Source organism: Excalfactoria chinensis, chromosome 2, assembly GCF_039878825.1.
Source record: "Excalfactoria chinensis isolate bCotChi1 chromosome 2, bCotChi1.hap2, whole genome shotgun sequence".
Lineage (NCBI taxonomy): Eukaryota > Metazoa > Chordata > Aves > Galliformes > Phasianidae > Excalfactoria > Excalfactoria chinensis.
In genome coordinates, this window is record NC_092826.1 from 26,829,239 (window position 1) to 26,957,511 (window position 128,273).

Genomic DNA, 128,273 nt, shown 5'->3' on the forward strand with positions numbered 1-128,273 from the left:
TTCATTTTTGCTGGCCTGTTTGAAGGACTCCATTGCTTCCTCTTGCCCGTGTGGGTCCTTTCCCTCCATTGCCTTTACACACGTGCAGACACGTGCATACTGCTGTGACTGATGGTCTTTCCCATCTGTCAAGAGACTGCTGGACCCCTCCACTCCTTCATTCTCTGCATCTCTCCCGTCCTTTTGCTGATGTGCTGAATAGGGCTGCAAATAATGGTTAGTTAATGAGCAAATCTCAATTTCCCTGATTTCTGTTTTAAAGAAAAACTTTGATTAACTCTTTTATCCCTAAATACAGGGAATGATGATAAATTTGAGGCTGGAGCATAAAGGGGACAGAGGAGGTGGGAGGGGAAAAAGGAAGACATTTGCCTTTGGGCATGATATTTTCAGGTCCCTTCAAACTGAACTATCCTATTGTATCTTATCGTATCATATCATATTGTATCATACCATATCCTACCTTATCCTATCCTAAACTCTTTAGCAGGGTCTGTTGTGATAGAATCACAGAATCACAAGGTTGGAAAGGACCTACAAGGTCATCTAGTCCAACCATCCTCCCTTTACCATACCTATAGAAAAACCACTAAACCATGTCTCCTAGCTCCCTATGCAAGGGGTTTCACAAAGAGTGCTTGTTGCAAGTAGATTGGATGGGAACTCAAGAATGGCAGGCAATGGAAATCAGACAACAAAACAACCATGAGGTCAGCTATAGTGCCTTCGGTACTATAGTGGTACACGAGGAACAGAGAAGATAAAATACCACCAGGGTGATAAAATGCTAATAAGCAGCCTGGTACTACAAGAGCCAACACATTACACACAGGATAACATGTATTTTGTGACTGGGGCCAAACTGAGGTAGGCTGGACTCTGCTAGACACAGACAGCATTGCTTTGTGTGGATGGGAGTTGTTGGGCAAAAAGCTTAAAGCAGGCTTGGGAAAAATAAGCAATCAAATCAGGAAGGGACCCACCAGCTGGTAACACTGGAACATGAAGAAAGGACGAGCCCTGAGGATGCATTGTATGGATGTACAGGGAGACAATACACTGAGACATAACCTTGCCAAAGGTGATGATGAAAATGCCGATGGTGCTGCGGTGTTGGTATTGCTTTAATTATCTTTAAAGAAAGCAAACCAAAAGCGACCAACCAGAAACCACCTTCCTGCGTAGGTAAGCATCAAATGCAGACTCAGGCTCAGACCTGGAGCAAGCCACAGACGTGACACACATACGTGTTCCTTCAAAATAGACTATGGGGTTTGAGCGTGTTCTTAGGAAGCAAGAACCTCACTGAGTGTCAGCCCAGTCCTCCCATGTGGGTGGAAACATACAGCAATTGTGCAACTTCCCTAAAAATTCTCCAGAGATCTAAATTAGGCATGTGCCTTTGAAGCCTTCCCTGCCTTTGCTGTTACTGTACCTTTCACTCAAAGTCCTCCGTGCTTCCCTGCGTGATGGAAAAGGTGGTTATCCCTTTCACCTAAAGACCTTGTTACATCAAAAAGCCACTCGTAACGATCTGGAAGTCCCTTTGATCATAATAACTGTCTTTATTCGTCATGATGGAAGAAAAAAAAAGCAGAAAAGGAAAGGAAGGACAGGCAGCCTGCAATCCTCCTCGCCCTCCTTTTCAAGGCCGTTCCCCAGAGCCCCCTCAGCCTCACCGCGGAGCAGCGCGGAGCCGCGGGGGCCCGTGGGCAGCTCTGACAGCCCGTGGTGCCGCACAGCCCGGTTCTGCCGTGCCCGCGCCCCCGGCCCCCAAGAAGGCCGTGCCCTGCGCAGCCTCCGCAGAGCAGCGCTGCGGAGCGCGGCGCGCAGGGGCCCGGGGACATGCGCACTCTCCGCGGACATCGCTTGCCGCTTCTCCGCCGCCTCCCCCGGGCGAAGGAGGAGGAGAGAAGGAGGAGGGAGCGGAGAGAAGGAGGAGGGAGGGTAGAGCCGCGCGCCGCAACTTGCTGCTGCTCCTCCCTCGCCGCTGCCCGGCCCCTGCGGGCTGCGCTCGGCGGGCAGCGCTCGGCGGGAGGCGACAGCCGGGGCGCGCCCCGCCGCGGGGCCGGCGCCTGCCGGTGAGTTGGGGGCGGTGCGCGAAGTTGCCGTGTCTGCGTATGTCTGTGTGTGACTGTGTGTGTGACTGTGTGTGCGCGGGGCGCTGCGCGGGGCTGCGCGGCCGCGGGGCTCGGCTGGTGGCCGCTGGGCTCTGTTGGTGGCTGCGGGGCTCGGAGCGCACCGCGGGCTGCCCCGGTCCGGCCGCGCTCCCCGGCCGGCCCTCAGCCGGCGGCCATTTGGTGCCGGGGTCGGTCCGGCGGCGGCCGCAGGTGCAGCGCGGCGCGGGTTGCGGGAGGAGCGCGGTGCGGGCTGCGCTGCGGCTCGGCGGGTTGGGGCTGCTGCCAGGCGGCCCCGAGCTGCGCTTCCATTCACATCCCGTTACGTGCAGTTTGTTGTGCGGCGGCATCTGCTCCTCGTCTTGGGAACTCTTGGAGAAGATGAGATCGGCAGGGGAGGGCAGGGGCTGCCGTTCAGAGCGCGGCAGAGTGCTGCGAGAGGCAGCGGGTCCGAGCGGATCGCCCTGGCTGCCGCTTGGAGCATCTCTTTCCCTCACTGCCTCTAATAGGGAAGAGCCCGGCGCGCGGTCGTGGCGGAAAGTTGTGCATCGTTCCACGCGCTGATGGACCCGATTATCTAAATAAACAAACCCGGTGATTTATAGGTGTCTGAGCTGTAACGCTCTGAACGGTAGAGCTCTTTAACCTTTCTTTCTAATCTGTCCCTCAGAGATTTGTTTTTAAGCAGAGTGATACATCATCTGCGGTGCCGAGTGCTTGAGTTGATTACATTTGTGAAAGGAACGGGCTTTGAAATAATACCGAGCCATTAGGCAACAAATGCAGAAAAAGAGTGTGTGAGAAAAAGAGCAGAGATAACATTCAGACAGCAAAGATTGTTTTTCTCCTTCCTAGCGGACAGGCTCGATTAACTTTTATCTGGAGTTCTTATTATATGAAGCTAAGAAGCAAAAAGAAAGGTGCTGTGTGAAACCAGCAGCAAGTCCTCTTGAAATCCGTCTCTGTTGTAGGTAAGTCGTGATTGGAGCTGCGTTTATTCAGAGGCTGTGCAGCACTGCCGAAGATACAGGGCATGTGTTTGGGAGTACTTTGTTGTTGTGTCTGTTTGCCATTGATGCTGCAGAAGCAGGAATATCAAATCGCTGGGTTTCTTATCCCGCATCTTTAAACATGGTATCCTGATGAGTGTCCCTGTATGTTAGATGTGCAGCTACGTTATAGCAAAAGTGCCTCCTTTCTCAGGGATTCATTCAGTTGTGAGCTTCTTTAACAAGGGCCACATTCCGCAGCCTGTAGAGCATCTTCTGTAAGGGGAGAGTCTTTTGCTCCTGTTGAAAAACAATAGCGAGCACAATGCGTGCAGCATTTTGCAGGCCAGAAATACAAGAGAGGCTTTATTTTTAACCACTATTTCAGCACAGCATTTTATTAACATAAAATCAATATTCAGGTCAGCAATGAGGATCTGCAACTTCTGAAAGAGAAACTGGTCTGAGGGCAGCGCAGTGAGTAAAGGTTGTGGGATGTGGCCCTCCACCAGCACACCTATCTCTTACTAAGTTCCTTTTGTGAAATGTCACTTAATGAGGAACACATTTGAAGGCAGTGCTCCTCAAAGCCCTCATTGCCGGACTCTTGAATGTGCCTTTAGATCGTGCATTGTATGTAAATGACTGCTACTTCAGAACTACGCTCTAAAACCATCCTACTATTAAAGTTATGTTGATCAGAAAGTGGCAACTGGATTTCAAGTCCGAAATAAGAAACGCTCAATAGTCTCAAGCTAATTTACATTTTGAGAAGCACTATGCCGAGGAATCCACGGGAAACGAATCGAGTTTTCTTTGCTGGCTGTGCAGTGGCATTTTGTTAATGAAGGCTCTTTCCTGAGGCTGACTTCATTGGCACACAGTGGAGTTAAATCTGTTTATCAGCTTGTTGGTGGTGCTGGTTAAGTGCTGGAGAGCTCAGTGGCTGGAACAGTACACAGTCTTCCTCCTTCCAGTAGGGAAGGGAATGGAAAATGGAAGGGCTTTTTCAAAGTAGTTCCAACACTATCATTTGTAACAGCAAAACGCAATGCAAGAATAAGATTAATAGACCAAGTAGGCTCAAAGACATTGTTTAACATTTAATTGAAACCATAAATCATTCAAACAGCATTATCCAGACTCCTGCAGTGACGCTTCTGCTTCCAGGTGTTAAGAACCCTACAGATTTCATTACTGGGATATGCAGTGCTGAGGGGCCAGCAGCTCATCCTCAATGCCCCTGAGCCTTACTGTGGTCAGGAGCCATTGCTGGTCTGTAGGTCACCAAGCTGAGGCTCCCCTCACAAGTGGGAATGTTTGTGGGATGAATGGCTGTGGCCCTGCTGAATGAGATTGCTCACAAGGCTGTGGCTGCTTGCTTCTCATCCTCATGTCCTGAGCACGCAGGGACTGTCTTAGTGCCTTCTGTTGCAGTCTTTATGTGTATGGCAGTGCCACAAACACCTGCTGTGGCCAGGGAGGAAGTTCAGGGCAGATTCTTCCTCAGGCAAGAGCCGAGGTTTCTAAATGTTTATATCACAGAGTTGTAGAGTATCTTGAGCTCGAGGGTCGCTGGGCCCAATTCCAAGCTCCACACAGCGCCACCCAAAAATCAAACCCCATGTCTGAGAGCAGTATGCAAACACTCCCCGAACTCCGGCATTCAGGGCCGTGCCCACAGCCCTGTGCAGCCCGTTCCATCCCACCGCCCTCTGGTACAGACCCTGTCCCTCACCCCCACCCACCCTCCCCTGCCGCAGCTCCATGCCGTTCCCTCGGGCCCTGTCGCTGTCACACAGAGCAGAGCTCAGCGCTGCCCCTCCGCTCCCTGTCAGGAGCTGCAGTCGCCATCAGGCCTCCCCTCAGCTCCTCTGCTCTGAGCTCAGCCAGGGACCTCAGCTGCTCCTCATACACTTTGCCCTCTTGACTCATCACCATCTTTGTAGCCCTCCTTTGGATGCTGTCTTAATTGTTTTATGTCTTATGTTGCCAAACCTGCACCCAGTGCTCAAGGTGAGGCTGTGAGGAGCTGAATGGTCCGGTACTTTCAATGAGCAGTACAGTCAGCTATTACTTACACTGGCTAACATGTGGAATGGGGAACACTGCATGCGCTTTTGTGTAATGTGGCCAGCAGTATGTTCTAGGCTTGGAAATCACTCTGTGGTCATGAGGCCTTGTGGAAGCCCTGTAGAAGTGCATGGGGACAGCAGCTGCAGCCTGAAGGCTCCAGTGCAAAGTTACTGCAGATATCCTCAGTTATGGTTGCCCATCTCCATCCTAGTAGTGTCTCTTACTGAGTGTCTGTGCCATGCCAGGGACTCCCTGCAGGTCTCCCATGAGCACACATGACACATCCCTGAGCCTTCCAGCTCCCAGAACCCTGTGTGCTGGGCAGGCAGCGCTGTGTTGTACAAGCTGCACATGGAGCCCGGTCAGCAGGAACTTCGAGGTGCCCGGTGCCATATTTGAGAGCATATGCTGCAAACCCCTACGCAGTTTGACTGTGCTTTTCTTTAGTGGGAAAGCATTTTTTTACAACACTGTCTCCACAGTTACTTGAGCAAACTGTGGTGCCTGAGCCAAGAGCATCAGTCACATTTGACAAGGAGCATACCCCAATTTGGGAAGGGACATAGATTCCTATGGCCCAATTCAGTGCCACAACTTAGGAGCAGCTGGGGACATGGGGTCAGGGAACAGTCCCCATAGCAGCTCCTGCAGCAGGACACCAGGTAGCCAGGTGAAAATGAGTGGCAGGAGGCGTTTCTTCACTTTGTGAGTGTGGTATAACCAAGGTTTAATTAAAACAGCGATGGTAGATTGTTAGGGCAGATAAATACTGCCTTGTTACAGCCCTCTTGGGTCGTATGTAAGCAGCGTTCAGTTTAGAAAGGATGAATGAACAGTCAGTGTGGAGGATAAAGATCAGCATTGTTAATTGCTATGGAAGTCTTCCGTGGGAAAGTATGAACTCGTGAGGAATGGTACTGTCCATAAATGTCATTTAAATATTTACATAACTCAGGGATAACACTTCTATATTAAAATACAGAGTCATGTTTAGGGTCCTGTTGGCAATAACTGGGACTTGGACAGCTGGGTTTGGTTGGTTGTTAGTACATTGATTTCTGCTGTGTTTCTGAATGCTTCGCTAACAGTAACCAAGAGCTCTTCAGTATGAAAAGCCCTTAGTTGTTCTTATACAAGAAAAAGGGTTTTTAATTTTGTTTTTAAATACTTGGGAAACTGTATGTGCATAAACTCTCGTGTTTCAAGTGTGATTAACTTTTACCTTTTGGTGTAAGAATGGAAGTCACCATTATCTAAGCATAGGTGCACAGTGGTTGACCATCCACTGAAGCTTCTGTCTGTTGGTAAGTCTGCAGAGTGAGGAGGAATTGCTCTACATGGGAAAGATTCTTCTCACCCACCATGAATAACTGGAAATGATAGGAACTGTTCCTACCCTGCTCGTTGATGTTACAGTTCTCACAAAAGTTTCTTTTGTCCTTTTCCAGTTCTCAGAATGTGATACAACCCTTGAAAAATTATGTCTACTTTCATGTAAACATGATGAAGATGAGCCTTTGAGAACATAGCGTATGTTGATAAATAAACTAGCTTGGACAGAGTAAATCTTTTCATCTAACTTCAAGAGCCACGCTGTATTGAAGTAAATATAGATGTGCTCCTTTCATCCAAGTACATAACAAACACAAGTACATAACAAAACACTCTTATCTACTGCAAACAAACCTAAAATGGATTTCTAAGTGGTTTTCTTCTTGGTACTGGACAAGTTTAGTCTAGCTAGGGTAGGACAAGAGTGGAGTTGTGGAAGTTCTGAGGTGAGTGCTGATCTAAACAGGAGAGGCAAAGAGCACACTGGAGACCTAGCTCTTCTTTAGTTCTTCTGTGAAAGAGGCAAAAAGTGCTTGCTCTGGAGCATGTTTTTGATGAGCTTGTTCCCACAGTCATCCCCTGGAATGCAGCTTGCAGATGACTATGGAGCTGAAGAACCTGAAGTGTTCCTGCATGCCTCCCACCTCAGCAGCCACACAGCTCAGAGCCTGAACCCACGTTGCACCACAAGAGCCCTGTCCCCACTTGGTGTGACGTGCATGAGCCCTCTCCACACAGTGTCTGTAGGGCAGCCCGTGAGGCAGCTGCATGTGGCATGTGGTGGCGTGATGCTGACATGCTGGGGAAGCTCGTTCTGCAGTACACATCTGGCTGTGCCTGAAGCCTTGTTTCATGAAGAACTTCAACTCTGTGCAAAAGGCGACCCTGAGGCCATCTTGGCATCTTCTGTATACACTGAAGGATGACTGTGGCATCCTTGGTGATGTTGTCAGTACTGTGTTGGTTGGATTGTCCATGAAGGAGGAGTTGAAAGAGCAGTTCTGCAAACCTGAAGGTGCGACAGCAGGTTTGTTTTTCATTTCTAGATTTCCAGGATGACCGTTTGCAATGACAGCATGTTTAAATAGATCAGCAACTCGCTGTGGAAAGCATTCTTAGTGCATGCAGTGATTTGGTTCCATAGTACTTGCTTCATAAGGAAGACCACCATGTATCATAGAACCACAGAATGGCTTGGGTTGGAAGGGTCGACAAGGATCGAGTTCCATAAGGAAGACCACTATGTATCATAGAACCACAGAATGGCTTGGGTTGGAAGGGACGACAAGGATCGAGTTCCAACCCTCCTACCACAGGGAGGGGGTGTTAAGTTTGTATTTCCTGTATCACAAAGAGTCTTTGGATCTTCTGTTTAAAATGGACAGTTGTCAAACAGATAAGTAAATTTTTTCTTTGCTGCAGTCTTGAGAAGTAAGAGATAATATAAAGAGTGATTTCTTTGAGATATCGTGAAATATCGTGGAATGTTGTGACAGATCATTACATCTGGCAGACTCCTGTACTTTAAGTACATAACAGTGCTATACTGATGCCCAGATTCTGCTCACCATTTGACACCACAAACAGTCAGACATCCAATTTAGCTCGTGTCTGATTGCATTGTGCCATGTGTACAGAAGGTGAAATGTATTAAAAACTGTTCATCTTTGGATGCGTTCATCTGGGAATTTACTCATAAATAATTGATAACTCCCTGAAACAAAATCTCTTAATTACTCCTTGCATTTCTCACCTCATCCTTCTCGTGCTCATTGTTCCTGTAGATGCAGGGGAAGACAGAGGCACGGCTTTAATGAAGGTGTGTGTCAGCCTCCAGTGCTCCTTTCAAAGGTCACCCACCTGAGCAGGGGAAATGAAATACATGACAACAGAGAAACGTTTTATTGTCCTATGCAGGAAGGTGGCATTTCAGTGTTTTAGAGGAACCGTTTAGCTGATACATTTAAGACTCGTTTTCATTCCGTTGTAGGAGCAGTGCTTATGATGAATCACTAAATCAACGAAGTGTTTGCATCCAGTGCCCTGCAGGATGTCAAATTAGGGGCTACTTGATGTGCAGGACCAATTACAACTGTTATATTTGGGCTTGATATGTCAAGATTTTAGTGTTTTTGAGTATCCTTGCACAGTTGACTGCAGTGGAACAAGTCTTTCTGAGTAGTGGTCTCTCAGTGGAGTAGGGGTTTACTTGATTGAGCTCTTGTTTACCAGGCATTGAAGCATAACAATGAGTTTACTTTCCTGTGATAAAAAGGAAAGCCTTTCTGCTACCCGTAGACTTGATAAAGTGCATTTGATTTTTATCTAATACAATATCATTTTAATGAAAAAAGTGTCCTGATGTAAAATAAGTTCATCTTTCTGATGACTTTATTGCTTTAGAGATACTAGCCAAGTCTTTGGAGGTGCTAATACTTGCTTGCCGTTTAATAGCCCTAAATATAGCTAATGTACAAGAAATGTTCAAATAACGTAATTAAGAGAACCCTAACGAATCTTACAGCTATTTTAATGTGAGCTTTCAGGTGTTACTTGTGTTTAATTGAAAGGTGAATGCTACAAAGGTGTCATGGGCTGCTTCATCAGCCTGCTGTTTCTGAATGAGAACACTTTTATGGACTAAACTAAAGATTAAATCGAAGAGAGCTGGGACTTAAACCAGCTTTTGACTTTGGAATTTGTAGCTCAGATTCTTCCATCTTCACCTGGCAGTAATGTGCATTTGTGGTGCTATCTGGACTTGCGTCTTCCAAGTAGTACTGGTTTTGATCAAATATAATGTGAAAAAAATTCTTCCTGATATTGGAGAAAAGGCGGCCTTCGCTCCTTCTATAAACCAAAAGATTAAGCTTGCTCATAAAGGATTAGCAGAGCTCTCTTCTGTTAATTCGTAGTGGTGTAGTCAAAGTGCTTGATTCTACATCAGTGGAAAATCCATTATCGATCAATGGGAATTTTACAGCTGAAGCCAAAGGGATTAGAGGCTCATCGTTTGGAAGTGACTGGAGGAGAGAAAGAGCTGGATATGCTTGCTGTCACATGGCTGTGAGCCACCTCTGCGGTGCGGCCACCAGAAGTGGCAAAGCAAAGTCCTAGGTTGTTTCAGGCAGGCTTCTTCAATAGATGCATGAAAGGACATGGGCCAGGGCTGTGGAGGAATCTTGTTTGGGGTACTGCTGACTGTCCTTCTTACTCTCCTTTAAAAAAATAATTTCAAAATGGAAGAGAAAGTGACCTGAAGTCCTGTAGATTGTGCCTTGGTGGGGGAGAATTAATATGAAATAAGGGCCATGGTTTGAGGAGATCTGATGTCCAGGATTTAGTTAAAGCAGCGGGGAGAAACACAGGTCTGGAATTGAGGGCTGTGTGGAAGCGCTGATGCCTGTGCCTTGCTGCCACCTGGGGACATTGGGTAGAGAGGCTGATGGTTTTGAAGGTGTTGTCCTAGCGAATTACACAGCCTGCAAAAGTTTCTTCCTTTAATAAACAATTGCTGTTTTTCCTTCTGGTGGACCAATGCTCCTACTATTAGAACTCTAAGAAAACACATCCTCCCACACTACTTTAATTGAGAATGTTCATGAAGCACATTCCTAAATGTAATTTTGCTTTCCTTTTGAATGCTGAGTGTAGTTAAAAAGTAGCTCTGATCCAGAGTCCAGTGTTGGATGAAAGCAAGGCCAGCCCTTATTTCTGCTGCAGCATTTGGCATGTATGTTCCCACGGATGGTACCTAATACATCACAGGATAATGTTCAGTGCAAAAATTGGATTTCTTATGATGATTTGGTAAATGTAAATGTATTGTTTTTATCTGTCATAATAGGCAAGATTGTGTCATTTAGCATGGCAATTACAGAGATTAAATTAATTTCATTTTCCTTTATTCTTATTAAATGCAAAATAATTGAGCTCACATCATAGGAGGTTGGGACTCTGCTGTTTGTAGCTTCATCATTTATTAATCTAACACATTAGATGAGAAGCTTTATAGATTTGCTTGCCTAAGGAGAAAGGAGAGGAAGACAGATAAAGGCCAGACTGGATCTGTGTATTCCGTCTTGCACTTTGAGATACTGTCAAACAGTTGCTTCATTTTTAGTATGGTTTTGTAAGAAAGAGCACTTCCCCCAGAATGGCTAATTGTGTCCTAGTGCTTAATCAGTCTGAGTACGCTGAGATTTGGACAGACAAAGTTGCTTGTGCAGTTCTTTCACCCCCTCAGCACGCTGCTGGTATAGAGATGTAGAGTTGTAAACGGGCAGGGAAAATAAAATACAGATGAGAATGCTGTAAAAAGGTATGTTTTGTACTATCTTGGCCATCTTAATTGGCTGTCCTAGTTATGGAGGGAAGCCAGAAGATAGTGTTGCAGTAATCAGCTCAGAAGTGACAGAAGCGCTCTTTCTTACCTTGATGTAGCCGGAGGGGGGCTGGAAATTAGACATTTGTCTCTGCAGCTCCATGTAGGCCCAGCTCTGCCAGGCACAGATTAGTAAAATAAATCCCTCATGTTCATATTTAAGTGGAAAGTATAAAGAACATTTTCTGCCTTTTTTTTTTTTCTTTTTTAATTTGTCGTTTGCTGGCTGGTACAGTGACCTCCATTTCATGACTCTTGTGATGTGACTTGTCACAGAGCTTTCCTGTGGTGATTAATTCATCGCACTGGGGAGTAGTGGCATGTGACATTATGCATGGGAGCTTAGGTAAACAGTTACCTATAGAACATCAGTGATGAACCTTTACTTAAACGTTATCTATTAATGCAGTTTATTGCTATTTTTTTACATGATTTTCATGCCTGTTTGTTTTCTCTCTCATTTGTGTCCATGGTATTCAAATGGCATGCATACCTATCAGCACCGTTTAGTGTTGCCAGTGTAGCTGGTTTGGAACAAGAGTACCTAGCAACTAAGGGCATGAAATTTACCATTATACTGGGAAAGGGCTTTGCACTAATTATGCGGAGGTATGGCACAGCAGTTTAGTCTTCCAGAGTATCTTAGTGGACGGTCTGTCCAATCTTTTAAATTGCCGTTCCAGTCAATTGTATTGACTGAAGTGAAAGCACGAATTAATTTTTCTCTCCATTCCCGACATTAAGATTTCATTTCATGCTCTTGATTTATATTTCAGTATTAGTTGTGTATTTTGATTTCTGTGAGTGAACTCTGAAGCCCTTCCTCTCATCAGAGCCCACCTTTAATTCATTTAACAAGTCTGTCTCATTTCTGAGCAGCCCCTACATGAGGAACTGTTTCATATTAACAGATAACTTGTATTGGAAAAAGTGATGTCTGTATCCGGTTATGAGTATTAGTGTGAACTCTAACCAGGTAGTATGAACTGATGGATGTTGGTTTCCAGGTGACTCTGTTAGCATCTTCCTCAACAAGTCTGGTGACACAGTCCTAGAGAAGTGCAGGAGAAAGCAAACTAGCCTACAAAAGCAGAGGATCGATTTCCCCAACAATGAGAAGTAGTTATTGTGAGGAAATTGTTTACTGCAGGCAGATAGCCGATAACTCAGTGTTTCGTCAGCATTCAGACATGGTACATGCACTGCGTGGTGCATTTCATTCCTGGACACACTAGCATCAGTAGATTCAGTTGGCAGCTTCCAGGAACAGCTGGGTTGGGCTGGCAGGAGAGATCCAACCTGTGGAACACATGATGGGCCTTCAAGCTCTTGTATGGACAACCAAGGGTAGCCTTACCAGAGCTGCCTGGCTTCTACCACCTCCAGAGATGTTGGCAAGGTCCAACTTGGTCCTCTCTGCTTTTATTTCTGGAGGGAGATGGGCTGGGGATTTCATTGTCAGCCATGGAGCACAGGGCCAGGAAGCACCAGAGCTGTCCATAGTGTGAGGAGCTGGGGGGAATCACCTGGGCTACTGAGCCTCGGAGTTACAGGCCTCATTTGTTGTCAGAGGAGCCTGGAAATGCTGGGTTGGTTTTTGTCAGCTCTTTGCTTCTCCCAGCTGTGGGTGTTACTGAAATTGGAAATTGAAAGTGGTAAAATTAGCAGCGGTTATCAGTTTTGATCAAGAATATTTTAGTCAGAGTAGACAGTTGCAAGCGTTTTCTGAAAACTTGTGTTCAGAACAGGACAGAAATGACATTTTGCAAGTGCTGTGATTCCATAGAGCAAGAACCTCCAAGGCTTTGCAGCTTCTGTGTTCCACACAGCAACAGGCATGCTCTTGTTTCATGGAGCAGTAGTATTTTCTGTATTGTCTATTAGCTTGTGTATTTAATTACGCTGATGCTTAAAAAAAAGTAGCAGGTAGTTTATATAGGGAGAGAGAAGCCTGGCTTCCAGTGACTCTATGGCTTGGCTCCAGCTGGTCATCGCTGCGTCCAGTGGACATCAACTTCAGCTGTGTTATTGAGAGTAGCCAGGTGTTGTCACACAACCAACATTTAAGCATGTGGGAATGACTTGGGAATGAGGGAAGGTGCAGAGTTATGCATCTGGTGAGAAACAGCCCCGGGCACCAGCTGGACAGCAGTTTTGCAGAAGAGGATGTGGAAGTTCTATTTGAACTAATATTGAACATGAGCCTGCAGTGTGCCCTTGAGACTAAGAATTGGTATCCTGTTTGTGTTCGGCCAAATGTTGTGAATGGGTCAAGGGAAGCGATCCTTCCCTTCTGCTCAGCACTGATGAGACCACACCTGGAGTGCTGCATCCAGTTCTGAGCTCCCCAGTACAAGGGATCTGGATGTGCTGGGAAGAAAGACTTAGTGAAGGACCACGAAGATGATTAAGGATCTGGGAAGCACCCATCCTGTGAGGGGAGGCTGAGAGAGCCAGACCTGTTCATCTTGGAGAAGAGGAGGCTCATCAGGGATCTCATCAGTGTCCTTAAGGGACCCTCCTGAAGGGAGGGTGCCAAGAGGATGGAGCCAGACTCTGTTCAGTAGTGCCCAGTTCCAGAGCAAGAGGCAGGGAGCATGAACTGGAACACAGAAGGCTTCCTCTGACCACCAGGAAGCACTTGTTTACTGTATGGGAGACTGGCACAGAGAGGCTGTGGATTCTCCTTGGACATCTTTATTAGCTGTGTGGACATGGCCCTCAGCCCCTGTGCTGGGTGTCCCTGCTGGAGCAGGGGTTGGGCCAGAAGGACCCAGAGGCCCCTGCCAACTTCATCCATCCTGTGGTTGTGTGACCAGACCAACTGCACTTGAAAGCAGCTGTGCTGGATGAGTGGCAGAAACACCTCTATGCCATCTTCCGTGCAGAGAGAATGTTTTTAAAGAGAGCCTGTTCTTAAATAACAGTTCCCTATTTTGTCCTTTAAAGAACTTGAAGATAGTTCTCCACTTGCCCAGAAAAGGTTATCAATACATTCTAGGTACCTCATGTCTGCTCCTCAGTTCAGTTCTGCTTTTTCAACCTCAGTTTATGAAACAGAAACTCTTGCATGTCAACACTGGTCTGTTCAGCAGGGAAGCTGCTTGTCGTTTTCTCCCGTTCCTGCAGGATGTAAACAAAAGAAATTTTTTCATCCCCGCTATGACCACATATGTGAAAAAATAAACAGAAATCTCATTCTTAGCAGTGACTCGAGTCTGTAAATGTTAGACAAATAATGTTTATTGTGCAAGTCACTTGCTTGGCTTTTTTTTAAAGCCCAGTTTGTAGTAGCTGTGTTTGTGCAGCCAGCATCGTGTCACATTTGTCTCCAAAGAATGATAAACTAGGTGGTGAGCTTGGCTGTCGTGCTGATAGCCCGTAAGCAGTATCATAGGCAAGATGCAAGGCAGGAGACTTGTATCAATACAGGCCTACAGAGAGTGTTTTTGTTGTAAAACACAAAGGTGTGCCACTGAGTTTGTTTCTTCGTTCTGACAGAGATAACAGCAGCCTGGAAACAAAGCATTCAAACTGTGCAGCTTTTTATGCAAGTGGAAGCCATGGAACCATTATTGGTGACCTTAGCTTTTTCATTTTGTTTTGCAAGCTAATTGTATATTAATTTCAGGCATAGCTTTAATCTTTGTCACTAGGGTAGCAGCAGTGGAGTTACCCTTTGACTATTGATTTCCCATTTGTTTTTATCCCCTGACTCTCCATTTGCAGAATAAAGACTGAAACATATTTATTTTTTCATATTCATTTATTTCCTACTTGGAATTGTTCAAGTTTGCAAACAGACCGATCTTGGATGTATCAATGCTGTCTTCTCAGTGCAAATAGGATTGTTCAAGTGTGATCCTTGGTGACTGTGGAAGGCTTTGCAGGTCAGGGGTGAAGTTGTTTGAGGCAGAAGAGGAGCGGTCTTAACATTACTAGGAGAGTGGTGAGGTCCTGGAACAGGCTGCCCAGGGACACTGTGGATGCCCCATCCTTGGAGGTGTTCAAGGCCAGGCTGGATGGGGCCCTGGGCAATCTGATCTAGTAAATGTGGAAGTTTAGTGGCCCTGCCAGGCAGGGGGGTTGGAGCTTCATGATCCTTGAGGTCCCTTCCAACCCAGGTCATTCTGTGATTCTGTAGACATGAGGTGTTTGATTTTCCTGAAGGAGAAGGAGAGTTGCCATTTTAGAAAAGGATGGAATTTAAGCCTTTACCGAGTTCTCCTCAGATTAAACAGACGCACCATGAACCATTTCAGTTCTGGTTGTACTTGCAATATCAGAGACTTCAAAAGAGAAGCAACTGCATATGTAATTTGCTAGCTAAGACCTCATGAGTGGCAAAATGGGTGACATTTCCTTCTTCATCAAGATCTAAACTGCAGAGTGGATGTGGACTTGAGTAGGAACCATTTTAACTAATGGAGGGACAGACTTTCCTTCCTATGGAAAATAGATATAGTTCTTTGGCTTTGGTACCTAGAGCCTGTGGTGCGGGAAGAAATAATGTTCAGCAGGATTAGAGCTTACATGGCATTTGAAGTCATTTTAACATGTTTAGAACAGTTAAGAAAGTAATCATGTCGGTGGTGGTTTGGTTTGGTTGTTTTTTTTAAGCTGCAAAGGTTGACAAGCCAAAGCATACATGAGCAATAGCTGTTGGGGAGATTTATTTCCATAATAACTAAAATGTGGATTTCTTAACACTTTGGGATTTGCATTTTGATACTCTGCTGTGGCTTCAAAGGGATTGTGCATACAAACTCGGTGTGCAGTGGTGGTTGCATGTGTGAAATGACATTTGGTGCAACGTTTGCTCTTTATTACATAAGAAGGCGGCTTGTTTCTGGTTTCATTGATGTAAAAAAAAAGGTGCACTCCTAAAGTTGAGAAGTTTAATGGTGTTTTCCCTCTCTTCATTGCTGTAAATTGATAAGTAATATCTGAAGATAATAAGAAAATAAACCAGTTTGTTTCTTTTTATGTTTTATTTGCCTCAGGGAGCTAGGAGATATGGTTTAGGGGTTTTCTGTAGGTATGGTGGAGGGAGGACGGTTGGACTAGATGATCTTATAGGTCCTTTCCAACCTTGTGATTCTGTGATTACTGCACATGTGATATGAACAGCAAATTCAAGAATTGCACTTGTGTTACCCTTACGAAAAATTGCTTTTTGTTATATGATGGAAATACACACCAACACTTCAAAGAATCTCAGAAAAGGTCTGAGATACAGTGCTTGCATGTCCATCTTTTAGCTTTTAGGGCTTTTTAGAAACTGAAATACCTTTCCATGCACAAACAAAAGGAAACTAGTTGAAAACAGGATAATGTCAGGAGAGGGAAAATTAATATCCTCAGGCTTGACATGGGAGGCTGCTTGGGCACATTGTATAAGTCATGTAAGGCATCTGCATCAGAATGTAAGCAGGCGGAAAGGGTGGTCTGCTGAAAGCACAGAAGTTAGGAGTTATTCAGACTACAAAGCATATGGATATCTGCCCCTAATGAATCCAACAGAAAACAACTGGACTGTGTTGGGTCACATACAAACTGAATACCAAGATCTTAAAAGGACTCTGAAGGGCAGAGAGTGCAGTGTAAAAGTAAATGATAAACTGCTCATGTATCAGAAAGTGGGTAGCACTGGTTGGCACGTAGGATGATTGGGCAGCTGAAAGCACATTTAGAAAAACTTAGTTACATTATGTATTATAGAGGGAATGGAATGGACAGATGCTTCACTGAGTGATGAAGATGAGAAGGTGTCATTTGCTGAGAGCAACAGGCAAACTGAGTACAGAAATGCCACTGCACGTCTCACAGAGTGTAGCTCGTGCTCAGAGGAGGTGGCATTGCTGGCAGAAAGCATGCTGCATGCCACAGTGCTGCCGCTGGGACTTGTGAATCTCCATGCTGCCTTTTGGGGATTTCACTTAAAAGAAGATGGAAACTGGCAGAAAGCAAGCAGTGATTTTGAATTGCAGTGATGGTCCTGAGAGGGTGAGAGCTCCCCAGGGAGCAGTTTCTCTCCTTAGCACACTCCAGGTCACTTCTTTTGCCTTCTCCTTTCCTCTTATGGGGTGAGCACAGCCATCCTGCAGTGATGTTCGCAAGCCTGTAACTAACTTTACTGTGCAAGTCCACCCTTCCCCAGAATTAGCGTTCTGTTGATAAATGCTCATCTTCAGCTTCTCCTGGATTTGTGAAAGTGGGGGAAAAAAAAATAATGGAAAAAAATCGTCAGTTAGCCTTTTGGATATTTCATGAGATAACTGTATTATTTATAAATAATGTATGACTTTGAAGCTACATTCTTTTTCTCTCCAGATGATATGTCTTGTATAACCGAATGGTATGATTTACCTTAAATTGCCCATCCGACATGCATCACAAATCTCTGCGCACCACTCTTTCTTTTCTCCTGTATGGCCTTCACTTGTGGATAGGAAATTTGCATAAGATGATTTCTTCATGTAAATGCGATCAGGCCGAGGCTCCAGCGTCTTGTTATAACATATGTACCAATTCCCTTGAATTGGGTTAGCATCTACCTCGGTAATTGAATCTATTTGTTAGTTGCTGTAGTTCTCAGAATTAGCGCCAAGCAGAATGCGTGCTCTTTGGTGTTTTTGCTGCAGCCTTCACATTCTTGTCTTATCCGAGGACTTTATTTAAATGAAACACAAGACAGAGCAGGAAGGGGTCCTTGCTGAAGCTGCCTCTGGCTCCTGCCCAAGTGGCTTCAGGGGTTGCCCCTCGCCTTATCTCCACTGGCCCTGACCAGGCAGCTGGCCCCAGAGCAATTAAAAAGGTGGGGAGATAAGGGTCCATATCATCTAAGCAGTGACACGGAGCCCTTCAGCAGAAGAAGAGCACTGGAAGCTGCATTTAATCTCTAGGAGATAAGGAAGCACTGAACAATATGTTGAATCTGATCAGAGTTGTGTGACAATATGTTTTGGGAGTAACTCTCTTTAAATGCAAAGCTGGTGGTAGAAGTCCTGAGCAGGTACAGTGATAAGAAAAGTCATGGTAAATGTATCCAGGATTGGCCAAATCTTGCTCTGGCAGCAGCCTTGGGAACTGCATTGAGTGACTACTCAGAAGTGCTCTTCAGTGGGGATTGATGCCATTTTCTTTTTCCTGGTTTGAGGTAAAAGCTTCTTCCTAACCTTGAGCACACCCTCACTGAATCCCCACTGTTGCAAACTGCACGATTTTGATTCTCTGCTGTTGATTTGGAAAGGAAGAGGTTGATCAGAAGGGAGCTGACGTTTGTCTGAGGAACTCGGAGCAACAAAATACTGGTAGTTTGGCACAGGGTCAGTTTGAGTTCAGCTTTGCCTGTTTTATCTGTCTGTGCAGGTGCACATGCAGCCTGCGTTCAGCAAGGGAACTGAGCTGAACCTGATGCTGAGGTGGTTGGATCTTGGTTCATGTGTCATTGCTCCCACAGTAACACAGGTGGCTCTTCCTGAAGCCTCCTCTGGTCTAGAGATGGTCTTGCAAGAGCAGGGCCTGTATTTGTGCCGAGGTGCCCTGTTGTAACCACCTTTGAGTCTGGGTAGTCCAGAAACTGAACAGCATTACACTGGTCCTGCTGGTTTTAGCCCTGCCTTTGTATAGCATGGAGCATTCTTGGTTTTTTGATTTCTGTTTTTATTGTTTGCTTGTTTGTTTTTACACCAGTCACTGGTTTTGGCAGAAGCTCTTAATCTATGGTCTCTCCTTCCATGTTCAGTTTGTTTTCTTTCTGTTCTTCTAGTTCCTTGTATAGCCGTCCCTCCCCAGCTTCTGTGATCTTGCTCTCACCTCCTTGTCTCTCCTTCACCTGAAGCATGAATAAATGAGATAATGAGACACAGGCCAGTCATCCCAATTACTCTGTGTATGAATGCATATGTATGTTCTTACATCTCTCTCATCTCTCATCTTTCTGTCTTTTTATAGAGCAGTCCCTGGAGGATGGGATTATCTTTTGGTCTGTATCTGGCATGTTGCAGTATGAATAGAATTGACTAATGGTCATATTTATAATATATATGTGTTATAATATAATACATACTTTGAAAAGCTGGAACTGCAGTGTTCATCTGGGCTAGTACTGCCCAGCGCATTACCATGAAACCTTAGCTAGTCATCACTGTCAAGTGTTTTCCTGCATCCAGAAAACACATCCTGCATCCACCCTTTACAGAAAGGGTGGTTAGGTACTGGAATGGGCTCCCCAGGGAGGTGGTTGAATCGCCATCCCTGGATGTGTTTAAGAGCCGTTTGGATGTGGTACTCAGGGATATGATTTAGCAGAGGTTGGTTTTTTGTTGTTGTTTTTTTTTTTTTTTTTTTTTTTTAGAGATGGGGTACTGGTTAGGCTGCGGTTGGACTTGATGATCTTCAAGGTCTTTTCCAACCTGGATAATTCTATGATTCTATGATTCTATCCAATTTGTGATTATAGAGTTCTAATTTTTGAAGTCAGCAGGGCAGATAAAATGGTGTCAATACAGCTTCTAATAATTACGTGGTGCATTTTATATTGATGCTAATTGTGTTCTGAGTAAAAGTACATGGGAAAGATGTGATAATGTAAGTAATGGTGATAACATTTTGGTCAGGTGTGTAGTAGATGCAGAAATTTGCAAGTAATTTTTTTTTTTTGAAGGGTTCTCTATCTTTCTGTAATGACCAGATAGATAATATGAACTTGACAGATCCAACATGCTAATGAATGCCTTCCAGCTTTTAAGAGGGACAGAAATTTCAGTTATACGCTGAACAAGATTCTGCTTTGATAGTGTGATAAAGCATGCAATACTTCGCTGTCTTGCACTTCCGTAAACATCCATGAATATATCCCTGGTCTGTCAATAAAGAAAATAATGTAGATGAATCTGAATCTACTTCAGGAGTACTCAAATGGCTATTGATGGCTTAGGAATGCTGGGTTATCAATAGTGGATGAACTGTTTTGCTGTTGTCTGACACTTTATAGGGGTGTCTCATGAATCGTTTTCAGATAAAAGGTAAATGTTCTTGCTGTCCAATTTTGCTCCTCTTAAATTGCTGCATTTTTCAGCTTTGTCTGCACATTTCCTGAAACGGTGCTCCCTTGGCAGAGGTGCAGGATATTTTCTTACTGAGATGCCTTTTTTTGAACTGGCTCTGAATTGTGTTGCTTGATTAAAGGCAAGTCTGCTGAGATCTGAGCACGCAATGATCATCTGCTGTGCTCTGTGCTCCACAGACAGCTCAGCTCTGGGCTGGGCTGTGCATTTAGGAGGAAGGTAAAGAGAAGGGTGTTTGGATAACATCCTTAAATGTACCACATACTCTTGATGTCTTGCAATTGGGTGTGGAATAATGGGCAGGAGGGCACGTTGAGTATGATGCCACTAGCCATTTCATTTGTTGTACCTCACTGTATCTCATTTATGGGGGAATAATTTGCAGCCCAAAAACTCCCCTGTGACGGAGGAAGTTCTTTCTAGTATACATTTTCTTTCAAAATGCAGTGGGAGATTTATGTAGAGGGCCACAGAGAGCTCTGGTCTCTTATCTTTATTGCTATCGCGTGGGGCCTGTGTAGGTAAAGGAGCAGCTGAGGGTGGCACCTCAGCTGTTAGATGAAGACGTGGGGAGAAATAACAACCAAAAAAATAGCAATAGAAGCTGCAGCAACAATTCCTGACTCTGAGCAAAGTAATCTAATCCACAGTTAATGTAAAACGCTCCTGAAATCACCACAGCCTTTGTTTATTTTCTCATGCCTTGTTGGAGAACACTCTGCAGGATGTGGGGGGAGTCGTAGGAGAATGAGCCCATTCTGTTGGATTTATTCTGAAAGCAGAAAAATGAGATGAAGCTCATGCATTCTCCTGTTCTTGTTTTGAGTTGTGCAGAGGAAACGCTTGCCAGGCCCTTTCTGGACCTTAAGTTTTGGTCTGCAGCTGAGGGGAGGGCTGAGGGATGGGGTGGTGCCTGGAGCTGTGAGGGCAGTTTAGGCCCAGAAGTTAATGGACAGTGAAGGAAGGAGGTGTAACACAAGGAAATCAACTCTTAATGTTTTTGACCAGTTGGAATACTGTTGCTTTTTCTCTTGCCTTTCCTGTCATTCCCCACATTCCCCCTACCCTTTAGGATCTCCTCTTGAATTGACTCTAGCCAATTATACAAAATTAGGCTTCATTACGTGAAATTAGACTTTACTGGAATGACTGCATCACAGAGTGGTGAGATCTCCCCCCTCATCATTTCTCCAGAAGCTGAAGAGGCTGCTGTTGACATCTAACTGTATTGCTGAGTTGCTTTAAAAACTGCTTCTGTGCTGGGTCATGGGAAAGGTTTCCAGTGCAGTATTTTTCCCCTGATGCATCTATAACTCTAGCAGCAGCCATCAGCAGCGCTGCTACCTTCACTTTTTCAATAAAGAAATAAATCTCAGTCATTTTTCCTGGGCTCTGTGTGCCAGTTCCATGAATTAAAATTCACAAAGAGAATACAGCACGAGGAGGGGTGGTTGTGTACTTACTTGGTTGCCATGGCAATAATTAAGGGCACACTTATACCAGTGGACCCAGGAGCACTCAGATCTGGGCATGCTGTATGCGTGACCCATCAGGATGAGACTGGGGTGGTGTTTCCCCCTTTCCTTCTGTCCTTCCCTTCAGTGTAGTGAGGTTTCTCCAGGGACAGCATGTAGAAACAGGGCCCGCCTGGTGTCTCCTGGGGAGCAAGGACTCAGGGGACCCTCGAGCCACCGGCATACCTAAATAAGAAAGTTTGAACAAGATCTGCAGCTAATATAAATTGGTATAGAATTGTTAACAGGAACAGTGCACAAGCATGTCATCGTTTGGAAGAACCATACTACAGCTCCATTAAATTATGCTATTACATTACGACAAGTCTATTATATTTTCTCATGTTTTGTGCTCTTGCTGCCAGCTATGCTGAGAAATGCGTTAAAGCAGAAAATATGTTCCAGACCAATTGTCTCTAGAACAGCTGTTTGTACTTCCCTCTGTAGCCACTGTTCCTCTTTTAGTCAGCTGTACATTTCCTCTTTTACCCCAGATGGACTTACATTGCCTCCCTGTCATTCACTTGACACTCTCTTCTTGCCAGTCCCTCATCCAGCCTCTCAGGTCTCACTTGCTGCCTTCTTTGCTCTGTCCTCCTGCATCCACGTGGTTCCCAGTCTTCTTTTTTACCCATTTTTTAATCCTTAGCTTTTGCCTCTATTAACTGACTCTTAACCCTCTTTCTTGCCTCCATCACCCTGCTTTTCTCCCTGTCTTGGCACCCAAATTTCCTTGCCATTCATCTGTCATCTTCCCCGCACATGTCTGGATGAGCTCTGAGGTATGGTTTAGTGGTTTGCTGTAGCTACGGTAATGGGAGGATGGTTGGACTAGATGATCTTGTAGGTCCTTTCCTACCTTGTGGTTCTATGATTCTCAGTCCCAAATTTCCCCATTTCATTACTCTTCTGTTTTTTGTTTTGTTTTGTTTGCTCTTTTCACAGTATTGCATCTTTCCCATTTTGGGGTGCAGTAAAAGCATCTCTCTGACAAAAAGCTTTTTCCTGTTTCATGTCAAGGCTGATTCAAATATTAGAGGTACTAAAGCTTTTCAGAGAAAAAGGATGCCAAGACCTTTTCACTTGGGCAGGGGTAGGCGCATTTTTCTTTGGCTTTATTTTCAGAAATATAAGCATTGCATTAACGGAGATACCGAAAATGAAGTTTAGCACATGGCTGCATATTTAAACAGTTGAAAATGGCTCTGAAAAAGCAAAGTGCCAGTCAGCTTTAGTAAGCAGTGCTGCTGCCAACCTCACCTGTTACTCATCATCAGCAAATACCATTACTGTCTTCCAAGTGCTTTTTCTCAGCATGCTGGCAAATACATACTCCTGGAAAATCGTATTGATATCGTATTGATGCTGCAAATTTCGCAAGGCTCTCCTTAAGAGTCAGTTGTACAGGGAGGAGGAGCTGGGTGAGTAGTGAACTGCTGCCTACCTCGGCATCTTGGAAGAGGACATTTGGGAGTGAGAGCCCTGCTTTGGTGGTGGGCATTTTTTGGGAGTCATACACACACACACACACACACACACATACATACATATATACAATCCTTTCTCCAAAACTAGTTCTGTATAAGTAAAGACATCTCATAAATTGCAGTAGCCTTTATCACCCTAGCTTTTCATTTTTACAGAGGTGTCAGATTGGAATGCTGGTATCCAGAAGACAGCTGGCAATACTGCATAACATTTGCAACTGTTGAAGTAGTGGTGGGGATGCTTCATGAGGAAATTCAGAGAGCAGTTCCACCAACCTTGTATTGTCTAAGGTCTGTCCCGACCCCCAGTGGGTTAATAAAAATCATTCTTTCATACTGGGGAAAAAAAATGGAAGAGAAAATGAGCTGCGTAAGATTTGTCTGTGACATTTAAAGTCTAAGTCTGTGTTTGCGTAATTTATCTTTGGGTATTTGCAGGAGGGAGAGCAGGAGAATATGAATGAGAGCATCTCAATTGTGTCTGAACTTTCTGATAGATGAAGAGAATTTCTGGTGCCTCCATCTGGCTAGAAGGTCTATGTATGTGATCTCTTCTCCGGCAGATGGAAGATAACACTAAGAAGAGTCCTTTGATTATCAAAGCATGGGAATGACTCCAGTGCAGTATCACCCTGAGACATCTCTTTCTTTCAGAGTGACAAGTGATGCTGAGATGTTAGAGAGAGCTGATTTCTTCCTGCTGCACTGAACATGTGTATGCCAGATTTTCTTTGGCAATATTAAACCTATGCACCTTGCCTGTCTCTTGATGGTGAGGAAAGCAATGAAAATACAGGGTATCTATGTAGATAGCATAGCGAGTATAAAGAGACTGAACAAAGAGGTTGTATTTATCCCCTTCATTAACATAGAACAATATATGTTTCTTTTACAAAAGTGCCTAGTTTCTTGGAGTTTCTGTGAACTGCATTTTGAAATGCATAAAGAATGATTAGACTGACATTAATTGAAGTCTTTCTTTGAACATGGAGGTTCTTTCTCCAAGAACGTAGCAATTTTTTCCCCTACTGTTTTTGGCTTTCTATCATCACATCTGCAACGTCCCACTGAGTATTATCATATGTCTGTCAAGATTTCATCTTGCAACATGCAGTGTTGCAAATGAACCTACTGCAGTCTTGCATTCAGACCTTTCCAATCCTGGAGCGAGGTTACCTTCCCCATCTACCCTGCCCTAGTGAGGTTGCATCTGGAGTACTGTGTTCAGTTCTGGGCTCCCCAGTTTGAGAAAGATGGGGAACTTCTAGAGAGAATCCAGTGGAGGGCCATGAAGATGATTAAGGGCCTGGAGCATCTCACTTATGAGGAAAGGCTGAGAGACCTGGGACTGGTCAGCCTGGAGAAGAGAAGATTGAGAAGGGATCTTATAAATATGTACTGGGTGGGAGTCAAGTGGAGGGGCCCAGGCTTTTTTCAGTGGTCCCCAGCAAGAGAACAAGAGGCAATGGACAAACTGAAACATAAGAACTTTCATATGAACATAAGGAAGAACTTATTTGAGAGTGACATAACACTGGAATAAGGTACAAAGATTGAGGAGTTTTCTTCTCTGGAGATACTTAAAACCCTCCTAGATGCTTTCCTCTGTACTCCGATATAAGGGAACCTGCTTTACAAGGGAGATTGAACTACATCATCTCCAGAGGTCTCTTCCAGCCACTTTATTTCTCTAATTCTGTAATTTTTAACAACAACATTCAGCTTGTTCTTGCGAGTATCTGAAGATAATTAATGGAGCCTTCTGTTAATTGCATGCCACTTCAGTGTCAGAAGGCGTCTGTGAGTATCAGTGCTTGCTTGGAGGTAGAAAGGAGTAGGCAGCCATGGGAGCTGTGCTTCAGCAGAATTTCCTCTGGTGTCTGAGATATGTGCTGGAGAAGACAGCCTCTACCCTTTTCTACCCATATTGGCCTCTGTTTTCACTCCCCTTGCTCTGGCGGCAGTTAGGAGTTGCTTGAGGTAGCCCCTTCCTACACACAGATTATGCCTTTCTCAGCTTACCCATACCAAATCATTGCAGTTTGGAGTAGAGAGTTAGTGGTCTGAGCTACACCTCCAGCCAAACTAATAAAGATGTATATAGATCATCTTTGGTGATGAGAATTTTTATGAAAAATGTCTGCCCGTATGACTCATATGAGAAGGATGTGGAGCAGAGTCCAGAGGAGGGCCACTAAGATGATCAGAGAGCTGGAGCACCTCTCCTGTGATGAAAGGTTGAGTGTGTTGGACTTGCTTAGCTTGGAGGAGAGAAGGCTCCGGGGAGACCTAAATGTGGCCTTTCAGTACTTGAAAGAAAGCAGGAGGGGAACCAACTTTTTATGCAGGTAGATAGTGATAGGACTAGGGGGAATGGATTTAAACTGAAAGAGGGAAGTTTTAGGTTAGATGTTAGGAAGAAGTTCTTCATTCAGAGGGTGGTGAGACACAGGCTGCCCACAGTAGCTGTGGATACCCATCCCCGGAAGCGTTCAAGGCCAGGCTTGATGGGTTCCTGGGCAGTATGACCTAGTGGCTGGCAATCCTGCCCATGGCACAGGGGTTGGAACTGCATGATCTTTAAGGTCCTGTCCAACCTATGCCTTTCTGTAATTTTGTGACTCTTTATGGATGACTTTGCCTCTTCTACCACCTGACTACTGTGGTGCCATATGTGACATTAATTTATATTTCTGCAAGCAGTCAGTGCTTAATTCTTCAGAAATCTGAGGTGTCTTATGTGTTATGGACAGGTTTACTCTCCGTGAAGCTTCTTTGCACCATTCACAGGTACATCCTGATATTGAGCTGTTTCATTTCACTTCTTGTGCCATCCTGCTTTTCAACATGAGATCCTTAATTGTAGTTCATGGCTTGTCTGCAGGAAATGCCATTACATGGAGTTCACTTTTGGCCATTCAGTATCTCAGCACTTGCCACTGCTGGGCAGTACAGACCTGACACTGTAAACACCCGAGGTTTTGAATGTCAGACCCCAAGATCCTGTTATAAAGAGATGGGGACATCAGCTGGGTTGCTTTACAAACTTTACTTAAAATGTTGCCTACTTTTTGACTTTTTGTTTATTTGTTTTATGGCAATATTTATAAGGCCTTTCCTGCTATAACTTTCATAAACTTAGCTTTCTGGTTTTACTCTTGACAGGGATTGTGTTACTGGCATGTGATTAATACTTAGTACATGTAGCAGAGTTTCTTGAACGCATTTCTTTTGGCAGTATCCCTGATTTTTTCTTTGCTATTCATGTTGTCCCCCAAGATGCTGTCTGATTTTTGTCTTGGCATAACATTCGTTTTGATTTTGTAGCTGATAGCATTGTTATTTTATCAAATAACGTGATAAATTGTTACAGCTATCCTGCCTAGCAGCCAAAGCAATGATGCTTTCTAATGGCACACTTTACCTCTGCTGCGTTATCGCTGCCCATTTCATTATTTGCACGTTGATTACAGCTATGCTTCTCAAGGGCTATGAAATATTCAGCAGCGTGGAGTAGTTCAAGTGCATCACAGTCCTCACAACCAGACACCTGCCCTCAAAGGCAGGGAGGAACCAAAACCTTGGCTGATTTAAAACTGGTGTAAAAAATCCTGCTTTGCTTTAGCTTTCCCTGCACCGCTGGCTGGAGATGCACGCTAATTAAAAGTTGCCACTTTTCTTGCACTTGTGATTAGATGGGAAGAGAATAAGAATAAATACACAGAGGATGAATTTCTACCATATTTAACAGGCCGTGACAAAGAAGGAAGGAAGCGTTGTGGTGAAATTGGTGTCTGTGTGTCGCTGTGAAGCAGCTGGCATTATGGGTGGAGTTGAGGAAAAAGCTGTGTGTTAAGGGCCAAAATGAGCACTGCAGGTCATTTTCTCACGCTTTGTCTCTCTGTGGGAGTAACCAGCAGTGATTGACTGAAATGGGCAATATTTTACCAAGTAGGAAGCAGATAAAAATTTTATAAACAGGATACTTCATCATTAAAGAACAGAAACAATTGCATTGACCTTGACACCAAATGAGTGAAGCCAGCATTGTGATAATTGAGAATGTAACCAAGCAACAGTTCTGTAGTCACTTGCACTGCATGATTTCTTGTGGAGAGTGCCAGTAATGGGGAGGCCTGAATCAGCAAAACAGCTGGTTAGTGCTTACAAAAAAGGAAATTATTTCTTTGTGCAGGGGGTTTGAGTTGTAATACGTGCTTATGCTGATTGTAATTTGGGCTTACGTCAAAAGAAAGTAATTGAATCAGTATATCCTTCTGAGCAGGCAGACAGCCCGACAGCATCCCGCGTTTCTTAAGCTGCTTTAGATACACAAGCCTGTTCTGAAAGTTAGTGCTGTAGAAGAAATGGTATCTTCCTGCAGAACTAGCCTGTTTTATATCCATTTCAGTTTACTTTGGCAGTAATTGGACTTCTCAGTCCTTCTTGTTTGCATTGTACAACCTCTACTTGAAAAGCTGGACTGCAGTTTTAGCTAATTTAGTTTTGAAAGCCATTCAAGTAAGTTATTGCAACCGACAACTGAAGTTACACTCTAACTTCGTTTTACTACTCTTCCAATACTACAGCAAGACAATTCCCTGCAGAGTTAAAGGGACCCTTTACATCTGGAATAAGCATCTAGGAAAAGGAAGGTATTTACTTCAACCTACGTCAGTTTACAATCCAAATTAGTGAAGTTTGGATTAGTTAAATTTGGCAGCCACACTGCCACCACATTATTGGCTATCTAGAAGAATGCACTGCAAGGCTGGTACTAATGGAAGCCTGCAACCTCTTCATGCTCAGCAAATCTCTTACTGCTGCCTTTGATTCTCTCTTTCTAGATACCAAACCAGTACAGTCACTAATAACAGTGGGTTTCTGGGCGTGAGACACAATAAAGTGCAGAAACCACTACAGGACACTGTCAGTGCATGGGTATAAACTACACTGTGTACAGGTGCCTTTAATAGTAATTTGGTCTATGTAATCCATGTTGCTGTGAACATTATATGGACAAGACAATAAAGATTTCAAAATTCTCAGTCTAACTTCTTTGGAAGAACTTCGAAGGTCAGAGATTTTAATAAAAGTAATGAAAATGAGTTTAAAAACAACATTAGTTGTGAAAATTTCTTCTTTATTTTTTTACCTAGGAGGAAGTGTTTGTCGATACTATCCTTTGCTGGAACATCAAGATCTACAGAGACTCTTGAGGTATTATTAATCTGATTCTTTTTTATTTCCTGTGGCGGTCAGCTTGGCTTTAGTTCAGCTTTATGAGGATGCCCTCAATTTATGAACAATGTTATGCTAAGCATTACATGTAGAATTTACAGAAGCCTTTGCTTGCAGTTTCATGAGCCATGGTTTGCTGCATGTTTGTGTATAAAGTAAAGACATGGTACATTCTGAAAATGCAGTTGTTGCTATGGCTTAGGAAGCAATACTACTGTTTTCAGCTGAAAGACTTGAAATCAACTGGATATGTTTTTGATATGCTTATTTAGAGAGCCTTTCCTTATCTCTCATCTCCTGCCCTGGTGCTGGGTGATTTGGTTGGTAGATCTGTTTTGGAAGAGCAAACCAAGGGCTGCCTATCAGAATCTGTCATCTTTGCTTACTTTGCCAAGTTCTTAAAAGCTGCTGCTGCTGCTGTGATTTCTGTAGATGCTGCAGATCTATACACTGTGTTTGCTTGTTTCAAAGCCTTTCTGAAAGCATAGCTAATGAGGGCTCCATGGTACGGACAGAAAATAAATAACAAAACAGACAGCTGGGTGTCATATTTTCTGTTGAATTTATAAAGCTATCCCTCTACAGAAGGAATGAAGACGGGTGCTATGGTTATGAAGTTGCCCTGGGAATGCAGTCTGCAGCACTTATCTTGTACCTTTGCATGGGGATCACTGAGATCAAGTCTTCATTATGTAGGCCTGTGTTGCTTTCCATTCATTTACTGAAGGTCTGACGAGACTTGAACAGCAACACATTTGCTGTTTAAATAATTAAGGACTCCTAACACTTAGCGGATGTTGATTTCTCAAAAACTACAGTTGTTTATTATCCCAAGTATCTCAGACCTTGTTGTGAGGCTGTTTCTGCTAAGTGATGGTATGGCACTGGACCAAAGATAAATCCGGTTTCTGTGGGGCTAAATTTCTGCTTCTCGTTCATCGTAATGGCAAGGTCACAAATAGATCTGGGGTGTATTAGCTGTTTTCCTCACCTTGGCAATCATTTGCTCTTTCCCTATTATTTATTTATTTATTTATGGTTTTGTTTTGTTTTGTTTTGAGCTGAACTGAATTCAGGGGAAACAAAAACATTTTATTTTGGGAAGAGGGTGACAGACAACTTCTTGGTGACTTTAGTCTGGGAATTACCTGCTTTGCATAGAATTGACTTTTATTGGTGCTGGTGGGTTGTTGACATTTTCTAAGCTAGCGATTGTGAATCCCGACATTAGCTATTATAACTTTATCATCCAGTCAGCTGAGTGATCCCTCGTAACTGCAATTTGAGGGATTTTGCTCAAGTGGTTGTAATTGAGCAGATTGGTAATGGAGGAGCGTTCAGTTCTTTCTGAATATGAATTGTTGACTTGTGCAGTTTATTTGGTTATATGTAATGCACTCTGTGGCTCAGTTCAGAAATACTTTGTACATTGCAAGTCCCTTGCAATTGCAGCAGCAGGACAAGGGGCAATAAACAAACTAGAATACAGGAAGTTCCATATGAACGCAAGGAAGAACTAATGTACTGTGGGGGTGACAGCACTGGAACAGGCTACTCAGAGAGGTTGTGGAGTCTTCATCTCTGGAGATATTCAAGATATGGCTGGACACTCCTGTGCAACCTACTGTAGGCAACCTGCTTTAGGAAGGGATTTAGACTTGATGATCTCCAGAGGTCCCATCCATCTCCCACGATTCTGTGATTTGTTCACACAAAATCAGTGGCTCTACTTATTTCGGAAAGCAGAAGCTGAGAGTGTACTCAGTTACCACAACTCGTCTGACTTGATACCTCCAAAGCTACAGTGAATGAGTTTGTGTGAATATACTCCTTTTTATTTATTTTTTACTATCCACACATAGTGCACAGGTGCTTCAGTCCCAGATCTCATGCTCATGTGAAGTACATAAATATAATTGGTATAGAATTGATGGAGGCATTGCTTCGTGTTAGTAATTTTCTTTAAAAAGAATATAGAAATCCACAAACTTTGCCAAACATCTCAAAGATAAAATCCATATAAAATCAGTTTGGTATCACACATGCTTCTGGTGCCTTTGGAAGCCAGAGGTTTATGATGGTTGTCTTTTAATCTGCCAAAGATGAAGCCTCGTAGTTCTGAATTTCTATTCTGTGTAAACAATACTCAAATCTGGAAATGAAACACCTCTGCGAGGTCAGACGGCTTTCTTTCTGTTTCCTGTCACTCGTCATTTTGGAAATTCTGTTTGCAATAAGAGTAGGTTGATGTTTCTAAAGGACCTGGATATGCTGAGCACTTGCACAGGAAATTGGGACTTGTGAGCAAGTTAGCATGTGCCGGGATACTCTGTCAGTGTTAGACAGCCAGACAACATCATCGGAGCAGAGCTGTAGGTCCAGTGATTTTTTTTTCCTTTTTCCTCAGTGCAAAAAAAGTTGGGGATGTTGCTGCTGAAAAGGAGGATTGATTTTGGTGAGATGAAGGGTCTTGTAAAAATCTGGATTTCTTTCTCTCTCACACCACCCAGAAACAGCTGTTTGGCCTTGAGTGAGGCTGAGCGGTGAAGACAGGATCCTTTCAGCAAGCTGCTACTGGAGAAATAGCAGCAAAATTCAACATGGTTGTGGGGGATTTTTGACTGCGTAAAAGCCAAACAACCGACTCCGGTCACAAGGCAGCCGTGGTTTGGAGTGTGGCTGAAGGGTGTTCAGAAGGAGGTGAGGAAGTCAAGTGATAAAGGAGGTGGGTGGGCGGAGGACTTCTTTCAAACCTTTACTCTGCAGATGATCTCTCACAGTATGAAAGCACACCTCAAGATGCCTCAGTGGAACAGTCTGGGTATTTTGCTGGTGTTCTTCCCCTGGGTGGTTGTGTGTCTGGCGCACCAAGCTGGGGGATTTAAGGCAGTATTTTCTCACTGACATTACAGCGTCAGTTGTATGAAGCATCACTATTCATTCAATATAGCATAAAATTCATTCAATATAGCATTTTTTGACAACTTATGCTATATTTTATATATAATCATGTATCAGAGCTTCCTGTCCATGTAGCATTTCACTTCCTCCAATTTGGTAGAACAGGTGTTCTGTGTCTGCGTTGATGCTGATGGGCTCCCCCATGCTAGCCTGTAGTGTAAGCCTCAGAACACCTCAGCTACAGCTTCTGCATGTCTATGTTTCTTTGCCCAAGACATCAGGCTTCCTTCTGCTTTCTTTAAACTGCATTTCCAGATGGTCAGCTCTCCTGCATGAGTAACTGCCCCAGGCCAGGGCACGCAGCTGCAGCTCCTCTGCCTAAAAGGGTCATCAATATGTAAAGTTTGTGCTTTTCATTATGTGTATGTAGCGGGAGGAGCCACTTTGTCAGTGTGCTCCCAGGGGGAGGATCTGCACTGAAAGGTCTGCATAACAGCAGGGCAGAAATTCTTTCAAAGGATATGTCCCTGGGCTGGACACCAGTGGCTTGGAGTCAGTGGTCTTACAGGTCATTCATGAGTCTTGCCTTTACCTCTTCTCTCTCTTTCTCTGGTGCTGTTTTGAGCTGTGGTGTATGTAAAGGAGTTAAAGACCCCTGCCTTGTAATGGTAGGTAGGTAAGGTTGTCTTTTTTTGATCTGTGCTGAAAAGGTAGAGTGGTCCAGATGTCCTGCAATGGATTTGAATCACTGGGGCTATGGTGACGGATGCCAGAGACACAACCTGAGGTGGGTGTGGAAACAGGCTTACACTGCAGGAATGGCCAGTGTGATTACAGAGCTGCATAAGTTTACCCTGCTTTTGTTTGATCCCAGGTCTGCTGCAAAAATATGAGGTGTTTGTGGAAGAAGGTATTTAAGAAATAAAATGAAGGCAGTTGTAGTAGCAGACAGCTTTATTACACAGATGTATACCAGAACTGCTCCAAGTGGAACAGAGTGAAAGATTAGTTGCTGCCGTATCTCTGCCACATGAGTATTAGAAATTTGTAGATAAGTAATAACCAAACACTTGGCAATCAGAGAATCTATTTGCATTTTAAGAGGGCAATATTCTTCTTCTTCAAATAGGATGCGCAGTGAAATAGCATCAGAGCTTTCTTAATGACAGTCCTCGAAGCTCAGTTTGGAGAGGATTTGTTTTGTTATTAAAATTACTCCACGTATTTGAGACAGATTTCAGCTCAACAACTGCCTAACACATGCTAGACACATATTGATTTTTTTGTCTTAGACCAACGTTTCCCCTGGGCATGGTATTATTTATTCATAAAGCAGGAATGATGCCTGACAGGCAGTTAGGAGGGTGTATATCTCTAGTCCAGAAACAATGTGCAAAGCTTTGCGAGGACCCCAAGAAATCAATGTGCTGATGCTGAAGTGCAGCCTTTTAATTCTGAGCACACATTCTCGCAGTCGTTCAGTGCAGGAAAGAAAATTTGAATAACAAATAGTTACTATAAACCTAAATTTTCATTCATCTTTATTCCAGTTACCCAAGCTAAGGGGAAGGAGAAGGCAGATAGCCAAGCCCAGGCACCTCTAAACCATAAAGCAGGCTTGCTGCTCTCCTACTTTGCATGTTTGTACATAGAGTACTGTTATCAATACAGATTTTAAGCCCAAGCATTGTTTGGAGAGTCAGAACTTCCAAACCGTGTGTGATTCATAAGCACTTATTCTAATTGAATATTAAATTGATGTCTGTACGGCTGATTAAAATAATAAATAGCTGGTCTTTTTATAATGTGGTTTGAAATATTTTGGATAAGCTGTTCATTGGGATTGACCTGTTGGAAATAAATAGGCAAAAGGAGATTTGTTCTGATTTTGTTTATTTGGAGTTAGATCACAGCACAAGTAGTATTTGCTGACGGAAAATGTGTTTCCAAAACTGTATTGTCTACTTAATAAATCAAGCTCAGGATATTCTAACGTGAAGTCTTATCTGAGCAGATACTTCTCTCAGCAATGTGAACTTGGCCTTGAATCTGAATGTAGTTTGATATATTCAGGAGTTTTGAAGTTTGCTTTGTGTATTTGGAGGCAAACAACAAAAGCCCCTCTTACCCATTCAGTGGGCATGAAGTTCCCGTCTTGGTTAATGAAAAAAAAAAAAAAAGGATGTTATTTAAAATTAAACCAAGTTAAACTTCTGAATCTAAGAAATTAACGTGTGGTCCTTAAGTTGATTTGCAGACCACCTAATATTGGTAGGGGAGGCTTTGACCTCTTCAATCCCGAGGCATCACAGTAAATGCAATTTTAAATCATTCAACTGGGACGGCACAATCTCTGTCCACACAGGACATGTAGGAGCACCTGAAGTGTGCACGCTTATTTTTTTTTCTCCGGGAAGTGATGTGGTCTTAAGAAAGAATGAGAACAGAATTACCGCTGAGGTATCTAATAAGAAATCAAATGGCTGGACTTTCATAGATGTGAAGACGATACCAGGAAAGCACTGAAGTGTTTTTATATGACCCTTTTGTTGATCTGAAAATCTCATTTCATTTGGCTCGATCTGAAGGAAGTATGAGAAAAATGACATTTCTGTGGGCTCTTGTACGTGCTGCAGTGGACGCAGGTTTTTATGGTTGCAATCTGATGCAAACGCATAGTCATGAAAATGTGTGAGTTTTGATTTACTCTTGCCAGTACCTCTGAATGCTGCCGTTAACTTGCAAGATTGACTGTGTATTTACAAGCAGGTTTCAAGTAACAAATTTACTGCATCGCATTAGGAATATCTGAATGTTAACTAGCAACTTTAAATGTCAGTTTTCCAAACTGTTAAACTGGAGCTGTAATAATAATTCTTTTAATCTCTTTAGATATATGGGAGGCGGTCAGTTAACAGGGTTTGTTCATTTGATGCTCAGTGCATCTCTCTGCCTCTCTGAGCTCTATTTTCTTAATTTAGTTCTGTCATTACTGCTGTCAGGAACGTAATTCTTTGCTTTTGACAGCAGAAGAATACGCAGCCCCAGATAAAGCACTGCAACATGAATATACGCATTTTCTGCTTCACCAGCCTGGAGTGCTCTTCAGGACATTCAGCCAGAGGATGTCTGCACCAGCCCTGGTCACTCCAGCTCTCCCCCTTGTCAGTGAAGGAAAGTAGCGACATTTAGGACACAGTCCATTTAACCTATTTAGGAGGCTTATTTTACTGTACACTGAGATGCATCCTACAGGAGCCTGCAATCCGAGGGGAGCTTGGGTACCCAGTTGTGGGTTGGAATTCAGAGCCAGGCTATGACAGGCACGTTCAGTTATTTATGAGCAGGCAGGTCCTCGTGGGAACACAACGTCTCCATTTGAGCTGGTGCAGTTGTAAAGCAATGCCTCTCTCCCCCTGAGCTATTTGCTGCTGCCTGCTGTGCTTCATCAGCCAGTATGGGTGACTGACCAGGCACGATTTTCTTGTTATCATCATGATGGTCCTCAGTGTGCTCTTCCAGCATTCAGTAATGTAGGACAGTGGTATGCTAGCAAACTAGAGTATTACCTACCAACTTTCATTCCAGCGTTGATCCTTACTAAATTTTAGAACACTAAGCAAAAAAAGATTAAAGGCAATCCATACATTAAACATACTTCTTTGGTAAAGTTTATCTGATTACAGTACAGTGAAGAGAGTTCACTTGGTTTTATGATGTGTTCCTAAGGTGGCTTTCATCTGATGCTTTGTTGGAACTTCAAATGAAAAGTGCTTGATTTATGAAATTTTTACCAGTAGTTTCCAAATGGAAAGAAGATTTCTTCTTCATTTTTCTCTTTATATCTTTTCTTTTTTTCCTGAACAATAATTTATGGAACCTCGACATGATTTTATCGAAACACATTGCTTCAAACAAACCAACAGATGTTTTGGGAGGTTTAATAAGAGGACATCAGAGGTCATCCATCTCAAAGGTCAACTGCGTAAAAGGCAGAATTGCTGCTGAGATTGTCACGTCAAGAAAGACAAGTGTGTTAAGACTCGGCTTTATTACTGAGCTCTAACTGATCGCAGGTTCCGTTGCTCTATTAACTTGCACGATGGCTGAGCTAAGGAGACAACAGAAAAAAAATGTTATCATCTGGAATATTTTCCAACAGAACTAAATAGCAGGTGGTATAAATGTAAATAAATTTATCAAAGCCAAAACAGTCGTAGAGCACAGCAGTTTCTGGCTGTTGCAAACAGGTCTTGTAGGAGTTATTAAAAGATGAAAACTCATGAAAATGAACAACATAGCTGATGGTATCCCGGGCTTAAAAAAACAGCTGTGAAAGATACTGTGGCACGTTTCTTCCTTCAGAGATGCTGGTGGGCTGAAATGTTTGAGTCAGCCATGGGGATGCCTGTGTTCATTAGATGAAGCCTCACTCCACTGTCAAGCATGGTCCACATACAGCCTGTGTAGTTCTTACCTTATTCAAACCTGATTTAAAATAAAGTTATTTTTCTTGTGAGCTTCTCCATAATATTTATCACTCTCTCTTGAACAGCAGTGGTAGTAAGAGGCAGCCTGTTTTAATATCCAGAGCCCATCTGGCCCATCCATCCACACATCCTTCCAGTTCACCTCTCATACTAGCTTCATCACTGGCCATGTATTCAGACCAGCGTCCATGTTCTACTTTTTGGTTGTTAGTAAGTTAAGGATGAGCTCTGGGCAAACATCAATGCACTTAGCTTCATTCTCTCCTTTTAATTCCCTTCTTAATATCTCCTCTTCCATAACCCCTAGGGGAAAGAAAAAAAAAATAGGTTAGTGGTGTGTTACAACCACTGTCTCTTTGTCAACCGTCCATATCCATTTATTATCCTTTGATTTATGTTTGAATATGACCCTCAGAGACAAGAACCATCTTTTTCTTCTTTATAAGCGCAACCTCCAGCATGCCTGTGTCCTGGCCCGTGACTTCTAGAGGCTACTGTAACATAAGGCAGAGAAAATAATTGTGATGGCTCAGTGCTTCACAACTTCCATGGGCTTTTTTACAGCACCATGTGAGGAAAACGAATGCTGTTATCATACAGCAAATGTGACAAATGAAGACATATGTCCTTAATAAAGAATGCTCCTAAAATATTTCTATAAATTTTATATGCCTGAGCTGAAGTACAGCTTATTTATTTGTTTGTTTGTTTGTTTGTTTGTTTTTCTGGAGGACTTAGGTCTTTTTTCTGTATTATCAGATCTCACAGGTTAGATCCTACAGCACTTCCATTTGCAGATGTGTGTTCAGTGCTGCTGCAGATCAGAGGGATGTGTATATATAGTATAGTATAGATGTGACATTTGCCTAGCAGGTAGGGGCACTGGGGTGCACCTTCCTCTTATTGAAATGTGGAGCTCACACACAATACATGCCAGTGCAGGGTGGGGGATCAAATCTTAGTTACTATTTAGTGTAGGAGTATTGTAGTTACCATTGAACCTATTTTTGAATGTCTTTGTCAGCAGTATTGAGTGTTGAACTCTCGTTGTACGGAATCTTGTGGCGTCCCCTTTTTGAAACCATGCTCAATCTGAAAGTATGGCTTTTTTGGTGTGCTTGAGCATCATCATTTTTAAATGTCACAGTGTGATGCTTTGAGAGGAGCAGGCTATCCCTAAGAGATAGGTTCCTTTTCAGCCATGTTCACACTTCCTGATGTCTTCAGGCAAGTTGTTGCTTTCTCTCTGTAAATACTCTTCAAGCTCTGGGTACTTTGAATTTTTGACATCTAGAATGACTTATTTTTTGGGGGATAGAAAACAGGAATGTATCTGACAAGCTGAGTCATTGGGTGTTAGTGGGTTCATGTTGCTTGTATGTGCTGCCAGGAAAGACAGTGAATAGGAGAAATACATAAGCATTACTTACCGTGTGTCCACTGTTTGTCACACTGCACGTCTTCTGTATGTGCAGGATGTTTGCTTTGTCTGCATGCATGTGTGTAATCATAGAATCATAGAATGGCCTGGGTTGAAAAGGGACGCAACAATCATCTAGTTTCAACCCCAGTAATGCATTTTAATTGGCATTTGAGCAAACAAATATGGAGCTACTCCACAACACATTACTGGAGTAAAAGAGGTTGAAGGGTGAAAATTCAAAATATACAAAGCTCAGTCTCTGAAATATATGACATAATATATTTCTTGCTTATTGAGGAAGTCATGCAGTGGATCTAGAAATACAAATCATTAAAACCATGAAATCGTAAGTCATAGTTGAGGCTTTTCCAAACTGAATTCAAATATATTTCAAAGGAAGGTCCCTAAGATGCAGTAAAGAGAGTTTATTCTTTTTCCTCTTGAGGATCTGAACTGAACATTCATGTTCTTGTGGTTTAAGATGGTAGATATGTAAGCACCACACAGTCATTTCCTCACCTGTCCCTTCTCAGTGGGGTGAGGGAGAGAATTGGGGGGAAAAAAAAACAAAGGAAGAGAAAGTATATTATGATAGTTTTATCAATAAATATATACATTTGTGTTTTTATTTCTATATATAAAATAAGTCATGCACAAGCAATTGCTCACCACCCAGCAAACAATGCCCAGCCAGTCCCCAAGGAGCAGCTGTCTGCCTGGCCAGCTCCCCACAGTTTTAAAAGACTTTTTTACATGGTGACTGGTGGTATGGAATGTCCCTTTGGCCATTGTAGGTCAGCTGTCCTGGCTCTATCCCATCCCCCAGCTCCCTGTGTCCCCCAGCCCTTCTGCTGGCAGGACAGTACAAGAATCTAAAAAATGAGTATGTCCTTGGCTCTGTACAGCGCTGCTCAATAGCAACTAAAGCATCAGTATGTTATCAGCATTGTTTTTCTCCTAGAGCCTAAATATAGCATCATGCCAGACACTATGAAGTGATTTTTCCTTCATGAGAAACACCCTGGCTGAAACTGGGACATAGATATAGAGCTGAAGAGAAGTTCAGTGCCAGCAGTACTCCACCTGGGAGGATTTGCTTCTCTGCAGATGCTGTCAGTAAAGCTGCCCATTACAGTGGTGTTTGCTGTGGTGTGGGTCCCAGCCAGGCTCAGTCCGTTCAGTTCAAGCAACCATCCGATTGTACCAACTGCTTTGGTAGTGACTTGACCTCCCAGTTATGTTCAGTTCTATGACTAAAGTTTCCTATGTTTAATACTTCACATCACTATTGCTTGGGAGTTTAGATTGACTAATGTTAATGAGCTTAATCAGTTTAGTATTCATATGTTTCTTTTCTAGTCTTTTTAAGGAAAATGTTTATCACTGTCTACCCTTGTCACCACCAGGAGCTGGTGTGGGCTTAGGCTTTCAGCCTTAGCTCTGCATGTTCATATATCTACATATTAAGAGATTCTGTCTTTTCTGAAGCCATCAAAACTTTTTAACTTCTTCTGTGGCCATCCATTGAACAAAGCAAGCTGCAAATGTAGCACTGATATCAACTTTATTTGGACCTACTGATGGACACCTTTTAGAGCTAGTGAAGCTGTAGTCTGCATCTTGCTTTGAGGTAGCAGGAAAAGGTGATGGGAAAAATCAGTTCTATCAATAAACCATCACCATGTTTGCTATTTGAGGCCCTGTAAGCATACATTTGCAAATGATTGCCTTAAAGCTTTTAATATTCTTGCACTGCTGAGCAACATTTTCAGTGCTTATTCACGGCATATACTCTTGGCACATATTCCTGCAATCCACATTAGGAAGAGATCCCCCTCGAATTAAATGGGCTCTTTGCCTGACACAGTCTTTCATTTTAAATAAATTAGCAGTAATAGGCTTGAACTGTAAATTATTTTTTTACTCCGAGCAACTTCACTAATAATTACCTTCCACTAATAAATACTTCACCACATCAGTGAGATAACAAGACCTTTTATTTCTAATTGTTAAAACTCAGAAACCACCTTTTATTTCAGGTATGGTTCTGTTGGAAGGGGGGTTTGGTTAGTTTTTCTGATAAGAAGAAAAGCAAACTTGTGGGTATAATTATGACATTGCCTCATGGAACTACTGCTTTCTGATACCTGAAATTTGAAGTTCTTACCCACTGAGCACCTTCAGCATTAGAGGCTGAGGTGGCCAGTTCTAGGAAGAATGGGTTGGTTTCTTTAATTTCCCAGGTATGCACTAACATTGACAACAGTCTGATTCATGCTAGAGTACATTTTTAATATGGATTTAAATCCACCAGGAATCAGGGTAGTGAAACGTGCTGCATGGCAGCTGGCTCAACAGCATTTTTAATCAAATAATGCATTCCAGCTGGTGGGGAGTCAACTGAGTTCTGAAGCAGATGTGACTTAATGCAGACCTTCCTCATTTCTTCAATAAAATGCATTACCTTTGCATATTAACCAAATGTGAGTGGAGGAGGGGAGCTGGAGGAAAAGCAAATCTGTAACCTAGGTAGAAATGAAATGAATCATAATAACCTCATATATATTAACTGTGTGACTTGCATGCATCGGTACAGGTTAGGGGATGGCCTGCTGGAGATGAGCTCTGTGGAGAAGGACCTGGGTGTCCTGGTGGACACCAAGTTGTTCATGAGCCAGCAGTGTGCCCTTGTACTCGAGAAGGCCAGAGGCATCCTGCCAGCAGGTCAAGGGAGGTGATCCTCCCCCTCTACTCTGCCCTGGTGAGGCCACATTTAGATTACTGTGTGCAGTTCTGGACTCCCCAGTTCAAGAAAGACAGGGATCTCCTAGAAGGAGTCTAGCAGAGGACCACAGAGATAATCAAGCGTCTGGAGTATCTGTTGTTTTAGGGAAGGCTGAGTAACCGGGGTCTGTTCAGCCTTGGGAAAAGACTGAGGGGGGATCTGATAAAAGTTTATCAGATCTATATGATCTATAATATCTATATGGAGGTGGGAGGCAAATGGATGAGGCCAGGTTCTCCTCAGTGATTTGTAGCAATAGAACAAGGAGTAAGGGCCTAAAACTTGAACATAGGAAGTTCCATATAAACATACGGAAGAACTTTATGGTAAGGGTGACAGAGCACCGGAACAGGTTGCCCAGAGAGGTTGTGTGGTCTATTTCTATGGAGATGTTCAAGACCTCTCTGGATGCCTACCTGTGCGACCTATTGTAGGGTACCTGCTTTAGCAGTGGGGTTGGAATCAATGGCCGCTTGAGGTCTCTTCCAACCCCTGTGATTCTATGGTTCTGTGACTCCATACAAAGGAGAATATGGGGTCTTGCACCCTGTGCAACAAATTAGCTTAGCCTCTTTGTACGTATCCACATACCAAAAAAATGATTTCTGGTTTGCTCTTGTGCTTCATAACTCATTCTCTGTGCTCTGTCCTTGAATACTGCATTTGTTGCACCTTAATTACATACTGTTGTCACTGACAGCAGGACTCATCTACAAGACAGCTGTCGGTCTCTGTCCTGTACTTAACTGGTGAAGCCACTGCACTGTGATTTGAACAGTTAACACCAGCAGTGTGTGAGTCTGTGACAGAGAGGAAGGAAGGGGTGCCATTCAGAGGGACCTCAACAGACTTGGGAGGTGGGCCCAGGTGAATCTCATGGGGTTCAACACAGCAAAGTGCAAGGTTTTGCACTTGGGCCAGAGGAATCCCAGGCATATATACAGACTGGGAGGAGCAGTCCTTGAGAGTAGCCCTGCAGAGAAGGACCTGGGGGTCCTGATGGATGAAAAACATGGGCCATCACATCAGTGTGCTCTTGCAGTCGGAAAGCAAATGGTATCCTGGGCTCCATCAGGAGAGGGGTGGCCACCAAGGACAGGGAGGCAATTGTCCCTCTCTACTCTGTCCTTGTGAGGCCCCATCTGGAGTACTTTGTCCAGGTCTGGGGCCCCCAGAAGAAAGACAGAGCTGTTGGAGAGGGTCCAGAGGCCACAAGGATGATCAGAAGGCTGGAGCACCTCTCCTATGAAGACAGGCTGAGGGAGCTGAGCTTTTTCAGCCTGGAGGAAAGAAGGTTGCGGGGTGATCTCACTGCAGCCTTTCAGTACCTAAAGGGAGCCTATAAACAGGAGGAGGAGGGGAGTCAACTCTTTGCAAGGGCGTATAACAGCAGGACAAGGGGAAGTGGTTTTAAGGTGAAGGAGGGAAGATCTAGGTTGGATGTGAGGGGGAAGTTCTTTACTATGAGAGTAGTGAGGTGCTGGCACAGACTTCACAGAGAGGTTGTGGATGCCCCGTCCCTGGAGGTGTTCAAGGCCAGGTTGGATGGGGCCCTGGGCAGCCTGGTCTAGAATTAAATGTAGAGGTTGTTGGCCCTGCCTGTGGTGGGAGGATGGGGGATTCACAGTCCTTGAGGTCCCTTCCAACCCTGGCCATTCTGTGATTCTGTATGGGAGTCATGGAAGTGAATATTGTTCAGTCATTTTTCAGTGACGTCTTTTTCTCTGCATTCTTTAAAAGTGTAAAGATTTTGATGGAATTCAGATAATGAGGATCTTATTGATATCTAGAGCTGAAACAACGTAATTGTACTTCAAAGCCAAACATAATGGCATTGGAAGGGTTAGTGCATATTGAAAAATGTCAATAGGTGCCACATTTTCAATGGTTTTTCTTGTTATGCGCTGTCCCATGATCTAAGCTAAGCACTTAGCCGGGACAAGCAAGCCATTCATCACTTGATGCTAGCTGGAGCTTATTTCCTGCTGTTGAAAGAAACTGCAGATGACACAAAAAGAGCATACATTGGCTAAAGCTCTCTCTGCTTAGAGTTTCAGCCTTGCCTGAATGCGTTATGCTGACTAATTTTCTGTTATTTCACTGTTGGACATTTCCTTGTGGAACCAAGATGAAGTTCAATATCACCCCATCCGTATCAGTGGGTTTTTGGTGGGAGAAGATATTACAGTGTCCTGCCCTCAGCTGAGAAGCACAAACTCTTTGACAGCTCCTATCCCTTAGCTGGAGCCGCAGAGGTTTGATACGTGCAGTGTGGCCTGAAAGTAGCGGATGAAAAAGCATGTGTGACCTGAGAGACCTTTTCTGAGCTGAGTTATCCCTGTTCTCAGTCCTTCTGAGGTCACTTGTTTCGGAGAGGAGCTGTTGCATGACAGCAGCAGAATCGAATCCTCTCCATTTTGTGCCAAAAGTCTGCTCTGAGGTAAGTTATCTTTAAAAGAAACCCTGTATTGTTACTCTATCTGTGTGTTCAGAACTTTATCTTCATTTAAATCCTATGGTAGAATACTAAGGAGTAGCTTTATGTAGGTGGTTGCAATTAGGTTAGATCTATTAGTCTTCGGTAGCAGGAGAATATTGATTTTGGTGTTTTTGCGCTGCCTTCTGACAGGATAGAGAAGTGATGAGTGAAAAACAAAGCCAGAGTGGTTTCATAATTTCAGGAAGTGTCCTGAAAACAAAAACAGATATTTATATAGCTTCATTTTATTGCCTTTATTACTACCATCATGCTTCTGTGGCCTCTACCAGTTTCTGACAATATTACAGTATATATTTGGGATCTTTCATATTCATCTCGGTTTTGCCATGTAAATTGACTTGTTCCTCTTATAGCTTATTAATGCCATAAGTAAGTTTAAATGGTTCTGAACATAAAAAAATGAAAGAAAAAATAAGTAGTCCGAGATATGAAGAAGGAGATACTAATGGGGATTTGAAGTAATCATTAGGCAAGCTTGTATATAGATGCTATTAAGAATTCATATTAGGTTTTCTGATGTGCATTTATAATTCAGGGGACTCATGGAAGCTTGCTTGTTTTTGTCTATGACTGGTCCAAAACAGACAAAAAAAAAACAGCAAAATTTGTTTCGCTGCAAAATTAGATTTGAAACTCGCCTTTCTATCATACAAAAGCAACAACGAACCTTCTGAGAAAAGCAGAAAAACTAACCCAGAGCAGCCAAGTGCATTTTGTCCAGGCACTTCCCAGTTGGCACCAAGAATCCGATCTCCAGTCACGTTTGACACACCCTGGTTTGCACCCGTGTGTCTTAAGCTACAGGTGGCAATATTTCTAATACCATCTTTCTCTGAAGGTGACATACTACTGACATACTATTGAAAAACATCAGATCTTCACCATTTTCAAACTAAATGCGATAAATTTACAGGCAGCCTTAGTAATGTAAACTAATGTAGGTGAGCACTGGTTGTGTTCTCATTTTCAGAGGTACCCTATTAGACAGCAGGCTCTCTTGATCTGTAAGGTGTATGTTGATGCCTGCTGAGGTTATGCCGTCAGTTGAGGTTGTGATGGGGAAATTAAAGGTATGGACTGGTCTACAGCCTTATAGACTGGAATGGCAATACACTGCTTTCCATTTGGATGCGCTGCATTCCATACACCGCGTGCTAAGTTCTGTCCAACAGTCTGTTGGTTTTAATGAGGTCGTGTCAGATTCACAGGATCCGTTGCAATGAAAACTGAGAAGTGAAGGGCAACACATTGCATTTTGGTCACGTGGTTTAAAAAAGCAGCGATTTCAGAGCTAATTATTCTATTTATGAAATGGTCTAATATATATTTTTAATGATTTGTTCGTTTCTTATAAACAAATACTTGTGCTTGTAGATGCTAATTATATGAGCAAAGCCCTTCACTTTGCATGGGCAGAGCTACATTTGTGTTGAAGTGTTTGTTGTATTCGTGCCAAAAAAACAACTGAAAAACCTCATTAAGATCTGATCTTTCAAATGTGCATGTACTTCACTTGACTGCTCAAATCGTGCTGCTTTGGCAGTGCTGATTTCAATACTTTGATCATGAAATACTTCATTTAAGGGGGAAAAAATTAATACAGCGGTGGTGTTGATCTGTATAAACAGCCGTTAATGAGCACATCTTGCACCCCTCCCTGGAGGCAGAAAACCATGTTTCCTCTGAGATGGGGAATGACGCTCACCAAAGGTAATTATTGTTTGATACCCATTTTGCTGCTGCTTTCTTAGCTGAAGATCAAACTTCAGAGTGACTGTTTCTGTGTTTCTCAAGGAAAAGGGCTGTGTGCTGCTCTCCAGTGTTCAGGCTTTTCGTCCTGTTTGCCATATGTTAGCTGCAGCAACTTCAGCACAGTCCCCCGAGCTAGTGGAGGAATAGCATAAAGAAATTCATGGAAGTAAACAATTAGTCAAGACTCTTCACAAATAGCAGAAGATAACTTGTGTGCCCAGTGGAAGAGGAATGTTTACTGTCGAGCCAGAAAAGAGCAGTGCTTTCCCTCTAGGCTTTACTGATTGGGAAGAGTTACTTATCTGAAAGCAACCTGGATGCCCAAAATACCTTATGTTAGATACCAGCAAACCATCATCTGAAGTTGAAGGGATGCAGAAGAAGGTAGGACAAGAGCACTGAGATAGTTAGGAGTTTGAAAACAAAAGTGAAGAGTGAAACAACATTAATGAGGGGTGGGGAGGTCACCAAGGAAAAGTAAAGAGTGAATCTCTTTGCCTGGCACTCCTGAAGGAATGGCTAGCAAACACTTCCCTCTGACAGCAGTTTGTGTGCCTTTCTGCTTGGCCAAGATCTCATTCATTATTATAACAAAGTATCTGAATTTCTTCTGTACTTTGTGGAGTTCTTCCTGCATTGGTTTTCATGTTTATTTTCTTAAAGATGACAAAAATGTGCAGACTGCCTGAATATTCTAAGAAGAAAAGCCAGCAGTTTATGTAAGTTTGCTCTCAGTGCGCAGAGAGTTGCTTCCAAAAGAAAATGCTGAAGTTTGGCTTTAGACTTTCCTCGGAACACAAATAAACTGTTGTGTATTTTTTTCTCTTTGTAGATTTTGTAGGTGTTTTTATTTCCTCCCCACTCCTTTAATATTTTTTTTGCTACTTATCTAGCATAACTTTGATATTTATCTTCGCACCGAGTAATTTACATCAAAGATATTTACATGAAGATATGCAGGGTTTTCGGAATGTTTCTTTACCAGTAGACAGAATAGGAAGCTAAAAGTCATCTGTTTTCCATTCCGTATCTGTTTTGCAGTGCAAAAGAAAGACATATGCTGTTGCATGTGTGATGAGGCTAATTCTGTCTTTGCCTTAATGGAGTTGTGCAGTGAGCATGCATTCTGATTAATTAGATGAGAAATTATGAATTTAGGTTTACAGTGGGCTCTTAACTGCTTTCTCAAAGCTGACTCCTTGTTCAAAGATCTGTGAAACCCCTCTCGCCTCAGGTCCTTCCCAGCCTGCTGTTGCTTCTGTCCTCATTTGGTGTTCTGTGCCTTCTGATGGCACTCCCAGTACCTCTGTAACAGAGATGTGTGGAAACGGAGGAGCTATAATGGTGATTTTCTCTTTTCTTGAGTGGGTGGGTTCAGCCTTAACTGCACAGCCACCGCAGCTTGTCCAAGTCTGGGATATTGCTGAGGTGGGTTGTGACCAACCACATGGTCATTTTGGCTATCCGCATCTGAGCCTCGCTGATTAGCATTTAAGGATTTATTTTTAATGGGCATGTTAAACACGGGCCAAATTTAATTTTAGTGTTGTCATTTAAAGTCATTTCTGTTACAAATGATTTGCTGGCAAATGGGACCTCGGGTCGGCCTTCATTTGGGGCTCATCCAAATTTCCATTCCTCTAAACACAACCGATCCAGCTGATTGTTCAGCTGTGCACAGAGCTGCTCAGTGTGTTAATGGAAATGAGTCATTCTGGCCACGATGAGTGCAACAGCTAAAAACCCAATACATTAATAACAAAATGTGTCTGCTGTCACCTCCTTTAAAAACAACTGAAATTTTGGTGTGGTTGGCTTTTACTTTCATCCATTCCAAGTGGAATCTGCTTTAAACAAATGCATATCTCGGATTTCCATGGGTATTTTTAGTGCAGAGTATAGTGTTGCTACTCAGTATATGAAAAAATTACAAAAATTCTTTTTAAATAATAATGAAAAATGAGCAAAGAAATCTAATTTGGCCCAAAAGAAAATGAATGAAGCTTAGAATAAACCCCTTTATAACAAAACATATCATACATGTGTTGCAAATGTATAGTGGAAGTGTCTACCGTGAGTTTATGTCCCATTAAGGTTCATGACAACCTGTCTTTTCTCTTTACTTTTTCCCTTCACTTGTAGTTTCTGAAGTCCCTGAAGATTCCAGGGGCAGAATGCATAAAGAACTCTTTAATGCTTGCAGCAATGCTCTGATGGTGTAAGACTTATATTAAGCATGATAACAATGGAAACATAATGTTGTACACAGTGGAGAGGGCTTACAGAAGAGGTAAAATGGGGATTTTGTGGCTGACGGTGGAGAGTCTTTGGTATAATTGTTTCAGAAATTAGATTAGAGCGTACATCATCTGAAACACTTTTTCAGCAGTGCTGTAAATTTAATGGCAAGGTTTTGTTGAGATGAGCTCTTGTGGTCTGCAAGCAAGAGAATCAATCAGCCCGTGCCTTTTCATTTGTTATATCCTTGGTAGGGATGCAATTAAATTCAGTAAGAAAGGTCACAGTGTGGGGTATACATTAACCTCACACTAACCCTGTATATGATACTGCTACTGAGAATGAGTTAATAAAGGTACCAATTGGAGCTGTACGTTTGTTCTCTTTTCTTCCTATCTGTGTACACACACACTTCTAATTACATCTCTGGGCATTACAACAATAGATACTTAGAATATTTGCAGTGCCACTAATTAGGTTGTGGGCTAGAGTGCAGTGGGAGAGACTGCTGAGTGCCACAGCTAGTGGCTGAAAATGCTTAAACTCATTTGTTGAAGTCGATGTTCATGCAAGGATATGTCAGTGAGAGAAGACTCCTTCATTTCCAAACTCTGCTGATGTTTCAAACAGCAGCTGCAAAAAGTGGGTTTAATTCCAAAGTGCAGTAACATTATACACATTAGCTCCAGGTGAGAGAAATTAGATTTCTAATTGAGGAAACTGGACAATTTCTTAGAGAGTGAAGAGAATCTGACCTTTCTAACCTTTCTGATTAAGGTGTGGGGAGGAAACCCCATTTGCAATTGTAACTGTCAAAAAAGAAGTAGTGCAGTGTAACATTAAGAACAGTGGTGCAGTTTCAGGTACATGTTGGAAAAACATAATGATCAACAGTTCCTATATGTGGGCACCTCTTCTCCAAAGATTTGGAGTATTTCAGGAGAAGTTATTAAATTTTACCTTTAAAAGCATTTCTGCTCCTGCCTGAAAGGACAGTATATGAGATTGCAGTGTGTCTAGTGAATAGATGGAACGATGGGCAATGAAAATGAGAAATATTAAACTTATTTTTCAAATTACAAGATAGAGGAAGGGAAAGGAGATTTGGAAAATAATACAGTATATATTATTTTAAAGCAAATTTTGAACAAGGTGGCAAAGTCATGGAAGCAAAAGGAAAATGAGATTAAGAAGCAGTTAAGAAGTGTATTGCTCCAAGGGTAGCTGTTTCATCTTCTTCAATTCTATTGCTGAGCAAAAGCAACAGATGCAATCCACCTCAGCTTTGATGCAGAACTTAAATATTGCACCCAAATGGAGAACTATCAATATGGTAAGAGAAGATCTATAAAGAAATATTAGACAGGTAGAAAATTGAATAGAGAAAAGATGGCAACGCTTCTGTTGAATCTTAGATTGGAAAAAACCATTAAGATCATCAAGTCCAACCACTGCAAGCACTGCTCAGCAATTGGCAAAGCACTGGTGCAACATCAACACTCCAGGTGCAATGCACAGCGCTGTGTGGGCTGCTGTGGGGAAAGTGAGCTCCATCCCAGTCAGGCCCAATCCCCTTCAGCTTACACCAGCTGTTCTGGTACCAAGTAGACACCTCAGCAGTGGTACCTGTGGCTGCCAAGGGGATGCTACTAATTATGGTTCTCAAAGGAGATGAAACACATTGAGTATCTTCCCTTCGTTGGCACAAATAAGAAACAGTGCACTTATGGATTAGCAGATGACTCAAAGATAAGTGTAACCAGCATTTCAGAAGAGGGTCATAACAGCATAAAAGAAGGATTCGTTTTTCTGCCAAGATGGAGTAATAGGCTTGGGATGAAATGTAATTGTGTGAAGTGCAAGGTCAATGTGTACACACACATTCATTGGGGAATAACCATCTGAATTTAGCCTGAGAACTAAAAGCTCATCAGTTAAAAACCATGCAAAAGTAAATGCAGATATATTAGGGCATCCAAGACCAAGGTCCTGCATCTTCTGACTTATCTTAAACCTAGGATTCTGTGTAAGATCAAGTATGCTGCTGCTGTTAACAAGATAAATGTACTCCTACGTTTATCTTATTAAACATAGAGGTATTTCTGGCAGAGATTGAAAGTATTAACAACATACTTTAAAGTGTTGACAAAGCACAGCGAGAATAGTGTGTACCATGCACATTAAAGACAGATGGTGAGTTCTAACTGGAAATGGTTTGCAGAAAGGCTCTTAGGACAACTGGGGAAATGATGGATCATATTGTATCAAAAGGAATTGTGAGAGCTTGGTTTGTTCAGCTAAAAAAAATGAAGGCTGAGATGCTGCTGTCTCCAAGAGTTGATGTGCAGCAGTATAGCAAACACCAGGGAGAGAAGAGATCTGTTTAGGTTAAATTACATTAATGACATATGAGGAAGCAAATGAACATGGAGTGAAGTGGGGCCACAAAATAGAAGGCAGTCACTGATTATCCCTGAGGTTTGTGATCGGCATTTCCCCGCTGTAGTGGAGGTAAAAATAATCTCTAAGATGGTGTTTCTTCAGGTTATAGAAGGGATTGGGGAAATTTCTGTTCTCCTGTACTTAGTTAAGGTGCTTCTCTTGAGGAATGGGATGTCCGTGTGTCTGTGCATGTGTGAATGTTTTAATTAAATTGCTGGTTTCTTCTGCATATTTGGGGCATTCCTCTGTGGTATAATGTGTCTGCTGTAGGTGCTGTAAAAGAAGATGTGTTCTTGGGCACAGGGCTGCCATACAGCAGAAGAGGGAAGCATGTAAGAGACCGCAGCTTCTGCATTTCCTAAAGAGACAGTTATCAACCACATCTGTTTTTCCAAGCTTTTGTAGCAATATGCTGAGTCTTTTCCCTATTTTCTTATCACAGTAGCACAGCCTAAATATTGATCTGCCTGCAGAGAAACAGAAAATCTCCCTTCCTTGAGCACACAGTTTTACTTCTTGGAAGACTGTCCTTGCTGCAAGGGAAAGTTTCACAGACTCACCAGAAGGCTGAGGTAGGAAGGGACATCTGGAGCCATCCGGTCAAACTTCTGCCCAAGCAAGGACATGCAGAGCGGATTGCCTAGGCCCGTGGCCAGGCTGCTTTTTAGAGTTGCCAAGGAGAAAAACTTCTCCAGCTGTGGAATTTCCTGTGGAAATGGTTTGAAGTCATGCAGATGAACATTAGATGAGATGGTATCTGGTACCCGGAACAGGCTGCCCAGAGAGGTTTTGGATGCTCTGTTCTTGGAGGTGTTCAGGGCTGTGTTGGATGGGGCCCTGGGCAGCCTGGTTTAGTATTAAATGTGGAGGTTGGTGGCCCTGCCTGTGGCAGGGGGGTTGGAGATTCATGATCCTTGAGGTCCCTTCTAACCTAAGCCATTCTATGATATGACTTACAGGAAAGCTTGGAGTTGGAGTGAGGATGAGGCAGCTCAGAAAACAAAGGAGATGATAGAGAGTCAACTCTTGGTTTTGCAGTACAGATACCATGTGCCATGTTGACATGGTTCCTTCCAAAAGGCAGGCTTAATTCAGTTCTCTAGACAAGTTAACTTTGGGCACCAGTTACACTGGAGTACTGTGCTTACAACAGAGCTGCATATTTAGTTGTGTTGTCAGTGCCCCGACAAAAGCATGGCTTTGGTACTGTTTTGATACTGGTGCTGAGGAGGATTTCAGATAGGAAATTGAGAGCATGGATATGAAAGGAGGATGTGGTGGGTTGCTTGTGTGGCCCTATGGTTGCCCTGCAGTCCTGCCAGCAGACCAGGGCGGTGCTTGAAGTGCTCAGATCAGGGTTGATGCTCATTTCCACTCACTGTTCATCTTCCATTACTGCGTGTGGTCCCTTGAGGTTTGTGCTGATCTGTGGATTTTAGAAGAAAACATGTGTCATGATTTCTGTTCTCCTTAACCTTGAAAAAAAAAAACCAAAAAAACAGAACTTAAGATTTAAAAGGAAATCCAGCAATTTGCTTTGTCCATTCATATGTTAATGCTCATGTTTCTTTAACTGGCAAGCAAGAGAAGAATAGGGATGACAATTTATTCCACTTCAAGCATGCAAAGCTTTCTTTTTTGGATCCACCATAGCAATAGCATTGCTTAGGTTGCATCCTATGCATAAGCAGCAAAAGCATCTGGTTCTTTTTATTAAGATTGTTCTCACCCAGTTTCCCTGCTTACATTGTTTACCCCTGATGTGACTATCTGTTCCAAATATATTAAACACATTAATTCAGATTTGGTGGCTGAAGCAGGTGTAATATGTATTTTAGGGAAGGTATTGGATGTATTTCACCGTTGCTTTTCTAAGAATTTTACTTGCTGATGTGCTCTGAGAGTAAAATGCTGTTTTTCGTGTCAGACATGCAGCGTGGCAAGCCAACAAATGTGAGAATCAAGAATGAGTCGATGCCACAAACAAGAATGTGCAATTTTCTTGTTTCATTCCTTCATCTAGTTCTGTTTTATACCAACAGAAAAGGCACGTCTTCTACCTGTGCATGAGTACAGCTTCTGCATTTCTACAGTGCATAGGAAAAGTTTAATCAGGGCTTTCCCTTAAGGGATAGAGGAAGCCATAGTGCTGTCGACTAAATCATCACTTCCCTGAAATAAATCTGCTTTACAGCTCAGCTGAGCAGAAGTCAGGCTCACAGGCAGGTATCTGCAGTCTTATCTTGTGGTACAAAGACCTATGAATGTGTGTAGTAACTATGCACTTTACTGTATAATTTTCCGGTTAATGATGCCTTAAAAGTGTGGAGCAATTGTATTAATTTTTATATGGCAGCATGGTGAGAGTTCAAGAACACTACTTAACCAGTATTGAATTGGTACACTGAGGTTCGTGGGTTTATTAACTTATTATCTCTTGATTTTAGTACAGGGATAAAATAAAAATGAAAGTGTCCTTCTTAGGAAATAAAATAACTACCTCTTCTTAAGAAAAGCAGGAGGAGATACAATTTAGTGTGCTCAGACCTGAGAGATGGAAGTGATGATGGTCCACCAAAACCTATTGCATGAGATGAAGAAGATCTGTAGCCAAATTCTCATGTTATTGTTACTGTAATTGTAATGTAGCATTACATTGCTTTTGTTTCAGGAGAGAGGAAACACGTGCTTTACAATCATTTCATCTATTTTGTTATTTTGATATTATTACAGTCAGCATTATGATTCATACCACTATTTGGCCCTTTGCTTCTAACACATCTCTCTGTCTGATTGCTGAAAGTTGCTTCACTGTAACATGGAACTTCTTAATGGTATCAACAAAGAAATGTTCTTTCCCACATAGTTAAAACATGAATTTACAGCCATTCTTACCCATGGGGCGGGGGAAGGATGTAAGAAGACTACGTTACAGAAAATTGACTTCTGATCTTCATGTAAAGTGAAATCTGTTTCTAATCTCGTTTGAGATAAGAGTTGATAATGACCATCTGCATGAAAATTTTACCCATAGTAATCTATTTAAGAAGAAATCTGCTTCAAAATCTCAGCTTTTTTTTTTTTTTTCCCTTGAATAAAATTTCCTAGTCTGGCATCTTAAGGAAGAGCATCTGCTGCAAAGATGTGTTTTGAAGTCTTATGTTACGACTCTTTACCTCTTTAAAAACCTTAAGTTTTTCCATTGGGCTGCCTCTTAGAGCCACTGAAGTCTCCAGCTGCTGCTGTGAACAAGCTCTGCGCTGAAGACATTTCTGGTTTGGGCTGACTTCATTAAGATTAGGTAAAATCGGACTTCACTCCTTAATATGAATGTCCTTGTTCATCTTTTCCTCTAAAAATAATACTCAGACATTGTGATTTTCTCTCATTAGAGAGAAATGCTCAATATTCTTTCTATTAAAAATAGGCATGTCTCATATTTCAGCCTATTAAAAAGAAATTCATTTACAACAGTCCGAGGGTTAATAATATTTAGAGCGTGCAGCCTGCTCTACAGTTTTTCATCACCTTTGACAACCTGTTTAGAAATCCTGTGTTTGCAAGTTGGAGCCGAGATTTTCAGTATGTCTCAAGGAATATGTTCATTGGGATTTACAAGAAGTTCGTACTTCAGCTATATTCTATCCCCACAGGAACTGTTTTCTCCAACGGACATTCAAATAGTTATCCTTTATTTACATAAATAGTTATGCAAATATTCAAGATTCACATTACATTAAATAATGTGCTTACGTTAATGTAATACATTGACACTAATCTAAATTCAAATGTAAAATGTTAATTTAATGTACTAGAATATTCTCACTGCAGTCATATATTAGGCTAAGGATGCTGTAGGGGCATCAGGGGAACACAGTGCTCCCGAAACTCCTTGACCTGCTTCATTGCAAGAAGGCAGTTACAAGCCCAACAAGGATGTGAGAATACCTCTCACAGCTGTGACAACACAACATATGTTACTACTTCGTGTGAATGTGAGTAGAGATGATTTAAACTCTGCTTTTGGCTGATTATTCTTATGGGGTCTTTTCTTTGCTAATAAAGATGCCATTGGCAAAACCTATTCAGAAAGGACAGAGTGGGTATTCCTGCAGAGACTGCCTGGTAGACTGGGATGCTTCTGGCATACAGGTATTTATAACAGATGTTTCCAATTAACTGTGATAATGCTGAAAAAAAGAATAAATGAACTTTCTCCAGGATCTCCTAGATGAATATTGGTGCAGTGCAGTGCTGCTCAGCCTGGGAGGTTTTAATGTACTGATGCTCGGGGCAGGAGTTGAAAATATCAAAGAGAGAACAAGGCTGGGGTCACCTGAAACAATTTTCTACTCATTCCGAGTGATGCTTGTGCAGTATGGATGAATCATGAATGTATGTTCATGTTGTACAGACCCAGCGATGAATGGAAGATCATTGCTGGTGGTGCTTTGCGTTTGGGCAGAAGGGGGCTAGAGCTACTGGAGAGGGGAAGAACGAGGATGTGGCTGCAGCAAGGTGGCAGCTAAAGGAAAGAATGGGAACACAGGAGAAGGAGTCTGAGGTGGTGGAACACAACTAACAACAAACCTTATTCCTATTGCTCTGTTAACTGAAAGTGCAGAGCAACTCTATGATAGATGGCTACTTCATCTGGAAATGTAACTTTAGCTGCTTGTTTGCATCTCAGGTTTGAGATAACTGCCCTTCACTGAGTTTATCTTCTGGCTGTCTTCTGAAGTTTGGATAGAAAAGAGAGAAAGAGATTAATTTTCTGGACTTGATTAGCCATTTATCACAGAACAAAATTCTTCTGTGTGGATGGGATTGTAGGCAGTGGTGCTTCCCATTTGAAGAAACAGAGATAGGTGAGCCTGCCAAGCTGCTGTTCGTAAGCAGACTTATGTGAGCAGAGATTCTGGTTTTGGCTCACTGTGACTTCTGGTATTTTGTACAGAGAGGATGATGACAGCCATGCTAAGCATCTGTCTTTAAAAGTGATAGGAAAGGAGAATTCATATTTTGTCTTTCCCCTCCCCAGGCAATGAGAAAAGAGAAAAACCGTAATGAAATCCTTTAGAGACCATGAGGAGGGCAGTGAGCTCAGCAAGATGAATTTGGGCACCATTGAAGTATTTACACAAAACCACCTTCGGTGCTGCAATAGCTGACAGCTCCAGAGCTGGGCCACCTCTGTCCCTGTGCTCATCTGTGGTGGAAGGCAGGAGCTGTGCAGCCAGGCTGGGCCAAGGTGTGGGCACGTGGGACCTCATAATGTCTGCATCCCCACCCAGGCTTCAAGGGGAGTGTGACTCCTATCCATCTGTCCCATCTGCCTGCTTTGGTGTGGGAGAGATGGCCTAGTGACACCCTTATAGTTCCCATGAGTTTAATGCAAATGCTGAACAAGAATTTCAGGATTTGGTTAGGTGTGGGGGTTTTATAGGCAGGCTAATGGGATCCTCTATGATGTGCAGTTACATGTTCTGGCAAAGCTTGCTTATTCAAACCAATCTCATCACTGTTTGCTGTACTGTCTGGTGTATTCTGAGATGTACAGACATCCTAGGCTGTGCTTCTTGTGCAGGTGCTGTTCAGAGCAGTGATGCTGTGTGCTGTCTGTCTGTCCATCTGCACTGTCTGCCAGCTCCCATGCACAGGAGTCCTGGGAGGAAAGCAGGACAGAACGTTTATGAACTGATATAAGAATGGAGAAATTGGCGATGTTGTTTTATTTTAGTTTTTACACTTCTTTGGGCAGCTTTTTAATTGACCACAACACAGGTCAAACTCTTATGGTATTGCTACCTTTCATGCCAGTGCCACACGAGGCAATGCATGGCAGGCAGCTTGCTCTGCTTTGTCCTGTGGATGCTTTGGAGAATGCTGCAGACAGCCTTGGTTGTATAAAGAAGTGTTTGGAATAATTAGCCAACCTTTTATGCGTCTTTAGTGTGGATTAAGGTTGTTGATCTTGTTTTTTCCTGCTTTTTAAAATAGTTTCCTCTTTTGAATGATAATCAAAGAGACTAAAAACTGTGAGCTGGTGATATTCTATCCCATTTTACTGAAATGAGTCTTCCAAAATTAAGCTTTCTCAATTCCCTGTGGTTAAATCAAAGTTGATATAGATGGCTTCTCTGCTTTGCTTTGCCTTCCCTTCCTCGCTCTCCTTCTCCCTCTTTCCTTGTATCTGGTAGATCCCCTCTTTTATGAACAAATTCCACAGAGGTCTTCAGTACCCATTCAGTATTTAAACAAGCTTCCAGTAGTTTTTGCAGAGCAGTAGATCTGGTGAAAGACTTGTATGCTTTGTGTTAATACTTAACTATACAGAGATCTTAATTTTTGCATTTTTTTATAAATAATAAATTCATTGAATGAGAACATTTTTATCAGTTATGCGGGGTGTGATGCCACTATCCCTGGCAGCAACACTGGGATAATTCAAACAAGTCTGACAGGATCAGGACTCAGGAATACAAGTTAGCCCTAGGAGACAGGTACCGGCTGCTGATGAGGCAATGATACAGGTATTCTTTTTCTATCATAACTTGTCAACATATGACAGAATGATATCATCCTTTATCTCCCTTTAGCATTTATAATCTTAAATCCTTGACCGATACCTAGATTTATATTTTCTGGTGGCTGTTTTGCCAATTACAACGGTATCGCTTCCATTTCCAAAACCTCTGTCTGCTATAGTCCCCTATAGTCTGGCCAGTTATTTTGATGCACTGTAATCAGATCTGACATTTAAAAATAAATGTATGATTCTCTTGCGCATTTGTGGTTTAGCAATTTCATTTAGATAATCAGATCTTGTCCATATACCCAAATAATGTAGGAGTATTTCTCCTGGTTAGCTATGACAATACTAGATAATGGATTTGCACTATTTTTAAGCAGATCTATAAGGATCTGAATGTTGTGAGTCTGAAAGAGCTTTGACAGGAAATGAAATTAAAAAGTGGAAAATAGGAAAAGTGAGAGGATGCAGAAGAGGATTAAAAAGAAAAAGAAATTTGCTGCTCATTTCTACTGCTAAATACAGTGGTTTGGAATGCCCCCGTAGAGCCAGGCCTAATCACTTGGATACATTTGAAGAGGAGTGGAAAATGAAGTATCAGTGATGCGAAATTTTTCTTCATTTTTAATAAAAATGGGCAAGGTGCAAGGAAAAATAGAAGGCAAGCTGAAGTTGAAGGAAGCTCATTTGTAGCCACCCATGTCCTAATGAGTAGCACTAGGAAATCATCTATACGATGACAGGCTGAATTACTTAAATCTTCATAGGGCCTTGACTTGAATTCTGGAAGAAGGGGCTTGAGACATAGTCCCAAATTAAAATCCAAACAGCCATAAGTTTTCTTGCAGTTTATGTAAGGGATATCTTCACTTGAGTTAGCTGCAAGCCTTTGGTGGCATCTCTGACCATAGATCCAAATGATGTGTGTCAAATAACACAGTTCAATGAGATAGGCAGCTCAGTGTGAATTCCAGCCCTCTTCATCAAGTGCACAGTCTAGAGCATGTGTGTCTTCATCCTCATGGATTTCATCAACAGCAAACTCCAAATTTAGCTAATATTCCTAATCTAGTGGGTAGCAACCCTGCCCATTGCAGGGAAGCTGGAACTAGATCATTTTTAAGGTCCCTTTCAACCCAAACTGTTCTGTGATTCTATTACCTTGAAGGCTAAGGTTTTGTTAGCACCTGCCGCAAGCTAGACACGTCTTTGTTTGAAAGTATGGTGCAACACCAATTTAGAGAAGTAACTTACAATTGTAACTTTTACATCTTTGGACAGAGATGTTCATAATTTGCTCAAGGGCGTTTGCTTTATGATATTATGAAAGAATGAATTTGATATCAGAGTATTAGAATGTCAGTGCCTGGATTTTGGCATTCGTTACTGGAGAGGGGAACTCCTGCTTTGTGCTTTCTTAAAGCTGTATGTTGTAGCCCTCTGTCTCTTAGATGCAGATTTAAGGAGAGTGTGTGCGTTGTAAAAGTCTGCAATCAAATCAGATTTCCATGCCCCTTATTGTCCCAGCAAAAGCATTCAACTTTTTACAGAGAAGTGCTATGAAACTTTCTGGAGTTCCTCAGTGCATTCCTCCACTGAATGACTTGTCACCTAGAGTGCCCTGAGCAATATCTTTGTGCTGTTATCTTTGTGTTCTTCTTGAACATCTTCATGTTTTGGAAGCAAAGTGTGTGTGAGATAAAGATGAGAAGGATTCTGATCTCGTTCTCTGATCTCCAATGGGTGGTATACATCCAAAAATACAAGAAACTAAGGGATCTACACCAATGAAAATGAGGTTTCCTGCAGTTGAAAATAACTGAGAATAATCTGAAGGTATTAATTTTCCATGTGACGCTAAAAAATAATGGCTGGATCTTTACATGTCATAGATATGGTAAAAGAAGACAGTGAATCCTTTAAAAAATTGAAGCCAAAAATGATCGGTATGTTTCCTTACCAACATAAATGCTATGCATTTCTGTCTACATAACTAGATTTATCTGCGCTAAGCACAACAGAAGCCCTTAGCAAACTCTAGAGCTGCAGACAGCTGAATTGGTAGAGGCGGAATGAGGTGGCACAGGCAGTCTGTAGCACTCTCTTCTGCTCCAGGCTCAGCTTTCCAAGAGAAGTAACTGTCATGAAATGTTCTCAGCTGTCTCCATGCCAAAGCACGCCACATCGTACACACTTGGTGATAGGCAGCCTGTTGACGTTGTGTTGTGGTTCCCAAATGTTGCGCAGTGAAGGAGTAAAACGCTATGAGAGCATTACTGATTTGTGTAGACTAGAAACTCAGGAGAAACAGAAAATGCAGGGGAGATAAAGCTGATTTACGAGATATTGCTCTTGATGATGATGGTTGGAGTAATTTAGCTTGCCACTAGCAATAAGCATTTCCTAATGTACTTTAGCATTAGACGCTACATCCTTTACTATTTATTGGATTGTGTTTGTAGGCTGGCCTCCATGCAGTTCTCTGCTTTAGGGCATCTTTTTGACTCTAAACAACTGCCTCAGCACTTTGTTGTAAAAGATACAACTGTATGTGCGTTGTGAGGTTACATACATAGTTCTACAGTGCAGAGAGAGATCTCATCTGAGATCCATCAGCTGTGATACTCACCTGGAATCTAAGTGTGTGTGTTACTCTGAAATGCATACTGGATACTTATGATGTTCTGTCAAAGGTATCTCACTTTGTTTATTGCCACAGTCATCTGGCTCTGCTAGTACAAAGCAATCTTGATCTTCCTTGAGTCCATTTGGCAAGACGCTAAGGCAAATGCTTGATCTTATTAATAGATCAAAGGAAAAGGCTTTTCTTTAGAAGTATTATTAAATCATAAAATTAGAAGAGGTGGTTGCTCATTTACAACTTTCTTTTCTCAGCTGAATTTTGATTACAAGGTGCACCGACTTACTGGGCTGTTAGTATCTACAGGCACCACTGCTCAACTTTCCTGAACAAGGATGCTGGAGTTTCAGCCTCAACAAAATGCTTTCAAACAAATCAAGTTGTTTTTAGGAAATGTTCCAAAAAATTTCCACCTAGAAATGTCTCGTGGTGTAAATTCACATGCAGTGACTTGGAAGTGGCTGGCATACCTGGCATACCTGTGACTGTTCCTCAGGATAGCCCTAGCCAGTTCCCCCTAAGTGTAACAGCAAGGAGCCCATGGAGCTGGTGCTGCAGTGCTGCAAGCTGGTGGCTCTCAGGCTGACCTGGTGGGACCTGCTAAAAGGGCGAGAGGGGCTCAGGAGGGACTGCCAGCAAGGCATCAATTAGCACTAATTGCATGGGAAATCATTGTAATGCTACGATGGTTCATCCGGGAGATGGAATGAGTTGGTGGTTGTGCTGAACCCTGAGGACTGTGTGTCCCTTGCTGTTTGTTCCTAGAAGAAAAACCCGTTGTGTACTTCTGTGATCGTTGGCACTATTTTAGGATCTGAATTATAATTAACGTAAAGAAATGTGCAACTGCCATCACGTACCCTCTAGCTCAGCATGGGAATCTTTGAGTTAAACTGCAAAATCCCAGTTGGTTACAGCAGGGATCATCGCCGGCAGGGCAAGATAACTTCTCATTCTCTGATAGGAAAGACAACAAACTTGAAGTTATGTGAAATGTCTGAAATGCACACACAGCAGCCTGTCTTTTAAGTGGAAATAGATACGGGCGTATCAGTTTAAAAGGTTTGCCTTTTCAAAGTGCTGCCACCTTCCTTTCACACCGACAGCTGCAAACATCTGTGGGACCCGCTGTCTCAGTGTGCAGTCACTTGGTGAGGTGAGGATGTGGCTTTTCCATGGTGAACAGCCTCGCATGCAGAGGGTGACTGGCCTGCCTAGCCTGGAGCTGCAGGGTCACAGAGTCTTGCAGGGATGCAGCACCTCTTGGCTACAAATGGATGTCGGACAGGACTGGTGTTTGGGCTACCAGCCACCAGGTTGCCATCCTGATGGGGCACTGACCTGCTGGGTCACCATGCTGCCAGGTTGCCGTCCTGCCACCTCACTCATTCCTGGGCTCTAAGTGGCAGCCAAGGCTTGGAGTCCCGGGGTAACTCCTCCTCTGCTCGGGATGCTTTGCTCACGCAGCCACCCACGATCCAAACAAAAATGTGCGAGGCGAGGCAGGGAGCCTCCACCTCCCCTCCCGCCACCGGCATGCGCTGACAGCATTGCACTCCTCTCCACACGGCTGGTCCAGAGCACATTGTGTTTTGCCCCTTTTGCTTCTCATTGGACCAAGCAAGAAGAAGAATAAAGGAAAAAAAGGGGGGGAAAGCACACGGCTGTGCATTAGGACGGCTTTGTGGCCGCGTCAGCAGCCAAGCACAGAGGCTGCTTTTTGCAGGGCTGCAGTGCACTGGCAGTGCCAAGGTGAGGTCCGCGCTGTGTGTGCGGAGTTGCAAGGGCACGAGGAGGGGGCTCCTGGGCTGGAAGAGCCGGGCTGCTGACAGCTCCGCTGGCAGGAGGAAGAAGGTAAGGCTTTGTCCCTACAGGAGCACAGTGTGCCTGCTGCTGTTTGCTTATGAGTTACAGCATGTGCAGTATGGCGGGGGGGAGAAGTTTGCAGTCTGCTGGGCTCTGCAGGAGAGCAGCATTAGCACAAGCAGCGTGCTGCATCTGGGGGTGTTTTGGGATCACCATCATCAGTGAGAAAATCTGTCTGCATTCCCGTCACAGAGAGAAAAGACCATTCTGTCTCACACTTTCTTACTTTCTAAGCCTGAAGCTACTATGCATATGCAATATTAAATGGGTTTTGCTAATAGAAATACATTACCATACAGCCATTAGGCAAGGGAGATATTTCTTCCTGTTACCACAGACAGCTCCTCGCCGCTGCAGGTACTGTGGGTGCACGGGCTGTGCCGTGCCGTGGGAAAACATGAATGTTTGTTCTGCACACCTCAGCAGGAAGAGACACGTGGGGGGTTTCGCAGTTGCTTTGGAATAACTGAGAGCATGAAGACTGTGCTAAACCGATTTGGTGCTGTTGTGCTGCTATTTCTCCTGTGTCCTCTCTGCTTCCGTGATATTTTTAGTGGTCTGGGATTTTTTAATTAGTATTGTTTCTCTATTTTTAAAGTGAAGATGCCTCTTGTCTGAGCGACTCTCCAGGCATTGGATTTTTTTTTTTTTGCTGCTATTTGTCTCTTGCAGTTGTTAACTGTATTTCTGGGAGTTTGTATTAGCTGCTTGGGTGAAAGTGAATCATAGAATCATGAAGGTTGGAAAAGACCATAAGATCATCCAGTCCAGCTGTCGGCCCATCCCCACCATGCTCACAAACCATGTCCCTTAGCACCACACATACATGTTTCATGCATACCCCCAGGGATGGCGACTCTACCACCTCCCTGGGCAACCCATTCCAAAGTGAGCACTGCCATGGCTGTAACCACCAGCAGCTGCTGCCCAGGCGAACGCATCTGCAGGAGGGGACATAAGCACTGCATGTCCCTAACACAGCTCTGCGCTTGCAGCACTTTCAGACAGCATGTGAGAGATGGTGTGGGTTTTTGGAACATTTTTCCTAGGGGAAACAGAGAAGGAGAGTGCTGTTGGTGTGCTGAAGGGCTTTGCTCTTTGCAAAAAGTAGAACCAGAATAATTGAATCATAGAATCATTTCAGTTGGAAAGAATCTTTATAGGTCATCTAGTCCAACTCCCCTTCATCGAACAGGGATACCTACAGCTAGATGATGTGCCTAGAGCCTGGTCCAGTCTGGCCTTGAATGTGTCCAGGGATGGGACAGGCACCACCTGTCTGGACAACCTGTTCCTATGCTTCACCACCCTTATTGTAAAAAACGTCCTGTATATCCAATCTAAGCTTCCCCCCTTTTCATTTGGAGACCATTTCCCCTTGTCCTATCACAGCAGACCCTGCAAAAGAGTCTGTCCCCTTCTTTCTTGTAGCCCCCCTGTTTAGACACTTGAAAGGCCACTATATTTCCCAGAGGTGTTTGGTTGCTATTGAGTTGTATGCAGATCAGACCCATTCTCCATACTATAGGCACTTGTATCTGGAAACAAATGTGTACTTGGAGAATTATGGTTCTAAGTGTAATTGGCGTTGGTTGTTTATTAGCATGAATACACTGGCTTAGGCAGGTATAAAGCTTTACTCTCACTGCTGTGTGTAATTAGCAAACAGCTACATCATCTCTTTTGCTGATAGTTGGGAAAATTGGATCAACTATGTCTCCCACACACAGCACTATCCTGCCTAAAGTTTATTTGCTGAGGCTGCATGCCTCAGTTGATACAGCAACAGTTCCAGCCCATTTCCTCCCAAGTACACAGCACTAAGGCAGAGTCCATTTAAAATAGGCAGCTCTTCCTCGCATAGTCAACTTTCATCCACTGTATATGTTCCTGTAAACAAGAAGATGCAGCAGTTTGTGGTGAGCGTGAGCACAGGCACAGTCATGCAGTAACTCCTCATCCTCAGTGTCTCCGGTTTTCAGCAGCCCAGGAGCCTTTGCTCCTTGCCAGACAGCCTGCACGCAGACCTGCTGGGAGGTAAGCAGTGTGCCTGCTGTGGGTTGGGAATTTGAAGCTTTTCCTTCTCATTTTGCATTGCTACTGAGTTCCCATGTGAGGAATTACTTCATCCTGCATCTGTTTTGCTTTTAGAAGGAGAAGTTAACTGTTGGTTGTGTGGATGGTAATGCACCCTACATGACACTGAAGTTCACTGCTGTGCACGCCTTTTCAACCCTGCTAGCCTCAGGCAGCCCCTCCAGGGGTCACGCTGTTGTTGGTACACCTTGTTGTGCATCAGCCACTGCACAGCAGCAGCTGCAGTAGTTTGTTCAGCTTCTAAGTGTTGAATTGAAAGAAGGGAGTCAGGTGTGCCTTCTGACAACGTTGTGCCCTTCCCTGGCCAGCTGTAGCATCACCTTTCCTTCTCAACTCTATACTCACTTCTGCTCCAGGTTTCCTTCTCACTCCAAAAGTGCTGTCCCCCTACTTTCTCTGCTCATTTCGGAGAGAATTCATCTCCCTTTGGTGCCACCGCACACAAGAGCAGCAGGACATTGCAGCCTTGCTTGGTGGTAGCCCACACTCTGGGTGCTCTTTGCTCACACACTTGTGGCCAGACAGCCTCCTTGCCTCCTGTCCCAGCACCTACACACATTGTGATTCAGCCCACCTCATGCACCGAGTGAGCAATAGGGAATCTTTTTGAAGCATGGTGACTAGAGAATGTGTCGCTCTGCTATTTTGGTTCTTAGAAAGCGTGCTTTCATGCAGTGCTAGGCAGATGACACAGCCTGCGTTGATATTACAGAGTCCAGCAGTGATGGCATGGAATAGCTGTGCAGCTTCTTGCCCTAATCTGCTTGTTTAGAAACACCCAGAATATTTATCCTAATCATCTGTTTCTGCTTCAGAGTAGGTACAGGAGGAAATACCACAGACAGCCCTGTCACTGGGAAAGCGCATCATTTGAATGTGCAATGTAAATATTTTAACTAACCAAATGTAAACACTAATTCGCTTTCAGTATGGGAAAAGACTGATGCAGTCAAAAACGAGCTGGCATAAAAGTGACCCTGTATGGAGGAGATACAAAATTGCTTTTGCACATTATGGTAATCAAAATAGAGTGCTTAATGAATTGCTTTGTGTGAAATGAATTACAAATACAAATGTGCCTGACACGAGATGATCGGAAGTTGCTGCTGCATTAACTTGAGAGGGAAGGACTTTGTGATTCATGGGGATGTGAGGTCATGGGAGGCCTGATGTGTGTTACAGGGAGGCTGGAGACTGAAGGAGAGCCTGAACCATAAGTATGGGCTGCCTTTCTCTGGGTCTGCCATTTTCACCATGCCAGTACAGTCAATTCAGAAGTTTCCATAGGTTACAAAGATGGTAGGAGCAACAAAGATAGCAGGCACAGTAAGAAGTGCCTTATTTCATTCACACATTTGTTGTGTGGGTAAATTCAAAGGAAAGCAGAGGATCTGGTCATTTGTTCTGCCTACACTGGGTTCGTAGCTTCTTGAGGATAGGGCTTTAAGGATGGCCGTCCTGTTCACATCACAGAGGTGACTGTAAGCAATTGCAAGATGCTAGCAGTATTGAAGATCGTGCCATGGAGAAACTGAAGGACGGGCAGGAAATGGAGCTACAAATGCTTGGTATTACCTCTTGAATGTGAAGGCTGTAGTGCATCAAATATGCAGTCCTGTGGCCTTTTATCTTTCTCACTGACAAGGTGGTTAACTGATATTTGATAGAAACCAGACGAGGGGTTTGGTTTGACTTCCAGTGCTGAGTAAGGTCCAGAAAAATACTGCTAAAGCAGAGATTACAGAATCCTCCCAGATACCACTCAACTCCATCACGTAGTAAATGTTGAGAAGCAGAGACCCTACACAGTATGACTGTTCCTCAAACTCGTAAGCAGAAGAACTGTCTTGCTCTATGAAGAACATAGTTTTTCTCTATGCTCTAACCAGTGGATTGTGAACACCAGAAGAGGATGAAATGACACAAAGGATTTGACTAGACTTCATCACTCATGCAAAATTGATTAGATACTATTTCTATAGGCACAGATCCATGTATACGTCCAAGCAAGTAAGTTTTTGTTAGCTTTGTTTTCATAGCTGAGGGATATTTATTAGTGAAGTTGATTTTTGCTTATGTTGAAAAGAAAGAAAAGGATAAGATCTATAAACCTGCCTTGTATTTGATGCTACTTTGCTCTAGCAGCTGGAAACTTACATTTGCACATAGGCCTAAGAGTGTCATTCTCTGGGTAAAAAAACTAACTTGATTTTTATCGATCTCCTTGTTAGGGAAGGAGAGATGGAAACAGGTGAAAAAAAACAAAAGGGAAGAGTAGTCCCCCATGGTAAACGCTTGCAGTTGCAGCACAGATAAATCATGCAGTGTGTAGCCTAAGAGTCATACCCTGCCATTGCTACTGCAGGCCAGATGTAGCCAAAGCAGCAAAGCTCTTAAAAGTTATCTGTCTAAATAAAGTAGAAGCCAAACACCTTAAGCCATCGGTGAAGTGAATACGGTAGTCTTATTTTCAGTATAGAGCATTTTTTTGTGTGTGGATGCAGATTGTTTTGTGTAGATGAGAATAACTTTGCCATTACCTTTGAATAAAATTCCTGTTGCTGGCAAATCAATCATTTTATGCAATAACCTCTTCTGGCTATTCTCTCGAATGCAGATCATCCAAATGTTCTTTACCTCCCAGACAGATGGATCAATTTTCACAGGAAAAAGTAAATACATTCAGAAGAAAGTGCTCCTTTTTTCCCCATTGGGAATGGAAAGCTCATAAACTCAGACATTTTTGTTACAAAAAGAGAGGAAGAAAGGAAGGGAGAAAGAAAGAAAGAAGGAAAACGTGCTCATTTAAGCACGAGAGAAAAGGTGGCAACAGATTAGTTTGTTGTAGAGAGTTCGTGGCATTGCGCTTTTGGAAGAAAGTGGCACTATCTGAAGAAGGACTTTAGATCATTGAAGAGAGAGAGAATTCAAGAAGAGGGAGCAAAAGTGCAGCTGAAAAAATCTTTGGAATGACGTTGTAAACTTCAGGGAGAAAGGGAATTAGATAAAAGAATCTGTGAGAATGGAAATAGGAATGTGAAAGGGAACAGATTGTGCTGGTGAGATCTTTTGGCCTGCGTTTAAGAAGAATTCAGAATATGATCTGCATTCTGTGTCTTTGTTTGGGAAGGGGGAAGGGACCTTTCTCCATTTATGGTAAAGTGGACTAATACTGGCTGTTCAAACAGTTTAAAATCTGCTTCAAACTGATTATTTATTGCAACAGTAAAGTATCATAGTCAGGAGAAAGAGAGGAGCTGGAATCAGTCCTCAAAAGTGCATGGAAGTGTAATTTATGTCCCCCTCTCAAACCAGAAAGTCTGAGGTAGAAGAGCACCACGTTCATCCAGTGCATCTCACTCACTCAGACAGGAGATGTTTTCAGGAAGCCTTTCTAGGTATAGCTGTAAATCTCAAGGTTCGAGCCTGCAAGGGGAGTTTGGATGCCCCCATGAAAACCAGGGCTGAATGAGGTGCATATTTGGAGTCTGAAGGTGCCACTTGAGGCTAGCTCTCAGGCACATGAAGACCATGGCATCCCAGGTATTCCTGGCACACACCTGGAGCTGTCTTGTGCGTGGCAGCATTTCTGCAGCAGCTGGCTGGGCTGTGTGGCAGCTCCTGTGCCCGCAGCTGCTTCAGAAGCCACTTTTTGACTATGGTACTGAGCAGTCTCCAGCCTTTGCCTGCTGTGCCATTTCTGTGGATCACCAGGTCTTCAAATCTGCACGTGACCAGGTGAACAGCAATAACTTTCAGTGCTAGGTAACTGTGAGATGAATTTATACATATGCTGCCATAGGTTGTCAGTAGCTATAGATAAGCCTCAGTCCTCAGGCTAAATTAGTTTCTTAGCTCTGCTCTTGCGGTGCAGCCAATTCCATTTCAGGGTATGTCAATTAAGTAGAATATGCTCTAATAATATTTTACATTTACACAGCACATCTCATCCCATAGTACTTTATAAATCACGTATTTTCAATATTGATGACCTTTTGCAGTCCCTTGAGTGCAGAAGAGCAACCATTTTACAACAGCAATGCAAACAATAGGAATTGTTTTTTCTCTGTAGTTCTAGAGTGACACGTTAATTATAGAATAAATTATTTGTTCTGTAAGCTGCAGCTCCAGTTTTGAAGGTTTTCATTCTTTACTGTGAGGGTGGTGAGGCACAGGAACATCTGCACCATTAATGTTCCTTGCCATCAGTGCCCCTTGCCATCAGTGTTCAAAGGGTCAAAGCTTGCTGAGATTGGTACATGTCTGTCCCTGTGGCTCTAGAGCTGTGGGGGCTGGCAGAGGCCCTTTGAGAGAGTGCTGAGGTCCTTATTCTGCTGGAGCATCCTTCCAGGGATGTACCATTGCTCAGCTTGTATGCAGGACTCCCTGGGTAAAAGCACTTTTCCTCTATTGACTTTAAGAAAAAGCTCCAGTGGGACTGCTTTTCTTATTGTTAAAGAAGTCAAAAGGTAGATGCGCAACCTGTCATGTCACAGTATTTGCCAAACCTGCAGTTCTGGAGGTGAATTTGGGCCTTATTTAATCCGTTGTTTTAAACAGGAAAATAGCAACATTTCTGTTTTAGTTGTTCAGTTCAACAGATGGATTTCAAAACCACATTTAACGTGAATACCATGGATGGTAACTCAGTTAATAGTACATTACAAGAATCTTTAGGTTTTCAGTGTATTGTTTTGTCATTTATCTCTTTTTGTGGCTTGTCTGGGTTTAATGCAGTTTATCCCATTTAGGAGCATTACTGAGACAAACTCCATTAAAGCAGGCATTATAGTCTCTGTTTTGATTAGCACTCAAGGCCACTGGAAAATGATCCTTAAAAAGAAATCCATGTTTCTTGTGGTCATTAGCACTGTGATCACCACCAACTCTTATGCAGTTTAAGTCTGGGTTGTCTTTTTTTCTTTAACTTTAAATCCCAGAACTGACTGCAAATGCCTTTGCTGAGGTCTGTGACATTTGAACTGGAACATTTATCTCAGAAACAACAGTTTGTACACTTTCAATGCTAATACTTGTAAGAAATCGGATCTTCGTATGTAAGTCTTGTGGCTAAACACTTATCATTACTAGCTAGTGTTTTGCAAAGCTACCTTAGTGGGGCTATTTTACTTCATTTTACTTCATGGTGAGGCTTTGCAGGCATCCAGGTACACACATATTCTGCTCTGACAACTCCCTGACTAAAAAAAGAAGTTTGCGCTATTTGTACCAATCTAGCAAGTAGGACCATTTCAGTCCCAGGCTGGTATGGGCAATTAAAATAATTTCCTCACATCATGTTTTAAAGTACTGACATGTAATTCTAGGACTGAGCCTCTCAGCACCTCTTCCCAACACTTTTCTGCACTCAAAGGATGAGCAGCTGCTATTAAATGCTAATGCTTTTCAAGGGTGAATGGCCGTTTTAGGATGTGTTATTAACTCTGTGCAGATGGGTGCATTTTCCAACCTATTGCACAGGGCTGATGTCACTTGCTGTTTTCTTTACAGGTTTTAGTATTGTTAAGCAAAAAGAAAAACAGCAGTGAGAAAGCCAATGAGTCTGAAGTGTCTTCTTGGTCTTGGTGGGAATCCACAATTAAATGCTCCAGCCATAGGAAACAGACCTCAAACCTTACAGGTGCGTGGAGTTATCTGTCGGGACAGAAGGCTGCCCAGGACAATTTATCAGCTCATTTTACCAGTATTGCAGATTTTATGCTCTGTAGATGAATACTGATGTGCCTAAAAGGAGGTACTTAGCCTGGTCTTCGTCTTTTATTCTTAAAGACCAAAGTAGCCCTGTCTTTTCATTGACTTGCTAGCTGCAGTGTGAGAACTCAACTGTGACCTGAGGTCCTTTGAGCCACTCGTCAAAGCCTCAGAGCAGGCTGAATGCTTACTTTCACAGGCTTCCTTCTATATAGAGATAAAAATTGCTGGGTTTTTTGGTTTTTTTTGTGTTTTGTGTTGTTTTTTTTTTTCACTCTCTAAGTCCTCCAGAGGTGAAAGATGGCACAAAAGATTATACCATGAGGAGCTTCAGCAGAGATGTGTCTTGGCCTATCTCCCTACCCATATTACCACTGATGGGCTGTATCCATACTCCCCTGCCCCTTTTCCAGCCTTCAGTGGCCCTGGCCGTAGAACAACCATGGAGCAATCTAGCTCAGGAACCTTTTCTGTTTCAAAGATGCATTCTGGGCCTAGCCTTGGCCTACAGTGAGTCATCTCGCATGCTTCTGAGGTGGCATGAGCCAAGTGACAGTGGGCAGCAGGGACTGGTGGCCTGGAATGCTTTATTTCAGTGACACAATCAGTCAATCAGTTAGCTATTCAAGTTTTAAAAGGAAAGGAGCTGAATGTCATAGAAAATAATATTTTTTATTTCACTGTTTCTGCATTCTTTCTACCAAGAAAAAATAACTGAGTAAAGAAGCTCTTGTCTGCCCTTTTATCATAATGTGTCCTGAGTCACTTTATCTTCTTTGATTTGGGAGTTTCTTGATGAATTCTGCTCAACAGGGCTCCCAGTCCTGCTCTACTCGTGCCATTTGTTTTGTCTGGCCTTGCACAGAGTAGATAATTAACACCATAGTTAAAATACCATCGAGTTCATGCTCTTTTCCAGTACTTACTCATTAAGAATGAGCTTCAGAGTGGAATAACACTGAACTTAGTACTCAACCAGGCTCCACATTAATTTGCTTTTTACTGTTGTTATTTTTATCCAGGTAGTTGCCGCAGATAAGCTAAAAGGCATCTCACAATGCCTAAACAACAAAAGATAACCAGATCACTAGAAGATCTTATCATAATTAAATCCGTTTTAAAGTATTTTCATCCTCATTTGTGAATTCGTGATAAACCAGAATAAATTCCTTCAGTTCATGATTTCTCCTTATTTAATTAATTTATATGCCATTTTAACTATGAATGAGGCATTACAAAACCACAGGGACGCAATCTTTGCCCTAAAGAGATTGTAGCTGAAATTAGACACAACATATAACGCATGGCTTTAACAGACAAAGCAGGATTACACCAAACAAAAATGATTTAAATTGTGTATAATTGTTTACATTATATGCTTGCGATAATGCTGTTATTTGGAAAAGACCTGTTTATCACCCCTCAACATGGTGTTTATTAACAAAGCTCTGGAATTAAGTCATCATTGGACTTTGGTGCTTTAAACCAGAAAACCTTAGATGCTACTAATTAATTATTCCTTTCATAAGGGCAATTATAACAAAGAGCTGGATTTGAGTCTTTAGTGACATACTTGACTTTGTAGGCCTCCAGGGATCTTCCCTCCGTTTTTAGCCTCTTCTTCTAGGCTACTGATGTCAACTTTACCTTCAGTGTTTTACTACACAATGAAGGTAAGGCCTCTTGGAGGCTCCAACAGAACTCCATGCTTTCTTTACCCTCTATTGTGGGTGCGCAGTAGAAAGAATCATAGAATCAGAGGATGGTTTGGGTTGGAAATATCTTGAATATCCTGTGGTCTAAGGGCAGGGTTGGCACCCACTGGATTAGGCTGCCCATCCAGCCTGGCCTTGAATGCCTCCAGGGATGGGGCACCCACATCTTCTCTGGATGACCTGTTCCAGTGCCTCAGCATCCTCATGTTAAATAATTTCTTCCTAATATCTAATGCAAACCTACCCTCTTTTAGTTTAAAATTGTTACCCCTTGTCCTATTACTATGCATAAAGAGTCCTCCATCTTTCCTGTAGGCCTCTTTTTCTTCTCCAGGCTGAACAAACACAACTCCCTCAGCCTTTCTTCATAGGAGAGGTGCTCCAGCCCTCTGATTATTTTCACGGCCTCCTATGGACTCGCATTAACAGCTTCATGTTCTTCTTGTGCTGCGAGTCTGAGAGTTGAATGCAGTACTCCAGATGGGGCTTCACAACGCGGACAGTCACCTCCCTTGTAATACTGGCCACCTTCTGTTGAGGCAGCCCAAGATACAGTCGGCCTTCTGGGCTGCAGATGTGCACTGCTGACTCATGGCCAGCTTTTTGTCCACCAGAACCCCAAAGTCCTTCTCCTCTGAGCTTCTCTCAGTCTGTTCTCCACCTAACCTGTATTTGTGAGTGGGATTGCCCCCCTCTAGGTGCCATACTTGGCCTTGCTGAACTTCAACAAGAATTCACTGAATTTTAAATAAAGGACTGCCTTACTCCACACTTGGAGAGCTCTTTTTCTAGTATTTAGTGTAAAGTATCCATGTTATGCTTTGTTTCTGGGGTAAGCCCTCCTTGTGCACTACATCATTGTTTGAGTGTTCCTCAAGCAGAACAGGTGACCATCCTGAATATACTTAGATCAAATCCTCAAGTCCGGTTTGCACATTTGAGTAACTGGTAACTTTGGATGTTTAAGTGAGGTTTGGTCCGTTTCCAGATCTCATCCAGTCCTCAGAGCAGAGGAACAGATCAGACCATCAGAGGTCAGAGCAGCGTGGTCTGAGCAAGAGGCATCGGACTGGAAACCTCCCTTCCTGCTCAGCCCCTCCTGCAGGAAAGGCTCTTTTTTTCCCCCAGTAAATTGCTGAGATACAAAAAAAAAAGTTAGTGTATCCCACAGGCTTTTTGTGTGGCTAATTAGTCAATATTTACACAGCTCTGTGAAAATGCTTTACAAGTGCCAATTATGAATTATAATTATCTTGCAAAGATGACTGGGAGTCCACATTGGCATGTTGAGTCAGGCCATGGGAGTAAACCTTTCAAATAATGTCTCTTATTTAAATGCCTTACCTATTCCTTATCTCTTTTTTTAAAAGGATGATGAGAAGCATTAGTTTACCCTCAGGAAAGATCAGGTCTGACTGTTTTTAATAATGAGTTGTGTACTTAGTCGCAGTAGGTAAATTTACAAACCGAGCAGGACACACTCAGAGATCGATTCTGTCTGTTCAGCAGATGGTTTTACACCATAGGCATCAGGATGAGCCTGCTGAGACTTTAAAACAAACATTTGTAAGTAACATTGCCATAAGGCTGTTAATATAGTGGCAATTCCTATTTTAAACTCTGCGGAGCTACTGCTTTATTTATACCCTATCTATTTACTGAAGTATAATAGATTTAGTCTGAAAAGATAGTAAATCTCAGCAGACTCGTACTGAAGGCTGACATTTAAATGTCAGCTGACTTTAACAAGATAGTAACTAATGCTTAGCACTAACCATGGGGTACCTGGATATATTTTCATAGTGGCACACCAGTAATAAAGGCAAAGGGAGATCAGCCTAAACAAAGCAATACATGGCACTTTACATTATACTGTGAAATTCTGTTGCAGCAAGAATATTTTGTGTATTTTTTTTTTCTAACGTCTCAGTATTTTCTTGTACCTACATTATTATTCTTTTCTGGTCTCACTAACTGGGTAACAAGAGGCTTTATTATTTATTTTACCTACATGTAACTTAATAGGGCAAATAGTTGCTTCTATTGCAGTTCTCATATTTTAGCATGTAGAAATATGCATATGTTAATAGTGCATTAACTAAAAAGAAACCTAGAGTTGCAGGTAATTCCACAGAGGGGACCACATTCTGCTTTCAGTATGACAGCAATTGAGTACAGAGTGGGGCCAGAAGTTCCCTGCGTACCTATCTCTTCACAGTAAGATAAAATTTTAATGGGGAAAATGTACAGGGAAATGAATATTTTGTTTTAAAAGGCTCGTAAAGGGAAAAGAACGTGGTTTTGGATCAGAGTCTTTAGACAGTTTGTTAGTTTTATGCTTACACGTGGCTTCTGTAGCTGCATGGGGATGTTGAACACCATGTTGGTATGGGCACACACACTGATGCTCCGCAGAAGGATGTTAAATATTCATGTGATAGCCAGATTCATGTGGTTTTGTCTGCTTTTCCTCTACCTGTAGTCCTAAGCACCATCAGATAATTAAACATTGTAGGCTCTGTGGTACTGAGTCTTTGGAAAGTCTGGTCATTCACTTCTGTGATGCCAACTGGAAAGGAGTGTGATGTTCTGCCATTGTTCTGCTTGCAGAAAATGGGGCTTTTTTGATACTGGTCCAAAATGTTTCATCCCTACTTAAATCCTTAAGGCTTTCAATAAGGATTTGGTGGTAATAGCATTCAGCCCTTGCGTAGGCAATGATTTTAGAGGAAGATCTGTGTAGCACTTATGCATACCATTACTGATATGGGATTTAACTGCACATTAAGAGTCTTGGTTTTTGGGAAGTACCTGCAGGCATCCTCCAGCCCCATTACAGTCATTGGAGGTGAAGGCCTCCATCAACTGGTCTGAAATTGCTTTTTGGGAAGCAAGAGTCTGTAGGTCCTGTGCCCTGTCTGCCAGCCAGGCCTGGGTGCTGTGGGTGTCCTGAGGATGTCTCAGTCACACCTGATACCTCTGTGTGTGCCACAAGTTGCTGCAGGCAGCACAGGCTATGGGGCATTTCAGGCCATCCCAAGGTGGGTCTCTGGGGGCAGGTTTTATCTACCCGAAGACCTAAAGCCAAGGTGCTGGGAGCCCTTTGTGTCACTGGGCCTCTGGCTGCTGTGCCAGCAGGGCACAGATCTGCCATTCCTTTATCAAGTTGTCTGTCCCCACTGACATCTCTGCCAAGCTGCATCACAGAGCTGCCTCAGGAAATCTGGTGTCCCTGGGGCTCCATTGCTGGGCAGCACCAGTGCACCGAGAGAAATCGGCGTCCTGAAGTGGGTCACACGGCTGTCTTTCCCAGACAGCAGTGGGCACTCCATGGTAACTGGCTTGCTTCCTCCTCCCATTGGGCAGACCTTTGCATTTTTACTTATCATTTTGCCTTTCCCTTGCCTTCGCTTCACCAGCCTTTGCCAGCAGTGCTGTCTTTGCCTGTTAGCATTTGTGTACCAGCTGCTCTGCTTTTGCTTTTTTTCCTTTCTTTTTTTTTTCTTTTTTCTTTTTTGGCAGCTCTCATGCAGATTTTTCTGTGTGGCCTCTTGCTTTTTTTTCATGCTTGCTTTTTTATCCCCAAACATTTTTGGTACTCATCAGCATTTTATCTGTCTGAATGCACTGGGGAAGGATAGGAGCCATGATTTATTTGGGTCAGTGCTTGCCATTGTGTAGCAATTCCAAAACGGGGGATTTTGCTAAGAATAAAGACTCCCTCACTGGTCTGGATTCTCATTCTTGCCCACATAAAATCTATTAGCTCCCTTCTGCTATTTTTAGGCTTGTGAAACTGGGATAAAGTGTGTGATGAGATTCTCTTGTTTTTGCTTTCTTTAGACCAAATGTAGGCTTGTGTTTCTCTTGTTGGTTGAATAACCCGTTGGAACAGAAAGGCACGTAGTTCATCAGCTGCTCCAAACTCAGCTCTCTGGTCGTGTCTTACTGAAACTCAGAAAGAATTGTCTGAAAGGATACCACGGCTGTTTTTCTGAAGGTAGCACATCAAGTAGACACTGCATCTAAGAAAATGATGACCTCTGCTCTGCAGGCAGTTACCCGGCTGGTCAGCACAGGCAAGAAAGCCTTTCAACAGAAGCAAAAACCAACTTACTGTTGCTGCCATCAATTTAACCTGTACGCATTTCAGTTCTCAGTAACTAGCGGTCACCCTCTTGATTTGTGGATGTTTTCTTTAGAAAGCTGCCCCATTAAACTGTTTTCCATCTGCAGAATCTGATTACTTTAAAATAAAACTGTCTCCCTGAGCAGTGGAAGAGAATGAAAAGAGGTTTGTTCATCATTAGTGTTGGGTTATCTCTTAAAATAAGCCATGTTCGGGAGGGCGTTACATCAGGCCTGAGCCTGGCAAGTGATTCAGAACATAAAGATAAAGCAGATGAAACACTGCTTGGTGAAGAAAAATCAGACCCGAACAGAGTGCTCTGAAAGTGATGTAATGGTGAACGGTGAAAGATAACTAGCTGCTGAAACTGGGGAGTTTATTCTAGCAGTGTATGGTCTTGAGCTGATTTCTCATTATCACGGGTATGTTTGTGTCTTGTGAGTTACTTGATGCTATTTGTCACATTTTAGGCGAGCTGTCCTATTATTCCCTCTCAGTCTTCTCTTTATGAGAGAGTGTCTTCATGTATTTCTTGTTGTCTGCCCTTTTGTTTCTGATATGCCCTGCCTTTTCCCACCACTCGAGTATCCAAATGTGAACGGGTCACAAGCAAAGCGATCAGCGATTGGTATCAGTACTGGTAATTCTCTAAGGTCTTCATGCCACTGTGTTTGATTGTTATATTAATATAGAAAGATATCTGGGGAGGGGGGGTGTAAAAACAAACATGGTGAGAAATACTCAGCTAGCTGTGGGGTAGCTGTGCCCTGCTGGATGTAAGCACTGAGCCCTCTGGATGGGTGGAGGATGTTGGTGGCTCATGGAGCCGTGCTGAAGACGGATGGAGCTGCGGCAGCAGCAGCTGGGCCTGCAGGTGGGAGGAGGAGCGAGGCACTGCGGGGACAGGAGGGCTGGGCAGGTGAATTTACCCGAGGGAGGCAAAATGACAGAGGTGGGGCCTTCCTCGTGGTGTCAGAGCGGAAGCAGCAGCTGTTATGTGGTGTGTGTCCATGCGGTGGTCACATCTGCACAGCCAACAGGCCCTTTAAGTAGGAGGTGGTTACAGCTGACTGGCTGTGCACAGCTTTCAAGCTCGCCGTCTGCTTTTCCCCTTGTATATCACCACTGTAAGACTCCTCTTCTTACCAGATCTGTGTGCACTTTCTTTCTTCTCTCCGGAGAACAGTTATCCTGCATCTGATCTCAGTTTTCATCAAATTCCTGTCTTATTCTTTGCCTTCAAAGGCTTAACAAGATGGATTTCTGTGGGGAAAAAAAGTAATGACTGGGTCAGCACAAAACCAAAAAATGAAGGAAGAAAAGGCCGACTGGTTATCGATTGTGGGAAGCAGCGTGATGCTCTGCATGTCTCACCTACCAGCAATTGCTGTCTGTCATAATGCTTTGTCAGTTCTTCATTCAGAGCGGTAGGAAAACTTTGCAGCAGGGCTGTTGTATTTATATGCAGTGGGTCTGCCTGCTGGAGTTGTGCTAACGATAGCAGCAGGGCAAAGCAGGGAGGCAGGGCAGGTCTCACAGCATCAATACATATGCTGCTGAAAAAATTGATGCTGACGGGCAGCAAAATGAGCAAGCGGGAGCAAAGGGAACAAAATATATAAATATATATATTTTTAGTCAGTTGATTGTGAATGAACAAGTTCACGTTTACAAGCTGAAGGCCCAATTCTGTCTTCCCATTGTTGCTTAGAAGCAAAGAGGTAGGGTTTTTATTAGGCATTATGATTATTCTTGTCGAGGAAACGCTCTGTTTATTCCAAGCTCAGGTTGCAAAGTGGTAGTTAGTACAAGATATTTAGACTAGGGATTTTCCTTGCAATGATACCAGAAGATACTTCGTTCACAAAGCCCATTTCCCTTCAGAGGTGTTTTCCTGCCAACACTCTTCAGCTTAAGTATCTCCATCAAATATCCAGAAGTCAGGAGAAAAAGCCCAGGAAAGTGACGGGCAACTGGCTTTGCAGGATATATACATGCAATATTCATACATAGCTCTGTGGAGAGTTTCTTCTCTACAGCGCATGAACCAAACATCTTAATTAAACCTCGAAGGAGAAGACCTGTTTGTCATTAGCTGTGAAGACGTTCAGAATTGCATTAGTTGCAGTTCATTAGATCTTATAATCATATTTGCTGCGGAGGAGGGAGTGAGAGGTTTGGGTGTGCGTGGAGGGAGCCCTGCTCATAGATCATTCCCACAGGACCACAGATTAGCTTTTACTGCCTCAGTCCATTGGGATCAAGGCCAGAGCTTTATGTTTCCCTCTTCACAGCAGGAAAGCAGCAGATAAAATGCCAGGAAGCCATTGTGGGGGCAAGAAGGGGTTGGATTGGTTTTGCCTTGCTACCTCCTCAGCAGGGAGGTGATGCTGCAGGATGCATGGGAATTTGCCTTTTGCATTGCCGTCTTTTTCCCTGGTCACCACTTCCAGCTGGAGCAGCAGAGTGACATCGTTGTGCTCTTCTTGGAGAGAAATAGCAATTAAAGGGAAGATCAGTCTGCTCACACCATGCAAACACTCAGTCATGGTTTCCATTTGGACGTGTCAGCCAAGCAAGTAAACTCAAATGAGTGTGTCTGAATACAGGAATTCAAACTGCTAACTGTGGTACATCACAGAACATTAGTCTCTCCTGCTCCTCTTTGTACATACCTCCTAATTCCAGCTGTCCAAGAGCTTGTAGTCTGGTCTGTAAAGAGGACACTGAGTCTGATCAGGACTGAAGGTATTGTCTCTCTGCAAACAGAAGTTAGTCCCTGCCAACTGCACACAGCATGTAGGCAATCAGTGTAGACTATTTTCTAGTGACTGAAGCTAAGTAAGACAACAGCTCTCCTCAAGGACCACCAAGTTGTGTTTCCAACATGGAGGAGCTCCTCTCAGTTCTCTTCTCTCCCAAAGGTCTTTTCAACAGCTACTGAAGCCTTCTCTGTCTTGGACTCCTTTCATGAGAAATTACTTATATGGAGATGTGCTGCATTGTCTTTATCTGGATAGAGCAGAAATGCTTCAGGATCTGCAGTGATGCAGAAGGCTTTGCATGTGTGCATATGTGATTTTTTTTCTTTTAAGATGGCGTTTTTAATGAAACACAAATGCAAAGTGGAAAAATCGCTTTCCTGAATGGAGTGAGTAACAAGAAATTTGAGCCTGAAGGAAATCTTGGCATTTTAGCATGACAGTGTGAACGCTTTCTTTTAATTAGCTAAATCACTGACTGCTGCTTCTCTTGTTGCAGGATATGACAAGGCTCCATTCTCACTAAATCCTCCTTCTCTGAGATTATTTAATGTCAAATATAACAAGTCCTTCTGATTTAATTTATCCTTTACCTCTGAGGACCCTCCCTCGTCTTCCTTCCTTTCATCTTCTGTATCTAGAAACTACACACATATTTGTTGGCATTCAGGAATCTGGGCTTATTAGTTTTGAAACTCTTTTGCTTTGGTTTTTCAGAACTGGAACGATTATGATGTGCTTCATTTTAGATGGACCTCAGTTAAGATACATTAAAAGCTCTGTTACAAGGCATTTTTAAATCTCTCAGCTAACACAATCTCAGCACTTAAGCACTGCCGCTGTAGAAGCGAAGTATCTAGTCAGTGGCAGTCACCTGGTGTTCTCCTGTGATGAGCACAGAGGTGAGACCTCTCAGCTGGGATCATTTGGATAGTGTCTGTGTGAGCAGCGGCCTATTTTTAGAGTCATAAACGTACAGAAGTTCTATAGTCTTCTCTAGCACCATTTCATCTCAGACAATCAGAACATTGTGTTTTGCTGCTGCCTATTTTGCAAGCTTTGAAAGTTCAGGGTCTTTTGGAAGTCGGAGGTAGCCTATGGAAAAGTACTATCTATCCACTGTGTTTTGCAGGCCCAATTCAGACATCAGTTTGAAAATGAATGAGATTGCCATGGATTGTAGAGGTCTTTTAGGTCAGATTGTAGAGGCAGTTTCTGTGTGTGTGGCTGCTTTCCGGGTTAGGGGGAATTCCTTTATTTCTGTGGTTATTACCTGAGTTTGACCGGACCACTTTATGTAGAACATTATTGCACCGCAAAAGCTAAAAGGGAGCTTGGCATGGTAGAATTATAACCAGCAAAGGGCAGTTGTAAGCAGGCTGTGTTTAGTATGAAATGGCATCTAGTTCCAGGAAAAGCACAGCTATCAGGAATATTAGTGTCAAAGCTGGAAAACACTTCACAAAGACAGCTTTCATTTCTGTATGCTATAAAGTATGCAGTAATCGTGGTCTAATTACCTCACTGCAGCCAGAAAGCAATATGGGATATTGAGGGGGTGTGGGAAAGAGAATAATAGGCTACAATTAAGCTGTAATCTTTGGCATGGTCACTCATCAGATAAAGCTTTTCAGCTGTAGCGTTCAAGACAGTCATTACTTGGCTGCTGAAGCCTGGGGAAAATATGTGGTGGAGTTCCTGCGAGCTGTTTCACAGAGGCTTCATTATCAGTTTATCCTCTGGCAGCTGCCCAGGCCCCGCTGATGCTCTGTGCTGGGAAGCTCTGTCCTCAGCGCTGCCCCGGCCCCTGCCCGTGCTGGGGTTCTTACCTCAGTGACACGCAGTGACGTGGTCACCCATCCTGGCATGAATCTGTGAGCTCTGAGCTGCTGGTTTTAAAAATGCTTTTGCATAGAACATGACTTCTAGAGCAAGGTGCCTTCAGGAGGATTTGGGGATGTGGCAAAGTAAACATGCTGGCTGTGGGACAGTTTGGATGCCTAATTATGTACATTTATTAACCCTTGGATGTGGGCTGTGCTTTGCTGGGACACAGTCATGTTCACGTGTAATTGTGCTCTCCCTGCTTTGGAAATCCAGTTTTACAGTCTGCTGGAAAACCTTGCTGGGGACATCTCTTATTTTCTAAAATCCTCCGCTGTTTTAATAGAAAAGATTCTGCATCCTTGAAGCAAACTCTTCCATTCACAGACTTAATTGTTCATATAGCCTTCTTGATTTTTTCCTGCTTTCCAAAGCGTCTTTCTGAGTATGCCTACAGTGCGGGGTTATGTGCAGTGTGGAACTCTGGAGCATAGGGAGGGTCGAAAAAAGGTAGCTGCAGAGGAGAGGAGGGCTGTGACAGAGTGAGTGCAAGGAAAGCCAGGCGGAGGGAATCAAGGAGGCAAAGCGTGATGTTGTTTGGGATGAGCTGTAGTACAGCAGAAGTGCAAGTGGCAGAAGTGTGATTTTATGATGGTCTGTGCTTGGATGCTGTGGAATCGGAAGGTGCACAGAAAGAGTATGGACCCAAAGATGGCTCTGAGTTTGCGAATTGCTTAAATTCCATTAGGAGCAGAGAATAAAGCACAGAAGCAGAAATCAGCTCAACTTGGAAGATGTGGACCTTGCGGTAACAAGGTCTGACACAGGAAGATTGAGCAGCACAGAGCAGCAGTACGAGTTGCAGTGTGCATCAGCTTTATGAAGGCAAAGGCCTTCTCTATTTTTTTCTTAATCATAGAATCCTTTAAGTTGGAATGGACCCTTAGAGGTCATCAACTCCTCTGCAATGAACAGGGACACCTACAGCTCAGTAAGTTTGCTTGGAGCCCCGTTCAGCCTGGCCTTGGATGTTTCCAAGGATGGGACATCCACCACCTCTCTGGGCAACCTGTTCCAGTGTCTCACTGATTAGATTGTTTCAGAGAGACTTGGATTCTCTACAGGGAGTCTTAAGATTTAAAAGGGGTTAAAAGTGGTCAGTAGTTTGGGACTGCTCGGTTTTGTGTTAGATCTGTTATTTCAGTATAGGGCGTGCACAGATCTTTTGATAAGCCAGCTGTGATTTCTGTAAATACAGATATGGGCGGGAGGGATTAGATCAGGCCCTCATCAGTCTGCTGTTTTGCAGAGCAGAAATACGAGCTATTTGAAGGCTCACAGCACACACAACCTCAGCAAGGCTTGTCTGACAGCCTACAGCAGCATACTCCATGTCAGTAATTCCTTCCAGCATTGGGGCTTTCAGGACCAGCCAGTAATTATGTGCACAGCTGGTCTGCTGTAGCAGTTCTTGACTGCCTGCAATAAGACGTGTCTTTTTGTCTTCAACTGTTCCCATTACATGGGTGCTGCTGAGCCAACTAGCTCAAAAAGCAACTGTACTAGAACAGCATTAATCAGTCAAGGGAAAGGATTTGTCCTGATTTTGCGCACGCCAGCCCCAAAGTGAAATGCAGTAGGCAGACATGGGTAAAGGTGATCTTGGTCTTTGTGTTTGCGGAGTTCAGTGCTGGCTCCAGATATAATCAGCTAGATGCTGGAACACAGCAAGACACAGACAGAAAAATTAACACCATCCAGTCTTACAAGTTTCCTACCGTGTGTTTGGAGAAGGCTCACAGCCTTCATCCTGGTATCACAGCGCTGTAAAGAGAGGTTCTGCCAGCAGCACCTCAGTGCAGACAGCAGTCCTGTCACATGCTGTCTCCAGCAGCATTTAATGGTGTGCAATTGCTCTTAGGTACCCAACTTAAAACAAGGATAATGATTTTGTGTGTTTATTGCTATCTTAGCATTGCCTTTGTCAAGTATAACAGAGGGGGTTGCCTCAGGCAGCAAACAGAAGTAAGAACTTGAGGAGAGGGATGGGAGCTGGAAGCTGATGAAAGGAACTCGGCTGGGTCAAAGCTGGGAACAACCTGTGGTGAAGGAGCACCAAAAGGAGAGGAGGAGTTCTAGCACAAGGGACTGAGGTTAAAAAGGACCCACTTTCATCAGATTCTTGGTCTGAGATAAAAGCAATCTGCTTTAAATGCATTAAGGCAGCCAGAGCCATTCTTTTGGCTGCAGTCAAATGGCTCTTTCCCAAGCACAGCTCATGAGCTATCTCAGGCCAGGGGCCACTCCTGGTGAACAGCCGGGATGCAAACACCATTTCATGGAGAGGTTTAACCTAGACTGTGCCATGCCAATTGGCTCCAATATAAGACAGTTATCCCAGATATGTTAAATTCACTGCTGTGTACCTAACCTTGAGCACAACACCCACTGGAAGTATCGGAAATGGAAGTAGTGAGCTGGTAAGAGACCTTACAGCCTGAGAAGGAAGCCCAGCACAGCTCTTGCTCTGAAGGTTCACGAGAGAGCTGTGATCCTGGTGACCATCTTGTTCTCCTGCATTGGGTTCTCGCATCTGAAGTCGTTCGGTTGTTGGAACAGTTTCTTCCTTTGCCTAGTCTGTATCTGCAGTTCGTTATTAATACCAAGAGTGGAACCTCCTGGGTCATTGAGTCCTGTGTGCACTGGGCCGGGCCATTCTATTCCCAGGCTTGTAAGAAATTCAGGCGCTGTGCTGTGCTTTTGCAGCACGCCCTCACTATCCAAAATCCTCACTCTCTGCACTCCCCAAAATTGCAGCCTCCTCACATTCTTTTGTATGTCCCACTCTCAAAACTCTTCACCCCGGGTGCATTTTCTGTTCTCAGTTTACCAACAAATAAATACATTATACCCTTCTGTCCCCACCAAATCCCGTTGAAATGTCTGAGATGTGCCTTATCCTTGCAGCACCTGTAAGGAAAAGTAACACGTTATTCAGGGACAGTGAGGGTCATGTAGCGACATACCTGTCTTTCTGAACCCACACAAGGAACCGTGCAGTTAAGTGCAGTTTTGAGGAAGTGGCTGTGGGTGTTATTTCTCATCCAGGTTCCGCCAATTGCAAACATTGATGTCTAAAAAGCAACAGAAAGTTCCAACAAGAAGGGGAATTTCTATTCAGTGTAGTGTAAGAATTAGTTTTCTCAGCTGGCAGTGGTTTTGAAGTGTGAATGCGCCCCACCAGTGCGCATACCTTTCCCCTAACAGAAAGCTTCACCAGAGGGCAGCACGGGATAGCTTTTTATTCTAACAGCAGTAGTTAACCATTTCAGGTGTCTGAGGTCTTTGATGTCAGCTGTTTCTTGTTCTGTGGGCGTGATTGCACGTACATTTCTTTTTAAAGCTAGCCTCTGAGGCTGCTCGAAATCAAGTTACATTAGCTGTGTATTTACCTTGCTGCTCTGCATTTAAAGCACAGCTGTTGTACAGTTTCTAGGTCCTCTTGCACTGATGCCAGACTCCTGCAGGAGCCAGAAGTCACTGGGGCGCACCTTGTCTTCTGTTGTGTAGAGCTTCTGTGCCAAGCACTTCCAGCTTACTGAGCTGTTCTGCTTCCACAAGTAGCTGCTGTCTCCAGCAGTTTCCTCTCCTGGTTCAAATGCCACAGCACTTAGCTATTTCTGATTTCTTTCTCTCAGTTTACAGTTGAAGCTTTGGTATCTGCATTCTTGGGCTTTCATAGAATCATAGAATCACAAGGTTGGAAAGGACCTACAAGATCATCTAGTCCAACCGTCCTCCCTTTACCGTACCTACAGAAAAGCACTAAACCATATCTCCTAGCTCCCTTCACTGCAAAACAAGTACAGTTTCCATCCTTGGTCATTTACTTTCTCCATTTGGCTTCTGCCTGGTGGATTTTCTCATTTCTGGCTCGTGTCTTACACTTCTTGGCCAGCCAGCCTCAAACTCGTGCAGGATTTGCTGCTCCACCTGGATACATAGAAGTCTATGGGGCCCAATGGAATTCATCCCAGGGTACTCAAAAGAACTGGCTGGCTTGACTGGGAGACCTCTCTCAATTGTTTTTCAGCAGTCTTGGGAAGCTGGAGAGACCCAGTCAACTGGAAGCTGGAAAATGCTGTCCCAGTTTTCAAGAAGGGCAAGAAGGAAGACCCCAGTAATTACAGCCTGTCAGTCCCACTTTGATGCCTGGAAAAACTGTGGAGAAAATTGTTTTGGGAGTTAGTGAAAAACATTTGAAAGACAGTGCAGTCATCGGTCACAGCCAGTGTGGGTTCCTGAGGAGAAAGTCCTATTTGATTAACTGTATCTCCTTTTATGACAAAGTCACCCATCTGGTTGACCAAGAGCAGCCAGTTAATGTAATCTGATTGGGTTTCAGCAAAGCTTTCAATTCTTTTTCTTACAGCTTCCTTCTGAACAAAATGCCCAGCAGACAGCTATACAAAAACAGAGTGCAGTGGGTGAACAGATGGCTGATGGTTTGGGCTCAAAGGGTTGTAGTAAATGGGATTACATCAGGTTGTTACCCAGCCACTGGTGGGGTTCCTGACTAAATCTGATTCCTCATCTCCGAAGCTCTAATGCCTTTCCAGTCAGGGATGTGACTATGACTCAGTGTGCACATAGCCTTGGTTTGACTTTAGAAGAGAGAAAAGGTAGGGCTGCATCAGAATTACATCTGCAAGATGCATCATTTTTAGAGCAGCCTTCCATTGCTTTTAAAGGTTCATTTTTTCATTCTCTAACAAAATAACTGCAGAAGGAGATGGCTCAGCATGGCAGCAAAATCCACCATAGGAGCTGATCCAAAGTAGTCATCTTCACTGAGGTGTGCTGCAGTGCCTATTGGGTGTTGGTACTACGAGTAAAACATGTTCTGCACTTCGACAATATGTGAGATTCTCGCTGTTCTCCATCTTTTGTATTTTTTCAACATTCCATAAGCCAACACTGTATTACATTAAGAACACGTACAAATGTTATGTAACTTACTTGTCATTGTACTTTAAACACTGAATGTGTTGTGATGGGGATAGGAGACGAAGTCCTGCTGCAACTCTTTATCATGTTAGCTTTGCAGTAGTTGTTTTTTGAACGCTCGCTTTGCAATGGAATGAACGAACATCATTGCAAAATAGACTACTCTGTGCCTTGAAGTAAATTTGTAAACTTTCTTTCTCAAAGTACAAGTATAGAGATAGCACAGAGGTATCGTGCTACATTTTACTCATGCTGAGATTGTAGATATGTAACGGGCTGCATTAATATTTGACAAGGTTTGTTCTATGTCCCCATCAGAAATGTAGCTGAAGATAATCTTTGGCTGGCTGTCTTGCACTCAGAACTGGTTGTTTTTTTTTTCCTAAGATCTCCATCTGAAAATCTCTCCTGCCAGATTTGGAGCTGTCACATTCATTATCCTCAAAATCTGCGTTAACTTTCAAACTTGTTTCTCTCTCCGCAGACACAGAAGCTGCGTTCGGCACAGATGCCAGCCTTCTCCAAGAGGCAGCCTCTTCATCCCCAGTGACACCAGCTCCCGCTGCTATCATGGGACCAGACAGTGTCTTCCTCAGCAGTGGACGGGTCCATGTCATCCTGTGGGGTAGCTTGGCAGCTGTAACAACGCTCTTATTCCTCACCTTCCTCATCTTTCTCTGCTCCAGCTGCAACAGGTATGACTCAGAAGCTTAGGAAGCAGTGACATTTCTCAAGTCAAGTAATTGCATGGACTGAAATAACTGCACTGGTAACTAATTAGTGAGAAACACTGAGAACTTAAGTGCAGAAGTACCTAATTATTGCATTGTAGTAAGTTAATGCAAAGTAGTCACTTGCATTTTTGGAGAGCTAAGTTAATTCACACTACTCTGCCTTTTCCATGATGTGCCCACAGGTAAGTCTATGGGTTGGCTTCCAGTACTGTTTTACCCTCAGGGTAATTTATCTGGGAGCTCATGCCTGACAGTACATTTGTTTTCAGAACAAACCTGAATTTGAGCAGTCCTTACTGTTTTCTGCTGCAGAGGAGCAATCTAAAAATGTATTTTCGGTGTGAAGGAATAACGCTGTAGTGCTTGCTACGTGCTTTCTCATTCCCTGGGGAGGCTGACTGTAATGATGTGCTGGGAAGAGGAGCAGTGGTAGCACCAGCCCTGCTCTAAGCACCATCCCTACTGTGCGTCACTCATAGATCCCCTTGACATATCTTGGCTTTCTGCATTCTCCTGGATATCAGCTCACACAACACACACACAGAGATCTATCTAAAAACATTTTTTAAGTTAATACTTAAGAGAAAACTTTGATTGATAGGGTGAGAGAGAATGGCCATGTGTTGTACCAAAGGAGGTTCAGGTGGGATGTTAGGAAAAATTTCTTCTCAGAGGGAGTGGGAACGCACAGGAATGGGCTGCCCAGGGAGTTATCATAGTATCATAGTATCGTGCGAGTTGGAAGGGACCTTAGAGGTCATCGAGTTCAACCCCCAGGATTCGAGCCCTCTGTGTAGCAGCGCGGCACTTCTACCACTTGCGCCACAGGGGGGATTCAAACCCGAGCCCCCAGTGTTGCAAGCGGCACTTCTACCACCGTGCGCCACCGGGGGCACACACTGATGGTGATGGAGTCACCATCCCTGGAGGTGCTCAAGAGACATGTGGATGTGGCACTGCAATACACGGTTAGCAGGCATGGCGGGATGGGTTGATGGTTGGACTTGGTGATCATAGGGGTCTTCTCCAAACTTCATGATTCTGTGACACTTCCATCTATCCTATACTGTTTCTTTACACCAATGCTAGTATTAAATGCTGCTTTACTCCTAGCTGGAGAAGTGCAAGATGTGAAATAAAAGCAGAAAGGTTTTGCGTTTTATGCTGAAAAAGTGCAAACACATCAAAACTTTTTATAAACCAGGAGGCAGAGCTGATGTGGGCAGGCGTAAGGGAAACGAGGGCTGCATGGCTTGGTGTAACGTGGAAGGGTAAGCCAGACGGCTGTTGTTTTCTGCTCAGATCCAGCAGTCCTCAGGGTTATGCAGGACAGGAGCAGTATGTCAGTGCTAGTCCCTGCTGAGGAAAAGTCAGCAGCTGCCATCAGTCCCTCTATCTTGCTGGGAGATGTCCTCTTCTCAGGGACCTCTCCTCTCTCTAGCACACAAATGTGCAGCTCCCTCTTCCTAACTCATCATTTGGACTTTTGGACATGCCAGGTTTTCTGAGAGAATAGGTGATTTCACAGAGAGAAATAAACGTTTCCATGACCCGTTATCAGTAGAGAAAATGAAGTGAACTGAACAGAACAGAAACAGTGTAGGTGAAAAGGAAAGGGAGGTCATTTCTATGAATTTCTTTTTTGCTTTGGCCTTTGGAGAGTTCAGCCTCTCTAAAGGGTGGGATCGTATAGGGTCTGTCCTGTCTTAAAAGACACCTGCCTGGAGGCTGAGTGTACTCTTCAGGAAGCTGTACAACCATAGAAACACGCTATTCTGGCATAACATACATCCACAATGTAAGGCTGTTTCACAGGAGGATTTCTCTAATGCTCACACTGCAAAACGCAGTTGTGGTCATCACCAGCAGCTGTTTGACAACCTGAAAAGCCAGAGCTGGAATGTGTAATTTCACCCCAAACATTGAAACATTGCTAGAAAAATGTTTTTAAAACCAAATCAAACCACTGGGTGTGTCCTTGCAGTTACAGAGATGCACTGTCGGAAACTATCTGACGAAGCTCTTTAATAAATGATTGTGTTGCAGGTCTACACACAGTATCTTTTATTGCAGGTCATTGTGTAGGGCAGGTTGTTTATGCATAAATGCAATTATGTAAAATTTTTTCCTAGCTTACTTTTCAGAAGTGGTTGAGGACATGGAAAACTAAACACAGTCTTCTCATTCTAAAATGTCAGAGTCAGAAAACTTCCAAAGAACTTTAACAAATGTTAACAATGGTCTGTACAATCTGGGCATGGCTGCAGACTTCCTTGCTCTGTCTTCTCATTTCACAATCAGGTAGAATTTTAACTGTTGCTAATGTGGGAAGGATGATGTGTTATAGACTTAAAAGTATCACAGATTTCATTTCATCAGCATTTTCTCACCTTTTTAACTTGCTTTTTTACCTTGGGGAGAGGGCGTGATTATTAAAAACTTGTGGTTTATTACAGTATTTCAAAATAAGAGCCTATAAGAAAGAAGGGGGACAGACTCTTTAGCAGGGTCTGTTGTGATAGGACAAGGGAAAATGGTCTCAAATGAAAACAGGGAAGATTTAGATCGGATATAGGGAAGAAACTTTCTAAAGTGAGGACAGTGAAGCACTGGAACAGGTTGCCCAGAGAGGTGGTGGCTGCCCCATCCCTGGAGACATTCAGGGTCAGGCTGGACCAGGCTCTGAGCACCTGATCTAGCTGTTAAGTGTTCCTGTTCATTGCAGAGGAGTCGAACCAGATGACCTTTAAAGGACTTTTCAAACTAAAACAGTTCTATGGCTCTATTTCCAAAATGGTAGCAACTGGAAACTCAGTCCAGACCTTGAGTTTGAGTTGCTTGAGTTGCTAAGTTTCCATTGAAGCAGAATTCATCTAAAAGTGAAGTTCAGAGCCTCTGCTACTATGTGATTTGTAGACTTTCTTGAACTGCTCATGCTCTCATGCTTATTCATTGTAACTGGCATGGAGCAGAAGTAGGATGAATTGTGTGGGTTTCTTCTACTTTAGAAGACAGACACCTTTTATTCATGCAGTTTAGGGAACTCACAGGTCATCTGTTATCAAAACACATGTATCATGTATCTCTGAATGTTTCAGTTTCAATTCAATTGGTGATAATAATACTATGATTACCATCAGTAACTCTTCAGTGTGATCCTACATTAAACAAGAAAAAAGGTTGTGTGTGTTCACTGTACCTCCTCAGGATATGTTCACCACCACCACATCTTGCTGATGACCTAATGTTGAAACCACACCTACCCCTGTAATCATCATTAGTTATTCCATTTGTAATAATGTTGTGAATCAGCAGCTGTGTTCAGCTCCCTGCAGCTGTGTAAAAGCCATTAATGATTGACTTTTGAAGATTAGTATAATCTGTCCTAACATGTTGTACTTCTTCACTAAGGGAAAAGAAGTCCAAACATCAGAATGGAGATCATGAAAATCTGATGAGCGTGGTAAGTGTTTGTTTCTGGCAGCTTATGTCTTCCTTGGGGTTGTTCTGCATCAGGCCCCTTGCAGAATACTGCAGGTTGGAAAACACATCTGGAGTTTGGCGGCTGTTGAGCACAGGAAATTTAGGAGTTTCAGAGCAGTAAAAGGAGGACAACTTCAGTCAGTCTCAATAATCTGCATTTTTTGTTGTTGCTCCAGATCTCCTGATTTCCTTTTGGTCAGGTTGAAGTGCAAGTGTGGTTTACCCATTTGTCAGCCACTGTCTTCTAACTGGTTAAGTGGCGGTTTTCTATTCACACTGAGTTTGGAAGGGAGATCACCTAGGGCGTACTTGCATCAGTTTGTTCTAACATCTGTAAAAACATGAATAACTCTTGGAGAACAGTGTGCATGATTTGACCTTCCTGGCAATAAATAATGCAAGTCAGCACTCCTGAGACGAGAACGAAATTCATTATGTATCTGTTGTTGGAAACAAGTGTTCCGCCCCCGCATTGATGCAACCCACCTGCTTTGTGTTGCAGCCTTCCGAGAAGGAGGTGTTCAGCCACTCCATCACCAGCTCCGCCACGGAGCCGCCACCCAGCAGTGAGCAGAACGGCGCACTCAGCAACGGCGACGGTGAGCAGCGCCGCTCTGATGGGCAGGATGGCCATGAAGTGCAGTGCCCACACTTACAGCTCCCAACTCAGCCGTGCTGTAAAGCTTTTGTAATTTGTGGTGATGTCTTGGGTTTCCAGACATTTGCTGTCCTTGCATGTAGTCCTGTTGTTTGCCTGAATACAGGTGCAGATAGACCCAGTCACCAAACACAGCCTGCTGGCTTTCCATCTCAGCCAGCTATGGAGCTGGGATATCAGCTGGACCTTGGTGCTTTGGAAGTGCTCTGATGTCTGTGGAAGTATTTCAGGTCCTCCTTCAGGGACTACAGCTTTAGGTCATAGACCCGTGCTATAGGAGGCTGTCGCTTGTGTTTTTGTATTTTAGGAAACAAATACAGTTCCTTTTTTTCTTATTCTTTTTTTTGCTGAGCACTCAAAAAGATTCACGCTCATTGAAAGTCACGTAGCTCTGGAAAATACTTTGCTCAGCTGTGCCTAAAAATAAATGTGCTCTTGGTTCAGCACTGCTGAGAGCCAATGGCTTACTGTGGCACCGGGGCCATGTCCCGTTACTTGCAGCTCACTGTGAAGCTGGAGGGTAAGCTATAAAAGCTTTAACCCCCTGAGACAAATAATCAAAGGAGTTTCTACACATCGCCATTGCATTTCACTGCAGTTCCCATACATTGACTTGTTGCACTGTTTACATCTCCCAGTGACTCTGTGTGCAGAGCAGAGCCCTTTGCAGGGAGGCATTCCTGCCTGCCAGTGGTCACCACACATTCAGCTTTTGGAGTCTGCTGCTAAGAGGAAACAGTGCTGTCAGCTGTCAGGCAGATTCTAGACTGTTGGATAACACTCAGCTTACAATGTGCATAGCAACCCTTTCACACAACAGGAACCGATTTACTTTATTTTAATTATGCTTTATGTATAATTTCTGTTAAAACTTCTTTCTTTGGCTGTTTCTTCCTTTTGAGAGGGAGAAGCTCTATGAGAGCAGCACCATCAAACACGTTATTTTTTCTTCTGCCCAACCTGCCACCATTGTGTTGGTGACTGCTTATCTACACCAAACCTTCTACAGAGCACTGATATCCCTGAGGGCCAGGTGGGGAAAATGTGCTGCAGTTTCTCCAGGCTGGTTCCTGCTCAGGAACCTTCCTCAGGAAGCCTGCAGGGAGCATGGAGAGTGAACAGGACCCCTTGCACATGTCTTACTCTTCTCCAGGTGTGCACAGGGGGCAGGTGAATGGAGAAGGATGTTTTCCTTTTCTTCTCACATTTCTTATACATGTAGCAATTACTCACACCTTAAGTTATTTCCTGGGTTCTCTTGTCAGATTACAGCTCCCAGGGGAGTTGGCTGTGTGAGTCTGCATGCCCAGAGCACAAGATAAAGAAACATCAACCACCAAATCAATGGCACTGATTGCTTCAGTAACACTCGGTGTCATAATGTCAGACACTCTAAAGGAAATGGAAGAACGGGTAGATTTTTCCAAGAGAAGGACATGGGAACTGTACTGTAAAGCTATTCAGAAGTGCTCTTTGAAGGAAATAATAGTGTCACATGAAGTAGCATACGCTGTACTATCTGGAATGTGCTCGTATGTCCATGTGTATGTATACATCTGTGTACACAGGCAAATGTCTTATGTGAGCACCATAAGATGAAAAATTCCACAAATTTCAGTCCTCAGTGCCCTATTTGTGACAGAGATGTGGCCCACTTCTGTGACTTAAACACACTCTACCAACTAATCTTCTCTTTTATGCTTATGTGCTGGCTCGTTAGTAGGTTGTCAGCCTACATTCTGTGCTGGAGAAATATGATGCAGCCTTCTGATAAACTGCTCTGGATGTTGAGAGCCGTGAGGCTGACTTCAGCAAGGTTGAGTGAGGTGTGGGTCAGATTAGAATCCGGCCAGCGTGTTTAAGAAGGTGAGGCTGGGTAGGGAGAAAGCAGCAAAAAATCAGTTTTTGACTGCAAAATAAGGAAGTGGAAGAGGAAAATCTCTTTGAGATATTTTAAATGCCATTGGTTTGAGGCTTCATGCCACTGTTCCTCATTGGAGATGACTCAGCAGTCTGTAAGCATTCAACAGAACCAAGTACGAGCCAGCTGAACATACCTGTGCCTACCCACCAATTCTTATTGAGAACACTGCTGTGTAAAGTGATGTGAGGGTGCACGGAGCATTTAAGGTGTTGTCAGAATGATGTTTTAACAATAGAGTGCTAAAATCTCCATAAATGAAAATTTCTGGTAAACTGAAAACGTGATGACTTTTTCAGGCATTACTATCATTTACCCTATTTAATGAGAGATAAAACTGAAGTAATGGAGAGAGTACCCAACCAGATTTGCTTTTCTTAGTCATGCTGTTGTCTTAAATCCTTCTTTAATCATTTTCTGTAGTGCTCTCAGAGGACAGTACGACTGCCTGTATCCAGCCTTACGAAGAAGTACAAACATCTATTTCTGATCTGCTAGAACAGGATAGTCTTGGGAAATCCTTAAAATGTCACCAGAGCCGGGAACTACCCAGTATTCCCCCTAACAATACCATGGAGACCATCATCTCAGCTAGGAATGCCGAAAATGATCAAGGTCTCGGAATGGAAGGGCCTTATGAAGTCCTGAAAGACAGCTCCTCTCAAGAGAACATAGTTGAAGACTGCTTGTATGAAACTGTGAAGGAAATCAAAGATGTCGGAGCAGCAGCCAACGTGGAAAGAAGCTGCAGCAGAAAGTCAGCGGCTTCAATGATGGTTACTGAAGGTCAGGATCAGATTCCTGAGCGCAGGGTTGAATCAGCAGAATATGCATCTGTTGACCGAAACAAAAAAAGTCGCCAAAGTGCTAATTCAGAAAGCCCTCTTGACAACACGCCGGATGTAGAGGATGAACTGCCTCCTCCGGTACCCATGAAACTTCTTGATGAGAATGAGAATGTGCAAGAGAATGAAGTGGATGAAGGAGAAGGGACAGAAGGAGCAAGTAAACCAGAGAAGGTAAGCACTACTTGACCGTGTCCGACTGCTAGACAGGAGCTGGAGAACGTACAGGGCTGAGGAGGTTTTTTAAAATGGCAAAAAATGTCTAGAAATTAAAACACACTCAAAGTGAGGCAAGGCTAAAATAGGAGAATGGGAAAATGCACAGCACAGCTTCCGTATTAAAGGCATGTGTTTGTTTTATAGGAACCTATAAGCAGGATCCTTCCAGTATGCTTTTCATAAAGCTTTTCCCAAATATTGTCTAGAAATTACATAAAAAGCCTCTGCTTCTTTATTTAATGGTATTATATTTGTGGGTACTATTACAGTAGGTATCCGGTGCCTTTGTTAACAGCTATATATTGTTCAGACTCAGCCTTGTTTTGTGTGGGTTTTTTTTCTTCTAGTAAGAGCTAAATCTGCAAACAGGGAATTGAGACATTTCTGGCAGATGCTGTAGCTTTAGATGTGCCTCTTGTGTTGGGCCACCCAGCTTTGCTGTGTGAGCACTGTACCTCTACTCAGTGCCGCTCATCTGGTCTCCCTCTGTATGAAATGATAGGGACAGTAAAGAGAGGAAGAGGGACTGCAGTTGTAGACTTTCAAAATGTAAGATCATCTTTTGGTCTCGTAGCTGCTATTCAGCAGGTCCTGTGTACAACAGATCGCAGGAGAGAAGCGCGAAATTAAACATCTCCACTAAGCCAGCCTTAAAGGCTACCGAAACTCTCTAAACCTGTAGATTTTTGTACTCGTCGAGTTCTGTTTGTCACACGTGATAATTGTGACCTCAGTCAAGCACTGTGTTCTCTCAGCAGCTCATTCGTGCTCCCAGCCTTCATGGCGGACCCCCTGAGACGCAATGGTGATATTTTCAGTGAGCTTACCCGTTTTCCTTTTTCACCAGGATCCGTTCTAAGGATCCTTTCGAACAATCACAGAGTTGTCACAAATGGTTGAGTTTGCAGTTTTCAGAACTGATTTAGAAAATTTATAACTGTGGGGAAAAAAAAAAAAAAAAAAAAGAAAAATTGATTTTAGCAAGTCAGTATAGTTTTGGAGTCTGATATTGATGAACCTTTCCAAAACTCCTTGAGATTTGATGTGATATTTAAATGTAAGTATTAGCCTGAAAGATGATAGGAGGGCTGAGGTGTTATTACTTGCTTGTGGTTGTCTACGTGGTTGACGTACTTCAGTAATCCAGGCAGAGAGCAGAAAAATACCTGTTAAATACATGTTACAGTGCCCCCTCCCTGGAAGCACTCAAGGCCAGGCTGGATGGGGCTTTGAGCAGCCTGGTCTGGAGGGAGGTGTCCCTGTCTACAGCAGGGGGTTGGAACCAGGTGATCTTAAAGGTCCCTTCCAACCCAAACCATTCTATGATTCTATGATTTGGTGTTTAACTGTATAATGTATAGAAGAGCCCCAGGGAGCCAGTGTGAATACAGAGAAGACTCATGCTCTGAACATTGTTCATCCAGACTCTTCAGTGCACATTCTTACAAATAACAAGCTCATTAAGTAGTAAATTAATATAGTGTGTTGCTCATAGCCCACCAACGCTCCCCTCTGTCCAATTCAGGCCGTATGTAATTTCTAATTAATTTTGTAGAGAAACAGCTCTCAGAACCAGTGACATTTTCCTTTCTAGGTGTGAAAAGTTTCCAGAAAATCATTGTATTTCCCCATCAGTGATACAGAGGAGGCATGTTTGCTGTTTGGGAGCTCCCAGCACACTGTGTATACAGTGTCAGTGCCTGCAATGACTGGGAATTGATTAAAATGGTTCAGGTTTTGAAGGATTAATCAAGAGATGGCACATGCAGTTCTCTAAGTGCCAGGAAAAAAAAATAAAAAATAAAGGTGTTTTTCTAATTAAAATTTATTCAGAGCTAATGTCATCCCGAGTTAAGCCTTGGCAGCATCATCTCATTGGCGAGCCCTCTGCTAGGTGCATGCATTATGCATCGAGGCGTGCGCCTGTCCTGTCCTTGAGAGCTACAGCTGCAGCAGAGTTGGAAATGGTAATTGATTGAATATATAAATGTCATTATTGTTGGCATTGTATGTGGAGGTGGGCGCAGGAGTGTTTTTTTCTGTTGTGGTGATAATTTTTCCCTTTCTTCTCCTTCTTCAAGCGTTGCGGTGCAGTGCCTGTGTTTTCTGATGTGGCAACCAGGAACAAGATGTTTATGGAAATAAGTGCTATGTTTGTAATTACTTTAGTTAGATGGACTTCACCGGTGTTTCTTCTTCAGAGCATAGGCGTCCAGCCTCTTGGTTTGCCTGGTCTGAGTGAGGAGGAATTGCACTGGGCCACGTATACGTACATTGCTCCAAAACTAATGCCTCCTGTTTATTTCCATGGAAACTACAGCAGCTACGAAGAGCACAATAGCACCATGTGATAGAGCAGATTCTTATCTACAGAATTATTTTTTCCACATAGTCACCACCATTAACTATCCTTTTTTACCAGTGATGAACAAGAGCCTCCACCACTGGCATTATTTTTGCACCAGCACTCATGAAGTGTATAACATAGTTAGTGTACATAGAGAAACAAAACTTACTTTAATTTCCAGTGCTTTGTAATAAAACATATTGAGATTGAGCAGAGGGAACGGCATGAATGTATGTACTGCAAAAAAGGGATGACACGAAGAAGGCGTGACTGTGAAGGGAGGGATATTTCTCTCTGGTGAGAGAGGTCTTGTAAAAGTCTGGTAGAGGGGTTTTTGATCAGGTTTTTGATTGCAGCTCTGTACATTCCATTTGTCCTGGTGTCAGACGGGGCTTACAGCGCACCGATGTTCTGTTGGTGCCGAGGAGTCAGGCCAGGGCAGAGCTGGATGCCGCCATGATGGCGTGTGGCAGGGATTGGCCACACTGCAAGCCAGGCCGAGCTGTGTGCAGCCTGCAGGTGGGACATGCCTGGCCTAGATGATCTTAGTGGTCTTTTCCAACCTTAATGATTCCATGGTTCGATGATTCTTGCTTCTTGCTTTGGGAGAGAGCTCAGTGTGCCAAACCGCTGTGGAATGTTTTGGTGAAGAAAGGCAAATTTAGTATCACAGCACCTCTTCCAGGCCTTTGTGAACTGGAAGAACTTGGGTGTAGCCCTTCTATTAAAACTGGAGGGGAAGAATACTTTTTCTAAAGTTTTTTTAATCAGAAAAGGCAGCACAGATCTCCTTTTTCTCCCAGGTCTCTCCATAGTGAGCAAACACAGGAAGGGTGGTAGAAGTGCTCTGTGTGTGCGTTTGGCTGCTGCCCATCTGATTTCAGACCAGCACAGCATGAGGATGGGCAAAGCGTCTCTTGCTAATGCACCAGAGGAGAATGGCATCCTTGTTCTGGTGCCTCAGTCAGGAGCACAGCCAAGCCAACAAGCACAAAATCCAGTGCTGTCGAGGAACTAAAGGAAAGGGGATCGAAAACAAGGACATGTTCTGTTTGCACTGAGGTTTCTAGTGTGATTTATAATATTGCTAGGTACAAACTGTTCAGGAGCAAGTATTTTTTTCAGTTCCCAACACGGCGATATCCTTCAAGACCCGTGTCATGGGTTTTGTGCTTAGAGGAAAAAATGGTATGTAGTAGGAAAACAAGTGCAGGGCTGTCAGCACATGGGGGTGTTTGTCAGGACTGGAGTGGGAAGCTTGGAACTGATCAGAAGTAAAAGCACCAGGAAAGGAAGGACTGTGCTGTAAGGAACCTCTAAGGCAAAAAGTCTTGTGTGACTTCCACGAGGAAGACACCAGTTCAGTGTAGTCCTTTTGTATTCTAGGAACGTACCTGAAGATTTACCATAGCTCACTTTAAATTGCTCAAAAGCCTTTGCAGACTCTTTCTTGCTTCATTGGAAGTCTGAAGGCAGGGATACAGCACAGCGGAGTTTGTTTTAAGCATTACATTATATTTGCCCTTTTCAGGTCAGCATAAGAGCAGATACATTAAAAAGCTCTACTAACCTCAGGGCTGTTATCTCCAGAGATGTACGCTGGAAATTAGCTCCGTGAAATGGAACTAGTGAGCAAATGACCATAAAATACAACGTATTGATTGTAGTGTGAGGGTTTTATTGTAGGTATCACACTGTTGACTGGTAATGAGCCTTTTTTTCTTTCTTTCTTCCTTTTTTTTTACAGAGGCTTAGTTCGATGTCTTACAAGTCTCGAGAGGAAGATCCATCTCTTACAGAAGACGAAGTAGGTTTCTTGTATAAAATTCAGTAATGAGCTAGAGACCTTTTTTCAGGGAGAAATTAGCATAAGCTCCGCATGATTAAGCAGAATCTGAGGTAAAAATTGTCTAAAGGGAGAATGAAAGCCCAAGTTTTTCTGTACAGAGTTTGCACTGCCGCATTCCTGAGATCAGAAGCATTATAGTATATGGTTTTATCAGGCCTGTAGGTTGAAAAAAGGAAGCAGAAAATAATAGGAGGCCCAACAAGCTGAATGTTAGGGCAGCTTTTTGGTTGGATTCTGAGTTTGAAACGAGCCCCACCTTTCTCTTGCAAAGTGTTCAGGGCTCTGAAGCACATGCATTGCTATTCTAAGTGTTTGTTGGTTAAATAAATTGAGGAGATTGAAACAAAGATGAAAAAATGAAACAAAAATCAGATTACATATAGTTGTATCCAACGCTCCCTTAGGGTTTACAAGCATATTCTCTGGACATAAAGCAAACGCAGCCCTGGTGGTGAGCTGGGTGAGCTGGTGCTTGCTGCTGGGAAGGCACTCCCAGACAGGGATGAGCACGCTGCTCCTTATGGGTTCATGCAATTCAGTGCCAAAAAGGGGATAAAATAGAAACAGGCAGGAAAAAAAACAACACTGTTTCGAGTTTGTTTAACTACTTGCTACTGTTAAAATAAAAGAGGAAAGATCAGAGAGCAACCTTCTGCGTCCCAGCAGCTAAAGCTCATCATCCCTCTGGTGCTGTCTCCTCATTTAACCCAGGTTGGTTCCAGGGCCATAACATGGCTTTCAGGAGCTCACAAAGCCAGTCCTTTTTGTACTGGATCCGATTTACCTTCATTTTTGGAAGGAAAGAATAAATAAATGCATGCAAGATGAGCAGTTTTGTAAGAAAGGATATGATTCTATTGGCAGGTCTAGTAAGTAGTCAACATCCTGGTGGTGGGAGGGGGTCAGACTGGCACACAAGCTTTCCAACATGTGTAAGTACTCAGCAGGCATCTCCTTTTCCCAGATCTCAGCGATGTACTCTTCGGTCAGCAAGCCAGGACAGGCCATCAGGGCAATGGATTCTCCTTACACCTGTATTCAAGAAATCACATCTCAGAGGTCCCCGTCTGTTTGCAGCGGCCTCTATGCAAGCGTGAAGGACTTTGAGAACACCCTCAGTGCTACCACTGTGCCTCAGTCGGCAGGCAGACCCAACGGGGAGCTGGAGCCTGACTACGAAGCAATCCAGGCAGTGAGCCAAGACGAAGACAGGACCTTGTCTGTGCCTCACACAAACCACATTGCTCTGTCGGGAGAGAATGACTATGAGAGCATAGGGGACTTGCAGCACCACAGGGATGTCACCAGACTTTAACTACTCCGGCAGCCGGGTTTCAGCCTTTGTGTTCTCTGCTGGTTTAAAAGGAACACGCGAAACAAGGAGTGGGAAGCGCTTCTCATTTTGAGGAGCAAAGCTAAGTGCAGAACAAAAGGTGTGAAGAAGCCATGTAGGTTTCAAGCCAGTGGGTGGTATCTATGGGTGATTCTGGGCGGTGGACAGAAGCTCAAAGGAAGGTTAATTTTTATTGTTGGCTTTTTATTGTTAGTTCCTAGACAGCCAGAATTCAGGAAGGAGCGCTGTGTTTGTCATCCTGATAGGGTTACATACCAAAAAGACTGCCTTTACGCAAAGCTAGCTTTTCATTTTAGAGGATTATTTTGTGTCAGTTGCTTCAATGTGTTCTTCGAGAATCATTTTTCATCCGAGTTCAGGAATCCACTGAGCAACTCGCAGACTGCCATGCCTCAATCAGGACGACTCTGAGGGCTGGGGAAGGTGTGCCAACGTCTGTCTGGTAGCTCTAATTCAGCCTGGTCGGACCATGAGGGTTGAGGTGGGGTCAGAATTCCCATTTCATTGTCATTGCAACTGAAGTGTAAGCAAAAGGTACTTCATATCACAAGGGACATAATGCAAATGTGCTTGAATTAATTCCATAGACTTTTTCTCCTTCCCTTCTCTTCCATTCCCTTCCCTTCCTTTCCCTTTGCTTTTTGCAGGTCAGGGGCTGTAGAATGTGACTTGCATTATTTGAGATGTGTACTGGTATTTTCAGGGTTTTCCATTTAATTATTTGTGAAATAGAGCTTTAAAATGGCAAATGGCCCCCTTAGCGTTCTCGCTCTATTTCCCCAACATGCAAACACGTACCTGCACATACACATGCAATACACTGGTCATGTTGCAGAAGGTTGTACAAATGAATGTTACCACAGTGTTTAGTCTCACTTTAATAGTCTTGACTCATCTTTTTTTAAGACTTTCAGTATTTTGGTATGTTTGACTAGTGCATTACATAGGAAATTTTCTGTACTGTGTTGAGTGGATATTTTCATTTTTACCACACATTTTCATCTTCAAAGCTTTTGTAGGTTATCTTTCTGCTTTGTGTCATGAGAGGAATCCTGTTCTTTCTTTGGGTTTTATTTGTTTTTGCTGTATATCTTTTTCCTATTTTAGAAGTATGTAAAAGAACAAATCCTACTTTATTACGCAGGGTTGAGGATAGCGCCTTGCTGTTTTCAAGTTCAAAATAATGGAGTCTGTATAAAAGAACAGTGACAGAAGGCCAAAAAGAAAGCAGGAGAGTGTATTTTGTGTCCATCAGTCACTGGTCATCCTTGTTCCTCAGCTGGAAGGAGCAGGAGAGTCAGTACTGCTGGGACTAAGGACGTCTTGGGGCTCTGACAAGCAGTTGGAAAGCCACTGTCTTTCCAGAGATAAGAAGTTACTCTGTTACTGTTGAAAACAGAGTACAGTGCTGAGATGAACTAAGCAGGTACTGGACTGATATTCTTGTTTCCTTCAAGAATAGTACAACGAACGGTACAGTAAGACAAGAGTAGCCCAGCAGTAGGGAACATGCATTATATTATATGCATCTGTACACAGTTATGTGTACATTTGTGCGTATCCCTGTGTATGCTCACATGCACAGGTGCTTTGTAAACAGGCATAATCTGTAGTCCAGACTTGGTAGCCTTCACATAATGTTCACATAGGTACTATTGGCATGTGCTTGAAGGGTAGTTTATTTTAATGCAAGATAAACAGTACTTAAACAGGGATTGTCTCATTCTGTATCAGCCTAGCATGGGTTTAGCATAGGTTCAGTTGGTACTGAGGTTTGATGCATGAGGTTGAGTCCTTCTCAGACCACTGGCCAGTGCACAATGCTTGGTACTATAAAGGGCAAACACAGCTCTGGTACACACGCTTCCTAGAAGTAAGCTTATAACTGGATGAGGTGCGGTGGTTTATGGATGCTGACTGTAATGAGCATGGCTTTGAGGAGCAGTGCAGTTGGATGCCCATGGAGGAACACAGACATCATGGAGCCCGACCTCACGCACGGTGAGGTGACACACCTGGGCCAGGCTCCTCCTTGGAGTGATGCCATGCAGCCCAGTCTGCATTTGCCTCGTTCTTGGTTGTGCTGCCGTGCTTCCATAGCTGCAGCCTATGCTTCCACCTCACTGCAGTGCTTTTTAAAGCTGACTTTGGTCTTCCTTTCCTGTCAGTGTTCCCTTGAACGTGAATTTGTGAAGTTCACCTTTGACTGTTCTCTCCTTCTGCTTCATACTGTTTAAGGCCAAAGAGAAAATGCCTCGCATTTCAGAAGATCTGTGCCGAGTCTGGAGACTCCCTGGAGACTTAGCTACGTGTTTGCTCTTTGCTCCATGCTCTCTGTATGTTGTCCTCAGTCTGACACCTGCAGCACAGCGGGAGCTGTACCCCACTCCTGAGGTTCCCACACACATCTCAGGACGCAGTTATCCTTTAAGGACTATCTTACTTTTTACACGGATGACTGCTTTTGGAGAAACGGTGGCAACGTGAGTTTTGTCAGGTTCACCAGATGCAATTACATGAGCAGTTTAAAGATCAAAAAATAATAGCAATTAACAATAGCAAAGTAAAACATGGAGGTCCTGATTGCAAAATTTTAACCTGCAAACAAGAAAATAAAGCATCACTTTCAATGTAAACCTCACCAATAGCATTGAGTCCAAGGAAGAAGGGCCTGCCTGCTCGTATTCACTGTCCTTTGGAGCAGAACCAGAAGTGCTGGATGAGAGGAAGGGCAGTGAAGGCTCAGCCCCTTCCTTCCTTTCTTTCCCCTGTTGGGAAATGCTTTGTCTGCTCCCCCCTCAGCCTCCAGCTCTTGGCAGGTGACACAGTAATACAGCGTTCTGTTTTGTCAGCATTCAGTCCCAGCTGCCATCCCTGTTCTGTCTGTGGTTGGGATTCAGACTCAGGCCAGGCCAGTTTCCTCTGAACTCCCCACGGGAGGACTTGCTTCCAGCCCCACAGACCCTCAGCCTGCTCAGGCTGTGGACTGCTACATGCATGGCTGCCCTCACCTCCAAACTCACCAAGCCATGAAGGGGATTGCCTCCTGAATAAGGACAGGTGAGGAGTTACATCCCTGCAATCTCCATTATGTAGTTTAATGCTAAAGAAGAATATTTTAAAGGTTAGTTCAACATTCTGAAACAAATAGTTACATCACTTGACAAAAAAACTTAGCTTTTGTTTCCTCTCGCCAGAAACATCGGTTTTACTGGAAAGAAAGGGGACTTTCTTCTACTTATCTCTTCATTGCCATTTGTTTTACTTTCACTGTCATCCCAAGTAAAAAGTCAACGTGCCGAATGAAGCATTTGTTACGTGATGATCTTTCCTGGGCCAACTTCACAGTTCCATTTGTTAGCATAACTGTTCAAGAAACTCACGCTTTGCTGTAGTAAAGCCAAGTAAAGCTGCAATGTCAGTGTACTTACACTACTGAAGAGATCATTTCTGATTCCCTTCTGGGAAGAGGTAGAAATAAGACATGCAGTTTGGATGTCTCTTCCCTGAACCTGTCTCCTGTGGGACTTCCAGGCATGCGCTGAAGCCAGCAGTCCCTTTCTGCAATGACGAGTTCAGAATTGCTTTCTCAGTCTCAGTGAAACATTTGTTTAAGGATATCTGTGCATGGGCATCAACATAATTACAGCAGCTAGATCAGCTATAGTGCCTTTTTTACCAAGTACTTCCATACTCTTTTTCCACACTGTGTTTGTTTGACACAAAACCAAAAAGAGTGTTTCTTCCATTTATTTGTGGGGGAAACAGCTTTGGAAACAGTTGGAAACAGCTTTACAGTCTGAGACATCAAATGCACTGGACTTCAATCAGCCTCAGTTTAGCAATAGCCTCTCATAAACTTCCTCTGGAAAGCCCAGCGATGTAGCTACGATAACTAAGCTTTGCAATAAGAGTGATCAGTCTTCTTTTGAAGAACCTACGTCGTTCAACAGTGAGGATTCAGGGAGATGTGGTCTGCGTCCATGTCAACTGTGAACAATTGGCAGCTTCAGTCTTTGTACTGGCATCAATTACAGGCTTGCTGGTATGCAGCAGGCCTCGCAGGGTGGGGGAATTGCAGAGAGGAACGAGTGCTGGGGCTTGGGTCCATCAGTCACACAAAGCTGGGCCCTCCCAAAAAGCAGCTGGCTGAGGGTCAGCCACCTTGTTCCTTAAGCCCTCTTGTACTGTGCCTCCAGGGAGCCCATCTTGCCGGGATTCCTCTGGGCTCTGTACTTCTCCATGGCTCCCTGAACAGCTCCCCTCGCTTGTCTTGATCAAAATTCTGTATACACGGTGCTCTCTGTTCAACCTTTCAATGGTGCTTTTATACGATGCTGGATAAATAGGTTCAATGTGCTTTCTGAAAGCTGACATGTAAAGTTGTGACACAGTGTTCTCTCTAGCATTTTCTACTTCACAGAATTCAGCGTTAACTGTGTTGCTCTGCAAATGGCTGTCAGTGCTTCCCTGTTTCTTGCTCACTCTTTGCAGAACTGTCACGCATAGCAAGCCCAGGTTGGGTGGTAGAGTTCAAAAGCAGCCACTCAAGTGGAGTGCCTTGGCCTGAGAGCAGTTAGACATGTGGCAGTGTGCAGCGTGGGGCTAGAAACAGCACAGATCCCTGCTGAAGGGCTTTCTTCTCTCAGTGTGTATATACATTTGTTTGCACAATAACTATAAGTCTATTTCAGCAACAATTTAATTTGGACCAAATTCCAAACAGGGATTTCTGTTCTTTGGTACTTTAATAGCAGTTATTTCAGAACAGTGCTATTTATTTAGGTTGGAACATGCCTTAATAAGGCTGGTGGATGCTTCACAAGTAATGTGGTGTGTGTGTAGTCCATTGAGAATTAGAATGCTGAAAGGTATTCAGTCTGATGGCTGCTTCTGAGGTGGCATGCTGAAGACTTCCAAAAGCAAATCTCTTCCTGGTAGCAGGGTGCATAATCGCTATTAATATGTCTTCATACACTTGTGCTGAAGTTGATTTGTAGCATCTCTTTTGGGATGGTCAAAACTGAAGATATTTCCAGAACATATCTCAGCTTCAAAAAAAAAAACAGACAACCCAAAAAACAACAAATTAACAAGCAAACAGCACAAAAGTATTTTTATATTCCTTGCTACTCAGCCAGATATCAACCTTGTTGAGTATTATGCTGAGAGCAGGCACTGTGGATGGAGCATCACAGAGATGAAAGCAGTGGGTTCCTTTTCTTCCAGGAGAAAGAGCCCCATTTGGTTGAGTGAATATGAAAGATCCCATGCTCAGCATTCATATACCCTCAACAAAAAGCGTTAAACAAATTAATTGCCTACTTCCTATCAATTGTGTTAGGATATCATGTACCCTACTTTGCTCTTCCATATGGACGACAGAAGGTTGAAAGCTTTTTTCTGATGCAAAGTTCTTGTTGTTGACTTGATTAAACCTACCTTATGTGTAAGTCATAGATCAGCAAGAGTCTTCTCAATGTAGATACATTATCACCTAACTCTATATGGTTAGTTGTTGTAGGCAGTATCACTAGACTAAACAAACACCTTCATGGTTTACACTTGCTTTGGCCTGTTCATATATCTAGCTCAGGCACTACAATTTACTTAACAAGTGTGTGGATTATCATTGTATTATGTATCCACTGGCTTGCCTGATGTATGGACAACATAAATCTTACCATTCTGATTTGTCAGGCTGTGAGGTTTGGTTTCTGGAAGTCTTCAGTTTCAAACTGACCAGAAGAACAGGCACACGATGGGGCTTTGGGCAACCTATTCTAATTGAGGTTGTCCCTGCCTATGGGGGGGGCTTTTGGAACGAGGTGGCCTTGAAGGGTACTTCCAAACCAAACCATTCTGTCATTCTGTGATAGCAAAGTGCTGAAAAATAAAGATGTTTCTGTAAAGACGCTCACCGTTAACCGCACGGCAGCTTGTCAGCTATATGTGCTACTCCTCTGCTGCACACGTTTCTAAATATCAGCTTTCATTTGTGATGTTTGTTCGTTGTTATAAAAACAGTCTGATAGATTTTCATCATCCAGTTTTAACTAGAATATCTGTTATACAAAGTATAAACTGAGATCTTTGTTCAGTCCAAAAGGCAGCTATGTAATTTCTTATAGTTTATGACAACAAATCAACGTGCTTAGTGTATTTACAAAATACATGAGCGAGATGTGACTTTAAATTGCTTTGCTTTGGATTTCAGAATGCCTCCCTTTCGCTTCACGATAATGTTGCCAACTTTGTAGTTTTAATCTGGTAGCACTGGAGAGGGGTTGTAAAACCTTACAAATCTTGTTAGTTTAAAAAAGAAGAAAAGCAGTGGTGTTCAGCCTTCCTAATGCATGCGAAGAGATGCTCGTATTTTAACTTCCAGCATAGTTGAGATTTACGTAGCTGCTCCTCCCTGCCATGCTCTGTCTGAGTTTTCTCCTTTGTCCTTGATGAAGTACGGTACCTGGCCACTGTCCAGTGGGCACAGAGGCTGCGTTGCTTCACAGTACTGCGTGGGATCTTCCTGATGTGCTGCTGGGATGTAGAAGCCTGGACTTGTGCTCTGAAGTCACGCATTTTGGGGCAACCACATCCTGCTTTGCAGACTTTTGTGGAGGTCTTCGCTTTCTATCAAGTTCTTGCAGAAGTTCTGCAGCTTGCAAGCCCTCGGCTGACATGTAAAGATGTACAGTCAGAGGTGAATTAGTGCAGCATTTGAATGCAGTAGTTAAAAACACCTAAGAGCACAATAACCTCCTTTTCACCTGTGTGAGGACAATAGAACTTGGTCTTTATCTCTGAATCTACTGGAGAGTGGTCACAGAACAAGGCTTCTCTGGATATCCTACCAGCAGGCAGATCTGTGCAGCTATTTCTGACTGTGAATGAGCATCTGGATCACCCCTGTGGCTCCCCATGTACCACCTTCATGCTTTCCAGTAGGCCTGTGGTGATGACACCTGAGGAGTGATGACAACTCTGTGGTGATGACAAGGAGGAATGGTCCTTGGCTTCACAGGCCTGAGCCTTGGAGCTGAACATGTGCTCAGAGTGAGCCTGCAAGCCCAGGGAAGAGCATTTACTAGCAGGGAAGGGCAGGTATATTCTATTGTAGCAGCCTGGAAGAAAGCTGTCAAAGGAAAGAGGCAGGGTCAGGTCCCCGGTGCCCCACCGAGGTTGAAAACTGGATGACTTCACTAAAAAATAATTATTTGTAAGAGATGAGGTGCAGGATTAGACCCTAAAAGCTTAGGAGATGTTTGGTTTGGTGCTGGGTACTTTGCTTTGTATTTGCAGTGAAATGAATTTTCTCTGTGGACTGATACGACCTCCATAGGAACAACAAGAAAGGCAGAGTTTGGTATGTGGATATTTATCTCCAATAGCTGTTACTAAAAACCCGCCTCAGTAGAATTCACTTTAATTGGGTGCTAGAGGAGCTTCAGCACAAACTGTATGGAACATTGCCTACTTAGAACACAGTGAATAAGATTTTGTAATTAGAGACGCTTGTTTATTTTAACCATTGTTTTATAATGGGAAAACTATTTATTAGCAGAGTGGTTTTCTAGCAATATTCTCTCAAGGAAAGTTCTAGCAGCAGATTGTGCTTTCAGGACAGCTGTTTGATTTTCTGGTCACTGAAGAAGAACTTCAGCCATCCTCTAACTAGCATGACCTTCTGAACAGAGAGGATTAGATCTGGCTCCGGCTCTCACAGAGCGGATACGGTTAAATAAGCTGTGCAGTTCAGCTCTGAAGGTAGCAAGAGCAGTTGAAAGAAATGACTGTAATATATAAACCCGGAGTCAGTGCATGCAGACTTCCAAGCTGGCACTGCTGAGCCTTGTTTGCTACACGACTGGTTATTTGGCTTGCTACCTTTTTGAAATCAATATGGTTTTATTAACAGCACTGCAGACACCAAAATGCTACAGTATTGCAGAATGTATGCTCCATAAATTGCAGCTTGACTGTAATTGCAGGGCTTATGCTACTGTCAGAGCAGCTCAGAGCCAGCACTAAGTTGCGTTTTGTAAAGTGATAAATGCCACGGCATTCCCTTCAGTGTTTTGTAGGAGTATACACAGGTTGATGTAATTTAGTCATACCCTTATTCAAAGAATCTTCATCTGATACTTCTAGCCAAGCCATCTTTTGGCTGCTGAAAGCACAGTAGGTTATTATGGTTAATTACAGTGAACGTAGATGAGTTTTATGTAAATATGTCAGGAGGAAAAACTATGTTACACTTAAACGTATGAGGCCGTTTCTAAAAGCCAGGACGTAGGTCAATGATATAAAATGCAGCTTTCATTTATGTACAGCAGTATCCTAATATTTGCTTCTTTACATTGGGCGGGGGGGGGGGGGGGGGAGGGGGGTGTGTGAAGGATAAGATTCTGGACTGTATTCTCTGGAAGCATTTTGGATTGGATTTGCTATTTTCTCCAGTTAATGTCTTTGCAAATACCTTTTTGGATTGATTGGCAACCCGTGTCAGTTATGTCAAATGAGAGATGCTACGTTGCGGTGAAATCAGTTGAATTAAACAATCCTGGGGAAACACATTGGATTGGAATCTCTCTAAAGATCCAGTTGGCAGATGGAATAAAACACAATAAATAAGATTTGTCTTTTTTTTTTTTTTTTTTAAATCTGTGCCTCTTATTTTTTGTTGCTGTTCATTTGTCTGTTTTCTCACCAAACGCTCTCTTTAGTCCTTGCAGACACTTGCTTTTCTACGTCCTGAAGCCTGCATTATTTGATAGACTGTTGTTTGTTCCAGGCATTTTCGGCTGATTTCATTATCTCGGGAGAACTTTTAAGTGTTCTTTGTGTTATACGGCACCGTATTGCCCCCAAAGCCACAATCCTGTCAAGATTCAAGCACGCACTGCGCAAATTTTCCATTGCCTGCAGACTGAAGCAGAAGCTCCCTCGAATAAGGTGTCACTGTGCTCTTTAATGAAGGTTAAAACATTGGTCTTGAACCTGGGAAAGTTACATAGCTCTCAGCATTTTTAAAGAGCAGCGATTACCAACTTAATGGGTTGTTTTCTGAAGTAGTCATGGCATTCAGTTCCTTTTTCTTGTCTGAGGATTCTCTCCGGGTAACAAGCCCAGCTATTAGCAGTACTGCTCCAACAACAGTGATGCTGTCCTTTGTGCAGAAATACTTGTATTTCTGAACCATTTCAGAGGCAGCTGAACCAGGTCTGCAGCTGAATACATAACACAAGTCTGCGTTCTTCACCGAAACAGCACAAGAAAATGTCATCTGTGAAGAATTTTGCTGGAGCAAGGCTTCTAAATATGCTAGAGCATGAGGTTCAAGTGGTGCACAGCCTGCTGGGACTTAATGTTTCCCCATGGGTTGGGCCTTTACCCTCACTATCTTCAATTACAGATGAGAGAAGAGCAGGTTTACCCAATTAATACCATGGCAGGACCGATGAGTGAGCTCCTGGAAGACTCACTGTGCATCCAATTGTTAGTTATGCTGAGATGGGAGGTTGAAAAATCACACTAACAGGAAAACAGTGTCTGTTCACTGTCAAGGTAATGGTTCTTTAACCCATGTTTGTATACCTTAATACCGAAAGATACAAGCTTGTAGGTCAGATAGAAGACTTGTAAAAATCAGGAAAATGGGAAAAATTAAGTATTTGAGAGTTTAGTACATTGCTTTTTAGTGAACACTTTTTTTTCATGAACCAAGAAGCTGCAAAATGCATAGCCTGATACTGTCCTTCAATGAAATAACTTGCTGAACATCACCCCATACCCAAAGAATGCATACATGATTCTCATAAAGAGAACTGTATTACACACACATATTATCGATTTCTCTTGACAAGAATTAACATGTGTATATCTAGTATATATCTTATATATATGTATATATGTATACACACACATATCTATATATGAATTCCAATTGTCTCAGCCATAAAAGAGCTGTATTACAATGGTTAGCCTCAGGGTGAAACTACAAAGGTGTCTGGTTGAAATAGTGAGCAATTAGCCCGGATTCCGGCTAACCATGTAGCTGTACGCAAACACTTGTCTTTGTTCTCCACTCATCTTTGACACTGCTGAAACCAAGCAGGAGTACACTGCAGTGACACCTGGCGTTTAAACTAGAATTATTCCCTGTGAAGTGTGGCAGTCAATTTGCTTTTAATTGGATACACTCAAACACTCATAGTTCACCCCGTGTTGCTGTATTGAACTTGAAAATGTTGGAGCTAAAGAGTGATTTGACATTACTTTGTATAAAAAGCATCTGACAGATTTGTTTCAAAAGCCAAAAATTGCAGGGACACGATCTTTCTGGAATGGCTGTTCTTTCTAGCACTTTAGCTGACAAGATACTTTATCACTACTTCTTCTCAGCTGATTATTTCACAAAAGGGATTGACCCTTAATAGAACTCACACAACTGGAATTTCCATGCAGCCTTTGTGGAAGGGCTGATAAGCAAGAACAGAGAACTGCCAGTTCAGACAGGAACCAGGAACCCCACATCTGTTGCAATGCCAGGAAGGGTATCAGAGCCACGACAGATGCTTCTGAAGTAGTCCTGCTAAAGAGCCCACTGACCAAAGGAGTCGAGACCTGTGCATTTACAGATGCTACTGATGTGGAATGTAAATCACAGCAACAGGTAAGGTAATTCAGGACTATTAGGATAAAATCAGATCATAGCAATCGTAAGGAGCATTATTATCAAGGAATGCCACAAGAGGAAGTAAAATTAAAGATCTGGCAGCAATGTGTATAGACTGCTTGACAATTTCTATTATGTAAAAGTTTGTGTGACTTGCTTTGAGCTGCATATACAAGCTCCATGTTTATGTAGGTAATCTTTGAAATCTGTCAAGGACAAAACCCTCAGGCTAGCATTGTACTCTTCATTTGCCACACAAATTCTGTAAGGGTTTGGCTGAGCTGCGAAAGACGTATTATACTGGGAAGTGATGAGACATGAAGTGTCTACCTTGTACCCCAAGTCAAGCAGCAAAGCACCAAGATTTCTCTAGCACACAGAATCACACAATCATAGGGGTTGGAAGGGACCTCTAGAGATCATTGAGTCCAACCCCTCTGACAAAGCAGGTTCCCTACACCAGGTACACACACTCAGAGGCAAGCACTCCAGCTAGCATTCAGAGCTCTTTTTCCTCTCTTGCCTGCAGCTTATTTCTACCAGCAAAGGACAAAATAGAAAGAAGCTGTCTCCAGATCCTCTGATTTCTGAAGGCCAGTCTTAATGGTAAAGATTGAGCCGCGTACCTCCAGTACCTCACCTTTTGCTATGTCACCTTTAGTATCAGGCCCATCTTCTTCGTAATTAAACTGACAGAAGCTGTTTCTGTTGCCACTGATTCTATTAGTCATTTAGATTGAATTTCAGTTGAGCTTTGGCATTCCTAACTTTGTATCTGCATGCACAGACAACGTCTCAGTGTCCCTACCAGGCTACCTGTCCCTGCTTCCACTTTCTGTGGGACTCCTTGTTGTGTGAGTTTGGCCAGGAGCTCCTTGTTCACCCTCCTGGCAGTTTTGCCTAATTTCTTGTGCAGATGATTCTAGAACACTATTCACCTTTCTCAGTCCCCTCTTCCCTTCATGGCCTTATCTCATGGGACTCTGTCAAGCAGATCCCATTCAGCCACCTCACCAAATAAGGGGATTCCTGTGGAAAAGTAGTACTGTCATCTTACTGTCGGTGGCTTTGTCCTTAATTGCATGATCAGGTTTGTTTGTTTGTTTCATTGGGGTATTTTTTGCTTTAGTTTTAGGTTGCCCCATAGAAACAGATTCAGTGAGTTTTGAGCATAAAAATAGCAAGAAATGGTATGAAGTAGGTGAAAGTAGTTGTAAATCTAAGATGTCTTTCCCTCTGAATTTTGCAGCCTAGATACCACTTAAAAGTTTACTACGTAACTAAAAGATGGTAATTGCCATGTGTTTCTAGACCAGAACTGTGGTTAGCTCACAAATTAGGTAATTACCACACACAAAGGAGATAATTATGTGGTTTTATTTGTTTATGTATGTATGTGTGTGTGTGTCAATGGGGAGAATCCAGAGAATCACACGTTTGATATCATGTAACATTCCTTTTCAAAGCTTTCCTTATGTACTTTTCCACTTTGAATAGCACTGAAAGCTGGGCAAGACAAATAATGCCATCTGAAGTGTGGGTAATTTATCTGTTCCTCTGTAAAAAGCCTTTTCAAAAGAGGAAAAGGAATGAGGATGCTGTCATACCACACGGGGTTCTTGCTGCTGCAACACTGATTCATCACAGTTTGGGGCAGGTGAGCGAGCAACAGGAATTTTCTTCAGCCAGAATTTCCCTACATCAGCTTGATTTTTATTTATGTATTCATTTACGTTTGCTTAAGTGCACATGCACTGGGTGGGGCTGCTAACTTGGCTGATCCTGCTGTTGGCTTCAGAGATCCAGTTTGGTAGATCTGGGGCACGTCAGGCTTGAGGCTAAAGCAAAGTAAGGACTTACATATCAGAAAATCACACCAAATTTGGAAGTGTAATCCAGATCTACTGCTGCTTAGCAGCTGCTTGGTTAGCTCTAAAAAGACCTCCACAGGATCCAGAGACAATTCCAGACCAGCATGACCATCCAGGGAGACTGCCATGTCTCCTGTCCCAAAGGGGAAGAAGGTGGGTGTTGCAGGCTATAAGTAACTATTGTTTCTGCCTGACAGGATGAAAGATCTAGGAGGGGAGGAGAAAGAAAGGGAGACGGAAACATGGGGATGATTAATTCTTATTTCTAAGATTCCAGAGCTGAATCCATGATTGAAATTTCATTCCCGCTGAGTTCTGGCAGATAGGCAGGGCAGCAAGCACTCCCCATTCACATCTCTGAGTTCTGAGTGTTTGGGTATGAAGTGCAGAACACTGACTTCAGTATTCAATATCCCTGGCAAGTGTTAAGGGGAAGACTTTGGCATATGTTAAGGAGCTCAGAAAGCAGGGAAAGAGAACCGCTGCCAAAAGCTCTTAAGTTTCACACTCAGTTTCTCTTTGGAACTTTGTTTCTACTGCAGTTTATTAAAGCTGCTATTCCTACACCTGGAAAAGCAGAGACAAAAGGGGAGAGAATGAGGCTCTTAACCTTGAAGAACTTCTTGCATTCCCATGCCTGGGTTTTTGGTGGTTCATTTATAACTGAAGTAAGTATTCACTACACTTCCCAACTTGAATTTGGTTCGGGCAGTAACAAAGGCTTTTTGGAGGTGGTCTTGCTCTAGAAAGCGACAACAATACCCAGTGTCTCCTAAAAATAAACAATGTTCTTAGTGTTTGTTGAAGTTTGGGTTGTTTTCTTCTTTTTGGTGTTGGTTTTGTTTTTTGTTTGTCTTCTGTGGTGCTATTTTGAGTTCTAGCACATCTATTGTATGCAGGCTGAAGAGAACACTCTGGTTGTTTACAACAATTCTCCTTGCATTGCCAGGCTTTTCTTCCATGAAGCCTAATTTTGTAGCCAAATGTGAAAAACAAGCCACAACATAAATAAACTGAACATGTGTGGAAAGTGTTGGCTCAGCACCCCTCAGATGTCATCTCCAGCTCAAACGCTATCATGAGAGCAAGAGACATAACAGACTTCAGGTTGGATTCAAAAGCTTCGTTACCTACTGGCATTCAGTGTTAAAGGATTTATTGTGTTATTTGAGAAAATCTGGAATTGAAAAGATTTATCTAATTTCAGTGTTGCTGGGTAGGCTCTGGTGGTTGGCCAGATTTCACTCTGGCTCTGCTGAGCTCACTGTGGTCACAGCTGCTGCTGCCACTGAGATGACTAAGACTGCTGATTTTAGGGCTGGTTGCAATAGCTAAAAACAATGATTTTATGGTCAAATCTGTGGACTAAGAGTGGATAGAAGTGTTTTGTTCCATTGTACTTTCATGTACCCTACAAATGGTCTGTCTTGCTCATTGGATGTACACCTGGAGCTTGCTGACCTTTTTTCATTGAGCTTTACTAGGAGATTATTAAGCAGTGCATTGTCTCATGGTGGCAGGGGTCCACCAGAGAAACAAGGGAAGAGTTAAGTAATGGGGAGTGCCCTTGTTACTGCATACTCACCTTCAGTGAAAACTCAGTAGGTAGAAACAGAACAGCTCCAAGGCCTCTCCTCCACCACGTAATCCATCACACACCTCAGGCACTGCCACTGGCCCAGCAGTCTCCTCATCAGACATCACTTCTGCAAGAAACAAGATTTAAGAACCATCATCTGAAGGATAAAAGGGGGAAAAAAATGTGCAACTGCAGCATTTCTACAAGGTTTCCCAGTTCCACAAAAGAGGACCATGCAGGTGTAGAAGAGAAGAATCTGTCATGGCTACCAGCACAGGTATCAGTAAACCAGTTGGTTGTGGTGATAGGACTCCTGTATAGCCCACAGGTGAACTCCAGGGCCTGAACCAGGCATATCATGTAGATAGGAAGATCTTAAGCTGCTGTTTTGTATCTGTTCCATGACTACAGCTCTAGAGGATGAAGATTTTAATGTGGCTTGCAAGTTTTTCACTGGGATGGACACTGCTGTCTCTAAGGTAAGAGTTGCCTTCTCAGATGGATGCACAGGCTTCTTTCAGAGCAGTTGCTGAATGCTTGGAAGTCATTGCAGCTGGAATGGCCTCCCATCTGAATCTGAAACATTCAGGCTGTCCTTAAAAATGGTAAAGTAACTCAGATGGTGTTTTGATAAACTGTGATCAGGACAGTGGTCACAGAAAAGAAGATCCCTTTCTATTTAGCTGTAGTTTAAGAGATGGTTAATAACACTGTTCAGTCTTCTGATGAGTTGGTGTAACAGTGTGTCCGGAGCCTGTCTGAGAAATGGTACTTGTGTATCTTAGGTAGCTGCAATAAAGAGCTCAGCTGCACTTTGACACTTAACATTAGAGACAAGTAGGGCTGCTGCCACTGGGATTTCCCAGATGGAGTATGTACGTAAGTTATTTGGCAATAATAAGCAAGATAAATTCAAAGCTTTGTCTGCCCACGTGTTAGATATAGATGACTTTGACCTAAAGATGTTTTCCTTGGTTCAAATAGTCAGACTCTTTGGTGCATGTTTATTCCTAATAGCCCAGTTACCTCATGAGGTAACTAATGCATACTGTGATTTACTGTCCACGTACATTTTCCACTTCCATGCAAAGCTAAAGAAAATGCTTTGCTTCGAGAGAGAGAGGATGAAACTTTCCAAGAAGGAACTGCAGTAAATTGCTCGAGGAAGCAACTGTCTTGCCAGCCTGACGATTTCAAATGGGAAAGAGAAATAGATTCCTCCTCCTCCTCTTTCTTCTTTACTACCAAGTCTAAAAAAGAGAAATTTCTAGCCACCGTGAGACACTGATTTTAAAAGTCTGTCCCTGAATCACTTTCCAATGTTTTCAGTTGTAAGAGCTGCCCAACTAGCAGAGACACAGCAAAAGAATTTTATTTCTCCAGGTACTTAACACTTGGGGTGGTAGAAGAATACAGCAGAACTGAGACTAATTTGCTGTGAATGCCGGTGCACTAGACCATGAGGTTGTGTGTCAGTAGAAAGCTGCATGTGACGTGCAGATTATAGGCTATTTTTTATTGTCAAACTCAATCCTTCATTTAAATGAATATGTTGTCAGAACCCTAATTATTTCTGTTAGAAATGCTGCAGCTTGTTAAGAAAGGGGCATTAAAGTCCTTCTCTGTAAATTCTTGATCATTGCATTACAATTCTGAGCCATTTATGAAATATTCCATCATTTAATTGACGACTTGTTTCTCTCTGTGTGGGCTCTGATTACAGAATCATCAATCATAATGCAGTATTAGCCCCGTGATGAACCAAGGGCTAGGTATATATATTTTTAGCTGTCCCCAAAATAATGCCATTAGTTTCTTCCTCATTATCTCCTTTTCCTACTAATTGCTGTCAGACAAACTGGAAAACCTTTTACTCAATCACCTTGCTCTTCCTCAACAGAGAGAATTTCAGGCAGACTCAGACTTCAGGCAATCCTTCTGCCTTCATCTACTTCTATCAAGTTGCACGGACAGGTTTTTAAATTCGGCATAATTAGTGAAATGATTTGTGCCTCATCCCTGATAGTAGCTCTGTATGGAATTAAATCGATAGAACCGTTTCAGCAGGCCCAGCCCTTTGGTGCATGTCTAGAATCTCAGAATCATAGAATGGCTTGGGTTGGAAGGGACCTCAAGGACCATCAAACTCCAGCCCCTCCCTGCCACGGGCCACCAACTTCCATATTGAATATTAGACCAGGCTGCCCAACTGTTCTTCAGGAACAGTACAGGCCTCAGAAATGCAGGTAAAGATAATGAGGCAATCTACAAAGGTTTGCCTCAAAGAAGGCTCTGAAATGCCATGAATAAATTATATCATTTGCCCTGTATTGACTGGGAGTAAAGCAGCCAAATCCTGAACAACTTCCCTCTAGAAAAGAAAACTATGAGCACATATTGTTTTCCTCAGCATTACTTAATAACCTCTACTTCTCTTGCTTATATCTGTTTTGGTGGATCTAGGTTTTCTGAGAACTGTTCTCTCTGAACAGTTCTGCTTTTAGGTTGTGAGAAAGTTATTTTAGTACACTTTGTTAGTTTAATACAGAATTTGCTTTGCTCATTCATCTTTTGAAACCAGACCCGCCTTGGGAGACTGCTGTTCTCCTGGTGCAATTAGAAGAGAAGCCCACAGTTCCACCTAGCAGTAACACAAGGCTTTAGGGGTCTGCTTGTTTCCAGAGATCTCACTTAGTGGTTTTGAAGGGTTTACAATTTTCTTGCTAAAACTTTGAGATAAAATAATACACCCCGTCTTAGGGAATTTTGGGAAGGAGAAAGCTGCTGATCACCTTCCTTATTAACTTTTATTCTTGCCAAGATCCTGTTTTATTACAGAGATCTGTATTCAATGGTTGACAGAACTCCTGTGATAAACCTCAACACAAGATATTGTGAAGCCACGTGGTATTACTTAATAACAGAAATGAAAATGAACCTGATATTGCAAATATCCCCTCTTCAAAAAGCATTATTCCTGGTTCTACATCTCCGGATTTCTTCAATTTTCTAGATCTCTTCAATGGAAATAAATGAGCAACATTAAGCCCTACTTGCACAAGGAAAACTGTCCTCATAAAGTAGGAGATGATAGCGGTGATGCCCTGCTCCAGCTGGAGGAAGGGAAATGCACAAATGCAAAATACATAGACCATCATACTGTACCACTGCTACCCATTAGAAAGCCTTTCACGTGTGTTTTGCAATGAGTAGCTTACAGTAGGTATGAGTTTACCAGTCACTGTTTTTTTTTATATGCAAGCCATATAGAACCACTGAGCTCTGGCTACAGACCAGCACTTTAAGTATCTTCATTTCAGAAAAGAAATGCATTTTAGAACAAGAAGGGCTTTAAAACCCAAATGTTCCAGTGGTCAGGAGCCTCCAGGGAGCATCAGAGACTAGAGAGATAAACAAAAGCTGCTGAAGTGGCAGCATACACTGTTGTTCCTACCCATGACTGTGATTGGAAAATTAGAAATTACGATGATGGATGCCCTAATGTTTATAGATCTCACTGAATGTACTTTGTGATTACATCATCACAAATAAATTCCCATCTACTTCAGTTATCTCCTTCAGTTATCTCTCTGAGTAGCTCAGAATATGTTGAGCTACATGTCAGGGGTAAGCAGAAACTTACTGTTTTATGGTGTAGCCAAGGGTACGTGACTGGGATCTCCCTCCTTTAAAACCACTTGCCTCTTCCTGGTCAAAGAACAACTTCTGTCAGTCACTCCTTGAGAAAGTAAGCTTAATTTGCTTCTACACAGAAGAGGGAGGTAACATACAGATATTTGCAATGTATTTGCCTAAAAGAAAATCAAAGAGGTAAAGGAAAGCTGCATTCATGGATTAAACACATGAACAAATGTGTTTACGTATCTCAAAGAAGCAACATAGGAAGAAAGAGTTTTGAATTAAAACATTTTTGAAAGGGATGGAGAATCAAGCAGCAGTGGAAAGCAGAACTAGCAAGGTATTATCCATTCAAAGGCAAGAACATGCATGAAAATGACTACTAAATCCATTGTCACAAATGTCTTTGAGATCAGTGAAGCGAAGATATTTAGTGAGTTGGCATTGCTCAAAACCTACTAATCTCCATGCACAGACTGAGATTCAAAGCAGACCAGAGAGCAACCCTTTGTTAATCATAATAAAGAATTTGCTGTATTCAAATGAAGTTACAGCAAAGTGGATGCGTGCCAGTGCAGCACCAGTGTTCCAAGAGAAAGGCAAGCTAGGAAATTATAGACCCTTCATCTCAATGTCTGCAATTTGCAAAATAAAGAATACAACAGAGGAGTAAGTTTGCAAAATGCATGTGCAAACGCAGCATCATTCTCTGTGATCCAGTTGCAGAAACTAGTAGGGATAGGTGGTGTTGGTTAACTAATCTTTTATAAACAACCGTGCAACACTTTTGTTATTGAAGTTAAAATACTCAAATAACAATTCATGTGGCACCTCATGCTCTGTGGTAGTAGAAGGGGTTAATTGCCTTCCAAAAGCAAAGTCTCTTTTTCTGCAAGATGAGCTTTCTGCTGCTGTAAAAAAGAGGTAACCTAGATCCCAAACATTAAAGTCTGGGTTTGCAGCCAAGCAAATTTAAGGGCAATGCGACCACAGAAATAGAAGTACAGATCCAAATGTTTAATCACAAGCTGTATCAGACATCTTCAGGACACTTATCTATGTCATGAGTAACCTGCAGCCTCTCACAGGGGGACATGATGCCCGTTTGATCAGCTACTTCTCCTCTGTCCCAGTAAACTCTGTCAAAGAGTTGTGTTCAAGGAAAAAATATAGGAGAAAATAAACATTAGAATCAAAAGTTTTGGTTTTCATCAGCTCTGCTTTCCCTCAGTGCCTTAGGGCTCTCATTCCAACTGCTTGATCCCCCAGCCTCCTGCTCTTCTTTTGCTGTCCTTCTGTGACTATAGACAGACATCTCTGCTGTTTTGTGTCGCTCCATCTCTGTGTTGTGTTTTATTCTTTTCTTTCTGCTTTGAGACTGTTTATGTAAGTAAAGTGTTCCAAATGACTAACTCAGCCAAAGCAGTAGATGCTTCATTAAGTTGTAGCTCAAGAAAGACTCATTATCTCTCCATCTACATCAGACTTGTTTTCACTTTCTGACCCACCAGAGGCGGGCGGCCTGCAGGGCTGCTGGGTACAGCTTTTCCTACAGCCCGGCCTCCCTCCGTGCCTCCAACAGCACAGCCTGCAGCAGCAGCTCATTCAAATTCTAAAAAAAATAATAATATGTTTATACACAAATAAGTTTGTTCTGTAAACACTGAAAAAGAACCCTTTGTATCTGTAACACTTTCCGTAGCCGCAAGGTTTCCTTCTTGCCCACACAAATCACTCATTACAGAGCAACACACCGCTACCGGAGGAAGCCAGCGAAGCAGGATCCTTCTGGTGGTTCTAAACAGAACGTTGCACTTGAAAAAAATAATCGAAAAGCCCTACAAAAATGCTTCAGAATTCAATGTTTTCGTTGTCTGAGATTGACCCTCCCATGACTAAGCCAAAGCCTCCAGCAGCCACAGGAATCAGCTGGATGCAGCGTGAGCCGTGTTGTGCTGCAGCGCTGTGGGAGCTGAACTTGTCACAGCCGTGGCAGTGCTGTACACTCAGGCAGCATATCCCCAAAACCCACAGCGTGTTCCACCTCATGGGTTTACAGCTGTGTCACGTCTGTGCAACACCTCACTACGGGACTATGAATCACCCCAATCTACATCAGGTCGTCAACTGAGGTTCCCAGTTTTAGCTTGAAAACCACAAGATGTGTGAGCTAAGTTTTGGTCACTGTTTGTATTTGCTGATAGCTGAACTGTTTGCTTATATCGAGTTTCCAAACTTCTTTTTTTCTTTTTCCTTGCAGAGAAGGGTTACAAAGGTTCTATTTGGGTGGTTTACTGAAGGAAGCTTTAAGTCTTACACAACCCTGGCTTCATTAACCGAGGCTTTCAGATGTTTATTTATAACCAATTATAAAGCCGACTCCGGCCAACACGGAGCGGGGCTCAGCAGCGGTTCGCCGAAGCGCGGTGCCTTGCGGCCAGGCACACCGCGGCCCGCACCGCCGCCATCGCGTAGGAAATGCGCAGATAAATCGCGGGGGCCTGCACCGAGGGGAGGGGGGTAGGGCGGGCACAGCCGCCTCCGAGGGAGCCCAGAGCTCGGCTTCGAGTCGGGCACACCCGCTCCGGGTGCCCGGCCGCTGCCTCAGCCCGCGGCAGGGATCTGCCCGGCAGCCGCCGCCATCCCTCCGCAGCGGCGCCGCCGCCTGCCCTCAGCGCGTCCCCCACAGCGCGCGCGGCGGGCGGGAATGGCGGAGAGCGCTGACAGGGCCGCACAAGTTGACGGGCCGCGCTCTGCCGGCGGGAGGAGGAATCTGAGGCAAAAGCCGAACAGGATCGCGTTCGGGAGCATGGATCGAGGGCTGCGGGAGTTCGCCGGGCCGTCAGGGGGACGGGGGCAGCGGTACGGGCGGCAGGGCGGGGGCAAGTGTGAGAAGGGCTGCGACTCGGCGCTGTGCGTGAGGCAGCGTGAAGCTGCGGGCTGATTCCCGAGCGGGGCGGCCCCGTCCGCGCCTTGCAGCGGTGAGGTTTGAATGGAGGAGGGAGGCAGGGAGAGGTCAGCGAGATTTCCCCAGGGTAACACGGGCAGTTTGTTCCCCACTGAATCGGAGGTGTTATCGATTTTAGTGATAAATCAATAAGACTATGGTATTCCAATTATAACTTTTTATTAATTACAACGGGTAAAACAAAAAGGCAACTCAGCGCTGGGCGACAGGGGAATCATTATTCCGCAAACTGCCGCGCCGCCCCTCAGCGCTGGGCGACAGGGGAATCCCTGTTCCTCAAGCTGCCGCGCCGCCCCCCCCCATTCCAACTTCTTTTGTAAAGTCCACTCTGAGCGTGTTGTCCTTTGATTGGTCAGCCGTAATCGCGCGAATGGTGTGCCGTCACCTGGTTGGTTCTTCTAGGAAACTTTGTATCCTTCGAGGCGCGCTTCTCCGGGGCCGCTCCACACTGTCTTCACCTGCGCCGCCGGCCCCGCCCCCTGTAACTAGGCAGAACACAATCCCCGCGGTCTCCACGTCCCGCAACCCCCAACCTGGTTTTAACAAACAAACATTTTATTGAACTATTAACACGTCCCGGCTTTAATGAGCAAACATTTCTATAACAATCCCCCCTTTCTTTTATTGTACCATTTTGTTTTGCTCATTAAACCGTTTTAACTCTTGTCGACTCCATTCTAAGGCTTCTTCTTCTTGTCCCCCATCAAGGGGTTCATATTTTTCCTTAACCACCATTAGGTGAGCTGCCTCTAACCGATTCTTAACAATAGCAATTATTCTATTTAAAATACAGGGTCCAAAGGTCAAACCTAATATTATTATAATAACTGGTCCCATTATTGATGATAATAATGTAGTGAACCAGGGGGAACCATTAAACCAATTTTCATACCAACTTCTTTGAGATTCCTGAGCTCTTTTTCTTTGTTCTAACTGTTTTCTTAATTCTACAGTAACAGCTTCTGTCTTATTCTCTACTTGGGGTTTTCCCTGGTTATTATTTATTACTACATTAGGTCCTATACCTATCGGGGGGTCTGGTGGAGCCCTTTCCTTTTTAATAAGAAAGTAACCCCCTTGGTCCCTTCCAGGTTCCCACGTTCGTACCCCCCAAGTCTTTCCTACCCACCACACTGTGTCTTCTATTTTGAGGATTTTTATCTCCAAATGTTGGCATGTTCCTCCACTACTATCATATATACTACCGTCAGCCCCATAAATCGGAGGTGTACAACCTGAGGGACCCCAACTAATTGATATATATTCATCTTGTCCCCCCCCTGGTGAAAACCCTAGTGCAACCGTTTCACAACCCCAGTACCCACAATAATATTCCCCCGGGTAATTACAATAACTTTTCCCTGGATTTGATGCTGGGCATGCATAAATTGCCGTATAATCCAGACATGGTTGCATTTGTACCAGGTCACATACATGGCTTTTAAGGATGGGAGCACCTGGGGTCACGTTTGTGCTTAGCACCTTCTGATCTTCCCATCTGATTAGGGACCACTTAAATGGCTCATGTGTCTGTACCTCTGTACCCCAACCCTCATTAATGAGATTTAATACCATTATCAATTGAGCTAGTTTTAGATAGGCAGTTTTCCCACTGCAGTAGTGAGTCTTTAATTGTTTGGGGGGATTATTTCTGGTCTCGGGGTATCGTCTGGATCCTAGGTTTTTGGATTCATTCCTAATGAAGCAAACCCCTCCACATGTTGTATCTCCTCTGCCTCGCCCATCGACTCGGTTGCCTCGAGCCATGGGGTGTCTCATCTTCTCGGCAGCAAGAGTATTCTTCAGGAGAGGCTGGTTCTTGCTTCCCTTTTAAGTGGGTCGCAGGGTGCAAATTTTAATTCCCCCCTGGTCTTTGGGGTATTGCGCCCTATTCTTTTTCCCACTAGTTACACACTTAAGTGATGCTGATAAGGATCCAAATTCACCCCCCCCAAGTTTATTCCTTTCTATTGGAATTTCCACAGGCACCCTTAAAGCCAATAACCAATTTATTTATCCCTGTTTTTGCAGTGGGTCCACTACCTCTCTAAAATATATCCCAACAGTTGGATTCACAATAGGCACATACTACAAGGTGTTTTATACATATTAAACCAAAATATTCTCTTCTACATTAAATTTTATACTGATACATTTATACAATCGTTGTTAATTCATGTTCTCATTTTCCTTGACGGAGGGTTTCGTGACAGTTTTACTTTCAAATCACCCGCTGGACTAGTAACTCTCCACTCGTGATTTTGTACTGGACCCTTAACACGACTGGCATGTGTCCATCCCTTTTCAGCAGTTCTGATAGCTGTATTGGTAGTCAATAATACCAGATAGGGGCCTTCCCAGCGAGGCTGCAGTGTGATTTCCTTCCAGGTCTTTATCAGGACCCAATCTCCCGGTTTTATCTGATGAAGGGCAATGTCAAGAGGGGGTCTCTGAGTCAGTTGTCCCTTTTTCCACAGCTTCTGTTTATACTTCATTAATTCCGTGATATAAATTTGGATGTTCTTATCTGGTGGTAATGCATATGGTGGGGGTCCCATCAAGGCCTCCTCTTCCCTTCGGGACTTACGTTTTTTAGCATCTTTTTCTGTTCGTGTTAAATTAAAAATTGAAACCTCTGAACCTTCTGGACGAGTGACCCATACTGCTGCATAGTCACTTTCCTCCTGGTCGAAAGGGGTTTTAGAGTTTACCCAAAAATTCAATTGTTGTTGTACCCAATCTTCACTAGAACCATACTTAGGCCACCATACTGCCGGACCAATTTGTTGTCCACTCCAAATTTCCACACAATAATATATCATCTTTGCCTTATCCTTATTTTTCGTTCCTGGATAATATGTCCATGTACTTAACATAAACCCTAAAGGTGAATCCGTAGGAATGGGTGGTCGTTTAGAAGGGGCGGATGGTTTGGTTTTTCTCTGCCCCATCTCGTTCTCTGCTTCTTGCTCTCTTGTTTTATTCAACGTCTGTAGCTTCCCCTAGTGCCCGCAGCTCTAGGTACAATCTTATATGAATTCTCCGAGCGCCCTTAGCTCTCGGGGTACAATCTTATATGAATTCTCCTCCTAAAAGCCCTTAGCTCTAGGGGTACGACCTTTTATGAATTCTCCTCCCTAAAAGCCCTTAGCTCTAGGGGTACGACCTTACATGAATTCTCCTAAAGCCCTTAGCTCTAGGGGTACGACCTTTTATGAATTCTCCTCCCTAAAAGCCCTTAGCTCTAGGGGTACGACCTTACATGAATTCTCCTAAAGCCCTTAGCTCTAGGGGTACGACCTTTTATGAATTCTCCTCCCTAAAAGCCCTTAGCTCTAGGGGTACGACCTTACATGAATTCTCCTAAAGCCCTTAGCTCTAGGGGTACGACCTTTTATGAATTCTCCTCCCTAAAAGCCCTTAGCTCTAGGGGTACGACCTTACATGAATTCTCCTAAAGCCCTTAGCTCTAGGGGTACGACCTTACATGAATTCTCCTCCCTAAAAGCCCTTAGCTCTAGGGGTACGACCTTACATGAATTCTCCTAAAGCCCTTAGCTCTAGGGGTACGACCTTTTATGAATTCTCCTCCCTAAAAGCCCTTAGCTCTAGGGGTACGACCTTACATGAATTCTCCTAAAGCCCTTAGCTCTAGGGGTACGACCTTTTATGAATTCTCCTCCCTAAAAGCCCTTAGCTCTAGGGGTACGACCTTACATGAATTCTCCTAAAGCCCTTAGCTCTAGGGGTACGACCTTACATGAATTCTCCTCCCTAAAAGCCCTTAGCTCTAGGGGTACGACCTTACATGAATTCTCCTCCCTAAAAGCCCTTAGCTCTAGGGGTACAACCTTATCTCCTCCCTAAAAGCCCTTAGCTCTAGGGGTACAACCTTATCTCCTCCCTAAAAGCCCTTAGCTCTAGGGGTACAACCTTATCTCCTCCCTAAAAGCCCTTAGCTCTAGGGGTACAACCTTATCTCCTCCCTAAAAGCCCTTAGCTCTAGGGGTACAACCTTATCTCCTCCCTAAAAGCCCTTAGCTCTAGGGGTACAACCTTATATGAATTCTCCTAAAGCCCTTAGCTCTAGGGATTATGGTGGTAATTTAAAAGGGTCCCGTTTTACCCTGTATCCACCCTTCGGCGTGCCCTCACACAGTGTGGAATTCACTCGCTTCCCCCAGGTCGTGGCCCACGCCCTCGCGGGCAATGGGAACCGCACTACTGTGGGGTCCGCACTCGCTTGGGTTGATGCCGGCTGCCAGCTCCCCTCTCATTCACACACCACACTCGTCACACGCCGGATTCCCAAACCCCATCCGGATTATACTTACCTATCCTGTGTCTTCGTCCGGACTTTCGTGCACGAAATTTAAGGGGTTAACCGGTTCTTCTTTGCCTTTTTGTTTTAAATTTCGGATCGTCGGTGGGAATAGGGCGGGAGAATAGGAACCGAGGCCGCCTATTTAGGCGGGGCGCCCCCTCAGGCTCCTTATATCTACGCCAATATTCCCATCCGAGTCACGGCACCAAATTGTTATCGATTTTAGTGATAAATCAATAAGACTATGGTATTCCAATTATAACTTTTTATTAATTACAACGGGTAAAACAAAAAGGCAACTCAGCGCTGGGCGACAGGGGAATCATTATTCCGCAAACTGCCGCGCCGCCCCTCAGCGCTGGGCGACAGGGGAATCCCTGTTCCTCAAGCTGCCGCGCCGCCCCCCCCCCATTCCAACTTCTTTTGTAAAGTCCACTCTGAGCGTGTTGTCCTTTGATTGGTCAGCCGTAATCGCGCGAATGGTGTGCCGTCACCTGGTTGGTTCTTCTAGGAAACTTTGTATCCTTCGAGGCGCGCTTCTCCGGGGCCGCTCCACACTGTCTTCACCTGCGCCGCCGGCCCCGCCCCCTGTAACTAGGCAGAACACAATCCCCGCGGTCTCCACGTCCCGCAACCCCCAACCTGGTTTTAACAAACAAACATTTTATTGAACTATTAACACGTCCCGGCTTTAATGAGCAAACATTTCTATAACAGGAGGGAAACACGGAAGAAACCTTCCTGAGTTGTTTGTCCCGTTATGGTTTCGGTTAGGGGAAAGCGGGCCATCCAGGCTGTCAGCTTTTCCAAAGATTGCCGAGGAGCGGCCTGCCAGGAGCACCTCATGGGCAGCCTCCGACGGGGAGCTGCGGTGGAAAACAGAAAGAGCAGTGCTGTCCGAACCTTGTGTCTCAGCGGGGACTGGCAGCGAGTGCAGCGGGGAGCCAGCTGTCAGAGTGGGGACACAGCTGTCAGCCTGCACTGGAAGGAATCTGTGTCGTTCAGTGGTCCCCCCCAGTTATCCTGCCTGTATGGTGTTTCCCTTTCATTTTGATTACAGTGGAATTTATGTGAAGAGCTTTTGGGGTTAATGTCAGTGTGGTATGCGAGCCAAAAATCTGGAGTGCTGCTGTCAAAGCAGAGTGTTTATCTTCAGAATTAAACAATGATGTAAATAAAACTATACTATCTCAAGATAGCAAGAAATACAATCAAAATAAAAGTGTGTCTGTTGCGTAATTTATAGGGTGGAGTATTTGTATTGGTGACGGTGAGTGGCAGCTATATAATAACATACTTCCTTTGGTTCCACCAGACTCACTGTGGAGTTTCCATGTAAAAAGTGAGTCTGTAAGTACTGCTTTATGCTGTCATGTAGTATTTTAGGTTGGATATCAGGGAAAACTTCTTTGCAGAAAGGGTTGTTTAGCACTGGAATAGGCTCCCCAGGGAGGCGGTTGAGTCACCATCCCTGGATGTGTTTAAAAACCATTTGGATGTGGTGTTCAGGGAGATGACTTAGCGGAGGGTTGTTAGTTAGGGTAGTATGGTTGGGTAGTGGTTGGACTTGGTGATCTTAAAGGTCTTTTCCAACCTGAGCAATTCCACGATTCTGTGATTCTATTCGTGTTTTCCTGAGTGCTCGATCTCATTTGTTCATCCTGAAAGGAGCAGCTGGTTGTTTTCTTTGTAATTGCTACCTCTGCAAATTCAGCCTTGGCTCTGAGGACCAACCTGACTTCTTTGACACTTCATCGAGAAAGAGGAAGTTGACATGCCCATCTTGCAACTCTTAACATATGTTCAAATTAACATACATGGTAAGTTCCACCTAGGTTACAACAACGACAACACTTATTTTAAATAACATCTGAATATTATCATCTTTCCTTTTCTATATGCATCCTTCATATTCTGGTGCAGCTTTAGGGATCATCTTTCACACATGTTGCTATTGTGCTTAGGTAAGTACAAACCACTTCAAGCTCCTCCGAAAGATTTTTAAGTAAAATACATATCAGATTAGAGACATCACAAAGCCTTTTGGGAGATAGAAAAGTGTCTGTTTTGCAAACTTACTTGTTGGAATAGTAAATTAGAAAAACATTGGTGAGGGGGTTTAATGAAGCCATGCCTTTCTCTCATCAGTATTCATTCTCTCACAGTCCAAGGATAGAACATCCAGAATTCCTTCCCATACTGGTAAGATTATTCAGAACTCATAAATGTTTCAGAGCAGTAACTGAGAAGAGCGATGCTTAATAGCTGATGAATTTTGCTGCTTCATTCCAATGCATGGCTGGCACTGGAACCTCCTTCAAGCAAAAAGCATAGCCCTGTCTGCGGGGTGGAATTATACTACACAACAGCCAGACACAGAAGTGACCTCGTGCTCCCCACTCAATTGATGATTGGGGCAGAGGGATGTCACAGAAGCGATGATTTTGCTCATTGAAAAGGGGGGTCGGAAGGTTACCACCTCTCCTTTCGAGCAGCATCTGGTAGAAAATTTTCTGCCTAATATTGTCAATCATTCCCTTGTTCTCGAAGGTGCCTGACTGTCCTCCCAGCTGGAGTGAGAACTTCAATGATCACTATAAAGCAAAACAAATGCAAAGTTTAGAAAGGGGGTGTGGAGGAGGCAGGTTCCCGAATAAAGAAGTTGGCAGGGTCTCAAATGCCTGGGATTATGAGAGAAGTGGAACACACGTGATTAATGCACGTGCTGCTCTGAATGCTAAGGCTCAAACAAATAGATTTGTTGCGCACTAAAAAGTGAGAAGCAAGTGACTATTGAACAGGTTGTGTTTTGAAAAATGTGATTAAGTGAGCAGAAAATTGAGGGCTTCTTAGCACCAATTGGTGTTAGGCTTCTTTAAAGGCAAGGGAGTGAAGCATAGGATTGGTCTGGGGAGGATGTGGGAGCGGAGGGGATCTTGCCTCTAGCGATAAGAAAAAGCTGGCATTCACGGGCAAAAGTATTCAGAGACCAAAGAAAATAAACCAAGAAATGCATTCTTTCTGTATGGTTTGGGTGGTGGCAGGGGGGAAAGAAGAAGAAAGCAGCTGGCCAAGGTGAGGATTACAGGCAGTCCAGCCAAATTCACACTGCAATGTGTCTGCGCGCTGCTGCTGTCAGCCACACTCAAGCACACCCTTACCAGTGCCTGTGTGAGGCAAGTAGTGCTTGGTGCTGCTGGCAGCTTGCGCTGCTGACTGATGGCCCTGACCGACACAGTTCTGGGACCAGCAGATGAGGTGGTCACAGAGCAGTGCCTCCCTGAAGCCTTGAGGAAGAACTTGTGGTTTTCCGAGCAGAACAGACTCCCCGGCTTTGTGTCAGGCAAGCTTTGCTTGCGGTCACACTCAGGGTATAAAGTAGAAAAAGCTGAATATAACAAAATGTCAAATAGTTTAGTAAATAATTATATAAGAATACTGAAAAGGTGGACTCTGTAAAATATGTGTTAAAAGTAAATATAATAAGAAAACTCCACCAGACTTTGGTTGGTATAGAGTAGTCGTGTCAGTGCCAGGGAAAATCAGTGTTTTCCTGTGGCTATTGCACAGGGCTGCCCACTGGATTTACTGCAAGACATTAAATGACTGTTATTCGAGACAGCCTGAAAGCTGACATTGTAATTGACCTCTGCAGATAGTTCTAGAAGAACTTCTGGAGGGAGGATACCTATTGATGGAATTGTTTTTCGCGGCTTTCTGTGGAGAGATACTGCTTCCTTTGCGAATGTGAACTGACTGCTAACATCTTGGGGCATGGAAGCATCTGAAACATTTCTGCTGTGTTGGAAAGCCCTATATACACAAAGGGAGTGTCAGTGTGCACATTAACTTTTAATAAGCTTGGAAATCATTGACATGTAAACAGTTACTGCTACAGACAGAGCCTGTAGATCTGTTGGAGGCATAACATGCTGTAGTCCAGTCAGCAGGTAACTGTTTAGCTAAGTGTTGCCATATTATCCTGTGTATCACAAGGATTTTACTAGGTGGCAGGATGTAGCTATGGGCCAGAACTGTTCCGCAGTTCACCCCAAAAGTGCTAAGACTGAGTTTGAGGGGGGGAAAAAATGTAATGGGCAATAGAGGATTATGGTTTGTTGTTTGATTATTGTTTGCCTCTTCCCTATCTGTGAATGTAGCAGGGTAAAGATAGTGCAGAGTCCCATATCTAGGGCTCCCTAAAAGCCCTTTGAAGACTATCTTCAGAAGTTAACTCCTGTGGGAAGTACTGAGAGGGCATTACAGGTTCAGCTTCAGTTCTATTCATGCTGCAAGTCAGACAGACTGGAAGAAATTGAGCATTTCAGTCATTTCTGCCCATTGTAGCCAGTACGGTGAGAGAAGTTATTCTTACTACTGCTCCAACATGGCACACCCGGGAAGTGCTACAAGTCTTTTAACCGATCTGTTGCAGAGTTGTCCACAGCGGCTTCTTGCCTCATGTGCTAACCTAACAGGAGTAAAAAAGCATTACCAGCTCAGCTGACTGATCAAAAGTCAGTATTCTCTAAGCCCCTTCGTGGGATTGCCCTGCCCATCTGCCCAGTGAACTCTGGACTTCCTTTTCCCTCCTGATCCCTAAAGTATTTTGCCTCCTCTTCCCCCACAGGGGTTTGGTGACACTCTTCTCCTTTACCCTGCCCAGTGTTTCCAGGGCTCATCTGCATTCCTGCTGTGCTTTGGGAGAGCTGTGGGACCACTGCCTGCTGGAGTCCTGGGAGGAAGAGGTGGTGTGCTGGAGGATGGAGCAAACCCTGCACGAGGAGAAACACCACCTCCGGCAGGCAGGCAGACAGGCCTGGTCTTTCCTGTGTATCCCTAAGGACTTTTCTGAGCCTTTCTTTTCTCCCTTCTGCCACTACGCTCCCTAAACAGAACCCGGTTAGGAACTGCAGAAGTAACTGTTGCAGAACAGACAACTGAAAGGCTGACTGTTGGTTAACAATCCTTGCCTTTGTGCTCATCCAAGGCAAGAGGCATCAGGTCAGCTGTGCCTTGGAGGTAAGCTGACCAGAGGTCTGAGTGTGAACTGCACATACAGGCTGACCTGTGAGGTTTCACTGAAGTGAACAGAGATGTTTGTGCAAGCCCAGCTATTTTGTCACTGCTATTTACATGTGATTCTATGGGCTCTGTGCTATTACTTGGGGTGTTCCTGCTAGCACGTGTAATCCAGTTTTGTGATAACGCATCTGATTTTTCTATCATCTCTTATTCTGGTTTTGCTACAATTAAAAGATACAAACCTTGGGAAAACACTGTTGAAGTCTCTCAGGATCCACCCCAGTACACTCCAGGTAGGAGCAAGATCTTCAGTAACACAGTTAGAATTTGGCTAACCGAACATAGGCCGCTGCAGAAGATCACAATTAGATCATGGTGCTATTCGAATGATGTGAGGATCTTTGAAATACTTTGAGTACTATGAGGAATGATTCTGTTTCTAGAGACCTATGCCTTTGAGTTACAAGCATGAAGGAACTGAGAATGCCATTTAAAATTGTGGTGGAATTCACGATTTAAGGCAAACCTTAAGTGTAATTTTAATCGTTCTCTTCAACACAGAAATAAAGCTCTGACGTGCTGGCCCTGTGTTATTCTCTACGAGTCTGTCCTTCCATTGTTACCCTCATAAAACCACGACGGACCCACTCAGCAGGTGCCAGGAAGCTGAGCAGTGACATGGTGGCAGGAAAAGACTGAACACATCTGCCTTGACGGCTGCAGCAACACGTGAAGCTTTGGGAGGACGCACTGCCACTGGGGCTGCTGGCAGCACATCACAGCCCTGTGCTGTTCTGCAGAGAGGTGGGCTGAGCCAGCGTGGGGCAGCCAATAAAGCTGGGAAGGCACTTTGCGATGTGTGAGGAAATGCTGTGGGAAAACCAGGTACGAAAGGGTTTGCCAGTGATTCTGCTACAGATCTTGTCCAGAAATAACCTGGGAAAGGGGCTGTTTTGTGCAGCCAGGTGGAGAAAACTGAACCAACTTCCTTAGACGGGAAAAGTATTTTCATTATTTCTGTAAGAACGGTAACTGTATTATCTATAATTTCCTGCCTGGAAAGCACTGTGTGTTGTATTCCAAAATGAATAAAAATCATTATGTTAATTTGTCACTGTCAAAAGTGGACTTGGAGGCTGGGCTCCATGCTGGTCCATTATTTGTGCGTGCGGCACATGAATGTTTCTGTACAGCAGAATGCATGTGGGGACAGCTGCTAAACACAGCAAATGGAATTACTGTAATTTGCTCGTAAATGGAAGAGAATATGTATATGTAGATATATATAGCTCAGAAAGAGCGAGTAAATAAAGACAACTTAGTGGAAGAGAAGAAGGTTAGGAAGAGGCTGAGACCATTCTAATTATAAATTAATAGCAGGATACGTCAGTAGCTGGTAGGGGAGGTTGTAGGAAATGTCAATAGTTGCTGCGATATCACGAAACTCTGTTTTGAAATATTTTTTTAAAGTCTCTTTCGTGTCCCCAGGTTCAGTTCCTGCGTTTCAGACAAGCTCGGGGAGAGGCGCACTCCTGTCACTGCAGCCCAGGCCCGAGCCGCCCCAGCCCCGTCCCACGCACCGAGGGCTGCCGCTCCCCCCGGCTGCGGGCGGTGCCGGGGCCGGGGCCGGGTCGGGCCGCAGCAGGTGGGCGGCGGGTGGCCGCGGCGCTCCGCGAGGCAACCCGCCCGCGACTCCGGGCAGCGCGGCCCCGCGGACAGCGGGAATCCAGTCCGGGTTTTGGCGCCGGGGAC

At 43.5% G+C, this 128,273-nt stretch overlaps 1 protein-coding gene across 3 annotated transcripts; it reads left to right on the plus strand.

Moving 5' to 3' along the window:
* Nucleotides 1-1,942: 1,942 nt before the first annotated feature.
* Nucleotides 1,943-105,091, plus strand: PAG1 (phosphoprotein membrane anchor with glycosphingolipid microdomains 1). 3 transcript variants are annotated; one of them, XM_072329088.1, is made up of 8 exons: nt 1,943-2,081; nt 28,130-28,190; nt 83,512-83,722; nt 87,173-87,224; nt 87,747-87,843; nt 90,247-90,842; nt 94,982-95,041; nt 96,048-105,091. In XM_072329088.1, exons 3-8 carry the CDS (start codon nt 83,598-83,600, stop codon nt 96,396-96,398), a joined length of 1,281 nt encoding a protein of 426 aa, XP_072185189.1. In that variant the 5' UTR covers nt 1,943-2,081; nt 28,130-28,190; nt 83,512-83,597; the 3' UTR covers nt 96,399-105,091. The 3 variants fall into 3 exon arrangements, with proteins under 3 accessions (XP_072185189.1, XP_072185190.1, XP_072185191.1); XM_072329089.1 differs by lacking the exons at nt 1,943-2,081; nt 28,130-28,190 and adding an exon at nt 59,465-59,769; XM_072329090.1 differs by lacking the exons at nt 1,943-2,081; nt 28,130-28,190 and adding an exon at nt 63,832-63,888.
* The last annotated feature ends 23,182 nt before the right edge of the window (nt 105,092-128,273 follow it).

Excerpts from the sequence above, each read along its gene's own strand:
- PAG1 (XM_072329088.1), top strand. The coding sequence starts at position 83,598 with ATGGGACCAGACAGTGTCTTCCTCAGCAGTGGACGGGTCCATGTCATC. Across the intron at positions 90,843-94,981 it reads GAGCAAGTAAACCAGAGAAG|AGGCTTAGTTCGATGTCTTA; the intron begins GTAAGCACTACT and ends TTTTTTTTACAG. Across the intron at positions 95,042-96,047 it reads CATCTCTTACAGAAGACGAA|ATCTCAGCGATGTACTCTTC; the intron begins GTAGGTTTCTTG and ends TCCTTTTCCCAG.